This window comes from Serinus canaria, chromosome Z, assembly GCF_022539315.1.
Source record: "Serinus canaria isolate serCan28SL12 chromosome Z, serCan2020, whole genome shotgun sequence".
Classification (NCBI taxonomy): domain Eukaryota; kingdom Metazoa; phylum Chordata; class Aves; order Passeriformes; family Fringillidae; genus Serinus; species Serinus canaria.
In genome coordinates this window covers 20,230,112-20,374,290 of record NC_066343.1, presented here as the reverse complement: position 1 = coordinate 20,374,290, position 144,179 = coordinate 20,230,112, and the positions used below count along the sequence as shown (strand labels likewise).

General features: G+C 39.0%; 1 protein-coding gene across 1 annotated transcript; it reads right to left on the bottom strand.

The window, feature by feature from the left end:
- Positions 1-39,742: 39,742 nt before the first annotated feature.
- On the bottom strand, positions 39,743-124,611 carry ZNF608 (zinc finger protein 608). Its single transcript, XM_050987266.1, has 10 exons — positions 124,343-124,611; positions 120,212-121,258; positions 87,407-87,662; positions 50,974-51,061; positions 48,055-50,506; positions 45,860-46,277; positions 45,144-45,316; positions 44,092-44,245; positions 42,764-42,845; positions 39,743-41,790 (listed from the first exon to the last, which is right to left on the bottom strand). Exons 2-10 carry the CDS (start codon positions 121,094-121,096, stop codon positions 41,784-41,786), a joined length of 4,515 nt encoding a protein of 1,504 aa, XP_050843223.1. The 5' UTR covers positions 121,097-121,258; positions 124,343-124,611; the 3' UTR covers positions 39,743-41,783.
- Between the last annotated feature and the right edge of the window lie 19,568 nt (positions 124,612-144,179).

The window sequence follows — 144,179 nt, the reverse complement described above, 5'->3', positions numbered from 1 at the left end:
ACCTTTTGTCTTTCATTTGCACCCTCCTTCAGCATCCATTATTCAGCACACTGTGCTCTAAATAGGCATTTTACAGTTAGAACAAGCTGAAGTTTAAACAAACATAAAATAACTTTTCCAGCTGTAGATGGCATTTTTAAATATTAATCTGTGTTTATGAAAATACATGTGGTGAAAGAAATCTCATTAATATCAAGATAATCTCCATCAATGTAGTTTTGAGACACTGTTTTCTGAGCTATATGTTTTTATAACAGCATGCACACTTCCTGTAGCTCTTGCCTGCATTTTCCTGCTGTATATGCATAGTCCAGCTGCGAAGAAATATGAGTGCCTCTGGCTGAAGGCAAAGTCAAATACTAGGCCTTGGTGTATCTTTGAATTTATAATAAACAATCTCACACAGAGAGCAACAGTCAAATGCATGCAGATAGCTTTGAATATCTGATTCATTTAAATACTCTTAACTTTCATATTTGTATCAACCTTGAACTTCAGGTTCAGCTCCTAAAAAACAGTCCTGTATAACTTTCTTAAGCAATATACCTTAAATGCCTTTCTACTGAGTCCATAAATATTTAACAGCTATGTCTTTCATTAGATTTTTCTAATAGCTCTTTCAGAATTTTCAGATTTGAGTGTAAGTAACAGAACGCAACCAGCTAGTTATGGTATGTTATAATCTGAGTAATGTGAGGTCAGGTTTATTTTGAAAGCCCACAATCTAGACTTTACTTTCATGATTTATTACATCACAGCTGCAAAAATTTGGCATTAAGTAGGGCTAGGACTGCTTTACACAGTGCACTGTGAACACAAGTACCTGGAATAAATGAAAGGACAAACATCTTCCCTGGGCAGTGCTAAATACCAGAGAAGATTTAGAGAGCAGAAGCACTGACCTATTTAGGACTGTCTGCTGGGGGACTGGGCAGGCTTTCCATTCCTGTATCTTTAGATGGAAAGAAAGAGTTTGATGGTGCCATATTGAAGAATTTAATATTTGTGAAAGGTTTGTAATTTTTATCTAACCCTTATTAAGCACTCTAAGCAAAGGGAAATGGTATCAATCAATCAAGACTTTATTTTTGGGGATCAAGTTCCAGACAACCTGGGTAACTGAAATCATCAGTAAGGGTCAAGTAATGCCTATTGATAAATTTGGCACAAGTGTGGGACCACCACTTCTGTTTGTAGATAACCACAGAACCTCATGTTTTTAAAGAAGATTTAATTGATTACTCAAGGGAACCCACACAGGTAAGGAGGAGCATGTATTATTGTAATTAAATATTTATGCAAATGAAAAATCTTGGGTATTTTTCCAAAGACTTAATGAACATGCTAAAAAATTTTACTCTGGCCTAAAGGTACAAGTGAGTCAAATTTTTTCCTTCACTATGAGTTTCATTTTAAAGGAATTTCAACTTGTACGATAAAACTGGTTAAGTGGATAAGATTTCCTTTTAAATTTCTTGCAGTTTATACCTACATTCAGTTTTCAAAGCTAAAATTTACAAAGTATAGTCATATTTTCTGAATCCTAAACATTCTGACAGAAATTCATATTGAGAAGTATTAAAAACCACATTGACTCATTAAAAATGAATGAACTATTTTTCACTGTGTTTCTAGAACAAATAAATATGTGCTTACATACCCCTTATTCTCTGAAAATATTCATTCTCAGCAGCATTTACAGATCAAGGAAATAGATCAAGGAAATAGTCAAATGATGAAAGAAATTAAATCACATTTGGTCATCTTTTCTCTCTGTGACACTATCTGCAAAGGCTTCAACAGATTAAAACTTGTTATTCTGCTAAAAGACCTCTTAATTCAACATCAAGAGCAGGGCAATGTGCATCTCAATAAAAGGGGACTTTTGAGATGCATGTTCAGAAATTTTTGAAATATTTCAGTTTTGTCATGTGCTGATTTTGGCTGGAATAGAGTTAACTTTCCTCAGAGTGGCTGGCATTGGGCTGTATTTTGGATTTGTGCTGAACACAGGGTTGATAATACAGAGATGTTTTTGTTATTGCTCAGCAGGACTTGCACAGATCCAAGGCCTTTTCTGCTGTTTGTACGTCCATGCTGGTGAGGAATTGGGAGGAGACACAGCTGGGACAGGTGACCCCAACTGACCAAAGGGATTTCCAGACCGTGTGACATCATGTTCAGTACATGAATCTGGGGGGAAGAAATGGCATTTGTCTTCCCAAGTAAGTGTCACACATGATGGGGCCCTGTTCTCTTGGAGATGGCTGAATACCTGCCTGCCCATGGGAAGCAGTGAATTCATTCTTTATTTTAATTTGTTTGTATACATGGTTTTTGTTTTCCCTATTAAACTCTCTTTATCTCAATCCATGAATTTTCCAGCTTCCACTCCTCTCCCCAACCCTGCTGGTGGAGGGGTGAGTGAGCAGCTGCCTGGGGCTTAGATGATGACTGAGGTTAGACAATAATGACTTCTTTTGGTGGGGTTGGTTTGGGATTTTTTGCATGCATGGCTTTGGTTTTCTGAGATCAATCGAGTACGTGATGTAACCTTACCATGCTGGAGTTGTGCAGTCTGTTATTTGCTGACTTTTTCTTTTTTCTTTTTTCTTTTTTTTTTTTTTTCTGTGCTGAGCATGATTTTCTTTATGGCAAAGAAATAATTATAGAGTTGTCATTGTATCCCAATACCTTTCAGAAACCGGTAGTTTCTAAGAGGTTGACAGAGTAAATCTGGGCTTTTCAAAACAGCAATAGCAGCTGAACAAAAATTATTATAAAGTTCATTCATGTGACAGCTATTAAAAAAGAAATGGTCTGAGTTCCAGAACTCCCCCCTGTGAATGTTTAGCAACTGCTAAGGAATTATAGTGATGCTTCTTAAAAGCTTTTCCATGATATTACATTTGAAACCAAGATATTATAGTGTCAAAATGTGAGGAAAAGACTGCTCTTCAGATGTTAAAGCTCTGCGTCCCAAGTCACCACATATTTGTCATCTCAGGGTCTCCAAGTATTCCCCAGAGCAAAGCCCAAGTGGCACCATGAGCTGGGAGCCCAGAGGCCATCTGGCTGCCCTGAGGAGGGCTCAGCAGGGTCTCTGGATGTCTCTGCTCATCACCTAGAACCTTCTGCATGTTCTTCTGCTGGGCCACATGATGAGGAGTGAGCCCAGCCTGAAGGTGCCGAGCTTCTGGAACGGGTCTCATATGCCTGCATGGAAGGGAAGGGATGGAGGGAAGTCAGATGCATTCCTGTTGGATCAGGCTGCTCAGGGCCAGGACCAATTGGTTTTAGCTCAGCTCCCTCCAGATCTCACAGCATGCTGAATGCTGCAGCACACTGACCACCCTGGTGGTCCCACAGCTGTCACACACTGAGGAACCAAAACCAGACAACAAGACCACACACATTCCAGCTGTGGTAGCACAAGTGGAACCCCACAAGTGAAATACTTACCCAGCAGCCCCAATCCCACTTTCTCCTTCCACACTGATTCAACTGCTTACAAGTCTGGGGACGAGTTCCACTGCCTACACACAGGTGCTGTTAAGAGATGTCCATTCCCAGACTTTGGTGTGTCTGAGATATCCATTAGCTTGGTGCATAGAAGTCACAGTTTGGGAATCCTGTGGCTTTCTGGAGTGGCAGCTAGAAAACCATGTCCCTGACATCCTTGTGCAAGAAGCTGAGTCACTCCATCGGTTCTCAGTTGTAGAAAGACACTCTAGGAGATACTTAAATCCTGAATATCAGGAGATACCTTGCCAACTTTCTCTGTCTTTTTCAAGGCAAAGGTGATGACCTCAAAAAAGTCATCCTGTGGCACATACCTGGCCACCCACTCGATTAAACATGTGCCTTTATCTGTGATTTTCATCAGTGCCTCCACCCTAAACAGTCCTCACCTGCACAGACTTCAGCTCTAGTCCATTCTATATTTGTCCTCCCTGCCACAAACACCAAAATGTCATGATTTAGAGTCCTGGTTTACAGTTATGCCAAATAGCTGTACTTAGCATAGGGTATTTGGGGGGGGTGTATGTTGAGTGTTTCTTCATATATTTCTGAGGCATAAAACTGCCAGGAGGAAACTGAGAAGGGAAATTTGCAGGTAGAGTAATAAAGGAGGAAAAAACATGCTGTAATTCCGCCAGTTCCATTGAATTTAAAAGCAGAGTAGAAATCTAGGATAATAAAGCTCCTAGAACTTGTGAGAAAACTGGCAGCTGGACAGAGGACAGAAGTACTCCCAAAGCCTGTGCAGAAGAAGGGAAGAGTGGCTGTACCCAGCCACAGCACGAGCTGCTCCAGAGTAGACCTGCTCCCCTTGCTATGGGGTCAGCAGGAGGGTAGAGAGGCAGCACTGACTGAGTGAGCCCAGCCATTGGGCAGGATAAAGCCCAATGGCATTGTGCAGGATGGCACTGTGCAGGATAAAGCATGCTGCTCTGTAGAAAAATGGGTTTCATTAGCTCTCCTATTCAGCAAAAACTATTTTTTATGAACAGCGGTAGCAAATCACCAGTAAGCTCATGGAACTAACTATAATGTAATACTTGATTATTCTATTTGTGTAAACACCTTCACCTCTAGCCCTTCCTTTTCCTGCCAGTTTAGACTGATATTTTTAAGGGCAGAACTTGTCAGGCTGCAGGATCTTCACAATTATTAAGAACGTTTTCCTCAACAACTGTTCTTATTAATCGTGGAAGTTCCACATCATGACTCAAAATATATATATTGCTCAGTACAGCTGACTGATTTGGAGCCCAAAATAACCCAGATGATTGGGTGAACTGTCAAAACTGGCTCAGCACCACAGATGTGTCGAACAGCAAACTGAATCAACAATGTGAAGAGAAACCAATAATGTATTAGCACAGGGGCTGACAGCAGGTGTTGAACCTCACAATTAGCTACCCACAAATAAAATATATGTAATGCTTGGAACTACAGTAAGCTAAAACAATTTAGAGATCAATCTAGTGGTTTAGTTTTGGGGTTTTGGGGCAGAGAGGACATAGCTCACACCAAGCTCTGGAAAAAACTGGAGACTGTAGTTCTTTGTTTGGTTATGCAGACCTGTACCAAATGCCAAAGCTCATTTTCCAAGTAATCTCTAGGCTGTTTTCATCTGGTCCTTCTAAAACTCAAGCATTATCTCCTCCTGAGTCCAGTGAGACTTAGGGAGAAGGACATTTCTCCATTTCCTTGTTCCCTGACTTGGCTTCGGAAAAATCTTCCCACGGCGCACACAATGGAGATATCACACCATGCTTGTTTGGCTTTCTGACAACACTGAAACAGACACTCCTGTTTTCCTGATCAATGGTACTTGCCTCCAAGCAAGCTGTATTGCACTGTGAGCCGGTCTCTGCCATAAAAATGCACACATGATGTATATAGATGCACACACACATTCATTTATATTCCCAGCACAGCAGAAGGAACAATTCTGCACCATGTATATTTTTGTCCTGTTAAGGTGCACTGTTGCTTTGCAAGCAAAACTGTAGATCTTTCTTTTGCCAGTGACATTGCACAAAGTGCTTATAATTCAGTGTTAGCTTATCAGCCATCCAATCTCCCACTCCAGGGAATGTGTCAACCATCAAAAGGAGTGGAGGAGGTGAGCTGAATCTTAATGGCTTCTATTTCATCAGACTCACTTTCTTAAGGGCATTTAATCAATGAGGACAAGTAGTAGGCAGATTTTTAAATAAATGTGTCACTTTAGATTAATCCGCAGTACAGTTGAATGTATTTGTTTATGTGATTCCCTGAATATGTTCCTCTGCTGCTCAGCTGAATTGATAATCTGTAAATCAAAACATGTTACAAGTAGTTTTAAACTAGCCCTTGAGCAATGACTTCATTTGACCTACTGGTATCTAAACCATTCAGAAGTTTCAGATCCAAGGGTGTTTAATGTCAGTTTTGTGTTCAGCACAGTTTCAAGTAAGCTTTTGGTTCAGTGAATCCAAACTGGGTTTTAGTCATTTAGGCTTATAGGGATTTGCAGTCTTCGGGGAAAAAAAAGATCACAACCATTTGCAATGAGCAAATTGCCTCGTCATTACTTATCAGTCTCATATAGCAGTTAATGTAACTGTACAATAGGATAAAAAAAATAACTTTTTAAAGCATATTTACTTTTTTAAAAAGCAGTGAAAACAGAAAACCAGATAAAATTGATCAGATAGGTATGTAGATTAATTGATTTGTGCTCATGTAGGTGATAAGCAGCTACCCATGAGTTCTGATTTATGATGTTAACTCTCTGCTAATTAAAGCACTGAAACTGTTTATCCTTCTCACTCGCATATGAGACAAAGATTAGCAAAAAATTCATGGAGGAAAAAAGGATCATGCCTTCGCGTACATTAATAATGTTTAGTCTATTGTAAAACTGATTTAAATTACAATTATATCAATTTATATCAGTGTTCAGAGAGAGGTGGACTGGAACACTAGTGGGAAAAAAAGCTAGCCCATCTGTACTTCAGACTTTCACTGATGCAAAACATTGGCAAGACTGCTTTGATTTACACTGGTATGAACATGATTATAATCAAGCCTAACAGCTAGACTGTGTGCTATTTGTGCTACTCAGCTGTGATAACATATAAGGCCTGAACATGTAGTCAAAATCCCCTTGGAGACCCACAGTGCAAACTTCACCCACACAGCGACCACAGGGCTGTACTGTAACAGTGTAGAAATTATTCTGTGCTTTAACAGAAAACTTCTGCCTACAGCCATTTATGGAGGCCTTTTGCAGAAATACTCTGTAGATGGAGGTGTCTGACATTGCAAAGGACATCTGTGATTATGGGAGGCTGCTTGTGTTATGTAATATAAATCATTTGAGCATGGGCATCCAACCAGAATATGACTTTTCAGTTCATGTGAGGAGTAATTAGATCTGTGAGAACACGCCATGTGCAGAGTAGTGAAATGAAATAAAATAAAATGCATCAATGGATCTCACAGATGAAACAGGAAATAGGGCTGAGGAGGTGTTACAGGTGCTCTCAGAAACGTTCTTATGATTTTAAGGGTGATTTTTACATGACCTTAACTTTCACAAATTCTCTGTTCCAAAACTGTGCAACACTAGCTTGTAAGCATATTTTATAATGAGTACTTTCATATCTGTATTTATCTACTGATTTGAATCCCAATTTCTCTTTACTCCATTCAAGTTAAATTAAACTAATTCCTGTGCATTCTACTGGCAATGTACATTTAGCTTCCTGAGGCTGCAATCTATTTTACTTTCCTACCTTGCAGAGGGTTTGAAGACCCCAGGTAAAAAACACTGCATCACTTAGGGAAGGATCTTTAATATGGATCTGAATGCCATGTAAATCAAGCCATACTGTAAGCTATGCTTCAACCTCTTTAAACACATCTCCATGTTAGCTTTAACATCATTATGTCCCATTGTGATGAAAATGGACTTTCTGTATCCTGTGATAATGAAAATAGCCACTTTATGCAGTTTCTGTCTGCAATTATCCAGGCTTTTCTCAGACTCTAGAGGAATCTAAGCTAATTGCTTTGGGACTTTTGCTACATTTCCATAAATTCTTTGTTAATTTTTCATGAGAAAATGTTATTGCAGTTGGCCTTAAAGTTCCCATTGTATTCAATAATGTAAAGAAGTCATTATGAAAACATAACCAATTCACTAGTGCCTCCATCAAAGCTACACTCTTTTATCTACATGTATTCTCAGGTGAGACTGAATGACTCGTCCAAACCCTTCAATGGTGCTTTTTTTTTTTTTTTTATATTTTGATACACACTTTTCTTCATTTGAGTTTACTCAAAGCAAATTTAAAAGTGGTTCTATGTGGTGCATTATCTTGTCATTATGGGACATGAATTGAGTTTGTTTTATCTCAAGGCAAACTTCTCAATGCAGAAAGCAGCAGATTTGCATTCATTCTGGTGGCATCATGCCAGTTTACACTCCCTACAGCACCAGCCTGAATGAGGTTTGTGCTACAACAAAAACAGCAGGGAAGGACCCTGAGATGCCAGTTTAGAAGTCCCTGAATCATATGAAACCTGCTTGGCCCCCGCTGAACCCTGAAAAACACTAATAGTAATGAAAGCACCTATGCATTTTAAGAGCTTATGCAATGTTGCTGATTTTCTCTTTTAGCTCTTTCTGTTGTGATCCTAAAATACTGCTGGTTTTGTAATCAGATACATCACATTGCCAGCTCTGAAGCAGCTAAGGCAATCTGCAGTGCAAGACACATTTTCACGATGATTTTCTCTAGAATGCTGCAACAGAAGTATACATAAACTACTGAGAAACAAAAGAAAAGTACCAGTGTGAAAAAAAAAATCACACTGAAAAATTATGATAGGCCATTATTTTTGTAATTAAAGAACCCTGCTTAGAGAAATGGTTTATAGAAAACACAGGGTTTGTTGATATCAGTAGAAGCCATTATAGATTAAAACTGACCTATCTTTCTCCAAGGTCCTCTAAGGTCTGATTACTGAAAAAGGCAAGGGATTGTAAGCAAACAACAGAAATCTCTAAGGTTTGACTCAGAAACATGCTCAGAAATCCCATCGCTTATCCTAAGCTTTTTTTTATCCTAAACCTCTTTCGTGTGGTAATGAAGCAGATGATCACTGCGTGATTGGATCCCTTATTATCTTTTAGGTAAGTGGTCTAAAAGGAAAGAAAACCAATACTACTTGTGATATTTATCTTAATACTAAATGAAAAATTTTTGAAAATGTTAGTGCACTTTTTTTGCTTTTTCACCAAAATGATAAAGCTGGCTTAAATCTTGTCCACAGATTAAGTTTTTCACTTTTGTTACTGATTTTCCAATGCTGGAGACTACCAATTCAAGGCCTGAGCCCTTCCCATACTTCCCAGGAGGTGTGGTGCTTTATTCTCCAAGGAAGTGACAGCTGTGCCCAGGAATATTGACAGCATATGGCACCACTCAGGATGCCTGGACTGGATGGCATGTTGCTGCACTGGAGGGAGATTTACTCTGCTGCAGCTCTGGTGGTGCTCCCGAGCAGGCACATTCCCAGACTCTCCCCACTGGCAGTTTTACTGCCACTGCTTTTCAAGGATTTGCTGCCAGTGATGCTAATAATGAGACAAGTTAAAGAAGCAATACAGTAGCTACTAGAATGAGATTTTGTCTTATAAAGAGTCTCAACTACTGGGGTTTTCCTTACTGTAGTAATATCAAAAATAATGAGTGGTATTAGCATGCTAAGCCTACCATGTATATGATTTCAAAACACTTCACTTCTTCATCACTTCTACTTTATCCACAGCACTGGATATATAATTTTTTTCCCCAAGTGTACATCCACCCTCTCCACATTGGTTTTCTTGCATACAAAATTGGGTTTGCTTTGAAAGACAGAAATGATTGAAAGGCTTGTCATCATCCAAAAGTCTTCAGCTGTAAGAAGATTATTGGTCTTAACATCTCGTCTGCCTTTCTTTTCACCATCTTCCCCAGTATCTGCTCCATGCAGCTAATTTGCCCCCATGCATTCAGAGTGGATGAGGGAGGAAAAATGGATCCACTGGCAAGGGTAGTCTCCCATTCCATAAGGGATATGCAATCATGTTTTTCCCAGAAGTTGCTGAGTGGACCAGGATATTATTTGGGGTGGATAAAAAAGATGCTAACTGAGAAGGGTGGAGCAAAGTTTACAGAAGAGAGGTGGGGAATGAAGTGCTGGAAACAAAGAGATACACATAAGAAACGCCATAAAAACACCTGCTTGAATGAATATGTGTGCACATCTGCCTACTCACAGAATTGAGTAGACAGATGTGCACACGCAGATAGAAAGAAGGCAAGATGAGTAGAAAGGTGCAAATGCAGGAAGCACTTCCAAGATTTTTGCTCAAGAGTACAGCTGTGGCCAATATTTGTTGTACAAATGGCTGCAGCAGCGCAGGAAAACAGACTTTGAACTTCTGGGGTATGTTTGGCTGTGCTTCCCTAAGCAAGTCACCCTGCTTTGTTTGCACACAGTAATTGCAGCAGGCTTTACAGACTGTACAGACTGGCAACAAAAATTTCACTTGAGGAAATTCAGTCCAGCAGACCAGGTTTATTGTATCCTGTATTCGAAAGTTCATAACAGGCTAGGTGATTCCTTCTTTTGTAGTTGGTATGTGTTGTAGGGGTTTTTTACAGGTCAGTTTCTTTCTGGCTTTGTTATTTTGTTGCTCTGATATTGCCTGGACCAAGACTGCAAACAAAGTGATTACACGAGCCAGAGAATGTGACTTGGACCTTTTCCCTTTTCTTCTCTTCAGTATCTGTTAAATTAGAGAAAGACAGGTGCCTGAAATCTTTGTGGTGGGGAAAAAAAACATAAACAAGAGCAAACACATACAATAAATAGCCTTGTTTTTCTCAAAATCCTTGGTTTCAATCAATCAGGCAATAAAGATTATTTAGGGAATATAAGCACATAAATTTTTCCCTGAATTGTTGGCTAGCTGTAAGACTGATTAGCAAAAGCAACACCAAAAAAAATTTAAAAAGAGCCCTTTCATTCTTACAACAATAATTCTTTTTCTATTAGCTGAATGTATGGAAATAATCCCTTGGATACACATTTTTTATATAGTACCTATTTTTATGTAGGTGTGGAACTATCACATTCCAGCTAGCTACACTGTGAAGACAATTGTTCATTGAAAGCTGTTGGGAAGATAAAGTTCACATGCTTTCAAAAAAAGTCTCAAAACAAAACAAAAAATGCCCTGAAACCTTTTGACTGTTAAAGTCCATTATCCATTATGTTGTTCTGTACTTCAGTGAAGGATTTAGTAGAAATGCTGTTACATTAACAATGAGAAACACATTGCTTTACATGAAGCTTCATTTGCCAATTCCCTGTGGCTGGTGCATTTCTTTCCCAAACTGAAAGAAATGAAGTGTCGTGTGTATCAGCTTGTTCTTCATTGCTCACATTCCTCTTTATGTTGATGAGAATTTTTCAGTACAAGCACTCAAGAATGGTACTTTACTTTAAGATGCTGCCTTACCTTAAGCAGACAGTATTGTCATTGTTTAGCAGCTATGGTAGACTGTGGATGCAGTCCTGTTGATTTTATTAAAAAGAGGCTGTCAAGATCTATAATTCACACATCATTAACTGCTTCATTAAGACTACAGCAGCTTTGTGAGCCCTAAACTTGTAACAGTTGCATGACAATACAGGTAAATGTTCACTGGTTGAGACATGCATTTATCTCCAGTGACTTGTTCACTGTATAATTAAAAGCCAGTACTGTTTTTTAGGACGCACTTTTTTCAAACTACAAGCATAAATGCATAAAACATGTTCACTTAGAATTGATTTAAGTTAAAAGCATTACTTTGCAATGAGGTGTGCAATCTCACATCGTCAATCAAAAAAAGGCAATAACATACCAAAATGTACAGTCATTGAAGTATTCTCATATGGTTTGGATTTTCTTTACTAGACTATGAAGTAGCCTACGTGCTGAAGCATTGTGAAGCAGAAATGTTACAGACATGAGCAATGTGAATCATATTTATTTAAGAATTCAACATTAATGGAGCATTAATTGTGTAGAAAAAAATTTCATTTTCCTATTATTTTTACTGAGTCCTGTCTTGGTTTGAGACAAGTTAGGAGGATATTTCCACTCTTACATTTCCCTCTTCTCTTTCAATAGATGTCCCCTTCCCTCTCTTCCTGATTATTTGTTAAAGCTACCAGCTCAGATGTAAACACAACATGGATTTTGAACTGGACTTTGCAGCCTGTTAGACTTGAGTAGATTTGGAATCAAGCAAAAAGATTCATACTTCATTAATTATGTGGCAGCCTTCTGGGCGGGATGCACAAGCAGTCCTGACAGCACCACTGAGCTTTTCCTCTCTCTTCTCCATGACCTTTTTGCCCTCTTCCACCCATGGTCACCACTATTTGTACACCCCTGGGGAGAAGAAGTGGGAGCTGCTCCAACACCTCCTGCTGCTGGCTTTGGTTCAGCCCTCTCTGATGCCTTGTCGCCCAGAAGAGCTCTTCGACTTCAGGACACCGCTCATGTTCTGCAAACACGTTTGCTGGTGGGAAAGATTTCCTTCTGCTGCTAGCCACCACAGATTTCCAGCCTTCCTCACCTTGGGAGCTCCAAGCACCGTGCATGGGGTCCCTGGGAAGATCCTGCCCACCTACCCCAATGGGTGCAACCTCCTCCCACAACTCTTTCACCTGGAGCACCTCAATCCCTTGGGACACCCCAAGAGCTCAGCCCCACAGCTCACCCAGGAGCTGCCCTGGCTCAGGCCCACAGGGTTTTGGGGCAGTCCCTGGGCTGGGGCTGCAGGACAGGTGCTGCAGCTCCTCATCACCATAGATGCTCCGAGCCAGGGTGTCCCAATGGGTCTGCAGAGCCTTCCTGGGATGCAGTGTACTGCACTGCTGCACCCAGCAGCAGCCTGCACCCCCAAACCAGTGCTCTGGCTACCTACAAGTGCTCCCTGACAATCAGAACACTGAAATCTGCTCTCCTTGCAAGAAAATAAGCAAAAGTTTTTCTGATGGCAGCCCTCTGTGCATCTCAGTGTGATCTAGCTTTAGGGTAATGGTGAAGAGAGGAGCAAGGCCAAAGCTGCTGTAAGACTCACATTTTTGTCATTTTTTATCATGGATTTTTGGAGGCTGCTAAATAAAATAAATGCCATGGCATTGTATTCACTGCTATCAGTCTCTGAGCAATATGCATAGGCATAGTTGACTGAGGTTACCTCAGTAGTTCATTTGAAATTTTCTAACTTAATTCCTTGAAGCTTAACTAACAATATACATACCATTTGTTGCCATAAATTAAATTCTTGCCAGCAAACACATTGGACATTCCTTGAAGCCAGTACATGAACATCTATATTGACATTCTTGCAGGGAAATATTCAAATTTTTAGTTTCAAATTTTTGTTTGTTTGTTTGTTTGTTTGTTTCTCCACTGCGTTGACTTAGAAGATGTGCAGACAGATTTCTACTCAGTTACAGCGTATTTTTTTCAAAGTTAAATCCCAGATCTCATGGGGAATGTATTATTCTTTCTGTAAGGCATCAATGTTTCTAATAATGTTCTAATCAAGAAAAAAATAATCTTACCAGTAGCACAAAGCTGACAGCTATTTTTGCCAGAGGATAGTGGCTGTATAAGGGTCACCACTCACAACAGGCTTAGAATTTATAAGGATGTCTGGGCCAGAAAACTTTGGCTAAGTTATTCTTCTCATGTTTTGGTGTACTAGTGATTACTGAGAAATAAGATCCGCTATAATTTCTAAGCCTTTGTTTTTAGTGCTGTTCAAAAGTGTCAAATGCAAAAGAACAAAGCTCCATGTCTTTTTCCTGTCATTTTCCTATTCATCACTAGTGAATGCTTGTGCTCTCAACAGCAAAAGCACTGGTTGGGAAATAATGGCAGACCAGAAGGGTAGTCACTGTGCAAACAATTAGAGGACAATAGTTTTCACTGTGACCTTGCACTGACCTTTACCATGAAGTATAAACTTCTTTGCCAGAATAAAACATGAATTCCTTCCTGTCTTTCCAGGACAGATGGCCTAAGACATGGTACTAAATTTAGGCCAATCTCAAGCCAAACTACACAGAACAGCACACATTCTTTCCTCTAAATTATGGAATCACTCAAAACAAGGAAACCAAATCCAAACCTACAACTTGGGTATAGGCCCATCTCTCGCCCAACAGATGGTGTGGGCCAAAACTGAAGGATGCAGGAGCCCAGGCATTGTGTCAGTATGGATGGGTAAGCCTAGTGCCCATCATGCTCCCCAGGTCTCCTTAATTTAGCAGTACAGAAACAGCAGGAGGATTTTTCTGATACTTATGGAACTTTTTGGGGAGTAAATCTCCTCCTTCTCTGTTGATTTTACTTAGAAAACTTGCAGGGTACAAGGAAGGTCAGTACATCAGCATCTGAGTTAGCCAAATTGCATTTTACACATTTTTCCAGCTCAACTAGCATTTTCCTTTCACAGCCTTATGCTTTTCCTACAACATGTACTCAGTTATCAAGTTGAAAAAAAGAGATAAGAAAAAGCCAATCAGTTCAGATACTCTAAGCTAACCTGATTGTGTGAAGAGCTGTTTGTGTCCAGAGCAGGATGACAAAAGGATTGTATCTGTGGTAAATCAAGGAGCACTAAATATTACAGAAAGTTAGCAAACCTTAATTAATTGCTCCCACAAGGTACCACTGGGCAATTCAACAGTAAAATATTTTTCCTAAGAGATCATCCTACTTCAGGAGAGCTGAAAGTCCCAACAATCTGCAATTATGGACTGCTAACAAAAAACCATGGAAGTCAGCATGTGTTAATCTTTGTGACAAATTATTGTAATTTAAAAAACAAACAAACAAACAAACAAACTGGAAAATAACAGAAATATTTTTCTAATAGGTGCATAGCAAGATAAAGGGAAACTGTCCTGTCCATCCCATTCAATTCCAGAAACCTGCACACATAACAAAAAGATTCAGTGGAAGCAGGAAGTTCATGTCCAACATTCTTGCCAACGATTTCCTGGTAAGAGAGAATCATCGTCATCATCTTCTTCATCATCATCATCATCATCATCATCATCATCATCATCATCATCATTTAGTGTACTAAAGCAACTTTGGTGTTTGCACATGCTTAAGTAATGCAAAAGTAAAAAGCCTTCATAGGAATATGTAGATATCACTATAACATTTTTAATATAGATATGGAAATATTAATTAATTAATTAATTAGTTTTTTGTTTTTTTTTTTTTTTAGACAGCAGACATATATGCTGGCTGGATCACAGCATGAAATAACCTTCAGAACTTACACCTTACACCTTAACAATGCTTCAAGAATCAGCTATATATGATGGCCTATATGACCAGTATTTTGGCTTCCAAGAATTTTTATAAGACCCTCTAAGACAGTCCTTAACTCTGCTTTTCTAAAGAGTAAAGTAAACCTCCCTTGCTGGAACCTTATGCCTTAACTTCTTAGTCTTCCTACAAAAGCCATGAAGTAAAGTTGCTTTCTTATTTTGAACGTTTTTTCCTTTGTTTTAGGATTTCTGCCTCCGATCAGATTTTCTCAAAATTTAAATCCTCTGTTTCTAGCAATTCCCATTCTCCTTCAGATTCTCTTTACTCAGACCACAGCTTGAAGTGCAAATGGCCAAAGGATGGGCAGGGCACAGAGCTGACTTCTGCCCACTGCTCAGTGGAGAGGGATTGTTAGTTAATGTGTTCCATGCTGTTTCATATCCCAGCATGACATGTTGATGTGTTCACAAGAGCATGACATTGTTGACATTGTTCACTTTGATCCATGATCAACCCCTACAGAGTCACTACCTAACCACTACTCATACAAGGTCATTTTCCTCACCTATGCATCATGTTTCACATATCTTTTGTGCTGTACTTTTTCAGCTTGTGAAAATTATTCAGCAGTCCAGTCCTATCCCATTCCATTTTAGGAGGAAACACATCTTTTTTAAGAGTATATACCCTACTTCAATATGGAAGTTATTGATTAATATGTTGAAGAGTGGTCTCAGAGCAGGTGAATGGGAGTCTCTTCTCAGTCCACGCACTAGTTTGACGAAGAAGTGTTGATAGTTATTTTCCAAATATAGACTACCAGTCACATTTGTTCCTACTTCACAACAGCTTAACAACATCACAATTCTCCCACTTGGTTTTGGGAGTGTTGTGTAATACACAGCCAGACTATGCAACTGACATACCTTGTCTCTTAACTACAGTCAAAATAGCTAAATTTCATGTTATTCTCCCAACACCCCATCAGAGAAGAAAATGTGGTTATTTTTAAATTATTTGTTCTTTTTTTTGTTGACAGTTACACTACTTCTTGTGATGCCTAACGATTTTTAGCTTTGCACATATTTTTCAAATATTCGTACCTTTGAAGATTTTTAATACAGAGTTTTATGGTTTCTAACGCTTTTCCTGCCCTTTCTCACAATAACCTAACCCTTATCACATTCTTGAAATTATGTTTAGCCTTATTCTTAAGAGGAGAATTTCTGACAAGGACATCTTGTTTTCCAAGAGAACTTCAGAGACATAACAATAAATGGGACTAAGAAGCCCCTGGAAAACTCCAAGGGGCTGGCCCAAGGGTGGGTTATTGGGGCCACCGATTTCCTATTGGATGTACCTCCTAGATTTACTAACTAATTAACCTGACAAAAATTGTAGAAATACTTTATTATGTGTGTGCAGAGCCACATTTTTGCCCCTGAAAGTTTTCATTAAAGAGTTGGGTTTTTTATATTACCACTATTATTCTAATATTAATCACTATATTATCACATTTATATTATCATTATTTATTATATTACTTATAAATTTTTTCTATTTATTATTATTTTAACACCATTTGGAAAGTTTTTATTTCTGGTAACACTTGTTCCATATAATTACATAGAGTGTGTTTTACTATTTGTTGTTGCATTATTCTGTGAATTTAAATATGAACTTACCTCGTAGCCTCAGCTAACAAGCTGCACTAACCTGAATCCCATTTTCTTCACCAGGCAAAGGTGGTGAAATTATTTCTGCACCATGGCACCAAAAAGAAAACCAACTGGTATAGTTTCCTGTTTTGCTTTGGCAAAGAATCCCTTTTTTCTCACTTGCACAGGCACAAAATAAAAATTCAGAGACTTTTTAAGCACCTTGTGGCAAGTCAAAGGTTTAAAGCCAAAATTTCCACCATAAGCAGTTTACTCACCTCTGCTCTCACAGCATGCTTGGAACATAACTTTGGAACCATCATAACTATCAAGCCCAAGGCTTGGAAAGAAAACAAAAATCAGGAAGTGGTGATAAAAGAAACAGATAAAAAAGCCTATCAGCAACTAAATAAAAATCTCCTGGCATAAACACTTTCTTCCTTAAGTTCCCTGGCCTTCTCACATTTCTTCCGATGTCAGGCTGAAAATTCTCACAGATCCTCAGCAAAAAAGTTAAAACACCTGATAAGTTTCAAGGTGGAACTAGACTGGGGCTTCAATTTCATGACTGCTTTAAAAACTTCAATTGCTTACAGGGTCGTTTTAGCTGTATGGAAATTTGAATCCCAAAGAAATTTTGTTTTCATATTTATCACACATTTTACATTCTTCAGGCATTATGTGTTTATCATGTGCTTAATATTTATGTTAGGTACACATCTTTAATCTTGGTAAAACACTGCTTGAATCTAGATATAGGACAGCCTGGAAAAAAGGACAAAATATTTGCATGAATTGCCCTGCCACACATGCTTTATAAAATGTCTGTCTAACATCACTGTGCTAGTAGGAGTCTGAAAAACTCATCAACACATCTCCAGTAATTTCTCGAACAAAGAACTTTCTTATTCTAACAGTATATTCACCATTAATAGCTAAAAAAAAACATGCTGTAATCACACAAACATATAAAGGTGGAGTTCCCTGGAGTGCTTCTGAAGGCTGGAATCAATGGCAATTGCTATATATGCTATTTATGCATCTCCACTGTCAGGTCCCATGCACAGCTGGGGTTTTTTGGGATCTGGCCCAGGGGTATGACATATTTCTGGGGACCTACTGTGTACACCAAATTTGTGTACATGGCCAGGGTGTATGTGATACACAGAACATGCACACCAATCAAAGCACTTCTCATGTGGCACTGTGAAAACACAAACCCCAACACACGCATGAGCCTGATCAGTGCCATGGCAGATGGCCTTTATCCATCAAGTACTTGTCACTGTTTTTCAGCTTAAAATTAATCAAACCAAGCAAAAGTTCATTTACAGATAAGCATGCTTTAAAGACATTAAGTGACAGCGGCTTTGGAAGTGCTTTTTCTATCATGGAAGTAATGCATTAGAAAAATGATTAGAAAAAAATGTATTAGAAAATGATCATCTCACACTGATTAAGGATGCAAAATTTTTCTCCACCGAAATGTGTTTTATGTCTGGGAGGCTGCAATGTGTCTTGCGAATGGCTTCAGTATTTCACAGACAAATTATATATTTCTCACTTCCATGTGTCCTGTCACTAAGAGAATGGAGATGCTAGAAACTTCACCTCAAAAAAATGTGCAGCGAATTTCTGTCCAAAATAGTTGTTTCATTGCACTCCAACCTTTCTTCAAGGGCTTTAGTCCATTTTGAGATGTTTCTCTTGTATTCCCATAGCAGGCTATGACACAGTTAGACAGACACAAGGAAACTTCAGCCCTGTGAACACTTGCTCAAGAGGGACATGTAATCCCTGGCAATAGTGCTTAATCACATTCCTCAGTCAGGTGTCAAACAGAGCAAAAGCACAAACATACAAGCAAGTTTTGTTTAGAGGACCTCAAAAAACCAGCCAAGTGGCAAATTTGGACATCTGTGCTAGACTGTGGCTGTCCTGTTTTTTCAGTCTAATCTGTCAAGATAACCATTTCCCCATTCTCTTAAACAAACACAGACTTCCTTGTTTAAACACTGCAACAGTTCTAACAGAGCACAGGTTTTAATCATTCTCTGCTAAGTACACTAGCAAGAGGCTCAGAAAAGAAGCAAAACATCTTAAATGTAAGCTGCTGATTTTGCTGTGTGCAAAAGAGCAGGGTATGTGACCCCCAGATTTCAGATGAACTGTAAACAGTGGGCTTGTAAGAAAAAAAAAGTGACTCAAAAGGAGGCAGGACTTTTTTGGCCCCTTAATTAAAAGAGGCCAAAATAAATTCAATTCTACTCTGAAAAAATAATTTGAGTAATTAATCTGGGGGGAGGGTCACTTTTCCTGTAGGGTAACCTTTTGTACATACTCCCTTTATTGCTCAGATTACATTAATGTAGGAAAAAAAAAAAAGCAAAAAACCAAAAAAGCTATTCCATCAACATTATAATGAAAAATGTGATAAATGCAGCACATTATTCTATAGGTGGCCACTGATTTTAATATCAAAATCTCAGAAGATATTCCTCTTACAGAAAGACTGCTAGATATAAACAATCAAATAAATTCAACTAAAATCCATCATCTATTTTTTCCCAAATATTGACTCGTTTTTTATTCTCTTCAGTCTTTACCCTGCCTTTTCTCTTTTATTTGTTATGATTCTTTTAATTTGCATCTGTGTAATTTATCCTAGGTTTTTATTATTCTTCATGTTGTTCTCTTTCCTCTCTTCAGTAACTATTTTTCTCTCTGAAAAGAGTATTTCTTTTCCATTTATTCTTCAATGCTTTTATGCTTATCACCCTTTACTGACTCACACACTTCCTTTTCTTTTCCTGTGATCTTTCTTTTGTCCAATTCTTTTCACTGCATTCCACTTTTCTTGTTTTTTTCTCCTTACCACGTTAATTTTTCTTTATCCTTTATCCCCAAAGTCTCTTTTTTCTTGCCATTGAATCCCTTCCTTTATCTCTTTCTCATCAGGGGATTTTCCTACTAAGATCCTAATCTTACATCTTTTCCTACCCAACATATGTTGTCTCCCAGCCTCTCACTCCTGATGGGGTCCTTTTTCCTGTAGTGCTTCAGAGGATACATTTACATTGACAGAAATGCTATTCTCCCATCTTACCCTTTCACCCCTTGCTTTACTTACACTACAGTACAGGCTGAGTCTTACCACATGCCTGGCAGTCAGTCTACCCAGGGTCTGGATCTTGGGATCTTGGCATTTCCCTAAAAATGACCCCGAATATTTCCTACTCGTGAGCCACCTGTGTGTGATGCGGCTGCATCTGCTTTTCTGGGAGCCTCCTTCTCGCCTGGGAACAGGGTCTTGAACAAGTCAGGGAAGAAGGCCTCCATCACAAAGTTTCCTTGGTAGTTCATATAATCTACTAAGAGCTCCTCTTTCATTGCACTTTTGTCAAAAGTGTTTCTGCTTAGTAATCATTGTTAAAGAAAAGAACAAGGAAGGAATTTTTAAAACTCTATAATAAAGGAACCACACCACAAACAAGAATACCTGTGTTTGTCTCACAGAGTTTATCCTTCCCACAGTGACTCTGCAGGGTCAATACCTAATTCAGGCAGCTGTACTGCTTTCTTCTTTGTTCCTCTCATGTTTTCCAAGATCATCTTATCAGTGAAGTAGGGACAAAAGGCAGGTAGGTCTGGAGAAGATACACATCTCCTGCTAGACTTTTGCTCACCTGTCATGTTACTCACCACTTTGTTACCCTGGTCAAAATGTTCATACCTAATTCTCAGAGACAGACTGAGACAACTGGTTTCCATTAGGCAGTCTAACTGCTCTTGGCAAAAAGACAGCAAACAAAACCATCTTCTTCCACTTCTTACATTCAGGTTAAAAATAATTAGGCATCTGGTTTTAGAGCATAAGCTGGATAAAACAATCCAGAAGGAAAGTGTCATGGACAGTGAATCTGAAACACAGCCTGAAATGAGATACAGACAAAACATAATGTTTTCTTGCACAGTGATGTATAGACATTACTCTATGAGTGATGTACAGGCACTGGAAATACCATGTCCCATGCCTGAAAAATATTTCTCCTACACAAAAGGTGATCTCCTCAGACTAATACTTCAGATTGAATAAAATAGTAACACTTAAATGTTCCAGTGACACAGCTGCTCTTTTTGCTCTCCTTGCTGAATAGTGCCAGCTTCCAAGATACCTTTCAGAAAATAGTAGCAGCTGAGGATCATAGGCAGTTCAGATATGGAAAAAAGTGGAAAGTGTGAATCAAAGTCCCAGCAGGCACACATTCTCAAAACCCACTGGAAGCAAAAGACTCAAAATTCACCTAGAAAGTATCCCCATAGAAAGTATTAGTCATAGTCCTGAGGCAAAAGTGAAAAACCAGCCCTGAACTGACTAATTGAGGGTGGGGGAAACAACAAAACAAAAGAAACAAAACCTGGCTAGGACCTGTGACCTCTGATTGTCTCCAGCAGTGAGTTCCCCTCTCACCAAACTCATCAAACCCAAACTGCAGTTTGCTACAGTGGTTCTGGAAGTGCCAAATGCAGAACAGCTGGTTGTCCACACTCCCCATGTGAAAGCATTGATTCAAAGCTTTGCAAAGATTTCCAGCTGTACTTACACAGAAACCCTTCTGTTGTTGAAGAGTGTGAGCATACTTAGAAAATCATTGACCTTAGAATTTACTTAAAACATATTTTAGACATTTCTAAAATTGTGCTGTAATCCTCTGTGCTCACAAAGGCATATCCATCTTTGGACCTTTTTTAGACTCTACTGTCTTGATATTGTTGAAAATTTCATGCTTTGCAATTATAAGTCCTGTTTTAGACTATTTCTTTTGTCTACTGTGTTGAGGTCATCCATCAAAACTACCCATCATTGCCCTGTAGAGTCTCCCACTTAGTGTTGGAAAGTTCTGCTGAAGGCTTTTATGTTTATGCAATATCATGATGCCTTCCATTAGTTCTGATAAGACGAATAAATTCATGGAAGGATCACAAACTAGAGACACAAGATTCAAATATCCTTCCACGTATTCTTTGCAATCCTGCCCTACGAGGGGGTCAACTAAACAATTTCGTAATCCATCAAACACTTGGACATTCTGCAGTTATTAGTCACCTGGGAAATGTTCAGCTTTGGGGAAAGGGCATAGTTCCAACATGAATGCAAATAATAGTGAAGGCTGAGGTTATGAAGTTGAAGGATTTTCTCACAAAAGGAATATTGTCCTGAAGATTTAAATGTCAGAAGTATATGTGGGAAAATACCATCTCAGTGGAAAAAAATTAGCTTTTCATAGAACTAGATGCAAAAAAAGCATGAAGTAAGGAATTCTAAGGAAGACAGTAAAGTCCTGCAAGAGTCCAGAATTGGAATATAAAAATCAGAAGCATCAGAATGGAACAAGTGATTAAAAAGGAGAAATCTGAGAATGAAGAAATAGTCTCCTGTCAGAAATGCTATATGAGTCTGACTACACATATTTCAAACTGGTATGACAGCAAGCATAAAATTTGTCCTGATCTGTCCCAGGACCACCTTGCCTTGCTGCTGAAGCACAACACTAACTCAAGCTGAGATTGGTTGCCCACCAGGAACCAAAGAGCCCCTCCAGACAGATCTCAGCTTGTGCTTTTGCTTTGGATTACTGCATCCCAGGAGCAGGAATTCACGTTTCCCTTTGTTGAACCTTGCACATCTCTTTGTAACCCATTCTCCCTGTACAGAGGCTATTCCTTCCTGAGTATGCACAACTCTTCCTGTCCAGTCACACACGAACCTGGAGCAGCAGATGCACTCAGTGCTACCATCAGGGCCAGTTATTAGGATGCTGAGCACTGCTGGCCCCAGCATGCCCCCTGAGGAGCTCAGTTTATGAATGACAGACAATTTGAGCCACTGACTATCACCAGCCAGTCAGGCAGTTTTCCATACTCCTCCTGGCTCGTAACATAGTGTGCTTCCAGCCAGGACACAATGGCACTGCATCAAGCATCCTGCTAAAAGCAAGGTAAGTGATATCCTCAGCTCTCTGCTCACCACTGAGCAAGTTGTTACACCAGACGTCAGGAGAGGTCAGGCACCATTTAGCATGGGTTAATCTGTATAGGCTTTCCCAGTCACTGTTTTGCCCTCCATGTACCTGGATAAAATAGCTTGCAAGAGGACCTGTCCCATCATTTTCTCAAGGACAGTAGCAAAGCCTGTGACATCCTCTATCTGCACTTGCTTTGATCTAATTGTGATTTCCTGTAAGTGTTTTCAGTTTAACACCACATGTAGTGGAAGGACACAAAAGAAGAGCCTCCAAAGTTTGTGTGTAGCACTTGACAGGTCTTGCAAATTGGCACAGCAAAATCAGTTGCTCCTGTAACACCTAGGAAACCCTTTGGACATTCATTTGGGTCTTACAGTGTTCTATAGGTGAGCTCAAGAAACAACTGAGAGCTGTAGAGAGAATAGCAAAATCCTGTCTGAACTGTGAAGAATGTCTCAGCCCATGTGTCAGGACATGGACCAGTGATTGTGCCTCTCCCCTTTTCCCAGGAACTCCATACACTGTGCTGCTCACTGTGAGGCCCTGCATGGCTGTGAAGTCAGCACCTTCTCTAGCCTGCCCTCCATGAAAATATACTCACATCTTTTGGGGGGTTTGGCTGCCTGGGAGGCTTTATTTATGCAGGCAGGGGGTACTGGCTTACATCTTAGAGTGTCTCTGTTCAGAACCTGAATCTCCTGTTGGAGCACCTTAAAGACCAAGGGAGAAAGCTTTTTTGATAAATTTAATAGAACAGATACCTGGGTGCATTTTCTACAGGACAAGACAAAAGAGGTCTTACAAAATAGTAAAGCCGTATTTTGAATACTTGCTCAAAGTAGATTTGGTAGAATAATATAATAATAAAGGAATTAAGCTGTGGCTAATATATTTATACTGTGGAATATTCCTGCCTTACTTTTAGGCGAGGTAATTTCACCTTTTGCACAGAAGAATTAGCTCATAAAGTCACAGCAAGGCTACATTCTTTTCCAGAGGAATGTAAATATTAGCTATTCAATGGTGAGACAGATTCAAGGCCTATGTTGGCACAATCGATACAGTTTATGAATACTTAGTTTATTAGTGTCATGTATAATTAATTAGACTTCTTTAAAAAGCAATTTGCCAAGCTGTCCAACAATACAACGAAAAAAAAATCTTTGCTAAGAGGCATAATTTTAAAAAATATTAGTTACTAGATTAAAAATAGGAGAAATACTTCTGAACCAGGAGTTCAATTGCAACATTGTCTTCACAAAAATTCCCAACTATGTAAGGTGGAAAGACAAACAAAAAATGTTATCTTAAAAAATAAAGTTTTTAAAAATGTAACATGCTACAATAGATATTTCCTATCTAATAGAGGTGGTAAATGAATGCATTACTTAGTTCAGAATGATTTAAATATTGCTTTATAATTAATGCGCCTCTGTGCTAACGTGGCATTATAGAGAAGAACTAATTCAAAGGCAATTAGTAGTATTAGATGAAAGTTTTGCTTTGGGGACTTTTATTATTTAGAAGCTATTTTTTACCATCAGTTGAAACTCGATAGCTTCCAGTTAAGCTTAGGCAGAGACGCATGTACTCGAGCTGGTGAGTCCTTGCAGCTCAGGCAGAACAGCTCCCTGAATTCAAGCTGTTCCACGGCTGTGCGAACATTTTTAACCCTGCCATCCCATCGGCGCTGTAGCTAAGATATAAAGGAAGAATGCAGCATCCTGGCATTGTCTTGCACTTCAGTACTATGGAGAGGCAAAGGTTAAGAAGGAGGAAAATTAGGCAGACAGCCCTGTGTGGCCCAGAGAAAGGCTATTCTGTGGGGACCAACTCCCCTGTCATAGATGGGAGAAAGCTCTATGAATGAGATCACTTTGACTTCCTTTGCTCACATGCTAATGTGGGCTTTCTTCCTTGGAGCGGCCCCAGGTCAGCCTTGCGCGGGTCCGGCTCGCTCCCGCAGCCCCGGCACCGCGCTCCGCCTGGGCTGGGCGTCCTGGGAGCCCACAGCCGTGCTCCCGGCGAGATCCCTGAAGGCAGGCCCTCAGCACCCAGGGAAAGCGGGCTGGATTTCAGAGCACCTGTCCAGAGTTTATGAACATCACATTTGTGCGTGCCGGCCCTCTTCCGCAGCATTGACTTTGGACAAGGGGGCAGCGCCCCGACTTTTGGGGGTGCCAGGGATCACGTACTAGTCGCCGTGACCATTTGCCAGACAGACAGTCTTTCTTCTGCTGTTTCTTTGGTGACTTTTTTTTTTAATCCTTGGATTACTTTCCCATCAAACTCTTTTATAGTTTGCTCACTGAATTGTGTTCACTCCAGAGAAGTGAATCCAGTTCCTTCTGTTCCCACAGTAATCATCAATTCAAGCTGAAGTGAAAGGGTCAAATTTAAAGGCAAGAAAACAGTGGTGTAAATTTCTCATTAGCAAATCAATGCAAATCTGTGAAATTCAGTGTCACTGAACCACAGTCAACCCTGCTTTAAGTGTAAACAAATTCCATTAATTTCTATGGGAATAGAATATTTTTTACACTCCATTTTATCCGCTGTGCCAAGTTGCCTCTATACCTTTGACACTGTTATGAATTTGAATTTACTGGGGAGGTCAGCATCTCTGGCATAGTGAATATAAATCTGTACGATTCACCTGCTGAGAGTGGAGTGGAGCTGAAGTAGAAAAAAGAAAGAGTCAGTACAAGAAAATAAGCTTAGCCACCATAACATTTTCATCATCCCTTTAAACCTCACTGGTGGTGGCAGCTTCTACCTTCTCAAAATGTGCTCTGCATTACCCTATCCAGACACTCAAGGAAATGATGAGCACATGCCTGGGAGACAGGACATAAAGCACCCAAAACTAGGCTGCTGTGCATACCAAGAAAATGCCATTTCTGCTGTCCCAAAGCATGCCCTCTGCCCCTCTGGACTGAGAGATGCTTCTGGGAGAAGAAAAGCAGCAGGACTTGTCTGGAGTTTTGGAGCCCTTGTGCTGAAAGGCTGTACGTTATCTTACATGTATTAATGTCCTCTAGAAAAATTAGAAATACTGATGAATGAGGAGAACCCAGCACAGCCCCCGAAACCTAAAAAGTGTGTTCCAACCAAATGAAGACTCACCTCACAGCTGTCCACAAGCATGTGCTGTCTGATCCCTTTCCCAGAGGATCACTGTGCCTGGCGTGCCAGGGAGGGTGCAGGCAGTGCCACAATCATGGCAGTGATGAGGGTGGTGGCATCCACTGCTCCTGCAACATGAAGGGAAACCTGCCACAGATATCAGCCAGGGCTGGGATCCGCTCTGGGCTAGCAGCAGCTCACAACTTCTACATCCACATTCTTTCTCTGTTTAATTCAAAAATAACTGATTTATTTTAAATCTTCCACACTTAGTGAACTTTATTGCACTTATGTCTTAGAAAACATAACACAAGTATTCAAATGTCTGAAAATCAGTTTAAATTTTACATATTTATGTGCATGTATACATATGAAATATCTAAACACATAAAGTCTTAAAAGTAGACATATATTATTATATACATACATAAAATATTAGAAATAAGAAAAACAGAGAAAGAAATACACTTGACTGTGAAATTTGGTTGAATTACAAACTTTTAAAAGAGCCTTTTGTCAGTTAAAGTTCATATCAGAGCCCATTTTCCCCTCTTTTTCAAAAGATCTTACCAATACTCTGTTATATTACAAAACCACTTGTAAGAGACTTCAGTTCTTGGGTTGGATGGATGCATCATTCAGACTGGGTCACATTCAGCAGTAATGTTGTCAAGGTCAGCCTTGGTTGCTCTTTTTTTATTAATTGTTTTTCACATTGTCCAGATTTGACTGATATTGTTTTGCATTTTTAGCACTTTTATCTCTGAAAACTGAGATGAAGAACCATTATACCAGATTCATCTTATCATCTCTGAAATAAGTATGAACAAAGGAAAATGTGAAGCGTAAGCAGTTTGGAAACAATGCCATATTCAACACTGGAAATATTTAGTCGATCAGATTCTAAGTGGTCCCTTTAGGCAGAAGTGTTCTGCACACACACACACACACACACACACATATACACACATCATCATCTAATACTAATATTCTCTTAAAGGAGCATTGTGCGCCCAGGAGCCTCAATAAACTTCTATCAAGGCTAAAATGAATTTAAGAAGGAGCCAAAACAGGATGATAGCACCTAAAGGTGTCAAGGTCACCAAATTGGATGCCAAACATGGGAACACTCACCCACATTTCCTGCCATGGCTATCAATATATATTTAGGCAGACTTTCTTGTCAGGAGCGAGCATCTAGCTGCTGTTGTGTATCTGACTTCCAAACAAACCTGGAACTGGAGTTTGGTTTATAATCTGCAGCATTGTTCCTCTTTTGACACTCACTACACGCACTTTTCTGTAAATGGTTAAGATTTACAATAAATTTCAGAACTGCAGTTGTGAGGACACACAGCTGGAATAAAATTATTGTCTCTGAATATTTTAAATTTCAGATCTGGATTCCAATCTAAGCAGACAGTCAAGGTTGGATTTACTGCGGTCAGTGCCTTATGAGTTACCAATTGTATTTCCTATAAAAATAGCAGGAGTTTTCTGAAAGCAGCTGTTCTGTTTTTTCTATCCTCCATATTGATTTCAGCTGATTTGCCTTTACCTACCCCATACTACACTCAGACTCTAGGAAATGTGCTTCTGTGTGCTCTGTGGAGCATCTGAGAGATTAATCTGTATCACCAGCAGTCTGAAAAGACTCACCTTGCCACTTTACTCCACGGTGGAGTTATAGATGTGAAATAATGTAATGGCAGACAACCGAATGGGATAGTACCTAACACTCCCAGCACTGTGGTGAAGACTCTCTCTGCCTCCCTGCTTTACAACTCCATCCCTTCTGCTGGGAACCACAGGAATATCAGAGCAACACACACAGCTGCTGGATATTGTAAGACCCCAAGTATGCAAAGTAACTGCAAACTAGCAGTTAAAACCTCCTCTGGTCTTTGCAGATCTGCTCTGATGGAAATCACTTTAGTCTAAGCTGGAGCATTCTGCATTGCTTTAATTTCTACTAGCTTTTGATGACCCCCTCTGGGGTGATTATTCTATTAGGATTTAACTTAGTAGTGCACATGCTCTCTGCCCTCTTATGTACTGTACATATTCCTATGTTCAGCCAATGCTTCAGGAATTAATTAGTTGCTGACTTCTAGTGAAATTCTTTAGGTCTAACTGCCTGATTTTGAGGAAACTAATTAAAAAACTTGTTAAGGATTTATTCCAACTCTATGTGGGTAACATTTACATCCTGGTCCTGTCCCATTCATTATTAAGAACAAGATCTGAAACATGTTGTTGCTTCTGGTGCTGTCAAACCAGTGCATCAGGTCATAGTGGCTAAAAAAGATCTGAGTGTGTTCAGCCCTGAGAAAGGAAGGAGGAAGGGGGATTTGACTGCTAGCTACAGCTACAGGGTAGAAGGATGAGGAGAAATTGGAGCCAGACTCTTCCCAAAGCTGGACAAGAGAAGGCAAAAAAAAGAAAAAATATGCAAGATGGAACATAGGGAATTTCAACTAGGTAATTTTCACCATGAAATACTGGAACAGAAGCCTAGAGAGGAGTGGGATTCCGGTCCTTTAATATCAATTTCTTGAGCTCTGACCAGCCTCTTCTAATAAAGACTTTTTAAGTTAGATGCTGGATTGCACAGCTTCACAGGTGTCTTCCAGGAGAAATTATTCGGTGATTCTAAGAGCAAAATAAGGAGGTAGATTTAATAAAATATGGCTGAGAGTACACGTTTCTCATTTTCCTAAGTTGTTTCCTAAAAAGAATACTAAGGACTGTGTGTCATTTACTGTATTCCAAGTGTCTAAAATCCCAAGACAATTCACAGCATTAGATTAAAATGTCAAAGTGTCTCTAGCTCTAAGGGACTACTTCTCTTTCACGCTGGAAACATTTTAAGCTTGGTTCCTGCATACCATTTCTGGCAAGGGAAGTCCTGCCTCACAGACCTGTTGACAGTCAGGGGACCGTATATGAAAAAGGGTGATTAAAGCAGACTGCTCCTATTTGGCTTTCTACAAAGCTTTTGACAGGCACCTTCACTGCACCTTTTAAGAATGTATAAAAACACACAGAGAAAAGACTACCCAGCTAAAATTAGGAAGTAAAAGACAGGAATAAATGGGATGTTCTACAGCAGAAAAATATTAATCCCATCTACAGAGGATATATTATAAATAGAAAAGTTTCAAAAAAGAGTGGCGAGGATGTTTAATAAGTTCCATATAGGAAAAAGAGAAAAGAAGTTAGGCTGGAGTCCTTAGTGTGGAGCAGAGATGCTTTAAGGTGGAATATGTTGGAGACTATAAAATCATTATAAGTATAGAGGAATGACTAGGAGAGAAATTATTTTGCTGTTGCTTCCAGTACAAGAATCCTTGGTCATCAAAAAAAGGTAAGAAGGGCTGTATCCAGGACACAGAGAGAGTCTTTGTGTGATTGGCAATGCATGTGGGAAAATACTTGGCAAAGGAGGAACATCGTGGATACAAAAAGCTCATACTGAATTCAAGAGGAGTTTGAAAAAGCCCTTTGGTGGCAAAGAAGGAAAAAAATGTTTGTTAATTATTGCATAGAGAAATTATACTAGAAAGCCCCTGACTGAAAATTGTCAGAAGATAGAGAAGGATTAGCATTGAAACATTCCCTGCTCTTGCCCTCCTCCAGACATTTCATCATGGCCACTTCTGATGACTAGGCGAACTAGAAAGTGGTTGAGTTTATGTTCTTTGACCTTCCTTTGGCCAGGCAGGAGATCCATCAGATATCCCCAGGCCATGCCTGAGTGCAGCTGACTAACCCATGTTTCCTGACAAGCTCTGGACTCCTGGGGTGGCCGAGGGACATGTCACCTCCCGAACAGTGTGGGCATGTCCAGGGACTGCTGCAGGAGCCTCAGCCATGAGGATAAACATCAGCACAACTGAGATGGTGAGACCAGGAACATGAAACCACTGGTGGCCTCAACTATGTGTTCTGAACCTTCCAATGGCAGAAGAAGGTGGATTTCCAAAAGAATTCAAGCTCTTTGCAGGAATCTCAAAATCTCAAATCTCTTGCTTTTCAAGATAGTTACCAGATGCCTACCTCCCCTTGACTGCAGAGTGACAGCACTTCTGAAAATACATGAGACACCTATCTACATCTTTAGGTGCTTAAATCTCTCCAGTGTGCTGACCCTGTGCCCTCCAGAACTCAAAAATAACTTTGCCTAATTGGGCTCCTACTTGACCCTGTGTGGTTTGAGGCCTTCTCCATCTGCATAGGCTGACAGGGCAAATGAAAATATATTAATCTGAAGTGAAAAGCACTTATTGCAGATGGAGCAGGATCCCTTGAGGTACATACTTGATCCCAAAGTTACGGACAGGCACAGCAATTTTAATATTAATGCTATATTTTAAATAATAGAGAAGGTGCAACATTATCAATTTATGGCTTAACAAAATACAAATGACACTGTTTTACAGCAGGTTAAAGGGTTGCAGTCCATAACTTTTCATGATTCTCTATTAGAAGAGTACTTTTAGTGGTAAATACTATGAGACAGGAAATTTCCATATGTGAGCCTTTTTTTCCTCAACAAAACAAAGAGAAAGAAAAGAAGAATGAAATTGTTGGGGACAGGCCTCTCCTGCAAGTGTGTTTGTGCAGTACTAAACCGAGCAGGTTGGAAGCTCTGGTGGGCAGGATAAAATAATTTAAACTCCAAACCAAAGAATTTAGAAAGACAAAAGACTGAGCAGGAAGCATGTCAGAGAACAGTATTACCCTGTGTGTGCATGCGTGCCAAAGCTGTACCTGATCACCAGATGATCTCACATGTATGCATACTTTTCTAAGCATCTCACTATTATTTTTTCTTGGAGAGCACTTTTGTTATCAGACACTGGAGTTTCCATGTTTGGCACACTAAGGACTCATTTCCATGCCTTTGCTATTTTTTTTTTTTCCTTTCTTGTTTTCCATTTCAGTATAAGGCACTGTAAGCACAATTTTTTTGGCTGGTGAATAGGCTGAGAGATCTTCTTGTCCAACCCAAGGACACATTCCCTCTCATTTTCAAAGCAGATGATTAGCTATACTAGGCTTTGCCAAGACAGTGGGTGTTGCATAGCTATATCCTTGTGCAGGTCTTTGAAATTATTCTCTCTTGATAACTAATTGCAGCAGCTGACCTTCGCAGTTTCACATCCAGCCACAGTTTCCCAGCAACAGTGCAATGCACCACCTACTAAGGCAGTTATCCGCTGACCATTATTTGCAAAACTGCACAAAAACCATTTACTTAGTACACTGCTTTAAATTCAAAAGCAGGCGAATGGGCAGTGTTGTGATCCTGGATCTGATCCCTCTCATCTGAACTCAGTGGTGGCCCAGAGCTTTGGGATATTGCTACCACCAGCTATCCTCGTTACCTTTTTGAAACACAAAAGTCATGCCTGTGTGAGCAGCAGCCAGGCAGGTGGTGTGGCTGTGCCCAGCCTGCCCACAGGAGGGGCAGTGCCAGCTCTGTGCTGTGCTGCCGGACAGGACGTGTTCCCAGCACAGCAGGCACGTTCAGCCACGAGGCAAGCAGAGCACATGTGTGACTGGAAAACTCCCCTGTTCTTCCCCAGCCTTGGCAGAGGTGGGCTGCAGTGCACTTGAAAGGCTTCTCTGGAGCACAGTAATTATTAGTGGAGTGTTTACTGGGTCACTTCAAATGGAAACAGAATGTCTTCAGAAACACTACACAGGGCATTTGATTAGCAGTGGAGATGAACCTGTACCAGGAACTCAGATTCAGAGAATTCATGTTCAGCCTTTGTGGCTGTAACTGCTCAAGTCAGGATGCCCTCTTCCCCCTGCTATTTATTTAGCTGAAACACATAATGTTCTTGTTAGTTCAGCTAGGGCTGGATATTTCTTTTTTCTCAGTTCCAAGAGAAGCATTGTTCTACAAAAGAACAGCTTGAGTCTAAAAGTAAATAGGTTAGAAAAATAACCCATGCCAATGGGCAACAGGAGCACTCCGGGTGGTTAAGTAAGAAAATAAGAGTTTGATTTTAGGTGCCCAAGTTTGAAAGTATTAGTTCCTCCCTCAGTCCTCTCACACCCTAATTCGATTCATATTACCCTTTCTGTACAGCAGAATGGTAAGTCCTAAAACTGGATGCTTGTTGTAAACAAATTGGGAAAAAAAGAAAAAAAGAAATCACAGCTGCACCTTCAATGGTAGTTGTCTGAGCTCAGCACAGTGGTGGAGGTATATTCTTTGCATGTATATTCTTTGCATGGTCTTTCCTAACACTGAATGTACAAGTGCATGAAAGCGAAAAATGATCCCCCAGCCAGCCTCATTTGAACATTAGATTATTCACTTTCCCAACTAATCAATAATTGTTATAATTAAAATTGATAGTTGCAAATAACATGACAGAGTGCTGCTGCCAGAATACTGATTGTGTATTTGGCTTGAAAAGATAGGCAGTAGCGTGGAACACTTATTTTCCAATTTGCTTTTAGCTGTGTGCAAATTGCTTTAGCTGTATCCAGCTGATTTAGACCTTGCCTGGGGGCACACTAGATTAATTGGGAGCCACACATTCATTGCTTACAGAATGGACTCTGTAATTGGTGAAATTTGTTAGTGCCAGTTATAAAATAACTATATAGCTCTGCTTTTTAGTCGTCTTTTCATTACTCTTTCAGGAAAAGGAAAAAACAATTAGAATCTTTCAGACGTCCAAAATTGCTTTTAAGTCTTTATGTGAAACCACCAGTGTGACTACAGTCAATATTTTATGCAAGCCAACATTAGTGTGAATATAGTATTGATTTTTTTTCAAAACTGAAAAGCTCTTCAGCATACATAAGAGGGATTTCTTTGTCCTTGTTGTGACTGAACTTTAGATAATGAAACCATTATGTGCTTAATACCCAGAGCTTTCAAAAATAACTTTGTTCTTATTTTGTACCTTAACTAGCTTATTATTAACCTAGAAGAATTCATTGTTGTTTGCTGGCACCCAAAAGTATTTAAAAGAGACTACAGGCTTTCTTAAATCCAGGCTTTTTTGCCTATGTGTATATTATAATGACACAAAAAGCCTATAACTAAATACATAAATATAATGGACTATTTCCAAGTTTTATATTCTCATGATTATTGATGGATTTAAGACTCAATGCCATGACCTGGGCTTTTTTCAGTTTCCTTTCTTCATAACTTTACCCTAAGATGAAATAAATTCTGAACAAGTTACTTTTGTTTACAACAGCTGCTAGGCTGGAGATGTTCTGCACCTTGCTCACGGCGCAGAGCTCGGTGCAAGGCAGAGGGTGGAGTTATTTCACAGAAAGGCTCCATGCCTGGCCCTGAACACCTCCCATCTTTGTGAGGGGAAATGATGCTCTCAAACGCATTGCCACCTTTTAGCATTGTAAGTGCTCGGGAGACACAGACAACAGGGCCCCTTGAAAAGCTCTCATTTACAGTTCCTGTGACCACACCAAGGCTACAACATTTCCCTAGCACAAAACATTTGAGCTCGTTGACCAGTTGCAAATAAACCACATACTCTGAAGACAGTCTCTACCTTGATAAGTGTTGCTAAAAAGGCAAAGCAGAGATGGCCTGATGTGGCCTCATGTACCACGATTTATTAAATATCTGAGGGTCTGAAGAGAAAAGCGATCCACTGAAAAATGGTCTTTATCAGCCTCACTGGTCACAGAACTATTTGTTGTTGTCTCCTTTCCTTAGTGATTAGCTAGCAATTTGCTTTTGATGGTGTCAGAAGATATGGGTAATTCAGCTGTTGATTGGAGTAGAGCATCCGACCTTGATGTTATCACTAGGGACTAATGGATAGTAAATTTAAGCAGCAGCCCAGGGACAAAGCATAATGTAAAAGGGGTGCTGGGTTGTGAAAGGGAGATGGTGGTCTGGTCTGCACCCTAACTGCTCTCAGCCGCCCTGATAAAGCCTCCTGAAAACTGTTCTGTGTTTGCCTTGCAGATTCAAAATCGAGAAGGTTTTCAATTCACATCCTGCTAAACATTGTATACTAGTCAAATGAGTCTTAGCTTGAGTCAGAGGGGTAATAATATTATTCATATATTTTGCCTTCATTAAATCAATGACTTGTTTTGAAATTTGTTTTCACTGTCAGCTACCAAATCCTATCAAATCCTGAATGATTTTGGAATTAATTTTGTCCTTTTGAAAAAATAGGGTTGGAAGGCCCCAGAACGTCAAAGCCGAATTCCTGCAAGCCTTATTTCCTCTTTCAGTTGAACAATCTTCAAAAAAACAAACAAACAAACAAACCAACCAACCAACCAAACCAAACCCCAGCAAGGAACAAAACCACAAGACTGTAAAACATTACTAAATATATAGGATACTTAATTTGAAAGTATAGTACCAATTTTGAGCTTAGGAACAAATGAAATACTGCATCCTGAAGATTCAGCTGAGCTCATCTAAGCTGCACACTGAAGTGCTAATATTTAAAAAGGGAGCAGCCAAAATGAAAGCAAGTACAACAACATTTCCCATGACGGAAATATCCTTCTTACAGTGAAAAATACTCAAAGTGGCTTCTTAAAAACACACCAGCCTATTACTGAGGAGACATGGGCCCTTTACGCTGGTGACTAGTAATCTAATACCGCCATTTAACAGGGCCCAAAAGAATGTAAGAATTGATAATGGTAACAATGAAAGAGAATCGTACCAAAGGTTTCAATTTACTGCCATGAGAGGAAGTGTAACTGGAGACACGCACTTCTGGCTTGCAGCATACAGTCCCTTTTCTACTCGGCAATAAAGTTCTCTTTCTCTGTCATTTACTCCTGCCTTCAAATGGCAGACAGAGAAGGTGTATTCTCGCTGTAGAGCAGCCCAAAGCAGGAGAAATCATGGCCTTTTGGGCAGGTGAGTGGCACATCAGTAATGAGACAGGTGTAGCGCTCTTTAAAGACAACTTTTTGTCAAGGCCATGCTTGAACTTTAAGACTGACCCAGGCTTTATCCCATCTTACCCTCTGTAAGTTGCGCAGATATATTAGGGTAACTCGCCTCTCTGCAGACTGTAAGCACCCTGTACCTTGATGCTGCAGGCCTGTGCCATGAGGAAAGCAGAGCACACAGAGAGGGCGGCTCATCAGCTCATAAGCCGGTGGCATGTAGCAAGCAGTCATCAGCTTCAGAACAGTCAGATCTGCCCCGAGGGCATTTGCTCCATGATAACTCCACAGTGAAGGTCTACCTGTCCAGTGCCAGGGCTTTCTTTACTAGGACTCATTGCAGTTTGTGTCTGGACACTCACCTGCTCCTGCTCAGTGACTTATGTGACACCACTGCTCCTTGTGCTGCTTGGGTGACCTTGCTGGACCCACAACTCTCCAAAGCCCTGTATTTCACTACAGAGCACAGCACTATAGTCTTTGGAGCAGACTCAGAAGATTTTTACCAGGTTATGTCAATGCCTCCTGTCCTCCCTACTTATCAACAATTAAATCTGATTTAATTGATTCCCTCCCCTTTCTGGGTGCACATTGAATAATTTGCCAGGCCAATACACTGATGCACATATCCTGCTCTCCTTAATACAACTGGATTTTAGTGTATGTTGACTAACCCTTGTAGAAGTAGGACAGGTTTTAAAAGCTTGCGATCTAGTGTGAAGTGCAGAAATAAAACTCCAAAGCTGAGCAGTCATTGCTATTGGAGAGCTATTTTATTGCCAGTGGGCTACAAAAGAAACCCCTAATCAAACTGGTATCACACCATGCATATGGCATATATATGTGACCCTGTAATAAAGGGGAGAGTGAGTAGATGAGTATCTGAGAGAGTACATGAGCATGTACTCAAGGAAGAAGGAAGGAGCTATACCACATAGCAATTACTTGCTCTGCCTCAAGGGACCAAATCCTTATCTGAGTTGCAGAAGAGTCTGCCTGAGCCTAATGAGAGGTGTTCTAACATAAAGAACTGAACTCTGTCTTGCTATTTCTAACATTTTCTTTCTCTAGCAGTTTCTTCTACACTTTCTTTGGGGAAATAAATCCAAACATGGGGACAGACTCCTGACAGATCAAAGGGAAAGTGGTCAATTGGTTTCAGGAAAGCTACAAGTCATTTACAGTCTGAGGATTTGGTGATTTCTGTGTTCAAGGAAATCAGCTTCTTTTCAATCAGGAAGATAGTGAATTAAGGCTGCAGATACTTGTGGCAAAGCTTGGTATTAAATTGTTATGTTCCAGTGCACGGCATGGAACATGTTGTCATTGACATTTTAATGACCTTTTCCGTCTGGAGCTCTACTTGAAAATCAGCGGCTTGATGAGGCTCATCATTGCAAATACTTAAGCTGACTTAGTGACAGAGTGGGGAAAGGTATGAACAAAAGGAAATTATAAAAAGCAAGCCTTGCTTTGGCTTTTATAAGCAAAGGAAGAGCAGAAATTTCCGCTGCTTCTGCAGTCCATGTAGCCCTTGATGTGGTTCCTCCCACTCTCTCCTGGGTAACTGAGCCCCATAGGAAGAAGGCAGTCAGTTTGCTGAAGCAGGCAGCAGAGCTGACCACTGCTGAATAGGGAGCTCATTAATGAGAAACATGTTCTGTATACAGAAGGTGCCCAGCTCGAGTACATGTATTAAGAGCCAGCTCCTTTTACAGCTAATTGTCCCTTTCAGTCACTCTCACTGGAAGGAGAGAGGAAAAAACTGCTCCTGTAATCTCAAGTTATTTCTAGTGTCACTTGGACTCTCAAATACAAGTTTATACTGTTGAGGAAAGAAGGACTAAGAAATAAGGTAAAAAAAGGACTTATTTTTCATGGTTGCTGTTAACTATGCTGGGGGCTCTTCAGTCTGGGGCTTTTTATTCCACACCTCATTTCCACTGTTTGATTTGAAACATATAAAGACAAAATTCCTCTTTAACCTTATATTTGTCTATTTTAAAAAATATTATCAGGGGTCTTACGCAAGCCCTTTTCCTACATAACATTCTGTAAGAAACAGCCTAAACACAAATCCCTTAAGAGCAGAAACTGTGCATTCTTAGTCATTCTAAAGATGCAGCCAGGGCTGGGGGCTCCTGGAGGCTGACAGGTCCCTCGCCACTGACCCCAGCAAAGGGGAAAGTCTACTAGGGTACAGCTCTAGCCCAAGGCATCAGTATCCCTGAGCCAGAGATGAACAGCCTGGACTGAAATGGGAGTCCTGGGCCACTGAGAAGGGGTGGGGAGAGGAAGCTCCACGGGAGAGCAAGGCTTGGTAATACCCTCCGGGCCTTGGAAACGATTAAAAGAACCAAAGTCATTTACTTGTCAAGATGGATGCTTTAAAATTAGTCTCCTGTATTAAGGGTTTAAAGATGCTTTCAGAGAGCCTTTGCCTACTGATCTAATTCTACTTTTTATCAGGCCTTGCTGCACTGTTTCATGAGGAAATCCTGTAGCATTACTGCCCAAAGCAGTAAGCATTATCCTATCGTCAGAGAACTCAAATGATAGATATTCATAGCCCTAGAACATTTTTCTGTTGTGTTAAAGTGAAGATTAACTTTTCTTCATGACAAATATTTCTACTCTGCAAGTAAAAATTACCTTTGCTAAACCTTTAACTTTGCTAATTTATCAGTCCTGATGAGAAATTTCAGAGTTACAACTGAAGTTGAAAGCCCTATTTGATGTATGTTGCACAGAAATTACAAACAGCCAGTGCAAGAATTTTAATGGTGTCTCCCCCACCACTGGAACATGCACAACTTCAGCGGATGTCTCCTCTCCTTAATAAAATCCTCTTGTGTTTCTTGGTAACAGTAAGATTTGACCCCTTCCAAAAGAAAAGAAAAAAGAAAGAATGACAAAAAAGAGGGGAAAAGAGTGGGGAAAAAAAAAAAAAGCCAACCGTGGCTGAAGCTATGAGAACTTAGGAAATACTGACCTAGAAAAAAGAAAACTTCCTGAGGGAGAACTGTAGTCCACAGTAATGCTATAGGGTGTTTAGTGTGTAGAGCTACATAAAGTGCTAAAAGTGAAACCAGAGCTCTCTTTCTAAAGCAGAACAAAGCTGGCATATTAAGTAATGATGATATGTCTCCAGTTCCCTCTGATGCAGGGAGATAAAGGCTCAGACTTCCTATGTGGGCTTTGTATCATTCACAACTTCAAGTCATTGGATGGTTTCAAATACCTTTGAAAGCTGTAACGCTTTTTGTCTGTTTCCTTAGGCTCCCTGTTAGCCAGTGGTCTGTCCTAGCTACTCGTGGCATCTTGTGCTATCATCTGTGAGGGGTTGTTGCTATTACTAAGAGCTAGCTATAAATATCAACTACATTGTATGAATTTGAAGTGAAATATGTTCTCTGTCCCAAACGTTGTAGGATAAAGAGAGGCAGGATACATTAACACAGTCTAAGATAAAGGTGCAGGTCAACAGACAAACTGTGATAAAAGGAAAGAGAGAGAACTAATCAAGGGTCAAGCTCACAAATGTATGCAGAAAGCTTTTAGAAATGCAAATAGAGTTTTGATGGTATCAGATGGATGTAAGAGGGCTCGTTTTGCTGGCAAGTGGCACAGAGTGGGGAGAGGAGAAAAGAGGAGAGACTAGACTAGAGTGAGATTTTGAGACAGAAATATGAGGACAATACTTCTGTCAGTTGTGACAGTGACAAGAGTCTGATGCCAGGATGAAATATGAGTTAGACTCCCTGCCTGACTCTCACTGGTTCTCTGAGAAGAGCCAGGGCACTATAGTGTCCTTTGCTTATGCTAATATCAACAATCCCTAAATGTGTTTTAGGATGGATTCAGGGATTCTAAATTCATGTCCTTTGGGGTTTCTTGTTGTGACAGCAGAGTGATAAGTGTAACTCAAGAGTAAATGGTTAAGTCCAACCAGCGCACCTACCAAAGCAAGGAGGGGATGTGTGGCACAGAATTAGCTTTGTGACTTCTCAGGCGTTCCCCAAGGCTGCCAGGGAATTATAAAATTACAAAACTGAAGTGATGTTTCTCTTAGCCCCCATTTTCACCAGCTCTAGGCTAGCCCTGGTAGCCAGCCAGCTCAGTTGGTTAGAGCCTGAGCTGTTTCAGGTCATAGATTTACATGATAGCTCAAAAAGCACCCCACCCTCCTTTGCTGTTCACGTCCATTTTTCTCCCCCTGAAAGCATCACAGGCAGTAGCTCCCTGGCTGGGTTTTTGAGTCTGTGTGATGGGCTTGCACTGACAGACTTTTCATTTCTCTAGCTGCATTTACATGGACTGACTTAGAAACTCAAATGAGTGTACTGCATAAGCCCTGCTTCACCTTTGCAAGACATCCAGCAACATGTGGATGAAAGACTGAAACAAGGTCACTGTTTGCTGGAAGAGCAGGGTGGTAGAGGTCAGCTAGAGGTAGCAAAAAGTATAATCCCATCCTGTGGAGAACAGAGTGCAAATGTATCTGTGTCATGATGCTTCTGCTGCCCCTTTTCAGTGACCAGCCTCTGCAGCTCTTAGTTCCCAGTGTATAAATTGTCATCCTTGTATTACTGCTTCAGTCTGCTCTTTCTCTGGAAGCTCACACAGTGGTGAATGACCCTGGCAGCTGTGCATCAGTGCTCACACATGTGGGTGAGCACCCTCTGGGGAGTGCTGAACCAAAGAGTGACATTCACTGTGGCACAGCCTTTAGGGGGTCAGTACGGCGAGTGTTAAACCAAAAAGAAGGCTATGAAGCTAGATGGAAGACATAATAATCTTAAGTAGAGGAAAACAATAATTGGCAAGAGATGTTAGCCACTCTTACAGACTTCAAGAATACAGTAAAACTATAACCTTAATTGTGATTTTAACTGTTGCTTATCCTGTATGAATCAGAGTAATTCATTCCAGTTACTTATGACACTCAAACCATACTAAAAATCACCAACAGTGTTAATTTATAAGATCTGTTTTGCTGTGGTAGCATAAATGGTTTAGGTGGAAAAAAACAAAAGTCAATGGTATGTTTCAACACAAAAGTCATCTGAGCCTTTACTATAGAAGTAATAAGGCATTTATTATTTCAAGAGCCCTGCATTCACAATATCCCCTTTTTCAAAGAAAACACCCCTTCCTTCCCATTTTTTTATGAGGCTAACTTGTAGTATGTCACCACTGTGAGACTTCTGAATGTGTTCAGAACAAGACAATAATAGTAAGCCACAGATGAATGATGTGTAGTAAAAATCAATAAACCTTATAACTATTCACTAAGGGAACTGATTTTATGCCTATAAAAATAAAACAATTATAGCAATATTAATGGCAGATTCATCATAGTAATATAAAAGTCCAAGTGTGCTTGTCTGTTGGGAATCTTTAATTCGTCCTTCTGTATTAACTATTCACAAGGTAGAAGAAACGGAACCAACTTCAAGAACAACCTTTAACTTGCAGTAATTCACCCTGTCAAAAAAAAAAAAAAAACCAACAAACAAAAAACAAGAATGACCAGTAAAACTTTAAAAACCAGTTTTGACAATCAATGTAACCGGAATGTGCAGAAAAGGAAAAAAGTTAAAGCCTCAAAAACCTGACCAGTAAATTTGATTTTTTTTCACATCACGATTAGCGAGGATTTCATGTTACTGTATACTGTGTTAACTGCATTGAAACAAAACAGGTGGTATAGCCACACAAAATATTTATCTTGTGCTAATGCAGTTTAGACACAGCAAACAATTTTTTTTTTAATTGACAGATCCTCTGCTTTTAGGCATTTATTCATTTTTTGGGGGGAAGGGCAATACAGATATAAAAGGAAAAAAATTTGCCTATAATTTATAACATACAGAGGTGCTCTAAAACAGGTATTAGAGACTTCAGTTCCACTAATACCATCCAAAGTGTTACCATGGGCCTTTTTTGAGCCTGTCAGGGTCAACAGAAAGAGGTCCATCTGCCATCTGGCTTGCACCCTGTATTGCCCACTGGGAGAGGACAATGGCACAGGCCCAGGAGGAGCACAACTAGGAGCTGTGCCATTGCTGCACCCTCTGCTATCTACAGCTATGACACATCTTTCAAAGTGGCTCAAGAACACCAAGAAATATAAAAAAAAATCCAAGTTTTTTCATTATTCTGATTGCCAAATTATTTAAGGCAAGTAAAGAAATGAAAGCATTTGACATAGATTTTACATAAAATAAACTAGGTTACAGCATAAAACAAGTAAACAGGAAATAGCATTTAAGTCTCTCCTCTAAATCTGGGTAATTGTAAACATTAAAAAAAGACTGCAGGACTATTCAAGTAATAGAACAATCACAGATGTCTTCTCATATGCAGGCTATTAGGTTATCTGCTATTCAAGATTATCAAAAAAGACATTTCATTATTCACAGATGCTCATTATCTCCATTTAAAATCTATACATTATATACAACACAGTTTTTGTGGTACTAGAATCCCCATGCCTTCCAAAGGTATATTTTTCACAATACACAATTACAATGAAACAGTGAATACAGTAACATTTTACACTGATGCATCTTAATAGGAACCACCAAATAGACATCTACATTGTACCAAAGTGTCATCACAGTTAGCCTCTCTGAGAGCTTGTGGGAAATACCAGAAGGGTATGCAAGGTTCAGGCACACTGATACATAACATTATTTATTTACAATTGGAAAGGAAAAAAGAGAGAAGAAAAAGGAAAGGAAGAAGAAGAAGAAGAGAAAAGAAACAAACAGCCTTTTGTGGTTAACGCCTCCTAAACATGACAAATACATATCTCCATTTAGTGTGTGGTTCGCAACTTAGCAGCAGACCCTGTGTGCGAGCCTTGGTACTGATACAAAAAAAGTAAAGAATATATATATATTTTTATATATATATGTATATATATATATACGCATATATATATATATATAAAAACAGAAGTCTAATTACAGCAACATTTGTTACTCTGTGATAAAATCTGCAATTTACAAAAATGAAATGACTGGTTTTTGCCTGCCATTAAGGCATTTCAAATTAACACCATGGAACTGATGTCTGTAATAAAGCGCTTCCTCATGTGATCCAGTCACATGACAATGTTCATCCCCAAATTCATCATTCTCTGAAAAGAAAAAGAAAAAGGTTTTAGTAAGCTGCATCCTTTCCTCGCACTTTTTTTCCTGCACCTTGAATGCATCATGAAATTAAATCTGTACAAGTATTCTCAAACTCAAGAAGAAAAGACAGCAAGCCCTGTCCTCATCCCTCCACTGCGAGAAACAACATCCGGAGAAGTAACCTGTGTCAGGATTTTTCTTCTGTGCTCTGATACACTATCATGCCTCAGCTCTTCCAGGGCTACAAACCTTTCTTACTTAAATATTCTAGCCTGTTTCAGCATTAACTTTCTGGCAGACACCCGTAACACAGAACTTCACAGTTGTATTTGATACATTAAACTCTGAGTCTTAACATGGCAGCAGTGAATGAAACCTTAATGTTAAAAGACGCTTTGGAATTTTCACTTGATATGCAACCATCATAATACAGTAGTTTTCCTCTTGACAACCTAGGAAATATCTGAGAGGCTTTTAGGCATATAAATATGTGACATGGGTGTGCAACTTAAATATGAAACCATCTCTAATGGGCTCCCAAACAAAGCTCTCTAAAAGCAAAAGCAGCAAGCCAGGTGGACTTGCAGAATAGATAAAATCCTAAGTGCTTCTGGTCATACATAGAGCCAATTGAACATTAATTTTAAACTCATTTTATTAAAAATTTGGATATTATAAATTATGTTTCATGATCTCTTGTTTTATCTTAATACCAGTCCTTAAAATACACTCTATAGAAAATTTCAGAAGGCAAACTACTTGCTCTTTCTTAATCACCCGATGTTACAATTAAAGAACACAACTAAGGACAAAATGTCATTCTAAGGAGTACAAAACTGCAATTAATCCAAAGTACCAAGTTTTTCCTCAAGTTTAAAAACTGTGTCATACAAGGAAATGCACACCAGCAGGCTAAAAAAAATCTGTGATTTGCTTTCTCCTCTCTATGTTGCAACATATAATTTATTGGCTATTTACCTTCTTTGTGCAGGAAACATACCAGATGCAGATGCCTGTGCAGCCACCTGCTGAGTGGCAACAAGGGCAGCAGAGGTCAATCCTACAAGAAAGAAGAAACAAAGGAATGTTGATGTACCTCTAGTTTTAATGGATTTTTGTGGTCAGAGTAATGGTAGGAAGGATCTCTGAGGCAAACAACCAGAAAATGCAGGGGGGTTATCACTACATAAATAACAAATATTGCAGGCAACATTGTTAAGACAGTCTACCCCATGTGATCAAGATACCCTTCTGTAATAAACAGAATTGTCTTTGATAGATATTCTACAAGAAATTACAGCATTTCTACTTTCTGCATTCCTTTCCAAACACTGCACTGCATGATGCTAAGTGGGTTGTGTGAGAGTTTATGAATAGGAAGCTCAGTAGAAATAATAAGTATCAGGAAACAACAAGAATCAAAAGTCACAGTGAATTATAGAAACGACATGTCAGCTGCTCAGGATACAATACTTTCATAATAACTTACCATTTTTACAGTTTTGCTACTGAACAAGCATAATGCATCCCAAAAGGCATATGGAATCACTGAAGCACACTGAGAAATGTCAAGACTTTTAGACAGGAAAAATAAGTCCTGAGGCACCAAGTCCATGTAAAGAAGAAATGTCATTTAGCCACCAATTGTAGTAGCACGTACTTTGCTGCATGGGAGGAAACCTCCTTTTAATTCAGCTAGAGTCCATGGTTAGAGAAAAAAACATTCAAAGACTGGTATAAAACCTAGGGAGAATAAATTGTATCTCACTGTGCTGCTTTTTCCCTGACTGCAACTTTGTGCACGGCATTTGCCAAAATACAAAGAGTCCTCTTTCAAACAGTCAAATTATAACAAGCACAAACCCTTGTGACTGCAATGCCTTGTACATAAAATATGTTCAGTATAAAAAGCTTTGTCTTTGCTACACTTCCTCCATTGCTTACACAACCCTAATTATACAAAAAGGAGGTTGTTTGGTTTGGATATTTTACTGCCTTTCAGCCAGTTAATGTCAGTTTGCAGGAGGAATCAAAACATTCATGTGGATGACAGCCTAACTGGTACATCTTTAATAATGCTCTGACACCCAGTTTTTGAAACAAAACTTTGTATTTCTCAGACATGAAGCTATTAATTTATTGGTAGTACATGCAGTGAATTTTCAAGTCTTCTCCCTAAACTAAAGCACTTCTGTTCTTACAGAGCAATCTCTATTCAAAATGCTTCAAATAGGCACAATTTCCAGTGTCAAGGCAACAATTCCATGAGGCAAGCTAATTCCGCCCACTGACAATTTTCTGCTCACCTTGAAATGGGTCATACTGTCCAGGTATAAGAGGATAGCCCATTCCAACGTGTGTATGGTGGTGGGTATGGAGATGCCTCTGACTGAAAGGAGAATGGCGGTCTCGCTCCCTTTCTGCTTCTCGCTCACGCTCAGCTGGTGATTTTTCCACAGGCTAGTAACAGAAAGTGAAAGAAAACTGATGAGAGAACTTTAAAAGGGATGAAATCACAACAAAACCTTGTGCCACTACCTGTCAAAAACTTTTTGAATACTAATGATTGAAGCTCACTTTTTCTGTAGCAGTGTCTACCAGAATATTTGTACTTGATTCTAATCTCAAACTAATCATTCTGGATAATGGAAGATTTCCCAAGGCAAAAGATTTTGAGGCAATTTACTGCACCTTGAAGACACCAGGGTGACTTTTAGTTTTGGGCTCCCTGAAGTTTGCCTGGCTTGCCAATTCTTGAACAACCTAGATGAGCTGCTGAAAATGCTCAACCTTCTAAAGCTCTCTGGGGATCAAGTCTGACTGAATAGCAGGAAAACTATTTTTAGAAAGCAGAATGAGAGCCAGTGATTTGCTCACAATTAAAACCAAAAACAATTTATCTGAAAGTGAAATAACAGTAATTGTTCCAACTTTGTAAATCTCCTTTGTAAATCTTCAGAAATGGGGGCTGGTAATCAGCTACTTGGAAAATGTGGATTCTTGGCAAGGAGGGGATATTATCAAATCCCACAGCCCAGCTTCTCATTTCATTATGTTTCCAAACAGGAGGTTCCTGTTTAACTGCAAAAATCTGTGCACCAGGAGGTATCTCTGAATTTGTATTTCTATATTAGTCTATTCAAGACAGGAAACCTCAGCACAGAACTGTGTTAGATGTGTTACTTCCAGTTTATGCCACAGGAGCATTCTGACTATAAACTGCTTTTATTTTAAGCACTACCATAAAGAAGAATCATGCACTCATAACTTGATGCCAGATTGTGTGATTGTGTGTTATGTTACTCCTCTACCCCTTCCTGTATGTGACACTCTCCAGTAAGAACAGATGAAGCCTTACAACAGGTGACTTGCTGCGATATTGGTTGGCATGCTGCTGGAGCAAATCCAGTGCTTTGGACTCAGTGGTTGATTTTGCATTGATGCTCGGGCTGGTATTGACCTTCTCTGACTCTTCTCTCCCTGACATCTTCCCATAAACTGGATAATGAAATCCTGGAGAGAGATAGGCCCCTGTGGGTAAACAATAAATACCACATCAAGCTACTGTTTTAACATTTTGATTCTATCAAGGTAGGAGGAGACAATGTCAGAACTGACAATTACGTCAAAACTAGATCACATGACTACCAAATGGTATGACTGCTCTTCAATTTCATCACCTAATTTACCCTGATGAATGGAGATTATAAAGAGGGTTGAGTTGATAACCATTTCAGACATTTATGGGTTCTCATTAAGTAAAAGGAATAGTAACTATAATGGTTCTGACAGTAAGTGCTTTGAATATTTTTATAGGCAATAAACTATCTGTCAGTCTAACAGAAACAGCAGACTGTCAAGTGTTGAAAAACTTGAGAGTTCATAAAAGGAACATCTTGTATTGAACCAGTTTCATCTACAGAATGTTCCCCAGTGGAAGAACAAGCAACACAATGTCATCCATGAAGTTTCTAATTTAGCCTAGCTACTAAGAGAAATATTAAAATGCAGGCTTTACTGAACCTGAGGATGCAAATCCTAACTAGCACACAAGGCAGGTTTCAGAATACATACCAGGATAGCTGTGCATTAGGACAGGAGAGACTGCGCGATAGGCTGGATGGTTGGGATCGTACATCTGCGGATATGGGTAAGCGTGCAAGTACTGGATGTATGACTGATGCTGACTCATTGGTGAGGAAACTGCTACTCTAGCACCTCGAGAGTCCTTCCAATTTACAGGAGTCTTTTGATCATCGTTTTTTATCTTGCTCTCATCCACTGATTGAGAATCAGAACGCTTGACCTCTTTGGGCTCCTCTTTAATGCTTGCTAATGAGACAGGAAGGTTAGGCAGGGAACTTTCCTTGTTAGGTGTTTTTCTAGGGCTGTCTTCTTTTAACTTTTTCTCACGATCAAGTTCTTCTGATTTTTGCTGATCAAGGTATTTGGGCTGATAGACATAATGATGCCACGTTCGTGAATCTGGATCCTAATAAAGAGGAAAAAAAATGTTCTGAACTTAGACATAGAACTAAGTTTGTTATTGATATTTCCCACATTTCAGTTAATGTATTTTTAATAGCTGTTTTAATACCATATCCCCATTACATAGAGGAGAGGTTTGCTTGCCATAGAGTGCCTCGAGCTCAAAGTCAAACCAATATTCCCATGAAGGAGCAAGAGTCTATTATCAAAATTTAATTCAATTGCTTCATCTTATATCCTTCTTCATACCTTTAACTAGTTTAATCATGAAATACATGTGCAATGTAATGAAGTTCTGAGACCATGTTATTCATAAAACATTTTAATTAAAGACCACAGAGAGACTTTTCCCACTAGAGAGCAAAAAGTATCTGTGAACCACAAAATTAGAGCTGGTTAATGATATGCCAGAGTACTTAGAATACCTGGAACAGTGCACATGAAAAGCTGATGTAGTTGGCAAGATTTTAAGGCTGCCTCTGGTATTGCAAACATCCAGGAATCAGTGGAAGTCAAATAATAAAGCAGACTTTTTCAGCTGACAATCCTATTTTACGTTTGTAAATTTACAGGTGGGCAAGTATTTATTGGATCAGGATCATGTGGTTTAAAGAAAATTTACTGGGCACTGTAAATACTTTTTTAAATAATGTATTACACAGACCACTTTCTAAACATGTTACAGAACTAGAGAAGGGAATTCTTCACAACACCACACCAAATTGGAACAGAGAAGTAATAGGAAGACTTCTTTTTCTGAGACAGGATATGCAAGAGCTAATTGTCAACATTTTTTCCAACTGACAGAAAATTATGGCACACGCCACAGAAATATAAGCGCACAACTAAACGCTTGGACAGTCTGGTTCAAATACTCACTTGAATCAGCAGCAATCTTCTCCTACTTAGGCCTGTACCATCCCACTTCCTTTAGAGCTCTCTACTCCCACTCCCCTAATCCCACTGTACCTTGAAAGACAGCCTGTAAGGGTGAAGTCTGGGATGTACCATACACCAGAACATGAAAGTATCAAGCATTGAGACTCTAGTTCAGAGCACGGAGACAGTTGCATTGCCTCAAATGAAGGCAATGTGACATCTACGAGGGTCAGCATGAAGCCACTGGATAAAATTCTGGTCCCACTGAAGTCAATGGCAAAACTATCACTGACTTCAATGGAGTGAGGATTTTATCCATTGTGTAGGTCTGTAGGGGCTTGAGGTTGGTTGGGGAGAGAAGGGGAACTTAACTGCTTCAGAAAGGTCACCTTGGGTTAAGATAAAGAGCTGTGCTTTAAGCCAACTCTTCAAAGAACCTGCTCACCCATCTTTAGTAAATGCCAACTGTTATTTAACAAAAAAAGAAACACTTCAAACCATGTTTCAAATCTACTTTAAGTCCTCTCACAATGAAAGCTGCTTATTTTGCTTGAAATTTCTCATTTCTGAACTAAGCAAACTACTTACAATTTACTTCTAAAAGAGAAATCTAATTCTGTTTTATTCATGCATATAATTTAAAATAGTCTGTTCAGGTCATAAGCCTGTGCTCTGTCCCCACCTTACTAGACTTTTTTATTTTGTTTTTCTTTTTGATCTTTTCAAACAGCTCAACTGGAAGGTTTATTGGTCTATATGCAGACTACAATACAATCCAGCATGAAAAAATGATGGTGGAGCTTGCTTGGCTGCAGAGGTAGAAGAACATAGCAGAATAGAAAGAAAATCTCATAACTTAAAAGGTAACCAAGACACTCTTGTTCCATTTCATGTGATTTTACCTGTTTAAATCTTGTGGTTGGATCTACTCCTGTTTGCTTCATTGAGTCCATAACAGATTTCATCTCCACAGCCTCCTTTATGAGCTGGTGGTTTTCCATTTGTTTGGCTTTGAAAGTGTCAGACTGAAGCTGCTGCTGGTGATTGGAAAGGATCTGTGATTTGCTTGTCTCCTCACCTTTGTTAGGAACTGAGGACCCTATTTTAGTGTTATTTTTGCTGGACTCTGGAGTTGAAGGGGCCTTTGAAATAGTGGCAGATGGAATATTCTTCTGCTTGTTGTCGTCCTTCCCAATCTCTTTCAAGGGGGGGTCATTCTTCCTTTCACAGTCCCGCCCACTTTGTGCCATTTTCTGTTCTGCTAGTCTCTGGTCCTCATAGTATTTTTCATACTGCTGCCTGTAAGCAGGGTTGGAGGCCATTAAGGACTTTTGGTCCATATAGAGCCCATAGGCATACTGTCCATAATAAAGTGACTGAGCAAGTGCAGGGTGTCTTTGAGTTATTACTGACTGATGTTGTGGCTGCAAATTAGAGGAAGTGCTTTCGTTTTTCTTAGCATCTGACGATTCTGCCTTCTCTTTCTTTTCAGCTTCTTCCTCAGCCTCTTTTTTAATCTTCAGCCCCTGCGGGGTACCGCTGTTCCCAGCTGCTGGGGCACTGACCTGTCCAGAGTGCAAGTAACTTGGGGAATAATAAGGATCGTAGCCATGGTAATAGGGAGAATGAGACTCTTTTGCTTGAGCTGATTGTGCTGTGGTTGAAGAATGTCCTTTTACAACACCATCTTTATTAGAAATAATATCTGATGGAGAGCTGGCCTTTGACCTCATGCCCTCTGACCTGCTGTCAGAGCCACCATCATCAGCTGCATCAGAAATATCTGAGTAAGCAGGGCTGTTGGTTTTAGCGGCCGTGCTGTCTGCGCCATTCTGTGTCAACACATGCAGTGGGGCCATGGCAGATTGTCCATTCACCAAAGTGCTGCATTCCATCCTGGAGGCACTCCCTATGGAAGGGCTGGGCGCATTGTCTGTGAATGTGTAAACTTTATCAGCTTCAGCCTTAATACTTGCCATCCTGCTCTCTTGAGATTCTGACAGTCCATTAGCTAGCACTTCATTCTTGTTGAGATGGTCCTTTAAAAAATGTCCAGATAAGTCCTTTCCAGACCCTTTTGAATCCTCCAGCTTCCCCAGCTTAGAATCCATCTTGGGGCTGCCCGTCTCTTTGCTTTCTTTGTCCTTCAGCTTTCTCTTCTCCTTTTTCTTTTTGTCTTTGAGTGATGTGAGAGCAGGGTTTACAGTGCTTGGCTCTCCCATAATTGTGGGCTTTGGTTGAATGGGTTTCAGTGGAGGGCTCTTTGGTGTAGCCTGAACAATAGTAGTTGTTAGAGAGGGCAGTCCTGGTATTGTCCCTGTAGTGGTGGTTGTAAAGGCTGTAGTAGGTATAGCTATTAACTGGGGAGGAGTTGGTGCTGGTGCTGGGGCAATGGGCCTGGCTGTTTTCAGCTTGGAAAGGTTTTTATCCACTTTGCAATTGTTTGATTTCTTGCCTTTATCACCTAAACTCTTCTTGTCAATTAACCCTTCAGCCTCCAATTTCGGCATTTCGGTTTGCAAATTGCCATCTGCTACTGAGCAATTATCCAGTGTGGCTGCCATGTTAGAAATTACTGGAAGGCTGTTCAATTCACTGTTCAGACCCTTCTTTTTGCCAGAATTCTTGCCAGTTTTGGAACTGATAACTGAACCAGGGCCATTGCTGCTCAGTTCCCTCTTTCCCTTGGGTGTCCCTGGGGTAGCAATGGAGGAAGGAGATGTTGGTGCTTTTAGTGGATCAAAGCCTGGCAAATTTGTGCTTTGCTCACTGCATTCAAGTGCCACATTACTCAGTGCTTCCTCACAGTCTGAAATTTTGTCTTCACTGTCAGGCTCAAACTCCAGTTTGTTTTCTGGGTCTAAGTGTGCATGAGCCTGATGGTAACGTAATCCATTAATGTGCTTGTACTTCTTGTTGCAGTTGGGGTGAGGACAGTCGATCAGCACAGGGGAAGAGCAGCCTTGGTCCAAAAAAGTAGTCTCAGGTTTCCCCTGTGGGGTGGTGGGAGTGCTTCTAGAGTTAGTACGAATGCGTTTTCCAGACTTATTGTCCTCTGAACTGGAGTTCAAATCCAGCTCCATAGGAGGCTTAGTTTTCCTCTTGTTTGTGGACGAGGGGCTAGCTTTGACTTCATCCATGGCGCAGTTTGGGGGTGTTCTGCGCCCACTTGAGTTAAGGCTGCCCCTCCTCCCCTTCCCATTGGCACCGCCTCGATTTTTATTCTGAAGTCCTCTGGACTCTGCAAAACTCGCATCATTCCCAGGAACAGCTGCAGCTGCAGCGGACCTTGCCCTCTTCCCCCTGCCGCGTCCTCCGCGCATTTCCAGGTCACTTGTTGGCGATTCACAAAACCTGCACAAACAATGGATTTCATCAGCAGGAGCCATGAACTGAAAAAATAAAAATCACCACCATGTAAGAGAACCTTCACACATGTTAAAGGAAAGATGTCCTTCTGACAAATGAGAATGTTGCAGTGTCAAAGGTAAAGTCATTAAAAAAGGACAAAAATGGAAAGGACGTATCCACCTGGTTAGAAGAGTGGAGCAAAAAATTTTTCTAACTTAAAGAAATGCATTTTGAAATTAACTGCTCTCTGACTGAACCCTATGTATTTCTCCTTCCCTCTCAAAATACAAAAGTAAAATAAAGAAGAGCATCCACCCCAGGTTTCACTCTGGAAGAGAGAACTACTCATTTCATTCTTGCATGTTTTCAATTATAACCAGTTGTGCTTTATTAATCTCTGTAGAGTCTCTTGCCTGAGACTGGGGATTAAAATACAGCAGAGAAAAAACAGACTCAGAATGTTTGCCTACCTAGGAGGGGCCCAGTCATGCTTTGTGCAGTCCAACAGTGTTCCCACGTAAGTCTTGTTCCTCCATGTAACGTTTACCACCAGGACACCTGTCAGTGAGCAAAAAATAAAGTATTATCCTACATTAGAACAATAACTGTGAGGACAGGCTTTTTGGTTTGCTCTTTTTTTTTTCCTTCTTTTATTTTTTTCTTTTTCCTGTCCTCCCCTCAAAAAGTAAGACGTTTACTCTTATTTGCTTTCAAACACTCTTGTCTACATTCTTCCTCTTTTCTGGTTTCAGTGACCTCAAGTTAAAGCCCACAGGAAAGACAGCAAACGACAAAGAACAAGAATGTGTGCATGCATGTGTGTGTGTGTAAGACAGCTTGCCTGTGTGACAGTGTGTGTGTAATCAAGATAGAGCTGACAGAAGGAAATGGGTTTTGCCATGTCCTGCTGTAAAACAGCAACACTCACCTCTTAATTTTGCTATTATTGCACATAATTGCTTTCACTTGGCAGCCAGCCAGCATAAACTAAGCACCAGTTACAGTGTTTAAATCAGAAGGTGACTGAGAAGAATAATCTGCTTTGCTTTGAACAATATGATAATGATGCTTCTATTTACTTGAAATTACTCATATCCAAATGCACAAACATATACACGTATGCACTGCAAGTTTTGTTCAGCAGATATAGCTCGAAAAAATGTTTTATTTGCCTTGCTTTTGCTTCTGTAGAAAGTGAGGGACTAGATATGAAACTTCAACCCTACTGCAGTGAAGGCAGGAGTAATTGCAATATATATTTACATAGGAAGAGGAATCCTTCAAAAAACCTACTGTAATTTAATTGCTTTTCCACTTATGACTTTTATTAAATGCAAATTTGCCTGCCTAAAGCAGAATTCTAATTTCATTTTATTTGAATTATCCCTGTAAAATTTGTGAATGATAAGGTTATTGTAAGTAACAAGAAAATAAATGTGGGGCATGTCATTCAAATGTTTTCAGGTTGCCCTCAAATGCTTCTTCACATAATTTATCATCATGTTTATGGAATAGCCAGCATAATGACCCCTTTAATTCATTAACCATCACAGATAAACAGAAGGTAGTATTATTGAACCAGACATCTCTTCTCATTAGAACACACACTGAAATAAGAAATACATTTTATCTAACAAAGAAAGGCACAATACAAAATGTTCCAAATTTATGAGAAGACACCAACTTGCAACTGACAGCCTTGTTTTTCCTCTACACTTCCCTTATTCTATCTGCAGTGTCTCTGTAATAGAAATGGTTGTGGCATTGTGCCAGAATGTTTCTAGCCCATCTTTTTGCTTTGTCTTACCAGTGCAATTTCTAATTTTGCACTAAAACCATCCCTCTCTGCTACACTGAGGTGAAATTAACACACAAGCAGCAGTTTATTTCCTCAGGGGTCTTTCAGCAGCAGGGAGGTATTGTTAGCAGAGGTACTAGGGAAGAAGGGATTTCCTTGAAAATTCTCTGTAACAGATTTGAAATTCATCCCCCATATGGTTTTTCACGGCAATTAGGCAACTGAAATTTTGCACACTGGGATGAACTGGTCTGAAGCAAGAAAGACAAACTGCACTCCCAGCCAGTGTCAGTCAGGTCCTAGAGGGACCATGGTGAAGATGTTTAAGGAGAGACTTAGTGTGGCACTTAGTCCCATGGTCTACTTGACAGGGTGGTCATAGGTTGGACTTGATGATCTCAGATGTCCTTCCCAGTCTAACTGATTCTGTGATTCTGTGATCAGGGTTAAAATGCCATGCTGTATTTTTATGACCTATGCAAACTAGGCAGCCTGCAAAGACATCAGGGCTGCTTTACGTTGCCCCTTGCTTAGGCATGGAGGCAGCTAGGAGGTGCTGGGGTCCAGGAGGAGCAGGAGGAGGAAGGGAAGAACAATCCAGTATGTCCAAGAGGAAATATCTCTTGGTAGAAATGGGGTTTCTTACAATGAGCAGGTCTATGGTCCCACTTGCCATTCACAGCCTAGAGAAAAGAGATTGTAAAGGTGTTTCTCTGGCAGCCTTTATGCCTTTCTTCCACTATAACAGCTTGTCATCTGTGACTCTGTAAGGCTCCAAGTGAAAATCATGAGTATTTTCCACTGGTAAATTGTATTATGGCATGCAGCCCGTCTATCTGCAAGCAGCACAGTTGATCCCTCCAGCCCATGTACCAGCATTTGTCCAGTCTCCTAAAAGTACCAAGCAAAGAGAGCTCTCTGACATCCCGTGGAGTATTACTGAAGGATTATCTTTGTCATTTATTCTTCCCCAGCTAGTTCACTTTTATCCTTTTTTTAAAAAGTCATTGTTACTTTGTGGGGATTTTTTGTGTTTCAATTTATTTTTTTTTTTAGGGGGTCTGGTTTGTTTGTTTTGTTTTGGGTTTTTTTGGGGATGTGTTAATAAAGCACTTATGTCTCCATCTTCCTTGATATTTGTAATCTTGCCTATCTCTACATGCACTTTATTCATTTATTTACATATCAGATCTAGGGATAGTTTGTTACCTATTGACAGAAAAGAGGGCAAGATAGAAGGTATAGAATAGTAAAAATAATAAAAACCCCTGAAATCAATACATATTTCAATAATTCTACAAAGACACTTAAATGACGTTCCCATGTAAGAAAGTCAGTATTTCAAAAGCAAACACAAAAAATTCCTCCCTTAAATCTACTACATTTAGCATCTCGTTAAATGTGTTAGGCTTAACAAAGGTCCCATGCAAGTAAGAGAGATATTAGTCTCCATGCTGTGTTAACTGTGGCAAGGAATACATTTCCATTCCCTAATGGACAGCACATTGCTCATCCACACGTAAGATTCCACAGAACTGGCAGGGAAGATAACTCGTTTATTCTTCTATTATCACAGAAATGGGTGAGGAGAATATAAGTAACATGGAGGTAGGACTGACCTAAGGAAATGTGCAACTGGGAGAGGCTTAGTCGGCCAAAGCAGAACATGAAAATGGAGATGACTGAGTTGGTAATCCACACAATGTACTCGATGCAGTGCTGAAGAGAAAGGATTATTCTTCTAAATCAGGGTGTACTGTTTGTCCTGGCACAGCGTTCAAGCTCAAACCAAGAACCTCTGCTGAGCCTGCTGTGTCCCAGAGGCAATCCTAGAGCAGTGCCCAGCTCACTCCCAGTATCACCTCTGAGTACACTGGCCATGCACTCAGGGATGAACTAGCCCTTCTCTGGGTCATTCCAGCACCTCTCTGTGCACCTGTGTGCCCATGTACCCCTTTCATCTTGTGAAGGAACACACCACACACAGGACAAAACCTCTTGGGGGCTATGCCAAATCGTAAATTCCTGTAATGAGACTTTCTATTACATCAGACTACATATAATGTAGCAATAACCTATTTAACATTGCCTGAACAAGAGAGAAAATACAAAGACAGTCAGAGGAAACCCACAGGTTCCATACTATCTGAAACAAGAGATGCATTTTCACCTTATAAAAAGCCCAAGAGGCTAAACTTTTTAAAATACCCATTACTGAAGAATGGGAAAAAAAAATCAGGTGTTTGTAATGAAATGTACTGAGCATATTTGGACTCTCTAAGACTCTAATTCAGGAGAAAACTTAGCCAAATATCTAATTCTGTTCTTGTGAGGTTGGATCAAAAAACAGTGAATATATACTACACACAAATGGTTCTTTGAGCAACTAGGGGTGCCTTCTTAAAGAGTTTGGCCAATTACCAGAGCACAGTTCACAAGAATTGGATGTAACAGAGAAAAACTTATCTCCCCAAAATACAGATATAAATTTAATGGTTTAATTTGGTTGATCATTCCATTTGTAAACTATATAACTATTCACAGTTACAGTATATCTGAAATTAGCAATACTTTCTGCAGTTTTCAGTGTCATTTGTCCTACATTAAAGCAAAAAAAAAAAAAAGAAAATTAAAACTTCTGAAGTTACCACCCATGCTACTCTTTATCATTAAAGAGTAAACACAGTAAGTACAGAATGTTTTATGTGTGGGAATTACAAAATGGTGTTATAACCTAAGAAAATGGGGTAATGTTTCCCAGAAGTTTTAGAGTTCACCTACTGTAGTTTTTCTGCCAAAATCCATTATTAGGCAAGGCAGGGTCATAGGCAAAAGCATTAATGTATGACAACGGCACACGCAGGATATCATCTGGTGTCCACCACTGTCAACAGAAGCTCTTCCTTTAACATCATATGTTGTCAGCCTTTTAGACACAAGACATGATTCTGTATTTTGCTGTTTTCCTTCACAGTATGTGTACCATTATGAGCTCTTTTTCTTTACTCATCATAACCACAATATTAAAGGCAAAAATTTGCAGGCAGGAAAAACTAACACATGGCTATAGGAGGACAAAGCCATTTTAGATAAGCACTTCTGATACGTAATGTATGAAATGACTGTGGCAATTTGTACTTGAATTTTCTTATGGAATGAAAGGTCACATGTCACAAAAGTAGTATGTTAGAGAGTACTTGCAGCAAAAACCTCTGTTTTTATGATTTCTGTGGATATGATGCATCTCTTCTTCCCCTGTACCTTCTTCCTCCTTTTCAGTGACTGCATAACAAAGGCCAGAACGAAAATTTGCTATTTACTATTAACTATATCTCATAGAATGAGATATGTCATCACAAGTTGGAAATGAAGTAAATAACCCTGTTGCTAAGAAATGCAGATGTGCTATTTTGACATAAAACCATAAGAATCAAAGGCATTTTTAGTACCAAGTAAGGGTATTGTTCATATGGATTACTCTGGCACTGCATGTTTAGCAGACACCCACACTCTTGCAGACATTCCTTCATTCAAAGACAAAAAAACCCTGAAGTATCTAGTCTAAAAAAAATACTAATTTATTTGTTTTCTTGACTCTGTTTTCTGCAATGATCATAAGGCAAGAATGTTTATGTTTGTATCCAAAACTTCGAAAAGGAGATCATGTGGTGAGGAATCAAATTATCACATCACTACCTTAGATGCAGGCACCAGCTTTTAAAAATACTGGCTTTAGGAAAAAACATGTTCAAATTCCAATACAAGTAGGTGCTACTTAATTAATCAGATTGGAAAGCCTGACTTAATTTTTACAGGATAGGCTGCTTTTGTGTTTAGATCACAGCAAATGGTACAAAATCCTGGTTTAGTGCAAAGTGGTCATTTCACCAGGGAACTCAGCAGACCAGTTATCTGAGAGGGTGAGGGTAAGCCTTCATTTTTGCAAAAGGAGCTGCTCTCTCTTCTCTTAGTAGAGAATATGGCCAAAAGGATCTGTAAAATTCTGGAGAAACCAGATCTGCACAAAGTCTTTCTGAACATTTCTGTAACTGATTTGTTGAAGAATATTTATATGATTGTTCAAAACTAGGAATGATTTGTCCACTTTTCAGTCATCAGAAGTCATGTATGTTTAAAAAGTCACGTATATTTTAAAAGTCACATAAGTCACTTACCCTTAAACATAAGTGGAATCTTCTATGGTCAAAATTCCAAAACTAACAGTTCTGCCTACTACCTTTACTATCCTGAGTATCATTGTAAAACAATTTTTCCTGATTCCAGAGGAGGATCTCTAAAGTGGACTACACTTTCCAGAATTATTTTAGTCAGATTATTTCTTTAAAAGGTTAATATGATAAATTCTTGTAGCAAAAATCTTTGTGACATAGTAGTTCTTCAATGTTGAGATGCAATCCTTGGGACAGAAAAGCATCACATCATTACTTGATTACTGTTACAAGTATTACTTGTAACACTACAGCATAATCAATTCCTTGTATCTTCATGATTAGTGAATACACAAATATGTTTGCAAGTCAAATTTGATTTGCCTCTGTCCCTGCCATGCCAAGTACAAATAAAACAGTCATGCCTGGGATAGCCAAACCGTGGCATATCTGTCATCAGTGAGTACACCACCCCCACCGATTAAACACATTTTATTCCACATCTGGCACTGCAATTTTTTTAGTCACACAAATATCTATTTGACATCACTCTCTAACAATAACTAAATATATGAGATGCAAAAAGCTGCAAGATGAAAATCTATATTCTTAGGATTATCTCAAGATTTTTTGTTGCCACTGGCTTAGTAAAAGCAGTACAAGTCATTTTCCTCACAACCACCATGTCCTCCACATCATCATCAATCCCACATCCACATATGGACCTGCAATTCAACTGGGCATGAAAACCACAGAATAATTTTTATATTATACTTGCAATGCAAATGATGTATTCCTACCTGATTGCTTCCATCCAGAAAGTAATCTAAAATGATCAGTAAACACTCTATGTATGAAGCCACATCTTATACACTGAATGCTGGTCTGGGAGATGTACAGTTTATTTACTACCTTAATTATACTCTCTGTTTGGCATGGCACAAGAACTTAACTACATCTACAGCAGGTGCACATGTAACTGGCATCAACATCAGCCAGCCTGAGAATGCAATTATTGTCAGGTGGCCTGGAAATGCAAGACTGGTGGGTTTGCTTTTTTTGTTTTGGTTTGCTGGTGGGATTTTTGAGGGTTTTTTTTGTTTTGTTTTTTTTTTTTTGTTTGTTTGTTTGTTTGTTTTTTGGGTTTTTTTTGTTTCGTTTTGGGTTTTTTTTTTTTGTTGTTTTGTTTTGTTTTGTTTTGTTTTTTGTTTCCAGGAGCCATGTTGCAGCACAGAATGTTTGAAAAGTCACTTTAACCACATCCTGTAATCAGACCATCTGGAACACAGATCTGCAATTAGTCATCCTGGGCACTGGACTTTATCTGAACAAATACTGTACAGCAATGAAGATGAGAAGATTGGATAGCATCAAGGAAAAGAAGCATAATAAAATACTGCTGGTGTAGTCATAAACCACTGAGGCTCTTAGCTGTGGTGTTAATTCTGTATTCTGTACTTTATGAAAGCATAGCAAGTTTAAAGGTTAGAGGGCTGAGAGGCTAAACCCTGCTATTTTAGTTAATGTTGCCCTGCTGGTGGCTAAGGCTGGGCTACAAATTACAGTGGCTTCTGCAGCAGTCTAACAGAGTAAAATCACATCTGTGTAATTTCCAGTAAGTTCTGAGTAATGACAACCTACATTTCATGGATAGTTTATTTGAATGTCATACCCTTTCTTTTCTTTTCATTATGAAGTCATTAGTAAAATAAAGGTAATATTGATAGTAGGAATTACACCTTAGTTTAAAAATAGTTGTTTTATCGAACCTATTCCCTGGACCTGCATTACATACTCCCATTTGCATTCAAAAGAGAAGCAGCAATTATACAGTGAGAAATAGCTCTTGAAAACATGGAGCTGGGCCATCAAGCAGACAACTTTTTAATCCCACCTAATAATTACTGTAATAGATTTTCTTAATCTAGAAGTTTATCCCAGTGCTTACAAAAGAATAAACACTGCAATAGCTGAAGAAATCCTGTTTCCCCATGAGCCCATATGCTTAATACACAAAAGAACACAAGCTACTTCCACCACTGTCATGTCTCCAGCATCCTTTGTTCTAAAGCCTCATGGGCTGTATTGATTTGGGAAAATCATTGAACTTCTTGGAAAACTAGACTCTAGCTTATTCATCACCATCTATTTCTTTCTCATGAAGACAGCTGGTCAATATTCAGTTGAACGGTCAGCTAAAAGAAGCTCTGGTTTCATTTCTTTTTCCTGCCTCCCTAGCAACATTACCCTTTTCCAGCTTTAGTATAAAAACACCCCAGCATGTGAGGAAGACATGTAGCTGAGGTTAGCTGAAATGACAGTTTCTGTGGACAAAGCTATGACTGAATTGCTGGGGGCAGGTTGGTTCTGGAAGACAGGACAGCATCTAATCTAAGAGCTCATGTCCCTTATTAGTTATAATGATAACTGCTACATTTTTTTTTCAGTGCATATATTTCTTCTACAGCTGGTCTGCCTAACAAATATCCAGTGACCAAGACCTAAATACAAATTGAAAGCCAAAAGAAATATGAATGGTCCTAATCAAATATAAGGCTAAATTTCACACTCATTAAAAGTCCAATAAAAGTCTCAATGAAAACTGGGTAATACCCCAGAAATTACATCAAATTGGGTCCCAAATGGCTTGTTGATTTATCGACAACTAAATACTTCTACTAAAATATGAGCTACTTAGAGTGGTGATTTTGAAAACTATGAAGCCACAGCAACCCACATAATTTTCTCCTGCCAGATTTTTATCAAAGCGATTAGAATTTGGCAGGATTAGGAAAACTTTTGGATAAACTGCTGTTACACCTCTTGAATGTCAGACCACATGATTGCAGTGTTTACAAGAAAATGTGCACTTAATGTTATTATGAGCTAACCATAGGCTTCTGACCTCTGGAGTACAACTAAAGAGCTAGTTTTTGTGCAGCCCTTACCTTTTCTTTGGCCAGAGTAACTGAACAATTTCACTGTTTCACTGCAGCTTGAGAATAAAACTGCAGTCTTACTTTATTTCAGCTGCTACTAAAAATGCAATTTGAAAATAATTTAACATCTGTGTGTTCTGAAGAAAACTGTATCTGTTTCAAAAATAAAGTATTCAGTTTCTAGCAGATTTTTTTTCTTTTTTACTTCAGTAATCATAACTGTGATTCACATAGCCTGACACCAAAAAGTGTCACAGTCTCAATTTTAGAAGAAGGAAATGTTGTTCTGTAATCCCCTGAGCTTCCCACTCACTTCTCAAGGAGTGTTATTTCAGCTCCTAAATTGCTGGCCTGTTGAACACATGGACACTCTTCTGACTTCTTGTGGAGCAAAAGAAAAAGAAGCCCCACAATCCACTGCCTTTGCTCATACTCCAGGACCATATGTCACTTGAGATAAGCAACAGAATACAGGGCTTTTCAACTAATCTGTCACACTTGCTTCCTGCACTTTATATTAATTACAGGAACTCTTCAGCTACTTACTTCTCTCCCAAACTCTTTCTCCCTTAAGAGCAAAGGAAAACAAGTCTGGAGCATGGGGGGAAAGAGCTATTGTTTCAATACAAGAAGTAGGGCCAAAAAAAAAGGGAAAACCAAAACAATTTTTTCTCACCCAGACAAGCATTCAGGAGTTCTTTTTAAAAATTATCTGCCTCATTTCCATTCTTCTTCTTAGACATCAGACCACAGAAATACTGTTTTCATCAGCAGACTGTTGAGAAACAGCTGCAGAAATGGGGAAGCTGGTATAAATTTATGTGTGTATGCATGTGTGTATCTATTAAAAAAATTCTGACAAAAGCCCCAAAACTTCTTAAGGAGCTCAGACCTTTTTTTTTCTTCCTAAGGCAAGTATTAGGGCATCTCAATAGAAGTTTGTCTCCCAGCTCTGAACTCTGTTACTGTAGGAAATTGATGAGTTAATTCCAAGCAAGTAACAGATGCCAAAATGCACCTATAAACCTTCAGGTGTCTTATACGATTTGTTTCCCAGTGCTGTCCATCATGATAAAGAGCTGCCAGGTGCAAACACTGGGACAATTATTTTTCAAACTGTGGAGTAGGTAACGAAACATAAAGAAATGGAAGACAGAAGAGAGACATGTTATGGAAAAGAAACAGCATGAATAAAGTAACAATTCCAATCCCAAACCATGAAAATTCTTCCAAATCTGTAGACTGCAGATACCAGAATTGCAGTCGAGCCAGACAGACAATTCTGCTCAACCTCAAAGAGCTGCTGCTGATCCATGTACCTCACTGGGACTGAGAAGCAGAGCCCCTTATAAATTATGATGCTTTATTTAAAGTCAAAGCATTTATTTGCTTTTGTGCCAGCTTTGGATCCTTTTCATCTCTAGCTTCCAGGCCCAAGAGAGAATACACTCCTGTAGCTCTGCTGGCAGCCAGCTGTGGGCCTCAGTAAATCATAAAGCCTCCTAACAAGCCATTCTTTACAAAGGCCAACTGCAGTTAGCAGACATGATAACTTCTCTATTATTCCACTCACTAGAATTTGAAACAGCAATTTAAAGCAGTGGCTGAAAACATTGAAATCTACTGAACTGCATTTTACATCTTTCTCTCTCACTCTCTTTCTCTTTGTATTAAGCTTCACTGATTTCATGAAGGCTTCATTGTCTTCAGCCTGGGAAAAGGGTAAGTAAACACCTACAACAGACACATCCAAGACAAAGGGGAGGGAAATAAAAACATCTGGGATTTCATCTGTAGAACTCCCTTAGGTTTTCTTGCATCAGCTAATGGGAGACAAATAACTATTCTTTCATTTAGTTTGTGGGACTCACAGGGACACATCCTTTATATTCTGGGATATAAACTCTGTTAAGATCTTAATACAGTAATACGGCACCAAGAAACCTCATGGCATATTACATAAAGATGAAAGTGGTGTATAGTCAAGCATTAGGTGTACACAAGAGTTCTATGAAAACTGCAAGTGTGAATGATGAATTCTCTTTCTTCTAACTCTTTCCCACTGATGCACCAAAAAGGAATCAGTTTGGTGTGTCCAGGACCAGCACTCCCATTTTTCCTCTGTATAAAAAAGAGCAAATAAAGAACTTTACAAATCTGGGGCTCTTCTTCCTCCATAATTGCTATGGTTTAGGATTTGGTGTAACCTAGTTTTAAGGTCTTTTGTTACTATAGCTAACAGATTATAAACCAAATTATGCTTGAAACTTCACCTTCTAAATTTGAAAACCACAAAACTACATAATTTTTTGCACTTCTTATACCACAAACTGGTTATTTTCTTTGAAAAATAGTAGGCAGTGTTATCCTTCCCATTACGAAATTCTTGCAATTTTGTGTTAGAAAAGATGCTCCCAGCAGTCAGAAGTGTTTCAGTTACACACTTAAGATACCAGTTCAGTTTTGTAAACAAGCCTAATGAACTGTGACTAATAGTGTTCTCCTTGAGCAGAAGTAAAGTAAAAGGGCTTTTGTTAGCATCTACTGAAGTGAAGTAGTAATTTTGCTGGGACTGAACAAAAGTGAACTACTTGTCAGCTAACCTATTTCAGTGGTGTCAAAATTCTGCAGAGAAGTTCCCCATGATTTTCTTTCCTATGCTTTAAATTATCTTCCAAGTGGGCAAACTAGTAAAGCATCTAGTTAACCAGTTGGCTTACTCCAGGTGCTTGACAATACTGATGCAATGCAAAGGCAAGCTAACAGCAAAATGAGTACCCACTAGAGATGAGTATACCTTCTGTGAGACTTTCCTTCTCTCGTCAGCAAGTGGTTCAACAATTTTCCTGTAAGTATCCTTTGTGCATGCTGTCCCAGTTTCTCCACTTATTAATAGCAGCCTGGATAGTTTACTCAGGCATGCTGTGATGTATGTCTCTACTACAGCTTCTCTTGGCTTTTTCATGCACTGGAGCTGATCAACCTTTGACCCTCATAGGTTTGAAAACAAAACCATGTAGACTGAAGACAGCCCAGTGTTGCATAAAATGTAGGCAAAAACTTAGGATGCTAGGAAACCTAATATAATCAGCTAAAAATCTCTATGTTTCTTTTGGCATAGTAACATCCCATAAAGGATTATCATAGGCATGCTCTCCCTAATCAAAAGTAAAACCAGCACAATAACAGAAACACATATTTGTGTACTGGGAGACTTTTTTTTTTCCATGTCACTAAGGGGCTGGGGGAAGGACTGGACTTTCAGACATAACTTAATTATTTCTTTGGTCAGACAAACAATTTCAAGATAAAGCTTGCTTTACTCCAAAATCTATACACAAATTTCTGTATAAATTATTGACTGTACTTTGGCCTCATCTGAAATGCTGGCCCCTGAGGCTGATAAGCTCTGACCCCAGGTGACACATCCAGCCCTCTCACAAGGGGCAGGAACATTATTGCTTTGCACTGAGGACTGCAGCCCAAGAGCCAATCAATCAAACTCCCTGACAGCTTTTACAGCCTCCTCACATTAGGCCTAAGTCAAACTCCAGGGCTCCTATTGTTCATATTATTCTTTTCTTCATCTGCTCTGATGAAGTTAGAGCAAGTCCAAGGCTTCAATGAGAAAGAAGGGCTATTATGAGCAGCTCAGATTTTATTGACTCTGAGCTGTACAACAATGGCCCCAAAGCCTTTTTCTTGAAAGCAACACATTACTAATTGCTAATAATCATAGGTAACAAAGACCAGTCCTTAGACTCAGACTTATGTGAAAGAAAGGTGTAACACTGAAAGGGACAGAATTGTCATCTTTACTCAATAAGAAAGATTTTGGAAGGTAATTCTATGCACACCAAGAAGAATAACCTTTCAGTCACACAGAACTGTCATACATATGTTGTCATGTACCATAATATACCCTGTGTATTAGAAAAGCAGTGAGCATAACAGATTTGATTAATAATACCCCTAGTGGAGTTGTGCTATGCTAACTGTGCACAAGTAACTGTGCACAAGTCACCCTACACTATTTCATATATATGAAGTACTTCATATCTATATATGAAGATACTATATAGTATTCTTTACTATATAGTATGCTTTCATATATATGAAGGTACTATATAGTATTCTTTAGTCACCCTATAGTATTTCAAGATCAATATCACATTGTGCTCAAAATGGAAAAACACTTTCAGAACTAATCATGATGTCATTATTTTTCCTAGTGTTGTTTTGAGGTCTGTAGTTAATTTAGTTGAGACTTCTACATGTGTGATGTGGAAGAACACTGACTTGTCTTTGGAAACATTTGCCCTTCATTATTACACTTAACTTTAAACAACTCGGTATGATTTCAGCTGCATGCATAAAACTTAATATCACCAACAGGTGCTGTCGTCACAAACACAAAATCCTTTTTCCCGTAAGAATTTCAACAATTGTGTAACATGATTAGATTTTGCAGTTGGCAAAATCTTCCTTCTATTTTTTTGGGCTGTTTGTGGGGTTTTTTTCATTGCAGGTTTTTTTTTGTTTTGTTTTGTTTTGTTTTGTTTTTTTTGGGGTGGGGGAGGGGTGGTATGGTGGTGGGACTTTTTAAATTAACTTAGCTGCAGCCTTAGATGGTTCTGCAATCGTAACTTCAGCTTTTAGGAAAGGATCATCTCATATTAAATTACAGACAAGAAACTGGTAGCCATAAGTGAAGAATTATTTAGTTTCTTAAATCTGAACACCAGTACTAAGGCAGTGAGACATATTTTCAATTAAACTGTTTCATCCACATCTTTCTAGTGCTCCGACTTCACAAGTGCACTGAACTGGTATAAGACCCAGAGAGCTTTCTGGGAAGGTGCTGGCTGAAAGAACAGCAGTTTCCTTCTGCTAAATCCTCTGACACAGCAGCTTGCCTTTTCAGCTGTCATTCAGACCAATGTGGCTTTTCATACAAAACCAGAGGAGATCAAGTGCAGACTAAAAGCTTGTTTCAAATGAAGGATTCCACTCCCTCCCTGGCTTTCAGCTGAAAGCATATTTACACCCCGAAGAATCAGAACTCATAATTCACAGTTCATCAAATAGCTTGTTTTCAGATTGTGGTGAAAATTAAGTTTCACAGTTATTTTGGTGGACATCTGAATAAACAGAGCAGTAAGCACTAGTGGTGCTGGAATAGCACAATAAAAAGTAAAAATATAGCCAGCCTTTCAATTTATTTATGTAGACACTGAGGATCAAATAGTCACAGTATTAGTAACTCAAGTTTTTATCTGTATAAATGTTCTTTTATTTCATAGCTTTTAAATAATACTGACATTAAATTTCTTGTTCCTACAGGGACATAAAACATGACTGAAAAAAACAGCCAGGCTGTGTGAAAAGGTAAGCACTGCAGCACCTGGGACTGTACAGGACTTGTAGTGTGCAAGGATTCCCATTTACAGTGCTGTCAATTAGCTCTCACTCCCAGGCACTGTGTTAGGCTTGAGCGATTTTTTTTAAGGGAAATAAATGTAATGCTATTCTTGTCAACTTACAAAGCCAACAAGCAATGCTGCTATATTTAAGCTAAATGCTGTTTTTCATGGGCACTCTGAATGATATCTAATTTGGAAAAAAGACAGTGATTTTGCTAAGCTTTCCAAAATCAACACCCATTTTAGCTGAACAAAACAAAAGGCTGCTGAAGCACATTTATCTCCCTGATGATGTATATTCACTAAATACAGCCCATAAGCCACCTACTCAGAGCAGCTTTAGACAGCTAGCCTCACCTACAGACCCTTACCATTTAATGAACAGTCATAGCCAACAAATCTTTTACCAATAGCCTGATGGCTGTTCTTCATTCATACTCTGCGCCCAAAAGAGAAATTTGTCACAGCTTAAATAAATTTTACAGATGTAATAGGTAAACCAATAAAGAAAACAGGGCTTTTATAAAACAAAAATCGACAGAGCAGAAAGCTGTTCCTCAAGACTGTGCGCAGGCGCACGAGACTTCTGCTGAAGTGAAATAGACAATGAAGGTTAGGAAGCATGAAATGACAGCCTTCTTTGCTTTTCAGGGAATGTAAATTTTATTCACAGAACGTAAATCTCAAAGTCATGGTTTTCAGTCTGCATGCATGAACACACAAGATTGATTTCAAGGAGATTTGGAAGTATTTAACTCATTGCTCATAGATGCAAATCCCATCTTGTACAATCATTATTATAAAAATAAGAGAAAAAAGATGGGTGACGTTTCAAGGGCTCTGCCTATACATTTTCATTTTTCAGATAGTCACAGGTCATTAAGCTTCCATTTCAAATATGGACATATCTGTATTGAAGCACCCAAACAAAGCTGTGTAAGTTCTGCATGTATTAGGGCAGCTTAAAACCGTTAATGAATAGTACAGCTTAAATGAAAGACAATCCTGAATATGTTTGCCACAACATAAGATGCCCATGACTGAACAGTTCTGCCTAAATGAGCAGGAAAACATAGTTCAAATGCTTCAATATACATGGCAACAGACCTAATGCAGTGCTGAAAAATTTTTGGAAATGCAGATAATTATTTTTTTTACCTTGGCACATCTGTTGCTGCTCAGAGTGGTTTTCTTTTTAAGCAGTAAAGTATCATGAAAGAGGTACTGAATATCATAAACAACAAAACTGTTGTCGCTAAATTAAAAATCTCAAACCACAGATTCTTAAACTTGGTGTGTAAAGTTAATACATTATACTGTTAAAAAATTCTCTGAAGTGCAGCCTTTTCTAACAGAAAACAGATCTATTCTCAAACACAGATGAGCTTCCCCTGTGTCAAAAAATACAAACTGATTCTGTTTAAAACACAGAGGAAACTGGTTAGTTTCTGTCTCAATAAAATTTATAAAGCAATAAAAACTTTGTAGTACAAGCTGTGTGGTTTGTTTCACTTCCTTGTAACAGGAATTAATGAGGAAAATCCTTCCCTTCATTCTGTTATGCAGATTTGTGCTGGAGAGCACAGCATATACTGACCAAAAGCCCCAAGGGCCTAATTCTGATTTCCACACTTCACCTGCTACTTCTTCATGAATTTTGGCAAAAAATGTTTTCATTTCCTATCTTTGTAATGACAGTTCTTGTAAACTCGATCACCACTACACTGTGAGTGCTTAGTAATGCAGTTTAACTGATGAGGGGAGGAGGGGAAGGAAAGAAATATTATGTCTGAACTAGGGTCATACTAGTTTTATCCTTCACTCTCTATTTATGATACAGAAAATAACAACAAATTTGAATTTTTGCAACACCTGCCTAGTAGCAAGATGGAGGGGGAAATGAACTGAATGTCTGAAAATAAATGCCTGTAACAGCAGGAGCAGAAAAGACTGATAAAGACTTCATGTACAGCACTTAGTCAGATTAAGTACAACTCCTCACTCCATGCTTTATTGTCATTTATGTTCTTTCTGGCCACATGAAGAAAGCTGCTTCTGACAGGCCACAAAAGCAAGGCTTCTGGGAGTGTTTTGCTCTTTCTCTTCAAATCCTCTGATGCATTAGTTTTCTGATCTCTCTCCTAATATAAAAATACAGCTCACTCCTTACATGACCGTCCTTGTCAGAACAACTTCCATTCAGACAGCAGCTAATCCACTACAGCTAATGGTTTCTGTCAGGATGGAAGCAAGGGAAATTATGCCATCATTTACTACATGGAATAATCTGCATATCTCAAATGGACCTCCTCTCTCATGCAATGCCAGTGAGATGCGTCAAATTCTTCTAAAATCTACCTCCCTCAGTCCTAACTTGTGAATATCATTTCAGAAGTACACTTAGCCAATGCACTTTTACTTATACCCCTGGGGGTTCATTGGGGTAGATATTTACCCCCCCTCCTACTGGCTGGGAGGCAACTGCATGGTAAGACTGCTCTTCTCCTCTGGGCTCTCCATACTATCTATATAGTTAGGATCTTGCAACTCACCTACTTGCCTTATGAAGAGAAATCTTGTACTTCAAAAGACAAGGTTTCTTGAAGAGATTGGTAATCACCCACCATAAAAAGTTTAACAAGGGAAAGTGCTGGATTCTGCATCTGGGACAGGACAACTTGGATGTACAGATAAACTGGGGAATGAGAGGCTGGACAGAAGAAATGAGCGCAGGAAGGGCCCCGCATCTGGGAGTCCTGGTCAATGACAAGATGAACCTGAGCCCACAGTGCCCTGGCAGCCAGGAGGGCCCCCGTGCCCTGGGGGGCATCAGGCACAGCATCACAGCCGGGCAAGGGAGGGGATTGTCCCGCTCTGCTCTGCTCTGGGCAGCCTCACCTCCAGTGCTGGGGGCAGTTCTGGGTGCCACAACACAGAAAAGACACTGAGCTGTTAGAGAGTGTCCAAAGGAGGCCACGAGGAAGGTGAAGAACCTTGGGGTGAAGCCGTGTGAGGAGTGGCTGAGATCACTTGGTCTGTTCAGGCTGGAGGAGACTGAGGGGAGACCCCACTGCAGGTATAACTCCTTGGGAGGGGAAGAGGAGGGGCAGGCACTGATCTCTTCTCTGTGGTGACCAGTGACAGAACATGATGGAGTAGCCTGAAGGTGTTTTGGGGAGGATTAAGTTCAGTATTAGAAAAAAAGTTAATTCACCCAGAGGGTGGCTGGGCACTGGAACAGGGTCCCCAGGGAGGAGGTCACAGCACCAACCCTGAAAGAGTTCAAGAAATATTTGGACAATGCTCTCTGGCATGCGGTGTGAGTCTTGAGGTGTCCTGCATAAGGCAAGGAATTGGACTGGATGATCCCTGTGGGTCCCATCCAACTTGGCATATTCTATAATTTTATGAAGATGACCATCTGAAACCACAAAAGTAATCAGCAAAAACCGGTACTGTACTTGCTTTTTGTTCTCATGCTTCTTGTGCAATATTCACCAGCAAATTAAGGGCACTTAAAAGAAAGTGTATAGTAGAATCTCTCAGACTCAGGGCATTTCATCAGGTAAAAAACCCCAGCATTGACAAAGGAATGGTGGAAATGGGGGAAAATGTCAGTCCTCCATATGTCTCCACCCATGAGATCCCTGTTGATGAACCGCTTCTCTGAGCAGTAGACAACCAAATGCAGTAACAACAGATGCCACAACAAGAAGTTTGTAACACTTCAGGAAGGTGTGAAAGGAATGACAGTTGGCTGCCTTTTTCAAATCTCTGGCAGAAGCCTCTCTCCTCATCCAGAAGGCAGCCAAGGCTGTGGCACCTTTTCCTCACAGTTGCACTGTGTTCAGAGGTTCTCTCTATGATCTTTGAGTATTTTATTCAAATAATTGCTTAGAGATTGCATTTCTTCTCACAGACTTTCCCCTGTGATCTAGAGAGTGAAGAGTACTAGAGAACAATGTAAGGCCACACATTTGTTTGAACTCTTTAGGGACATAAGAATATAGATGTCTTTGCCCTCTTTTGGGAGCTGAACAAAATTAGGACTGGTGTACACTGGTAAAGGGATGTTTTCTCCTGGAAGACCTTTCCAGTTCCCATTGAAAATTTTCCATAAATGTCATTTTGTGAAAGAAAATTACTATCATCTGTGAAAACTCTAAGGAAGGAAGAAACTTGCCTTTGAAACAAGGGACACCAGAGATTTGAAGACTGCAGATTTAACAACAGGAACTGATATATTCTTTTCAACAAAGATCTAAAACTACATAAAATGTCTACCAGACTACTTAAAAAAAAAAAAAGCCAAATGAACATTCAAAAAGGTAGGATTTTAGGATTTTAACATGTTCATGGAATACATTTGTAGAGGGTTTGTCTTTTTCTCTTCATCAGTCGTGTTAGAGACAGCCCAAATTCTGTTAGCATCTTTTGAGAAGCCTTATTTCAGTTTGCATAGGCCCATGCGCAATCAGAAACATTTGCTTTTTAGTAGGAAACCTTTTGGGGATAGATAAAAAGACTGCTTGGTGAACAGATTCAGATTCTAAGGAAGAAGGCTGGAGGACACACAAGAGTTATACCATAAGATCTCTTTCCAGTTGAGGATTGGTAAGTTGGTAGAAAGCTGTTACCTTTACCCTTCATTTGGATGTTTTTAAAATAGCAGAATTCCATCGAAAAACCTCCAGGGCAAAGATTCTCTGTTGCCCAACAGATACATTCTAACTTTCCTGTAAGATTTGCAAGGTTAGATTACTTTGAGCTTCTGTCCTCTGAAAAGGCCCTTTTTTCCTTTGATAAAACTGCCAAGTGACTAAGAACTATTTCTAGGAACACCAGAATCTGCATGTGTTCCATTAGAAATGCAAACTTAACCAAAGAGTTCATAAGGACTATATATGTACATTATTTACAGTTATAGGATCCTGAAGATATAAGCATGCTCATGAAACCATCTGTATTTCATAAATATCAATTTAACAACTACTCCTTTCAAAAAGTTTTGTGCACTTTTTTCTTTTTTTTTTTTTTTTAATTATTTTTAATCACCTATAGACTAGTCCAAAGACTTGGCTTCAGACAAAAAAAGACAAAAGAAATATCTGGTAAACTTGAAAAACTGGCAACTGGAAGTAAAACATCCTTAAACCAAAGATTTAAGCTAATTTCAGTCTTTGTGCTTGAAAGCAAAGTCATTTAATAAAGAATCTTTCAAATTTATCTGGATTTCAGAGATTCACAACGATCATAAGGATCATTAAGACATAAGAGATGAAATTGTGTCTAGATTTTAAACAGCTTTAAACTTACTTTTCTGACTCTACATTTCACCTGTCCTACCTAGAGAATATAGCAAGCACAAGCAAAAGTTATGTGCTTATTTGTTAAAGATTTTTTTTCTTAAAAGTATTCACAATGGGAGATTAATGAATTATCTGCCTACACGATTAGAGAAGTATGAGGCTTTTTTTTGATGCCTGGAGATACATCCTCTTTCTTTTGGAGAGACTGGACAGAGAGAAAAGTTGAACATTTGTAAACTAGTTGCTCACTGCTAAGGATATTCACGGTTAGATAATGAAATGGCTAATGACTGCTCTTTGAAACTATATGGCTGACCAACTGAGAAATTAATGAGATACTTAGACTTCCTAAAACTTCAGAAGTATAAGGGAAGACTGTGGAAAAAAACCCTAATGAAGGATGAATCAAAGAGAACATTAGTGGTTACCTTAGGTTGCAATGCAAGATCTGGCTGAGGGTGTGTATTCTATTACCATTTGTAAGGTATCTTCTGTTAATTGGGCAGTTTTCTTAATCTCTTCCACAACCAATCCTCCCTCCAAGAAATATCTTCTGGGAACACTGAGTGTCACTGCATGACTGATAAAATTACATCATCCCATTGTGAGATACTCCACCCAGGGGGAGGAGGCAAGCATTCCTACCTGGATATAATCTGAGATTTCGAACACCAGGGGAACCTTTTCCCACTGGATTCACAGACCTTCAGAGGAAAACTACACCCTTCTACAGGATCACTGCTCCAACAGAACCACACGTGTCACTGCAGGAGGACTGCAGCCACCATCCAATTGGACTGCTATCAACACCCTGACACACAGGGTGTCAGGTCATATTCTCACTCTATCAGTGTTGCTTTGAATTTCTCCATTTTTATTTTTTCCTAATAAAGAACTGTTATTCCTACTCCCATATCTTTGCCTGAAAGTCCCTTAATTTAAAAATTACAATAATTTTAATAATGTTTCCAAACATTTTCCATTTCAAGAGAGGGTCTTGCCCTCCTTAGCAGACACTTGTCTTTTCAAATGAAGACAGTGGTAAAGCTCACTATTACTCATTTTCTGTGACAGGGAAATCAGCTACAAGGTAAACAACAAGGAAAACTAGGAAGATATTAAATACTATTACCATTGAATGGTAGGAAGAATGAGAAAAGTGGGAAAGCTAAGAGTTAAACTCTGTCTCTTGAAGGCTGTCTGCTACCTATCTAATGGATAGCATAGATAAAATAGACTTAGCCATGTCTTTGAGACCTTGAAGAGCCATTTTTTAAGCTCTCTCCAAGCAACACTCAGCATACAACAAACACCACTCAAAGAAACAAACAAAAATGCTAATGAAGAATGGAATGTTTTACTGCTGGAAAACATTCCATTGAAAATAGTTTGATAAATTGAAGAAGAGGAGTATATCCTCGTTACTCTCCCAGCTGAAACCAATGGAAGATTAGTGTTATGTACATGTCTCCCTCAGACTTGATGGCATTCTTGTTTCGCCATATGCTATACTATGTTTACAACACTGCCTGCCCTCACTCTTCCTTAAGACAGCTTTGAAAGATTATGTGGCAAAACACAAAGGTTACTGGAAAAGCATCCTTCAAAATGATGAGGTATTTACTAGCTAGGTAGTGGTATGAAAAATTAAAGCTGAAGCCAAGCACAGAGGTAACTTCCCAGCAAAGAATACCTGCACTTTCTCCTTAATCTTCCTTTAGCTGTATGGATTCAACAGTTGGTCTTCATTAGGCTGTCCATAAGAGAGTTGTTCTCTGTTTCATAATTGGTTCCCACGAGCCCTTGATTAATAGCTGTCTACCGTAATTCATATATAGTCTTTGTTTAGGCAGAACAATTTCCTTTTTATGGCCTTTTAAAAATATTTCACTAATGCTATTCAACTGATTTTTAATCTAAGGGGGGAAAAAAGGAGAGAGGTGGCACACCATGTCCTAATTTCCTAGGAAATCTTTATGTGAGAAGCAAAAAAAAAAACAAAACAAAACAATACAATAAAGAAAAACCCCAAAAGAAAAACTAGACCCAAAAGTGTCCTGCTCTCAGAATTGGACTACAGAGCAAAGAGGACTTCAGGAGTTGTCCAGTCTACCCCGCTCCTACTTCTGAGGCAGTATCAGCAGCTATCCTGAAAAATGTTCATATAGGTTTTTCTTTAATGGAAGACTCCACAAACTGCTATACAGCCTACTCCACAGTCTCATTATCCTTGCTGTATCTCACCTGAATCTCTCTTGTCAATACTTAAGATCATTGTTTCCTGTCCTTTCTACCGTGGTCACAAAGAACAGACCAATCTCTGATAAACGAGATCTCATCCAGCTTCATATCTTCTTCAAACCAACTAAAAAAACTCCAAAAATAACAAAACCCCCCAAAACAACAAAAAAACCAAAACGTGAAAAAAACCTAAAAAAAATCCTATGCCAATATATTTATACACTGTGATATATTTTATTACCTATGCTGTGAGGTTGTATTCTAGCCTCTAGCCTTTTCCAGTCAAGATTTGAGTTTGAATAGAGCTGAGGGCAAAATCAAACTTATTAAATCATGTGATTAGGAACACAATGATGTTTACTAGTCTATTTCCACCTAACCATAAATGCACTGTGGCTGACCCAGCCATTCTATCATAAACACTTTATACTACAAAAGCAGTTAAGTATTACATATTTTCCAAAAAGTATTTCAAGGAATGTGTGTGGAGGGTAGGGGTGTTTTTAAGGACCAAGTAGGAAAGACTGTTTTGCATTGCTTATAATAGAAACCTCTTGTGAGGTCTTCTAAAACAACAATTCAGCAAAAAGCGAATGTGAAGCCACTGAGTCAGCCCCTATAAGCCTTTTTTTTTTTTTTTTTTTAAAGGCAGCATTCAATGAATCCATTTTAAATGTTTCTCATTCCCCTTCCCCTGTTATTCTTATATAAAAACTCTGCCTCCCAACCCTTTCTCTTTGGAAATTTGGTAACCATAGTTTCTGTGTCCTGCTGAGACTTGCTATGTAGAGCTGTATTATACCTGCTATTTAGCTGCTGATAGCAGTGTTTCTGTTGCAATTTATGAGAAATGTCAGTTGAAGGCAGAAAGTATTGTACACACTATATTTTCCCAGCTGGATATCTCCGTGAGCAGAAAGCAAAAACATGAATACACATGAACCATACATAGGGGGAGGGTAGGAAGGAGACTGCAGGGGAAAAAAGGCTGCAGGTTAGATGTGATGTTGGGTGGTCTAAAGAAAATGAGCTTGTCAATGGGAAGGTATATCCAATATTATTAGACAACACCAGAAGTTTTTAACACAGTCCTTGGTGCTATAGCACTAATACAAAGACCCCACTGTTGACTCTGCAGATGCCTTTTTCCTTTGCACATGGAAGTTGTACTGTGGCATTTTGAAAACTGTCACATTCAACTATCTGCTTCTCTGACTCAGGTCTGCAGGTTCTTGTGTAATGTTTAGCACAAGGACATTTTAATCCTGAATACAGTTTAGCCACTTTAATAGTCTTTATACCTCAGGGTGTTTTGGGGTCTCCCCAGAGAAAAGTGAAAACCAAGTCACCAAGCACAGGAAATACAGTTGTCTCATCATGTTCTTCAGCAGTACTTTACTTACGACAACAACAGTGATTTCATATAGCAATATGTTCCCTTGGGAAAGTGTCTTTCCTAGATAACAATGATAGCAATTTTCATGCTGCTTCATCGCACTGACAGCCGAAGGTGGTAAGACTTCACAAGAGAGGAACTGAAGTCCAGTTCAGCGAAGAGTAGCGATTAAAGCAAAATGTTAGCTCTGTCTCCCGAAGACATGATGTAAAAATAATTTTTCCTTCACCAGAAAGTATTGAAGATTACAGTAGAATGTACACACCAGAGCTTGCTAGTCTTCAACCACTGCCTCTCTGAAGACCAGCACTTCACGGCATTTTCTTGAGAGCGTACTGTATTAAACCAAAGGTTTGCAGGCAAATAGATTTTAAAAATCTCATAATTTATGTATAATTCACAGCAAAAAGCAGCAGTAAAGAAGGGACAAATTATTAGAGCAGCAAAATCATTCATTACTGAGTACATGCTGCTCAAATAGTCTATGTGACTTCCTAAACTCTTGTCACTAGCAACTAGCTTCCAAATTTGCAAATAATCATTGTCATTGCCCAGATCACCTCCTCCATTAGAAGCACAGAACTGAAAATAATGAAAATCCCAAGTCTACTGAAGTTAAACTACTCACTGAGGATAGCTCTAATTACCATTTAAATAACAACATGAAACTCTTCCAAGGAAAGGCCTTTTGATGTCAAAGATCCAAATGCTGAGTGAGCAGTAAAAAACCCAGTTCTCAAAATTTCCAGGGAAAAAGTGACAAAAAAAAAAAAAAAAAGGACTATGACCCAGGCTGTCATTCATGTCCTTAAATTTCTAGCATTTTTTACTGTTAAATGTAGCCCTCTTGGAGTGTTATTAGTGGCTACATCATCTTCAATACCACAGTTAATAAAAAGTTTAGTTACTTTTGCTTGCAGGTAGTTCTGGTGAGAAGGTGCCAAGGGTAGCATGAAGTGGTGAGGCACAGACCAAAGGTGAATTATGGGTTGTATTTTTCTTTTCTCCCTTGCAACTTTAAATTTATGATATCCAAGTTTTGATCACCTTACACTTGGTTATTGCTACAGATTTTGAAAATATGAATGTCTTGTTAATTTCACATACAAAATAGTGCAAGGTCAGATGGTATTAAAAATCTCATTTGGGCAGAATTACAAGCCCTGTGCCTTTTGAATGGCAAAGAAAAACAATAAAATTGTACTGAACTGCAGTTCAAATTTCTGTCATTTTTTAATTCTTTCTCTGGAGAGCTGTGAATGAACAGTGCTTTGAAAAGTGCTTTAGCCCTTGACAGTCTATGGAGTCTGCTGATGTCACATTTCCTAATTGACACAACACAGGGTCTGCATGGCACACTGCTACAACATTTGTTTTACAAGGGCATGTTTCACAGGAAGTCAGTGATTAATTTCCCAAAGTCCTACAGGCATACATTTCTAAAAAGGGAAAAATAAAACTGCTACATATCCATACAAATCAAAATTTACAGAATTGTGGCAGCCAGCCAGCAAAACCACTCCAGGTCTGCTTCCCCATCTGTTTGGCCTGTTAGCTGAAAGAAAATAAAATCGAATTGCTCCTTCTGTAACTAATTCTCAGAACTCCTAAAAAAAAACCCGACTTCCATGACACAATTTTAATAACTCAGAACGCCTTACAACAACCAGTAAACCTTGCAAGCACTGTGTAATGCTGACACAATAGTTCAGGAAGGGGTACTGAGACAAAGAGAGTTCAGTCCTCCCCGGTGTTGAAAAGGTGCCGTGCCAAGCCACTACTGCTGGTCACAAAAGGGACCTCTTGACCCTTCCAGTAAACTGTGCCCAATGTGGCCAAATCTTGGTGGAGGGAATGCTACACCCTCCTGTCCATCAGCGCCTGCCCTCTGTTTGAGCCTCTGGACCTTGAAACAGGGAAGGTAGAAATAAATGTGTGTCAAATGGTAGAAGAAATGGAGGGTAGAAATAAATGTGTGTCAGCTCCTTGGTCACCTGCAATCACAGCATTAATTTAAATGAAACTAGCGCTGGCTTATGCAGGTCTGTGAACTTGCTGGTACTGGGAGCATGCACAGTCCCCGCTGCTGCCTCTGCTAAACTTACACAGATCAACTGGCTGAGCAGCTGAGGTCAACAACGCCTTCAGCTATCTGTCTGCTGGAGCCCTGACAAGTGATTTTCATTTTATGGCAATGTACCATGTCAAAATCATTACTTTTTCCTTTTAATCTTTAATTTATAAATTAAAAACCCGTCGTAAAAACTTGCACAGCTTTTTTCTGTCTACCACTGGAATGGTACACAGTAATTAATATACTACAGGTTTCTACTTCACAGATTAAAAAATAATTTGACTAGGAGCACTTTCAACAGCTGCCCATAAATCAACCCACTCTCAAGAGTTCAACTCAAGAGTTATTGTGTCTATTGTGCATCTTAAGGTTCAAAGACAGATTATTCATGCATTCATTCATAGCCAGGAATGTATCCCAGCAATAAAATTTACTCTTCAAAGCTGACCCAAGCTTAACCACTGGATTGACTAAATAATTTAAATTGCTCAATTATGTGCTACATACCTTTACTGAAGACTGTAGTTTTAGTGAATTGAGCTAGTTTTAAACCAGTGGTATATTAATGGCACATATTCCAAAAGTGTAAGCAGCTGCTGCCCACCAACAATGCCAAACTGAATAATAGGAATGCAAACAAATCTCCTGGTGCACAGTTAGCTTTTTTCACAGTACTTAAAAATTGTAGTGTTACAAAATTACTTCTGTGAAAGAAAGAGGCAGAAAATAGATTAAAGCAAAGCTGTTATTTACAGAGAGCCTCTAATAGCTGAGTAATGTTGCCAGTGCAAGAACATTAGCTCTGTCACCTCCTTTTCATAACCCACAATTTATTTTCTATTCTGCTTAAAAGGGTTTCTGCCACTAGATGCAATGATGAAAAGAACAGCCAGTGTTCTTCTCTCATACCACAAAGTCAAGAGGGCTGGAATAACTTCTCCTCACCTGTTAGGGAAAGCTATCTGGTGCAGCTAATTCAGTCAACATTCCTCTCCTAGCCACATTAAGCCAATGCATCTAGGCTGAAGATTAGGGGGAAAGGAGACAATTACATTGTGTGTCACTGCCAAAGATGCAAAGACTCTAAATCTCCTTGAAGCTCAAAACAAATTAGCAGCTTTGCCCGCATCAAGCTGTCTGTCCAAATGGAGGTTTCTTTTCACAACAGCATTACTAACTGTGCTTCTCAAAGGTAACGCTTTGGGAATACAAAAACATTTTCTTTAAGTTATTTTCTGTCACTTGCTTGTCTAGACCAACAGTATCATTTGTAATACAATCACCACCTACTGCCGTGAAGCAAAACCAACTACAGATTTACTCCTGCCCCTCAAGAGTCTCTCTTCCCCTTCATTTATACTAATTCCATGTGGTACTTCTGTGGACAGAATCAAAGTAAAAAGAAATGGCATCAGCCTATCCATTTCATATTTCATATGAAAATGCATCATTACTAAATCTGGACCTCTGTGCTGCCTTTAATCTTTATCTGAGGGAGAAACAGACTGTCAGTTCTTCCAGAAGAACTTTCAGTGAGCACCATCAAATAAAATACTAAAATGTTATACAACTTCACCTCCACTGTCAGCTGGAAGTTGTTTGCAGGGGAGGTGCAGTTATTCAAAATCCATCTCAAGTTAGCTGGCACCTACAGCTTCCCTGCTCAGCAAGTGGCAGTACCTTGGCACAACAGTGCAGTAGCTGAGGCCCACAGAAGTTTAGGTACTGGAATTTTTATTCCAGTAGGAATAACGAGCAAGGAACAGTCTGTCCAGCTTTTGGGATACCTACATACATTTCCTCCCTACCCCCCTTCCCCCGGCCAAAAAAAAAAATCACAACAAAAAAACCCACCAAAAAACAAAACAAAACCAAAAACAACAACCAAAATAAAAATCAAACCACCACCACCACCAGAAATAAATAAATAAATAAATAAATAAATAAATAAATAAATAAATAAATAAATAATATATATATATATATATGTATGTATGTATGTATGTAACTCCAGCAACACTTCCACCACTAACACTGCCGTGGCCTTTTGCCTTTTCTCCCACCCTTGAAGTATGTTTGGACATTTTCCCAGACAAATCTGCTTTTAACCGACCTTGACTATACAATTTAATGAAAAATAAACTTCTACGTAATTATGTTTCAGAACCCAGATCTTTCACTCTCAGTTTAAGTAATCTGCACTCTGAAAGAAATGAGGCCCGGGGGGTTGCAAAAAATTTATGAGGTTGAAAAATCTCTGATATTAGATACTGTCAATGGACAAAATTATTTTTCCATTGAAGAGTCACATGTGCTTAAAAATGTTGAATTTTAAATTTTTATAAGAATATCAAGGAAATTTTTTCTTTCACACAATAACAGAAAAATGAAAGACTTTTTCAAATGTGCAACTATGTGGGGATGCCATTCTCTCCAGCATTCAGCAAAAAATAATCTGATCTTCATTAAAGGAATGAACATTAGTAGCATCTATTGGCATTCTGTCTGGTTATATCAATTCTAAAGGTGTCTGGCTGGAGATTCTGGAAGCCAGGAGCTGGTTTTTCAGTTGTTTTTTTTTTTTTTCCTTAACATTTTTTAATTGCTCAGTCTTGTAACCAGTGATTCTTCCTAGTCTGAAGTTATATGAATTCTATCAGTGATTCTTCTGGATTAAACTGGCCTGGATGCAGACAAACTTGAACTGCCTTCACTGTCAAAGGGAAGAGTGACGTTTCAACAAAATCCCTTAATATTAATTTATTGCAAAACTTTCTCCACAGAACCTCCAGTCTTAACTTTTAGGACTTTTAGAAAATTGTAGAGAAGAACCTAGAAAGTAAGCTTCTTTTTAAAATCTGTAACACTCTATAGGTCATACTCTGCTTAAAGCTGACATCAGTTTCTCTCTTCCCTAAGGAAACCAGCTCTTGTAGTGAAACCTGAGACTCTTCTTACTGTTTCTAAATCCCAGCTAGAGCGGGTCACATAGCCTCAGGGCTTCAAAGATCCACAAAAGCCAGCTCAAAATGAATGCTAGGTTAAGAAGTACAGGTTCAGTCACTGCAGGGGAAAGTAAACAGGCAGTAAAACATAATTACTTGCTTCAACCGACTTAAATGAAGAAGTTTTAAGTGATGGGAAAAAAAAAACAACCCACCTCTAGATTAATAGAAAATTGATTTGGAACTACCCCCGCTTGAAACTGATTTTCCACAACACTTATCCTCAGTGTTAGGGACTGGTGACAGAATTGCTATCTCCTGACAACTAATGTCAGTCCCATTTTATCAATGGAGATTGTTATACTGTTAGCTAAATTACTACAGAAATAGCAAATAGGCTGATCTTCCTCTAACACTCAAACAGAAACAACAACAAAACTCAAACAAAACAAAATCACTTAAAATCACGAAGTACTGACCCAAGTGAAGGCCTAGTAAACATCCCAAATAAACTCAACTGACATCTTAAAACTGAGGGAAAAGAAAAAAGCAGAGGAAAAGAAGGTGCTTAAGGCTTTTCTTAAATATTCTTCTTTATTCTGATTAAATCTTTAACAAGGATGGTAAAAAAAAAAAAATCTGTCCTTAAAAATTAATTCTACAGTCTTTTATTTCCATAGCTATATCCCCTTTAGGTTCTATTAAGATTTAAATTTACAGCTAGTATACAGTGCTAATTTTGATGGATGTGTAAGTGTTTTGCTTTAGTTGATACTCCTTAAAAAAAACACCAAAAAAACCATTAACCCTGAAAACCCAAATTAAGGAAAATGCTTTAATTCTGGTCTTTTGTTTTTCATCCCAGACGTTTCTCGGGGATCTTATTACCCTAAATTTCATAGCACTTGGGGATATAATATTGATGATCTTCAATTGTACTTTCCATTGCAACACCAGCTTTTGTAAAGGCAGACCTACTTTTTCAGACTAAATCAAGAAAGCTATTTTCCTTGAGCTTTTCATTTTTATATATACTCTTTTTTCTTCTCCCTCACCCTCTACATTTTCAGCCTCTGTGTTTCCTGTCTCCCTCTTCTAGAACAAAAATAAAAGCAGTAATATTTTATTAACCCTGAAGTTCAAAGGGCTCTTCACTGTTCAAAATTTTTGAGTTTTTCCTTCTGCTTTTTGGATTGCTACTTACCACCAAAAATTCCATATTAGTAGCTAGTTAGTACTACATCAGTAGCAACTAAAAAGAATTACAAATATTGTCAGGATACCAACACGTAAGTGTCTAATTTTTCTTTTAAAAATGAAAAACTGCTTGTTAAGCCAGCCACTGACCTGATACTGGAAAATTAGTCCCGATGCCAAAACCAGCTTTTAATGACGTAGCCTCAAACAATGGAGAAAAAGGATTATTTCTTAAATTGATATGAATCTGTATTAGTATAAACATCCACTCTTGTCAACAGAGAGAACCTCTCATTCACCACTGCACAAGATTGGCCCCGATTAGGAGTGTAGCAAAACTTGAATACAACAGCTTGTCTAACTATTTAAGCTACACACAAAATTAATACTGACTGAGAGAACATCTTTAAATAAGTGGGTTAATCCCTAAAGATGTCATTACAGTTGTGCTTTCATTCTCTACTCCAATGGTATTTATTTAGTAAGGAAACATTTGGATGCACACACACTTCATTAGCAGTCATCTCTCCCCCTCCTATCTAGAAATCCAAACATCACATGTTCCAAGTATTTCATACTGGAACAGTCTCACTTCTAAGCAATCTGCTGCTACTGAGATTTTGCTTTTGAGCAATAAATGCTCAAAACTGTTGCTTTTCTTGAAGCAGCTCCTTCAGTGTTCACAACCTCACTGCTTGAGTAGGCTCAGTTTCACATTCAAATAGCTCCAAGCAAATGTTTCCAATCTCAATTATCCTCCTTCCTTTTTCTAGGCACCCTCCCTGCCCCCATATGCTTGTTTGCAAAAGGGATAATTTTCTATGTATGCACAAGCAGCGCAGGGAGTCTTCCTCTGTAGGAGTCTGGCAATATGCAGAGTTTTATGTAAGCACTGTCTGGAATTTGTTTTTTCATTCTCTGCTCTGGGTTATATGAAGAGAATTACACCCAGATTCTCACTCAGTTGGAACATGGGGCGTTTGCCAGGTCCCTTTAGATAAGCTGCCTGTTAGTACCCAGGGTAAATAAGACACTTCTGATGTTTTTGGTCAGTTATTGGGACTGCATTGTGGCTACACTTTACATAGCATTAAATCAGTATATTAAGAGTGGACCAACAAGAGAAGCACTAGTAGACAGCACGAAATCACACATTCCTCCATGCAGCAGAGGAGTACAGCCTCTCTAAACAAATCTGTAGGACTAGCACTGGCTAGACTCCGTTGGGTGTTTATGTTCAAGGAGGAATGCTAACATTGAAATACCAAATTTAACATTTAACAGCACAAATTTCCTAAGTGCTTTTCTTCCAGTGTTGGTCTGCAGTCTTCAAAAATCCAAAGCAATGGTATTGGGAAGAAATGGAAAGGGTGATGAGCTAGTTTAACTTCTCTGCTGTACTTAGAAAGCCTGGAAATTAAAGGTTCTGCTTTCACCTAATTTTTTTTTTCTTTTTACAGCTCTTCACTAATCTGTAATGCTTTACATCACCTAATCAAACAGCTTCAATCTTAAATTTATGTTTATTTGAATGACTAGTAGAAATTTTTGGGAAAAGGAGCTCTTTGAAACAGAATCAAAATTAAAACTCAAGAAAGTAAAAAATATCTTCCGTCTCCCTTCCTCTGCCAGCAGGGACCATCCATAACCTATTTTGAATTTCTGCTTCACTGATGTTTATACTGACGTGATTTATGTACTGTTTGCTGAGAACAAAGAGCCTGCAAAGGTTTGGTTATTTTGACCCAGCTGATTCAGGGCAACTCACTGAAGCCACATCACAACCATGTGCACCTGGTTCATAAAGTCAGTCCCAATTGGTTTAAAACCAATTGAGGGGATTCTGTGGGTATTCTAAAATTACTATTTGCTTTGTTTATTTTAGATGAAAATGGCATAAAGCAGGCTACAAGTAGTAGGCACTCCTTGGCTCAAACACTGGCCAGCACTCCATATTTCAAGGAAATACACAAAAAAGAGTGTAGAAGCCAGTTGGAGGGCAATGCCAGAATTTATGTCCCTAAACAAATGCATGTTCTAATCAGGTCAGACAAACAGCTGAGATAATCAAAATGGCCCCTTCAGACACGACCAATCTTGGTTTAACTACAGCTAAACACTTCCTGTACTCTGAATCCTACAACTCTCAGAACTTGTTTCAGACAGTCTGTGTACATCCCAGATTACTTCTGTAAAGTAGGTAGAGCTCCTACAAACCACAAACATTTTTATGAAAGACTGGCTTTCCATTGTAAGATGCAGAGCATATCTCTTCTGGTACAAGTTTCTATGTAACACATAATGCGTGTCAGACTCCAAGTGCCTGAGATAATACAATGAGACAGCTGGACGTCTATAAAAAAATCACATATTGAAGGCTTCCTTAAATCCACCTATTCACTGAGTCTGGCATCACATACAGTAGAAAGAGCAAAAATTAAACATAGTATGTAAAAATATAAATACATGTAAAGGCTTGTTCTTGACAGATGGCATTTTGATAGTGGCTGATGTTCATACTGGGTCAGCAGACGACCCATGCAGCAGGAGAAAACAACTGAATTTTAGGTGTTCTGTTAATGTGGCTAGCCAAAAACACTACTTATCTCCACAGACCACTTCTCTGTAAAATGGTCATAACAAAACCTGATTTTTGAGCAGTAGTTATCCTTATGCTTCTGTCATATAAATAGACAATTCTGAATTAAATATGGTGGTTAACAATATCTAACCCCTGTACCCAGCAAGTCAATGGTCTACATCACACAGAAATGTAAATGCACCCAGTATAAAAGCAAACCTGTTCTTTACAACTGTATCACTTGGTTAAATTAAGCATATTGTCTCTCTCAATAAACCCTCTTGAGTTCAAGACAAAAGTGTGATTTAGCATGTTTCTCTAAATTTCAGTGATTTGTTGTAATGTTCTTTGATAAAAATCTCTACTTTCTACATTTGTTTCTTTACATATTTGACATGGCTTTCACCATTACAAGTTTCACTGTTTGATCATGCCTCTGTATTTGTGAAAGTGAGTTGTTAAACCACAAAAATTGTTAACAGCAACAAGAGACAGCCACATTACTCATTCTTCTAATTCTATTTCTGTAGACACATACACACCCTTACTTACACGCACATGTACAAACACGTATCTAAACAAAGACATTCAAAACAGACTGTTGTTTTATAGTATCTTTGCAAAACTAAGACCACATAGTAAGGCAGAGAGGAATCCACAACAGCTCTGTGCAACAGATAACATTTTCAAAACAAACCATGCATATTAGTTGCACAAGTGGCAGGCTGGAAAACTGTATACACAACAAATACCAGCATGCTTCTTTATCATCTAAGACTTCTTTCTACTAAATTTCTCTAAAAATTCTGCAAAATAGTGTCAGAACTGATACTATGACAAATTTGGAATACCCTAGGAATAATCCCATCAGGCTTCTGAGATCCAGCAGATTCTTGTTTCTTCCAATTGAAAACGAGTCTCAGGTAATAAAGACCAACAAGCTAACACTGATTAAAAAACACGACTCATTTCCCCATTATTTGTTACTGTACAACAGCAGGTTGCACCTGTTCTGCACAAAGAGGAAGCATGTCACCTCATGTAGACAGCTTGTTCTGCACACAAAGGCAGCAAGGGCTGTCTCCTACGCAGTTTTCAGAACTACGGGTTCCCACCTAAAAGCAGACTCTACTACTAGATGCAGAACGAAAACCAGGATGTGACCCAGGGCAACTGCGTATGAGAAGCTGAAAAAATCCGGGAGCTCTAAGCAATTTAGAAAGTTGGTTGGTGGTTTCCTTTTTTTTCTGGGTCATTTTTATTTCCTCCAGGCAGTAAGAAGCAATTATTGCTCACATAGAAATGTTCCCAAAAGATAATCACACAATTTAGCAAGTACCTGATTCAAGATAAACTTTTTTCTCAGTATAGCAATAGAGACTTTTAGCAGCTGTTTCCAAGAACATCAGAATAACCAACCAAACCAAAACACACGCTCCAGTTAACACTACCAAGCTGCTCTCTGTGAAGGATTTTACTGCAGATAGCTTCTGGTGTCAAATATCCACATCAGCTGCCAGTTTCAGGTTGACTTGCCCACATAATAATTTCTCTTTCCTCTCCCACCGGATAGCCCCAGACAGTCCCTTCAGTGTTCAGTTTCACAGCCATTACCACCACTTGGGACATACTACCGAGTTATATCCAAACAAGGCTGTTATGCAGATGACAATGCCTATGGCATACATACTAGCAATTAAACACTACACAGCTTAGTGGAGCAACTTGAGAAATGCCCATGTGAAAACTATGTGATAACTCAGTCAATTTAAGAGTAACCACCTATGGTTAGTTTCCACCCCCTGTAATTAAATATCACAGGCTTCAGATGCCAGCTGCCCTCTACAACTCTAAAGATTAAAACACCCTTGGAAAAAAGGTCTGTCTGATTTATTAAATCAAGTCAACTAAATAAAGTGGTGTGGAAGCAATGAAAAGAGCTATAACAATGTCCTTTTTGATCTTTCAGAATTTTGTCTGAAATCCAGTGTTGCTTTCTTCCCTTGCCCCCGTTGAAGTGATTATCTTAAAAATATGACTCATAAGCCTGAACATCAACCTTTTTCTGACCTCAAAGAACAAATGCAACAGAATGTGACAATTCGCTCAACATACATAAAAGAAAACTGGTTATTTCAGATAGCTTCATAACAGGAATTCTCAGTATATACCGTCTCTTTTATGAAGTATGTTTTACGTTTATGCTAATAATGAGTTCTGCATAAACTATTTGATTTTATCTTTCTCCACTCAGGCTACTATTCTCATTGTAATAACTGCGATTCACCGCATCCTTTCTGTATTTGCATTCCCACAACTAGTTGCTGCAGCACACAAAGGCTGCTCAGCAGTACATTTGGTTCCTATGAGTATGCAGCCAGCCTACTAGCCTATTCTTACCACACCACAGCTCATTTTATAGAGTGGTTAACTATTTCAAAATAATTGAAATATCTCAAAACACAAACCAGGATTAGAAATGTTCATACCTTCCTTAGCTTCTTCAAATTGTTTTATGTTAAGAAGCTATGGGATATATGGACAGCCAGAGAAATGTCAGTTTGCATAGGTGTTTTTATTCACTTTTGTAAAGCAGTAAAGGGACTGAAAACGAAAAAAACATATGAAAATCACAAAAAAAATTGTATGTCATCATTAAAGTCCAGATGATTTTAGATGTGCCACGCTACAAAGCCAAGCTAAAGTAAGGTGGATTTACACCAGTTCAGGAAACATTGTGTTCTGCCCTAAAGTCAAAATCAGAACTTGAGAAAATTAGTATCCAATAATATTGTTTTTCTATTAAAGGTAAAAAGAAGACCCATCTATATGCTCTTTCCTAGAATCTGTCAGAAATGGCCCCATGCAAGCTTTTATATAGCTGCTTTCATGAACAGGTCATAAAGTTTGAAAACACATAAATATATATGTATATGTGTGCCCCAAACATCCAAACTTAATTAAAATGCAAAAATAATCATTAGGAACTCATTTTTCTTAATACAGTGTTGATTGTGAACTCTGGGATAAAACAGTTAAATTTGTATTATTTTCTTCAGTCAGCAGGGTCTGAAACACTCAGAGCATGGTACAAACCATACAATTTGATATCATATCAACTATCTTCAGTCTTAATCTACACTCGTTATATTTCTAGAGGATTTTAGAATCCCATTTTATCTATGTTTGAACACTCATAGCTGTAGTGTTCACAAAGAGTGTTTGTAAAGCTATGAAAACAGGCACACTCAAAACAGTTTCACTCAAACATGCCATCTCTGAATTGAGTTGTTTCAGAAAATTGTTTTAGACTAAACTAGGAAAAGGCTAAGGGAGTTCGTTTCCATTAACTAACAAGAGTTTTTAAACCATTAGAGTGCTGAGATACTGGTAAATGGAATGTCACCCAGACCAGAATGCACTTTTTAAAAAACTTCATTTCTGGTGCCAAACCTTTCGCAAGGAAGGCCTCTTAAATTCATTGGGGGTCAGAAGTTTAGTTTATTCAGCAAGAATAACACTATTAACAGCTACTGCTCTTTCATGTCAACACAGTTAACACCCACACATTCCTCTGGTTAATACAAGCCAGTCAAGAAAGATTGGAGTTGCTAAGGGCAGTCATCTCTGCAGGGATATTTTAAACCAGAATTTATACTGTGCTTCAAAAACAATCTAAAAGGATCAATCTACCTTATGAATCTGCTGTAGACATACACAGAGAGAAAGATGGATGGATGAAAGCATATAAAAGCAAGTAAATCTGACTCTCTCTATTGATTTTTGAGAGGACAGCGTAGAACACTTTGGTGAGGTCTTATATATCACTGCAAAGGATGAAATGCCATTGTGCATATGGTCTGAAGCATGTCAGGATTTATCATGAAGTGCTGCATCGCTGTATTCTGTCATTATATCATTTTGTAAATAATCTTGTTTTCACTGTTGAGGGAGGTAGATCACTAAAAATTAAATAATCCTCAAAAGAAAGATTTTCACACAGCTATAAATGAAAACATCTGCTATTATTAAATGAAAACTTGCAGAAGTTTAGTGTACACATGCAGTATTTTTAGCAGGAGAAAGCTGGTATTTTATAATGAGCTTTTGAAATCCAAAATGGAAAAATCTGCATATCACAGCATAATCCTCTTCCTACTTACTTTGCTCTAAATCATAGCAAATCAATGTTTAGTGTTCCCCAAAGCTCTCCAGCACTCCTACTAGGACAAATGTCTTCAAAGGATATTAAAGAAATCAATCTGGTTTTGATAGCACTTCTTCACCACATGGAAAGCTTTTCTTCAGGGCTGAAAGCTTTCCTCTTAAAGCATATTTCAGATAACCAAAAAGCAAAAATAATCACATCAAATTGAATTTTTGCAGGATCTCTGGGGCCTCTATTGTTATGTAATCGTGATATTTCTTATCAGCTGAAATATTCAGCCAAGTTTTCATCTAAACTATTCATATATCCACTCCCACCACATAAACACTCCCTCATGATGTGCATTTAAATATGACATTTGTGCTATTCTATTAGCAATTTCTTCATATGTTTTTCTTGATATAGCAAGAAGAAACAATTCTATTATTAGCTGGGGTTACATGGTAGGTCATTTGGAAAACACAACTGCTTTAAATAATAAAAAGACCTGCCATTTGTTTTTAAAATAAAAGCTTACTAGCTGAATTGTAAAGCTGTGACTGTCACAGCACATAATGGTGTCCCAACAGATTAGCAAGCCTTTAGCTAGCACCCAGGCAGATACAGCACATACCCCCTTGCCGACACATCTCAGAGACAAACCTAATGGAAAAAACAATTTACCTTCTTCAGTTTCATGCCACACAATTCCTTCCAAGTTCACGCTGGTCCCAGGCTCACAGGGTCCAAGGCATTCGGGTTCTGTTACTACTCCAACCTCGCAAGTATTTACACCCACTGAACGTGTCCGTACCAAAAGCTGCTCGACTGGTGCTGCAATATTGGATGAAGATGGGGAAAAGTAGGAAGGCAGAATCTGAGGTGTGATACTGCTGGAAATCGGAGGTGGAGGTGCAGGCACTGTAAACAGGGGATCAACCTGAAAATAACAGACAAACTTACTATAATGGTGCTGTGAGAATTAAAAAAATAGAAATAAAATAGAATAATATTAAATAAATGCATACATATTTTTTAAAAAAAGTAATAGAAAGTCCAGTTTGCCAAGACTGCATTTCTTTATGTAGGGATTTGGTGAATCACAGGTAATTTCAGTCTTATGAGTTCAAATCTTTTGGCATTAGCCCAAATGCCACACATGAAAAATTAAGTACAGAAATATCTATCATACATGCTAAACAAGGCAACTTGCTACATTTCTACTAGACTATTCCCTGTCTTCATAGACTCTTAGTATGAAATAATAATGAATTTTTAAACAGTTTACTTTTTTCTTGGCACTGACAGAGACTGATTTGTGGATAGAAATTGATTTTGTGAACTGGGAACTTCATTTCTATTTACAGAAAAAAAATTATGAAGACAGGTACAAAGACACAAATGCTATTCTTTCATGTGTAACATAGAGAAATTAGTAGTTGGAACAGTTCTACTATCCATATGGCAGCAAATAAAATAATAAACTTAAAATAAATTAGGATGACCCACCTAATACCTTACAGATAACATTTAGATCTTTCTACTTGGAATAACAGAGAGGACTTTTTAAAGAATCAAGCCAAACCACCTAATATCTCAGGGTTTCCAAAATGCATATTTAGAAGAATGGATCTTGCCAGACAATCATTCTGAACACAACACAATTCACAGAGACAATATTAACAAATGAACTGAAGAAGTTATCTCTCCCATATGAGAGGAGCAGATTCTCTGTATGAAGGTTTGGCTGAGGGTTTTCAATATTTCACTCTGTCTTTAAGGTCCCTTGTTCCATAAAAGACAGCTAAACAAAGATATGAGCATGCCCAGTCAACTAGCTAAACCACCTGGAACTCCTTTTCATTTAGCCCATTGGATCACAGACACCATGCAAAGAAATCAGTCTTCAACCTAATGATATTTTAAAATAGCTGTTTTTTATCTGCATTGAAATAGAGGACCAAATGTCTTCATGACTATGTTGGTTTTAATTTTAGATCTCATAGGAAGACTCACAGAAAAGACGTAATGACTCACTGTACATCATCTAGGTTTTGATCAAATGTATATTAACACAGATCAAAGTTAATTTTACCGCTTGTAAAGCTAAAAGGGTATACAAAGAAAAGGACAGATGAAAAGGTATGACACATGTATCATAGATCAGCCCACCTCATCAGATGGATGCTTTTCGTGGTGAGAACATAAAATGACAAATTAGGAAGAACTTTTAAAAATTGTAACAATTGTTACCATTGGCCTTTGTAACAATTCTGGGTTTTTTACCATTATTCAAAGACACAAACTAAGCGCCAAGGCTTTTAATCATGTGTGAAAGCCTTATGCATGCTAAATAATTCTCAATAACTTTGTACAAATGTTTTGCATGATCTTTGTATGACCAGCTAGATTCTGATCTCAATCACATTAGAATTAAGCGGGAGAGGGGAAGGACCTATAACCACAGTTTTCTCCAAAGTATTCCTCATTTAGAGGGGATTCTTTTTATTGAGAATGAAATCTTCAGGTTAGAGGTAAGTAAAAATTCAAACAAATAAAGCCAATAAACCAAACAAAAAACAGAACAAACAAACAAAACAACAAAACAAACAAACTTTAAAGAGCTAAACAAACAACCACAAAAACCCACAACACCAGAAACAAAGCAAAATGTAAATACTGAAAGCATCCCTAAGGAGTAAAAACCTACTAATGCCATCAAAATTCTACTTAAAGCAGAGTTCCTGCAGCATAGAACAATACACTCAACAATGATGTCTTTATTCTTCTCATTATACCAAGAGAGTAGCAAAGTTAAAGCACAGGCAGAAAGCTTTGCAGAGCAGACTTGAATGCACAGAGGAAAGTCAAATATCAACTGACTCCAGCAGCAGCTGTTACTTGCAGTACCTAATAGCACACATCACAGAAAACCAGAACTGTGGATGCTGTGTGTGGGGAGACACTGATCCTTCATTCTGCAGCTCCTGCTGCCTGATGCCAAGTGGAGGCACATGTTTGGATGGCATGGAGCCCTGCTCTCTGGCACTGGCTGAGTAATGGTGCTCTGTCAGTGAATCCGGGTCAGTGTGTACCCCCGCATCATTTAGGAGCTCTTAACATAGCTTACTTCAAACCAGAAGAGAACTGGGCTCAGTAACTGGCAGGTACATGGAGCCTAGCATTTAGGAAAAGCTAAACCGCATCCCATTATAAACCCAGAAAATGCTGATGAATAGCCTGTTTGATAATTTACATGGTGTTCTGTAAAGCTGTGCAAAACCTCCTACCACACACGCAACATCATTCTTCCATAAAATAGAGTTATCACAAAACCAGAGGAAGAAAATTCCTAAGTGTTTTCTGCGGTCATACTAAACTAGCCAATGTTTTCAATGAATGTGGGCTAAATCGACAGATGTGTTTTCTGTTTTGGACTATTATAAACAGTGAGGGGGAGCTAACGAAAGCATGGATCTGACAGTGTATCCTATTAAGTTCTTTGTTACAAATATTTGTGCTTAGTTCTGGTTTATTTAGACCTGCTAATAAATGTTCATGTTTTCCACTAGAAACATTCACTCAAGACAAGACCAAATAGGAGTGAATGCCTTAAATGAGACTGTTTCTCTGTGAATTAAAACACTAAACGCCTCTGGCTGAGAAATAAGTGGACACTTACTGTCTCTGAGATACATGTTCATTGCACAAGTATGACCTTAGCCACAACAAAAAAACCAATAAGCTTAAACATTGCTCCAGATTTCCATGTTTTAAAATTATCCCATCTTGTTTGATAATCATAACAGCATTGCAAAGTGGTGGTTCTTAGAGATCATTGTGGTGACACAATTGTTTTCATGAATTCTCCAAAGGGCACTGATGTAAGCTATTAGAGGCAAAGAGAGGCAGGAAGGCCGCCATCTCCAGTGGAAAAAAAGGCACATAAGACTAACATCTGGTGGTGGCAGTCTGTCAAACTGAGGAAAGTTAATGTCAAGAACAGATGCTCTGCAGTTTCTCACTGTTATTTTTTCGTTATTATTCCCAGGTGTTGGCGCATACTGAGCAGTAGCCTTGCTGATTATCACACAAGAGATTCCAATATGAGATTGAAAATCTGAATCTGAAGAAGGCTATTTACATAGATGCTCTCTTTAGACACACAATCTAAGGAGTACAAAAAGACAGAAATATTCAAGCAATATTTTCTTCACCTAATTCCAAGAGCTTTTGAGAGCTGATTGGTGACAAAGGCTACAAAGCTGCAGTGTTATTCATGGCAGCTTTCCACTGCCAAGTATTTGATCGTATCAGGGAGCTATGATGCTTAGTAGCAGAAAATTCACAGAAAATGAAGACTGCTGGCCAAGCAACGTAGTCACTGCTCCTTGGAGCAATCCTTTATCCGAACATTTACAAAAAAAAAAAGAAAAAAGAAGAAGAAAAGGAAAAGAAAAGAAAGAAAAGTCTGTTTTCTGTTTTGGTTTTGGTGGCCGCATAACATACATCACTAGGAGGAAGCACACATGGAAGACAAAGGAAATATTGTATTGACAAGAAATAGGCAAGACTTTCTAAAAAGCAAGGTTGCCATTCAGTTATTCAGGCACTTTACATCCTGGAATCAAGTTCTGTGTATCAAAACTCACCTTCTTGATTTAATGAAGATGTGTCTTTGAAGATATATCTCAACGATAACATAGTCCACCCATCTAAGACTAAAGTGGGTTATACAATACTCAGTATCATCCACCAGCTGATTTTGACATGTACATGCCAAAAAAGCCATTTAATCCATCCACCAACACAGGCAGGAGAAAAGCAGAGGAGCAGGTTTCAGGCTAAGTACAAGCTCTTCCCAGAAAACACCACTTCTTAAATGGTGAAAAAAAGAAAAATCTATTCAAAGTATTCCCAGTGGGAATGTTTGCCCTAATAGAAAGAATATGAAAGGAAGATCTGAATCCTATTATAGGATCTAACTAAAAAACCAAGCTTGGCCCTTTGCAAACCTAAATCCTCCTTCTAGAAGAAAGCAACATAAAGACAGATAAGACTAAGAAACTTCCAGCCTTGAAAATTACACCACCAATTTCTTTAGAGTTATGAATTAATACATCACAGAATCACTATGTCTGGAAAGGAAAACAGGAAATAAAGGAATTCAACCTTATCTGGAAGTTTTGAATCCTACAAATTTCTTTAGATTTTAAGGTGAAAAAGAGACAAGCTTGTTTATACATAAGGTATACTTACCTCTTTCTTAATTTTCTAAGGCAACAGTTATTCCAGAAAACCTCATTGTAACCTCATGCACAGCATCACGAATTGGAGGAAATTTTAATGAAATTAACCTAACTGCTTTGGAAGAGAACAAATATGGGAGAATGTGACATGAGAAAAATGTCTGTGTGCTCAAAAGTATGTCTGCACTTCCAGATAACTCTCCTCATGCTATAGACCTTGCCCCAGAGAATTTACATGTTCAAAACCGAAAGCTATTCCTTCATATTCTACCATGTAAAAGGAATTACCACTGTGAAGAATCTCCATTTTGTCTGAAAGATCTCATTTACATCTCAGTTCAGTATTTCTTGCCTGTAAATCATATCAGAGGCCAACTCAGAAGCATTGTGACATCATGCTTAACACAACTGATATTTTATTTTCTTCAAATTTTCTGCATCAAATTGTTTGGGGGGAAAAAAAGGTCAGTGCCATAAAGTACAGCACAGAAAAAAAAGAAATACTGTAAGACATGGATGTAGAAAGAAATTTCTGACATAGGAAAGACATATCTACTACAAACCTTACATTAAAAGCTCAGGAAGTTCAGAGGGTACTAAGAAAATTACTTGTTTTGGTGAACTTAGTTGAGAATCACAAGAGCTTAAATATAAAAGAATGACAAAGGTGATTCAAACTGCCTAAATTTCATCCAAATATCACAGTTTGAAACCTTTGTTTGAGAGTAATATTTTTTCTTTAAAAACATTTGTGCTTTACAAATATTGCAGTGCAAGCAAGAAACCTGATGCAAAATTGTGAACTGAGTAACACAAGTAGCATCTACTTGCAGTTTCCAAGTATTTCCCACTCTTAAAATTAACTTCTCCATTTCAATCACCTGAGTAGTTGGAGAGTGCAAAAAGACATTAGTAGAATTGTCACTCTTTTTCCTAGTAAAGCCACAAATTACTCACATCTGGAATTTCAATATTCTGAATAGTTGCTATTAAGCAAACAACAAACAACAACAACAACAACAACAAAAATTTTAAAAAAATTTAAAAAACCAAAAAACCAAACCAAACAAAACAAAAAAAACCAAACCAAAAAAGCTACTTAAAATTTACTCTCTTATGAAGCTTTCAATACGGGGAACAAGGCAGAAAAGTCCCCCTTGTACCAAAGATTTTCTCTATCACTCGCATCAGCCGCATTAACCAGCACAAACTCTGCAAACTCATCTTTAGACAGCTGCATGTTCTTTTTATGGTGACCTCCAGACCTCCTCAGACTTTATGTGACTATGTGACATGGATTTGCAGGACCTCCATAGACATGATAGTGCTAGTATTTTATTTTTAGAATAGTATTAATGAAGACTATGATGAAAAGTCAAAGTTCTGAGCAGGGTCTGGTCTAATGCAGCACAATAGCACTGAGCAACACACAGGGAAATTTCCTTGTCCTCTCTTGGATCTCCTATTCTAGCTCAGATGAGTGGGATTTCCCAAGCCATTCACCCATTTTACTATGAGAGAGATTAGCATTTGACAGCTGCCAGTGATAGCCTTTTGCCAAGGCTGAGTCTGTGAAAAATCGCATGTCAACTCTAATGCTTGGCAGAGTTTTGGGAGGATGCCCAGATCACCACCTGCAAATTTCTTGTAGAGACATTTCTCCTCATTCAGCCTATGTAAATCACATTGCTGAGATAATTGTCTCTAGAACACCTTACAGCATTGAATCTTGATTTCTCCTGGTCAGCCTGTACTTCCAAACTTTTCAGTCAGCCACTAAGCTTTGCATACACTAAGCTTTAATACAAAAAGAACAAGTACTAAAATTCACTCAAGATATCTGTCCTGTGTAGAGAGGTACACTATACGGCAATCAAGAAAGGAATTATTTGGAATAGTGAAGGAAGAAATTGCTCTGTATTGTCTGGGGCTAGACAGAAACTGTGTGATGATGTCCAGTATCTGTCAGTGTCATACAACTGAATATGGTAAAAAACAAGGCATGTCCACTTGATGGTGAAGGTTAGACACTGCTTTATGAAGTTATACGAGTTTTTAGAAGCTTTTCATTTTAACAATAGCAATCACTTATTTTTAGTCTGAAGTTTCTGCTTACTCAATCTTTCAGGGCTCTGAGCCTGAAAATAGATAGGGTATTTGCTTAATAGGTCTCTCTATATAGCATTATAAATAAATATTACCCTCAGTTTTCCTATGTTTATTTCTAATATATGAAAGACTTCAATTTGAGAAAGGAAGCATGGTTGCTTTATGGCAAATCAAGACTAGAAGATCCCGAGGAAAATTTTCTCATTCTCAGTTGTATATAAGAAGATAATGTTTAACTTGATGGCATCATCATCTAACTGCTCCACTGCAAATTTTCATTCTTAATGTCCAAACAAATAATGACCTATGATTCCAAAGCAGAAGTTCTCCACTGATGATTTCAGTTACCTAATGATGTAACCAGAGTCTGGGTGAAAGAGCTGCCATTGCAGCCATTACAGAATAGAGAAGACATTTAAGAAAACATTATGAGTTTTTCCAGGGATCCAGTACAATATATAATAAAGTGGCAACAAAGTACAAATAAGCCATTTTGGAAGAGAAATGGCTTATTTGTACTTTTTTGACTTTCTTCACGTCAATAGCCACCGTTGCCCTTAACTCATTTGCTGACCACTCACTTTGCAAATGTGAAGTTGCACACATTATGAGGCAATTCCTTCCTGAATTCAATAATTTTTTTAAAGAAAAATTGTCTAAATCATTTCTCTTCCAAAAGGTTATGAAGGACCTTCTGTAATCCTCCATGAAATAACTGAAGTTCCTTGGTGACCTATGTTTACCAAAAGCTTTAATGGGCCTGCCAACATTATTATGGAATGGCATTTATAGAATGTTACAAAAATTGACCATTTGACTTAATGGCCCCATATTTATTGGTGTCTACAGACCCTAAAATTTTTAATTTAAAAAGCCCTTAGGCTTTTTAGACAAGGCATGTGAGTCTCTGACAAATATATTCCTCTATTATTGCCTCAGAGGTCTTCTTCTTATACTTTTTGATATGGTGTAGGAGCCATATCATTAAGGGTTTTTTCTGTATTCCTTAGACCTTAAATATTCATGGTATGAGCTATAAACACAAGTGTAGGATATTGTGTCTTAATTTTATTTAAAGAAGAAGACAATATTATTACTTTCAAAATTTACTTACCTCCTTGCCTCAACTCTGAGACCATTCAGTTTGGGCAAAGAGAAATACAGATTTAGTGTTCTCTTAGTTCATTTTCATGAGAGCATCTACACTATCAGCGCCCAAGTTATCGGATTAGAGGTTACCTAAAAGACAAATCTTGTCCTCTCAGTGGCTCAGAATTCAGGTCATCTTGAGATCTCTGTTTGCATGTCTCTATCTCAACAACATTTTTACCTGTTGATTTTGCCTTAGTACCTCAAGATCCTCATTAGCTTGCTTTCTAGGAGGGCAAAAACAGACAGAAGTTTGTATTTTAAGACTTTTAGTAAGGATTTTTCATTCTTGTCCTGCTGAAAAAGAAGAGAGGCAAGCAAAGGACCCAATTTCATCCAGAAAATCCCAGACGCCATTGTTGAAATCCCTTGCGTTCGCCTATGTCTTTTCTTATACTCTCATAGACGCTTTGTATAGTGTACCAGCATGATCAACACATACTACAAACAAAGCTCCCTTTCTGTTCAAATAAAGCAAAAGGAATTGACAGTGCAAGTATTCCGCTTTTCATGTGTTATTTTCTCCAGTTATTTGCACCTTCTAGGATGATGTGTCCTAACTGTGCATATCCTTTCTATTCTACCCACTGCATGACAAGCTTAAAACAAAGACAAACAGAAAGAAACATTTTTGAATGCTTGGTAGAAATTCAAATATCTTTCTCATAAAAATAAGCCTAATCTAAGCTGTCATGAAATCATGAAATGGCTCTGGCAGTTGTATCAAACTATATAGACATGTACAGACCCTTTGAAGAAATGAAGCTGCACTTTATCAAGTGTGATTTATAAGCAACACTGATTTAGCTGGGAGATAACACTGCTGTCTAATCATTAGTAGTCAGACAACAGCCATGTGAACATATCAATTATGGGCCACTGCCAAAAGCCCTTGAGATCCCAGAGATTAACAGCCAATCCGCTGTTTTACAAGCTCACATCAAAAAGAATATTAATAAGAGGAGGGGCGATGTGAAAGCTTGTCAGAGTAATTCACGTACTAAAACAAGGCATTTTTCCCCTTGCTCTGCCTTGAACTGGTCCATGAAAAAAGCTGGCATTAGCTACAAAGCATGAAGCTGCCAATTTCTCAGAAAATGTTTTTCATTAACGTATGTGAAGTTGTGAAAGGCTGGAAAAACTCTATTTGGTGGACAAAGGCGACCAGTTCTGTGTGTTGCTTTCCTGAATGTATCAATCCTGCAACAGGATTGAATTCAGATATTCGGAAATTAACATCCGTACACAGAAGAGTTTGATGATTTTTCTCATCCTCAAAACCAGATCTATTTACCTTTATATATATATATATTTTCCAGACTTTAAGACATGCATTATTCTGTATTACTAATGATTTTGAAAAACTGAAGTAGAAATAAAATACTACCAACTCATTTTCAGGTTTATATGCACCTTCAAATGTGTGTGGGGGAAAAAATCCACAATTATGCCCTTCTTATTGACTTCTATGGAGTGTGGTTGACTAGAGGTTTACTCTTCTTGCATATAAATGAATGGAAACAAGCCAAGAATGTTACTCCAAAGGGAACCGTTATTCCTCTGTACAAAAGTAAACTTACCTATAAAGATGGACCTCAAACAACTTGCTGCTGACATTTTAAATGTAGCAGTTTTAGCTGGATGGTTTAGTCCCTTCACTGCCCTCCCTCTCTGGACTCTACTCAAGGGTCTAAATATAGAAAGGTTTCACAGCATGGCTGCAAACAACCTGAATCTGATCCTGCCAATACTGTGTACTTAAGGGAAGAGAGAATTTATTTGTGGGGATTTTCCACAGCTACCTTTATAAAAGCTATCTCAGTTACTGCCAGTAATTAACCTCTGAGCAAAGAGGGAGCAAGAAGCAGGAACCTTTTAGGCTCTTCACTGTCCCAGAGCCAGTAGCTTTAGGCACAGCTCCAGAATATATTTTCTGTTCTGACATGAACCAGTTTTAAAAGTTACCAGTTTGCTGTGGTCTTCCAGACAATCATTCCCTTCACGTTTCTTACAAGGAGAAGCCCACATCTCATATCCTACTTCAGGATGGCTTACTCTTAGTCAAATTGACACAGCTAAGAGGGTCTTAACTACTCAAAGAAGAACATAAAGGCACCAAGTATGTCAAGCAACAGATTGATATTGTGGAACTCCTCCTTTGGTAAACAGATGAACTAAGGAGGTATCAGTCCCAGACTGTTTGTTCAGGCAGCCACGGCAATACTGGCTTCCACAGTTTTACTGCTCCAGAGGCATCTGTAACTACAATTTTAACTAAAGGTACAGTCTTGCATCTTATAGAATCTGACCTAAATCCTACCACTCATCTCATACTTTTGGTGGTATTCATCTTGAAGTGTCAGTTCATTGCACAAGGTCCATGAGAAAGCGTGGCAGTGACAGCTCAGCCTGAAATCAGTTTCTGCAGAGGTGGAACCACAGCTCCCATGAGAGCCTTACACCAAAGGGCACAGAACACTCTCCCACAATCATTCTGTGAGCACATGCAGATGGCAACTGTGCCAGAGAAATATAACATCCTAAACTCACTTGATTAAGTATCAGTGAGCTTAATCACATAGCTTAATCCATTCTGTGAGTCCCCCTGTTCACTCCAGTTTATACTTATTTTCCCATAGCAAAAGCAATGTCTCAAACACAGCAGGCCCTTTAAGGGCCTGATAGATCACCTATAGCTTAATGGCTGACACAATTTAATCTGTATTTCTATATGAAATACATTTTATCTTGTCCTAGATGTGGTTTTGGAGTAGATTGGTTTTAAAAAATTATCTCTGAAATACGCCCAGAAAAGAACACCATAGTATGAGTTTCACCCTAAAACCTCCCAAGATTTTAATTTCAGTGTGTTCCCTCTTTCTGTCATTATAAGATGATATCTTGCAATTCCATTGCTTAAAATCTAACCTGAGGAAACACTCATCAGGCAGACCTCTTCCAAAGCAATAACTTTGTAAGTACAGCATTAAAACAGGAAAGTGTTTTAACCATTGCATGACTGCTAATGACAAAAAAAAAACCTGCTTCAAAGAAGTTAAATTTATTTTCAGGTCATGTTTTTGTTAAGCTGGCTGAGACAGGAAATTTGTTTTCTAGGCATTTTTCAACATTGTCTTAAAATTTGAATGATGAACTAATATAAACCCCTACCAAATGTTGAAGTTAATGCACCAAGTGACATGAGTTTAGTTTCACAGGAGTGGCCTGCCCATACCCAGCAAATTAAAATAGCAATGTTTATCTATTTTTAGACTCTTCCAAAAGGGGCCAAGACTATCTAAATTTCCAGCTAAAATACATCATTTTCAGAAAGAACTTCATGAGCAGTCTTTGTATAAAAACATGGGAATTTTCAGATTAGATCTCTTAAATCCTCACTGAAAATGTTAAGACCATCAACAACTAACATGGCATGTGGATCAACGGGATTCTACCCGAAAAGCAGACTTTAGGTGACCACAATGACTCTTATATTGGCTCAAACTATGCTGCCTGAGTCACTAATAATAAATGCAGGACAAAGAGTAAGTGAAAAGAAGCCCTTTTATAAAGTGGAGGGCAGTACTTAAATCAATTAAGTTATTTTTGTGGCAGTCCTGTACAAAGTGCTCGGCAGGTTCTACACAGCACCACTCTCAAGGAAGTGTCAAAACAGTATAGACAGGAGTGCTGTAAAACAGGGAATGCATTAGAATGGAATAATTGGATGACAGCCCTAATACAGAGCTCCTGATGATGCACAGAAGCACAATCTTTATTCCAAGCAACACTGGTTACTTTTCAAATTTACTATTAGAAAGGTATTCAGCACTAACTGTTTCAAGCTCTAAACATTTATTTACTTTAAGATAGTGTTAATGAGTTGGCTAATCACACAATTTTATAGTTCTATAATGTACTGTGCTGTAAAAATTAAATCAGTGTTTATTACACCTCTGCTGCCTTTCCTTTCCTTCTCATTGGACTGACTCCTGGTTGGATTGAATGGATTAAAGCAGGAATATAAAAAGTGAGCAGGTTGGCAACACTTCTCAGTATGTGTGTAAACAGCATTTTAGTTCAAATCCTACCTGTGAGTAAAGTAATTCAAATACTACTTTCAGATACTGAAATTTAGGACATGTTTATTCTTCAGTTTTGAGGGAGCTCCTTTGTTTTCTATTTGCCTCTGGAATTTCCCTCCTCTTGGATATAAAATCCAACCTGCTCAGTTTTCCTTTCCCTATCTCAAATACAAAAGGCAACCTATAACTGAGTTTGTATTTTTGCAAAATTACACGTTTTTGTGAATTCTTTGATGCCAACAGTGTTTCTGTGACAGACCTTGATGCTGAACTGTTAAAACCAGCATTGAGAACAAAGCTTCCTTTATCACTGGAGGATCAATATGACTAATGGCCAACCAGAAAAGACTAGATCAAAGATACCTGAAGATACATTGCTTGTTTGAGGAGCGAGAAAGAAGGCACACACATACAGACATTGGAAAAATCATAAACCCAAGATACAGAGGTAGATTTAGTGGACCTTTGAGTACAAACAAAGAACTTCATACACGTTATGATATTTCAACCTAACTTTTCTATAGAGGAAAAAATAGCAAAAAGAATTGAAAAATTCTCTGATTTCAATAGGCTTGATATAGAAAATACTCCTCTCTTACATATCAAAGAAATACATATTTAAGCTACCCTAGACTGGATTAATTTGAGTATTTCCTGAAGACTGACCACTTGCTTTCAGTATTTTATAATTAGAAGAGAATGATCATTCGTTTTATTAAAATTAGTGTCACATCATTTGAATTCTGATATTTGTTTACTGCTCCATAGAGCAAATAAACAAAGTATCTGTTGTTCTGCCCCCAAACAACTGAAAATTAATTTGTCTTCCCAAATCACTGTAAAGAGTCTGATGATAATACAGGAATGGATACAATCATGTATTGCACTATGGCATGGCACAGTTAATTTTCATGACGTAATGTCAGAACTTGCCTTGTGGTCTTAAAACCTAGGAATTCTGAGATCACGGACACATTTGGTTTAGTCTGTATGTAGGCACTAAAAGCCACTTTTGAAGGAAATATTCAGTATCAAAATATGTTGACCATTTTCAATAACTCTATGATCTCACCATCTGAATTCCACTGACTATAAAATGAAGATAGCTTTTTCCCCCCTTCTTCCTTTCCTCAGTGTATTGCAAAGCTTATGGCCAGACAGCGTACTTTATTTAATTAGAACTTAAACCCCAGAACCGATGCCAGATTTTCAAGATAGCTCACAAATCAAAACAAGGCGCCAGATGTTCGAAAGGACAAAGCACATTGGGTACATGAGCTTTCCCTCAGATCCTCATAATGACAAAAGGAGGTGCTAGCCTGTTAAAAAAAAATCTTGCCAAAGTTGTAGGTGTTAACCACATTAAAAACCTGCCCTTCATAAATGAAGTCATAATGCTTCCAAATGCAATTTGGTGCTTGGAAGACGAGTGAAATCACCATGCATCGAAATATTTGGACCAAATTCCACTTTTCATTCAAAAAAAAAAAAAAAAAAAAAAAAAAAAAAAAAAAAAAAAAAGCATATCGTGCCTAATTTCCCTCAGTTTGAGGACAATTTTAGGAGCAAGGAAGAGTCTATTTCTTGACTTCTTTTTTTCCTTAGTATCACACAGAAAATTTTCGGATGTTTTTTGTTTGGCTTGGTCCTTTGCACGTGTTTGTTCTAAACAAAATAAAGACAACTAAAACTGGAATAGGATAGGATGCCACTGGATAACTGATAAATTATGCTGTGTTTCCTTTTGCCTCACACAAGCCTTCAGCTTAGTCCAATACATCACACAAGCACAAGAGAGAAGGATGTATTGGATTTTTCTGCTACACTCACATTTGCATGAAAAGGAGCAGTCAAACGAAAATTAAGCACTTAAACAGCTTTAAAAAAGCACTGGTTCAGAATACTGTACTTCAATAAAACATTCATTGTTATTCAATGCTTGGCAAATGACATTGCCATCACATACTAGTAGAAGAACCGTGAAGAATAAATGCTGTCTGAAAAAGAGGCTTGTACTTATGCAGCGCTAATGACCATCTAAAAGAGCGATTCTGCATGGTTACATCCTCTTTGAGATTCACAGCTGCAGCTTCACAAGAGCAGTCATACATCATAATCTGCAGCCATTTTAGGCTACCCCTGTGCTTTGGAGAGCAATCTGGGAACTAAGGAACTGCTAATCTGTAAAGTTACAATCAAAACCAACTTTATTCAGCAGCGATGCGTGAATGTGATGACCCACCTTCCCCTTAAGGGTGGGTCATCACGCTGAGGAGGAGGTGGTGTATAAATTTTAATACTGATAACACCCTTGACTGTAACAGCAGTGACACACTTTTAGTTTCACTAGAGAGAAAACATACCCATTATTAGATTTTTATTTCTAATTCAATGTAACAGTGGCACCGAGTAGCACACAAGCCGTTCTTTCAAAAGGTCAGATAACCGCATGTTAAGATTATAACACTCACATTTTAATTAATGTGAAGGATTTGCTTATTGAACAACATGCTGATCCTATAAACATCATTAATTAACTGAGATGCAGTGACTTTTCAAAAAGTTAACAGCTTGGGAAAAAACAGTATGTCACCGTACTTTGAAACTAAAAATCAAAGGCTATATTATTAACCCCCAGATTAATCACAGATTTTGCAGGCAAATCAGAGACAGCTTCCCTTTCTCTACGCTCAAGATTCGCAGCCACACCCATCCCACGAAAATCTTTCCTGCAATTATGCACACTACTTTAAGCTTAGTTTTATGGAAGTAATAGAGGCTCTCAGCACAATACATGGCGTATAAAACAACTCTCCGGATCTTTAATTAGGCTGGACAAAGAAGAACCATCTGGAAGCTACTGTCATTACTAGGCTTGCTTGCCTCACACATTAAATACCTTTGTCTCTACAACTACTTAAAGGGTACTTCTCAGATCAGGTCAGTCAAGCTACCCCTCCACTGCCCTGTAAAGGGCATCTGTCATCATCTTCGTAATTCCCACATATCTGTATGTACAAATTTGGATGAGGAAGCTCTGGAAGAAATAAGGCTGGCGGCAGTGTGAGTAGTTAAGAGTTCAAACAGAGGTTAACTGTAACCAGGAAAGAAAGATAATGTTTCGATTTCAGCCCTCAGTACTTACACAGTCATTATACATCCCTTGTGTTTCTTAGGCTTCTCTTGATGGAAGTAGCTTGAAATCCAAGTAACTACTCACATAAGCATCTATATGGAAATGCTGCCATACTGAAAAACACCCCCTGACTCTTCAGCAATTAGTGCCATAGCCTTTTCTGCACTGTGAAAACACATCTAACAGGAAGGAGCTTACAAATGTTTGTTGATTTATAATCATTACTGAGAAGCTACATTTTATCGTTAAACACAGCACCATCAATAGTATCTGGCCTAGGCCACAGAGAGAAATAAGGCAAGAGACATTTTTGTGCTACAAGATGGGCAACACAGTCAGTGGAGAGACTGTTTTCCCTTGCCAAAGGCTCACACTCACTTGCTTCCTATTCCTTTACAAAGAGGTAATTTTTTAATTTCCTCATCACTGAATACCTTATGGAAAGGTACCCAACATGTATTAAATGCAGAGGAAAAGAATGTCACACCTGGAGCCTACAGTTCCTTGTGCTAGTAACTGTATGCTTACCTATTTCCATAGGCTATCATAAATAAATTCATTGGGTACGCAAGACAATCGACAGACCAATGAAGGAACAACAGACTGTTAAACAAAGATGAGGCAGTTCCTATCTCGAGCCAGCTACAGCAAATGTTTTCCAGAGTCTGGTGGTATGAAAACAGTGGCCAGAAAACAAAAACAGAACAAAACCAAAACAACAAAAACCAAAGCAACAACAAAAAAACAACAAACAAACAAACCCAAAACGCCTCATGACCAGATGTTCAATCTCCCCCCACCCCTCGCAAAAAAAAAAAAAAAAAAAAAAAAAAAGCTTCCCCTGAAGAACTTAAGTGTGAATTTTTATCTAAGTTCTTCATTTATATCAAGTGACTCAGTTTCAGCTCCAACCATTATGCCCAAAAAATCTGTCCGTCTTTCTCGCCATTACATTCTTCCCAGTTAAATCCAGAGCACCTAGCCATCAGACAGCCAGATAAGAATTTCAAATGTTGCTAAAGAGATATGCTATAGAAATGGAGAGTTCCAAAGAAGGACATCAAACAGAGATGGAGATTTCAGCAATTAGGTTTCTACAAGGTTTGTCCCTGCAGGTTAATGAAAGCTTTTAAAAAAGGAAAGCCCTGACAAAGTGCTCCAGATACACAGCTTACCCTTGAGACTTCTGTACATTTCTGCAGTTTCACAACCCATTTTCCTATTAATTTGGAAATACTTTTCTCTTCTCAGGAAGCAAGCTGATAAGTTCACAGAAACAACAGGGGAGACAGACATAGTACAACATGGAACCAGAAACTTGACTTCATATACAACCTGTCAAACGAACAGGGGAGTCTTGAGGAAACTTTTCTCCTTACAGTCCACCCCTTCTTCTAACACTGAATGTAGAATAAGATGGGAAAAATATTAAAAGGCACTACAATGTGCAAGGAACAAAAGTATCTCACAAATTCAAGAAATTTTCCAAATAATCATTCATCTTGTGGGAAAGAGAAAGAATTATACATAATGTAGTGATGCCTTTCATGAAGAAAGCATGCAATGTAATGCTTATTTTTTAGTAAATTTCTCTGTTTATCCAGGAGATTCCAAACCTCCATCTAAATGGCCAAATAAACTCAATAGATTTAGGTTGCAGTCACATATCCTTTAACAGCTGAGGTAAAACAAAACTAGTAGTGAGGGTCAAAGCTAGGTACTCATCACCAGCTCCACCACACCTATTCTGGAGATCACTGCCTTTCCCTTCACACTGTCTGTGTACCGTCCCCTTTCACCCCAGTCTATGTGGACACTAGATTAGAAAAAGCACACTATTGTGGATCACCTGAACCTTTTCTTGAAGCAGGGTAGGGAATGTCCCACCTTGTAGAAATACTCCTCAGTGAACGTATTGGTAGTATTCTGGGAAGATGCTGTTAGAACCCCACCTGGGATTACAGCTCAAGTTTCATTTTCAGAAATCTAACAAAACTGTTCCACTGATACCTGCCGGCTCTGATCATCAGCTTCCAGTTTTGTCCTGGCACTGCTACATTTCTACCCATGCCACAGATACAGCTTCACTGCTTATCCAGATGCAAAGACTAAGATACAGCCAAGGCCAGTGTAGACACTCTTACATGAGCACTGTGCAAAACCTTTTGTGGGAGAACTGAGCAAAACCATGACTTTTTGTGTCTAGAAGTGATGAAAACAAGATTTACCATAACCCACTTCCACGGACTGAAGAATTTCTGTAATGTATGAGGAGTTTGTCTTGGATATATTGTTCCTCTAAGTGCAGCCTAACCTAGACCAAGCCAAAGGAAATATGTTTTTCCATTCTAAAGACATGTAATGATGCTTTGCTCTCACTCCAAACCAACAAATGCAGTAATTCAACTCTGAAGTGGGCTGCAAGCTTGATTTAAATAAAGCCACAATTTAAAAGGATTAATTTGACCTCTGAGTGATATTTCCTCTCTGCTCATAGCCTGGTCTGTTAGCAAAAGCTTTACAAATTTAGTAATGACTAAAAGAAATTAGCCTAATTACTTAACAAACCTGTTATACTGACTTGAAGCTTCCACATCAACTGACCTTCTCTAAGTCAAAACACTGAAAATACTGAAAACACAGGAATGAACAACAAAAGTGTCATACTCCTCATCTGTGGAGCTGATCTTTATTCACAAAAGCAAACACAGTGACTTATTATGCAACAATGGCAAGTCAAACAGGACAGAGAAAACTCTGCTCTGACCTCTACACTTAAAACTTGGCAAAGGCTTGTTCCCTACAAAATTTTGAAATCTGATAGTGCAAATTACACCACTCACTGCCTATTCAATTTTGAAAGTAATATTGTATTAGCATGGCTCTTGCAGAAAGAATTAAAAGTTGATAAACATAATTATAAGAAAGATGAGCTCTCATGACATCATAAATATTATCCAGAGCTATTGTTATCCTAATCAGCTAAAGTGTCAACAACTCCTTTTTACCAGCCCCTGGGCTTCCACTACAAGAACAACAATAACAGAAAAATTAAAACAAATTTCTATCCATTTTTTCCAAATCCTAAGATTAAACTATTTATTTATCTAATTGTTGATTTAGAATGCAAATTTCCTTTTGAATTTACTGAGACTCACTTTCGGGGCAACACTGTCTAATCGTTTGTTTTTACCCTGCCAAGAATACAAACAAGTTTATTAAGTCTATCAAGCACTTGGTAAGGTACTATTGATAAAGAAAAATATGGTCCTACTTCACTACATTGATCAAAAATTAAAAACTTACCATGGAATGAATTTGTCTACTGGTAGTTAAGCCTTGTATACATATACATACACACACACACAAAAAAAGAGTAATTTTGTTTTGAAAATTTATAACATTGCTATCTCAATGTTATAATTTTTAACTTGCAGTCTGAAGACCAACAGTCTATCTATTAGAAGCAATAATAACAAGGAAATCATGTATGTGTAAGTAGATGCAAAAATTACTATCATTTTGCCTCAAATTTTCCTACAGAAAATTTCTTATTACAAACTGGTTTTGTAGTTCTGCCAGTCACATAATACAGGTTTTAAAGTACAGTTTGAACAAAATCACAGTACCATGCACATAAAGTAAAGTTCTTCAATAGTCACTAAGAACACTGCTTTCAGTCACTTCAAATATGTCAATGCTCCTTTTACCAAACAGATATCAGATAACAGCCTGGTTTAATGTTCCCACAGACACAGTAATTTCAGAGCCTAGGGGGTATCCAAAGGGGCGTAAACATACACAAATATGTTTATAATTAATATACTGCATATAAAAGAGACATTTCTTACATAACCTCCAGAGCAGCATTCTTCTTGCAGAGATGTCAATGCCCATGTTGCTGCTCATTTTAAAGCAATCAGCTTCTATGCCTAAAAATGGGATGGGCGAAGTGGCCTGTTAGTAGGGAATTCAGCTAGGAGCACTTTTCCTTGCACTATCTCTCATTCTTTTGATCAGGAAATGCAACAGAAACTAAATCTGAAACAAGAAACGCTATTAAGTATACTTTCCTGGAGGTTGCTACTTAGTAGACTCTAGTTTGAGGGAGATATATTCTAAATAGCACAACTACTGGCAACAAACTCTGAATTTGTTTTTACATATGCAGAGCGCAACATTTTATACCACATCAGTGAACTTCAATCAAGCAATATGTAAAGAAACAAGGCTTAGAATTGCCAAGCACTTAAAAGGTCACACATGAAGATCATTAAGTTTTTCCTTGTCCTCTTACAAAAATTACACAGTATAATTACACACTAAAAACTCTCCTGTTCTTATACTGGATTCCAAATAAGAACTGAAAAGATTTTTTTTTTTCCATGCATATTTTGATTTTTTTTTCTTTACACAAACTTGGCACTAGCAAAGAAAAAAATAAAGAAAGGAAAAATGTCCAAAGGAAAAAAAAATGCCCATTTTATTCTAAGTTTTTTATAAATTATAAGTTAAGTCAAACTAAAAATGTATTTTATTACTAGAGATGACCAGACACAATTTACCAAACTCAGCTATATCTACTCTTTTTCCCAGTTATATCTACTTTTTTTCCCAAATTACTACAGCAACTGAAGACAAAAAATGGAATAGTTGTTTTACATGGGCCAAACATATTCTTCAGATGGTTTGTAATCTGATCAAATCAAAGCCTATTTCCACACAAATAATCGTGACTTGTTTTCTCAGAAGGCTTTGCCGACAAAGATACCAACAGCAGGGATATTCTGTAAAATAAAATGTTTTATTTTCCATGACCTATGGACCAGTTTCCTTATTTTAACTCTGTAAATTCATTTTCACACCAGTGATGAAGAGAAGAAGTCATAAAAAATTCAACTCAGAAGGTAAGAATTTTGAAAGGCTATAAATTACTGAAAAAATGAGTTTTAACTGAAGAAGCTTAAACAACATTTACTGCAGAGGTTACTCCATTTCTGCTATAATGCTTTCTTGGCTCTGATCTTTAAACCAATGATTCATGAAAATGATATCTTCAAATTTACAGGCCACCAGTAAGTGGGTCTTTAAAAAAATGTTGTACAATAGTAAAGCAGGAACCACAACCACTTTGTAACCATTTGAACTGTCAACTAATTAATTATGATACTGAAACAAAGGCCTATTTAAAAAACTTTCTCTTAAAAAGGAGAGAGGAGAAAAAGCAAGACAGAAAAAAAGGGGGATAGGCAGCTCTTGTGAGCAAACCAAATGGCATATTGAGGAGAGAGGTTCAAGAAAATGTATTATGTTTGCTCAAATTAACAGAAGCATTTCTCCCCCACGCCATTCAAAAGGAAAACAAAATAGGGCAGCTCTCTTGCCACAGACTGGTGCCCCTTAGCTGGAAGCAGCTCCAGTTGTTAGGTTCCTGTCAGCACGGAAGTGCACCAACACTTCCCTTCTCCCACTCTTTTGTTCCTACTTAATATGTGTGGTTTGTTCAGCAGTCTTTGCTGTTAAACAATTCATTTTTTTCCTTGCCTCCTCTGCTTCAGGAGAAGGCAAAAATAGCAAGACTTAGGCACAAAATATAAAGCTCATTTCCTGTACCTTAGTGACTGATTCTTTCACCTCCTTGTCCATAGGATTTAGCTACCAAATAGGTCTTAATCTGTAAACAAATGATTTGCTCTACAATTAAGCCATTCACTTCTTTTTTTTTTTTTCTTTCCTCTCTCTCTTTGGCTGCTTGGCTGCTGTCCAATGTGGAGGCTCATAGGTTCTTCTATTATTTAGTGCTGGTTAAAAGGCAATAAGCTCATTCAGAGTTTATAAAATTATAAGCATTAATAAAAGCATTTAATGCTTTTATTTATAAAAGCATTTGATGCTTCTCTGAAGCATTGTGATTTTGCCTGAAGAATTAATAATGTGTGGTTGCATGTTTATATGTGTGTACACATATGTGTAGGTGATGTGTGAGGGTGTTTTTTTATGGACTGGCCAGATAATTGCCTTGGCATGTCCTTAAAAAGTCAGTTATTGTAAGCTACAAATACATGTATACATGTATTTTACTCGAACTTCAATTGACTGTGTACTTTTTATCAACAACTGACAATCACAGGAACTGTGATTCACCATGACTACAAAGCTGAACTTCAACTTTGATGTCGTATGAGAAAAAAAAAATGCCATTGTGGCATTTCACAATGTTTGAAAATATAGTTTCTTTATAGAATGATGTTGTGAATCACAGGCGTCTACTAGAGTAAGTGAAACCTCTAGAGAAGTAAGTAACTTGTTTGTTTTTTCATCTTTGCAGTTAAAAGTCACTGATGACTCAAGAGAAAATAACATTGAGATAAGTTTCCTTTACCTCTATTTTTAAGTTCTTGTTCTTTCTGGAAAATACATTCTCAGGGATTAAAACAGAATACAACATTTATACGTTTTCATGGAGTTGTTGCTGAATACAACACAGGATTAGCAGGCTACCCCCTAAACGTGTGACAGTAAAGACAATTAAATATTATTTAAAAACATATCTATGTTTTTAATACTTAATATGTTAAATAAATAAAGTATTGTAAGTGGATAGATAAATTTACAGGTGTAAATCTCATTTAGAAATGGCAGGTACTTAGCCATTTCAATTCCAGCAATATACTTCCAATGAAACTCTTCAAGCCTATTTAAAGTCTATTACAGCTGCTGACATCAATCTGCCAGGCTTTAGAGTGCTAATCTCCACTAAAGATTTTCACCTACAAGTTTAGCCACTGGTATATTTGAATTAAATACTCAGTGTTTCTCTGTATAGGCAACTACAGACATCAGGTATTAGAGGTCGATGGGCAATAGGGCAGAATTGACACAGAGCATCTAATGCTAATATTGCCTGAATAAGGAATGAAGTTCCAACTCTCCTTAGATTCGAGTCTTCTCCTCAGGGCTTTAGTCCTGATTTCCACACTTTCCACTCAAAATCTCACTTCTTCCTCACTGAATATAACATATTCCTACTGTAGCTACTCATAGGAGAATGAACACTACAGGAAAACCCTCTTAATTTAGGTATCGGTATACATTTACAAGAGCAGATTCATACAAAAGGTCACAGAAAAAGATTATAATGAGCTGTACCTATTCTATTAACACTCACCAGAGATCAAATGAGTCCCCGTCCCGTCTCCCCCAACTAAATGACAACTTCTGAAGTTGCAGATAAGAGCTGGCAGCCAGACAGGTGCCAGGTATGCATGTTCATCCTGAAAAACTACTTAAAAGTTCCAAAAGAAAAAGTGCTAACCCTGCAGAAAAAACCCTGCCTCTTATCCTGAACTGACACAGCACATCCATATTTAAATGTTAATTATGTGCACTGTTAACTTCTTTAATTTATCCCAATACAATGTACCCTCAACAATTACTAACCAGTTGAAAAGGGTTTGTGAAAATTAAGCAGTAAGAGGCATGTGAAACCTTTAAGAAATATTTCATTTTGAGAAAAAATATAAATCTTGGATGTAGTTTGAATGTAGTTGGCAACTTTTCCACCTAGAGTAAATGTGAAAGCTCAAAAATAAATATTCAAGAGCATTAATTTGTTTCTAGATGTGTGCCTGCAAGTAAAACAGCAGCCATAATGTGGAAATTTGAGTCACATTTTGCAACTAATTGGAAGCAGATTAGAATTCTGCCTCAGGGGAACATTGTCAAACTAGAAGCTGGAGCAAATGAAGAAAGAGGTGAAAGCATCGTGAAGAGCTGACAGATTTACAGTGCTCAAGGCAATAAACGGGTACTAGATGAAAATGAATGTGCTTCACTGTACTGCATGCAGTTTTCAGTCATATCTCAGCAATAAGAGCATACAGCCATGAAACAATTATTTTCAGAGAGATGGTGAAGGAAAGTGCAAGAATGAACAAAACACTACTCAGGTGGTGTGCAAAAAAACCCTATAAATTATGCAGTGGCTCAAGTTGTTACAAGAATAATATAACTGGTCATAGTAGGTCCTGTTCTGCAACATGGACTCATCTCAAGTAAGGGATCACAGAGACATAGAACAAGGAACTACTTACTTGACTTGAAAAATGACAGCAAACCCTTGCTCAGTGTGAGTAAGAGTCAAAGCATTAAGCTTTTAGGGAAAAAAAAAAACACCTCAGATTTTACATTTTTAAAGTTAAGGAAAACACAGAACCCTGTAGACAAATAATCAGAGGCGGAAGGGGAAAAGCCTTTTTAGCGGGTGATTAGAAAAGGTTGGAGGAGATCATAAAATGAAAATAAAGTGCAGAGGCTAATGTACCAATGCTGTAATGGAAACAGCTGCTAGCTTTCTCCTTCAGTGCTTGGCATCCATTGCAGCATCACAGGAAAGACTGTTAAAAGATCTGGACATGAAATGTAAATAAAAGTATTAGCCAAAACTCAGTTGCTGTATTTATAAAACAGTAGCAGCTCTTTTTTCTTGTGTATGAACATACATATATGTATATACACACACACACACCTCCAGCACATATGTGAATACCTATATTGATATATATGTATGCATGCATGTGTTTGCAAAACCCTCTCCTTAAACAGCAACTAGTAACACTATTACATAATATTGCACCTTACTACTGGCTGAAGTGGACAAGAACATCAATTTATGTTTTCAGTAAAACTGGGTGTGGAACAACCACTTCCATTGTTCTCAAAATGCAGCAATATTTTTCCTTCAAATTCCAGAACTCCAGTGCAATACAACATATAGACATTAAACCCAGAGGAAAAATTAACTATCAAAACTTTATGTCGAATATGTTCATTATGTCCATAAATACTCCTGGAATATTAGATCCTTGGTGTCAGGGTAAACTAACTAAACAAATGCCTCAACATTTATTAAATCAGATTCAAACTCCTACCAAAACAAAGTTCAATGAAGTAACAAGGTCCATTTCTAATTGTATTTGCTTCTAACTATTACCTTTTGTTGAAGAGATACAGATCTAGTTTCATTTCCCTCCTTCAAAAAGACAGAATTGGCAAGAACATGAAACCCTGAAACATGCAAATACTGCCATTACTTCACTGCTACAAGCCTATAATAAAGCACAGATTTGATAGTACTATCCGTGTAGTGTGGCAAACCACACTCAAATAAACAGTTCTCCACGAAGAATGAAAACCCAAAGACCAAACCTTTCCAATTCAAACATTATTGTTGCTTTTAACATAAGCCATCCACAGAAATCAGCCAAGGAGGTGATAGGAAATCCAAAAATAATTTGGTTTGGCCCTGCACACTATGAGAAAGTAGATTACAGTTTGATTTTCAGTCTTCTTACTGGTTGAGGGAAGTGGTGAAAATTATGAAGACTATGCTTACGTAATAAGCAACAATGGTATCCACAGATCTATTTCTACCAGAGTTCAGCTCAGCATCACTGAAATTCATCAACAAAGGTGGCACTTGAATAGCATGAACTTGTGTTGCAGGGGGGTGGGTTTAACAAAACCCCTGAATTAATTCAATGGATAATGCAAATGACTAAATGTGTGCAGAATCAAACTGTCTAGTGAACACAGTTAAAGAGGCCAGATGTGCTTCAAAATTTCCTGGGAAACACAGCCTAAACTTGGTGCTTTCTTTTAACAGAATGAAGAAAGCAAGCTCTCAGAGTTTACCAAAGTGTGACCAATTGAAGCTTAGTCTTCTGTTGCTAATTGAAGCATGGAAAAAAAAAAGGCTAGTTTCTGAGGGCAAACTACAAACATAAACTTTTTATATTCCAGTGCAACATGATAAAAAACAGAATCAAGCTGACTGGTAGAAATTTGACTGGCAACCAAAGACCAACCTATTATTTCAAACTGTTATGGGAAAGCAATAAAATTGCTACCAGGTCTCCTCATGTTACTCTTCAATAAAAAGAAGCCATCAGGGAAATAAGAGGAAAAGAAAACACATCAAAACCTCTAAAGTTTCTTTAAGTTAAAGTACACTTCTGCGGTGTTATGCCATCTGCTTCTTGGTTAACATGACAAGACAACTCAACAACTAGAATGCTAGTGTTTTGAAAACACCAAGTAACCACAATCAATACATTTTAGTTTGCTCTTTTGACTGCAAAAACTGCATTCACATGCCACTATTGGCATATGCTTCAAACATCCTCATGAGGTTATTTCTCTTCCAGTGTTATTTGGTAAAGTTTCTCTGGAGGCAAAAACCTCAAGCTGTGTTTGTGCACAAAAGTGAGATTTAGGCTAGGAAGAATCAGAAGCTGCGAGAAGATAAAGGAACCAAAAGTTTGGTATTTTTTTCTGAAGATCTGCTGACGAAGATTTATCATAAAGGATATACAACTGAATGTAGCACAATTTCACTACAAAATTAGTGAAACAAAGAGCATCACATTTAATTCCTAATAGGTATTACAGGCAGAAGCTAGAGAAGTTGATCCTTTCACCTTGAGATTTAGCAGTATTTGTCAACTTACCATAAAAGCAAACATATTATAAATCTCTGTCACTAAATGCAACCTTCTTACTTGCAGTGTTAGCTTAAGATTTCAGAAAATTTAATCAACACCATAGTAGCCCTAGAGCTGGAAAACCTATCTATACAGACATGATTCCTACTTCATTGCATGCAACTTGCCCTGAACACTCAATTGAACTGTTCAATCAAGTAGTGTTACACATATATAAGCATATATGTATTATGGAAGCATACATGTACACCAGGCGGTTGTCAGAGCAAGCTACCTATTCCACTCCTTGATGTTTCTCTCAGCTTTTTGAAAAAAGAAAAAAAAAATTACAAAGAACCTGCTTGTCAGTCAAGTCGCTCTGAATAGTTTTACAACCTTTCATTCAAATGTAAAGGCTTTGTTCCAATTGCCAAGACCATTTTGTAAGAGTGAAAAGAGAAAGTGCAACAGAGGGTGCTTACTGAAATCTTACCACATAACCAAAAGTCATTCTCTGACCTTTCTCTTTGTCCAAATGGCTACTCATTGCCTTCAGTAAATTGTGGTATTAAAGCAAGAATGTAATAATAATTTTTTTTAAATAATGATTAAAAAATCTCATTTAGGAAGACCCCTCAAATCCTGCTATAACAACTGGTAATTATATTTATTAAAATTATCACATTTCAAACATATTTTTAAGCAAGTTAAAAAATGATAGATTGTGTTACTGTTCACTCTGATGAAAGGCTGCAGTGAAAAAAGCCGCACTGGAAAGAAATAGTGCTACAAAAAGAGAAAAAGAAAGAAAGAGGTTTATGAAACAGAATATATATATATATATATATATATATATATATATATATATATATATATATATATATATATATATGAACTGTTCTGTTTTTTTTTAAAATATATTTACTTTTTGCAATTATGACATCATCAGAAATTTTCATGAAAGACGGCTTTGCCGTCTTTCACCCAACAGGAAATCAGGAAATGTTATGTAAAGACCACACTTTTTAAAAAAAAATATATATATATTCTGTGATTTTTAAGAAATAAAAAGAACTTCTTGATGCTTAAGTGCAATAAAACAAATGCTAGTTTTTAGAGAAAAACATGGCCAGCCCTTCAGTAGAAGTCAATCCACAGATCCACATTTGTGAGCCTATATGAGGAGTCAGAGCAAGATCTCTTTCTGTTGTAAAAAATGAAGCACACTTAAGAAGTCAGACAATCTCCAGCCATTAAGAGAACATAGCAATATATCGCCATGTGAATTTGGACATTATATAAAGTACAATGTTAAGAATACTGTAAAAATAATAACTTGGTTGTTGGATCATTTGTACAAAGTATCTTAGTTCAGACCATGGTAGACTGGTTACATTCAGCAATTCCAGCTGTATAGCATGCAACAAATCTGGAACATGCCACTCAAAAAGTGAATTCTGTATTTGAGGAATACAGACCATGTGGCAGTAACACAAAAAGGCCTGAACTGCTGCAGAAGAAATCCAACCTTTTCCAAGGATGGGTGGCAGAAATCCAAAATATAAGTATATCCTTACCCAGAATGGAAGTAAAGGTGAAGGATAGTTGAAATTTTAGGACTTCTGAAACGATACTCTTGATGATGCTTGCAAAACATGCTCAATATCACATGTATCATTAAGAGTCTAAGATGTGAAGTTTTTAAAAATTCTTTTAGAAATGCAAATAGCATGGATAACACAGGGCACATAAAGGGGAACCTGGATTCAGCGTGCAAAGGATGTGTCCATTTAACAGAAAGCAGACCCCAGGCCCTCCCACTGATGTCAGTACTATGGAGATAACCCATTTCTTACGGTGGAGAAAAAAAAGGCACTAGTTTGAGCATGCAAAAAACCCTTCAGATTTCATATTTTTGATTTACGTTGTCGTCGATAAAATAGCTTTTCAATTATGAAGGAATGCATTCTGTGTTAATGATCACAACCAGGGGTCCAAGCTTTACTCTTTTGTCAGAACTACAGCAGATCCTCCCCGCAGCTTCACCATTAACATGTCTGTTTCCTGTCAGACCACTCAGAGATAATGTCATTTATCTCAGGGCGGCACAAGACCAGTCATTAGCTTCAGTAAAAGACCTCAAACAAAAGCCGGATGGCGTTTTATCCAGGGCTCATAGGCTGCAGCCAAGAATCTCATTGCCTAACAGTTTAGAACAAGTTATCTTTAAAAGAGTGATTTTCTCCCTATCAAGAATTCTAGAACACTTCTCTGAAGAGCAGTGAAAATTTTAGTGAAAATGGAAAATTTTAGTCGATGGTTTTATCAAATGTAATTAGGTGCCTGATAAGAGCTTGCTAAAGTTATTCTTTAGAGAGGCTGGGTTGTGGTTGTTGTTGGGAGAGTTGTGGATTTTTTTCCCCTTTTTTTTACTTTGTAAGGAAAGACAGAGTAAATCAGGTTCTACCTCAATAGCAAGACCTTTGAAGAACTGACCCTTAATGTGCTTGCCTGCAGGAGGTGATTCACTATTATAAATTCTTCAATGACTGAGCTTCTGGAAATCTCTTTAAATGAAAGTGGAACAGGTTAACTGTATGTACGAACATGTGTTTTCACAGTCTCTCCTGTATTATTGCATTTCAGAAAGCTTCTATAAAGTGCCAGGTGAACTTTTTAAAATAATGATAATAATAATTAAAAAAAGAAAAAGAATCGGAAAAATACTAGCAAATCTCAGCTTTTCAATTCCTAGGCTTATGCTGAAAACTACAAACAGATGGTACTTTCCATGTTACTTGAGTCTGGTTATTGAACACCTCTATGGTTACGAGAGATTTTGCTTAGCACTTTTAACATACATTTCATTTATTGGACTATAAAATGCTACTTTGGAAAAACAAGTCTTTATATAGCTATAATTAAAACAGTCTTGCAGGAAAGTCCTTTAACATGGAGAACACGGTTAACCTCATGACATCTGGACAATCAATCCTTTCCTCTTTACTGGGTATTTATGAATTTATTAAAATTGTAAAATTACTAATGCCCAAAGTGAAATATTTTTCCTGTAGCTCCAAATATGGTTATCAGCTTCCCTACTTTGTTTGATAGATGCTCTAGACCAGCCTCCATTGTGCTAGCACTAACTCTTGCTTTGCACAGGAATTCAATAGACGATCTGGTCATACATATTGGCAGAGGTCAGCAGGTTCACACGGAAAGCTTTCGTCGGCCAAAGGGCAACACCCCTTCACCCAGCTCAAAAAGCACCGTCACACTACTAGACAGCACTACAGAACTTTAAGAACCTTGAGCTGTGCTTATTGTTAGACATCCATACTTATCAATGTTTTTAACAGCTAAATCCCTTATGTAGCTTTCAAAACAGTTTGCTGTCAAGCAACAATAGACTTTGTTCTTTAATTACAGCAAGTGACCTCCCTGCCCTTTTATTTCACAGTGAATAAACTACACACAAGGCCAGCAAGAAAAGTACATGAAGAGCATATCTCCATAACATCATTAATCAAAGGATGTACTTAAATGATTTACATCAATAGGTAAAATTTTCCCAGAAATTTCTAATGGCATACAAAACACTATCAAATCCTAATGCTAAAACACAACAAGGAAACTAAAGATAAAATAAATAATATTAGCCAACGCGCTAATTTGCTAAAGACAACTTTCAAATGTGAAATGCAGTCTTAATGAGAAGCACTAAGCTAAAAAAAAAAGAAAAATTCCATCCTGCAGTATCACTAGACTGATACATTTAGAACTGTAACTAAACCCTTCTGATTACAGCTTTGTATCTTCTGCATTAATTTCATGTAAACATACTGTTTTTCACATACCAAATGAAGTTTTCCTATATCTCAGAGTAAATTATGACTGAATGAATTTCTAAATCTCATCACAATGCATACAAAGCAAATTTTGTAGCTATTCTGAATACTTTTCAGTGGAAGAGCTGTTAAAAAAACCAAAAAAACTTAGCTGGAACAGATGAAGAGTTCATGCTGACAAACAGTCAGTAACTGTGCTAAAAGCAGTATGGATAAGAAATGGAAAATGAAGACAGGTTTTAACACCAAAAATCTCAGGAGTGGTTAGCCTACCTGTCAAAGCTACTTATTCAGACATGTCACTGTTGGCTTAGCCACAAAATGGTTTGCACAAATATAGCTCAAACATCTTAGAATTACAGCACACTTTGACTTTATCCACATATTAGGGGAGTGGCGACTTTTACAACATACTTACGGTTTCTGCATAAAAGAGCCAGCAGAACACAGTCATTGATTTAATTAGGCTTCATAAGATCCAATTTATCATGTTTTACATGACTTTCTGCAGCAAGGAAACATAATAAATAGACTAAAAATAGAATTGAAGCATGCTGTGAAAGCTAAACAGTGACTACAACTCCTGGGAATCTGCTCCAAGCTTTTTACAAATAGTAAACAAATGCAGTATTATATTCCACACCACATATAAAAACATGTAGATTTTTAATCAGCAGTCATGAACTCATCCTATTCTAAAAGGAAACTTCCAAATTCACGAGGCATGTCTCGCACAACAGTAAGATAACTGAACATTGATTTCAACATACAGGCTGAAAATTATGTATTTCTCTACAGATACAAGTTACTTTGTGCGCAAGTATGGCATATATGTTCTGGCATATAAACAGTCAAAGCAATAACACTTCAACGATCTAAAATCTTTAAAGAATTCTTTCTAATGACGATTAATCATTTGGAAAAAAAAAAAGCAGAACAACATAAAACACTCGAATGTTACTAATGTTGCCACTGGCTGGACTTAAAATATCAACCACTATCAGCAACAAGCTACATTATTACTATTGTTATTATTATAAAAGAGAACATTCTTGGCTAGGAAAAACGCTAACGGACTTAAGATAGCAAGCAAGCACACCATTGTGCCAGACAATGGCCAAGGCTGCACGACTGGCGTGTAGAGCCTGTATTAAAGTCGGTGTGTGCCAACAGCAGCGGCTGGTGCTGGAAATGCAAGCTCCAGACCTCCTCCTGGAGCGACATCTACAACACACAGAGTGTGCCACTGACGCTGAACTCCTCCATACGTGTTTGCTCTGAATTTGCATGCCGTCCCATTTACATTGCCCATAAGATTACTCGCACGTATATAGATTCTTCATACAATTTCCTGTGTGACTAGAGAGCTGAAAGAACACAAAAACGGGAGAAACCACACCACCCTCTAATCTCCGTTGCCATGGCAGCAACCTTTGAGATACTGAAATGTTCAGATTGCCAGCTAAACAAAATTGTTGAATGTGAACATTTGGCTGAGAGATTAAAAGGCTAAGGGGGTTGCAAAAGGGCAGTACCTCCCACATTCCAGGCAGCCACTGAATCCAATCAAATGGCTCTGACTCTTTAACCACAGCTATTGTGAAGACCGGATTAGGGCAATTTATCTAGATAGTTAAAACAGATTAGAGAACTGCAATTTGAAGACTATTGGCAACAGAAGTAAATGCCTACTGTACTAAGATAATAAAGAGACCATAAAATTTTTGGACACCTTTCTGCAGTGAACAGCACTTTTCATAAATCAAAATGCAAACATATACACATGAATTACATAGCAATCTGGTTTTCTCATCTGCATTTAGACAAGGTCATAAGGATCATTCAAATTCATCCATAGATATGCTATCTTAAAAGCAATAATAAGCATACAATACAGAGTTCAATTTGTTCCTTGCCTTGAACAGAATCCTTTGGAATTATTTTCCAGCACTAACAATAATCTGCTATCACAAACACCCAAATTTAATCCTCTAGTCGACTCAGTATTACAAAAACTTCATTACTGAAATAAAAAAAGATGGTGGCCAGTCATAAGAAGACATATCTTCCTGCTCCCTGAGCCCTTCAGCCCTCCCAGGCACTTACAGACCATTCAGTTAACACTGTCCCAAAAGTCTCCCCATTTCAATGTTCACTTGCTCAAGTTGTAAAAGCAAGTAATTTAGGACAAACCCCTGACAATAGAGTCACAATATTAACACCCTGAGATTTTTCATTTGGAGGGTGTTAGTTTGCTTTATTTTTCAGGCAGAGCAGGTTCTCTTTGTTTAACAACCTGTAGAATTTACCATACTTGTAATCCTGGGCCAATATTCACCCTCTGGAACCCCAGAAGATGGCTTCTGCCCTAGGGACTGAACTCCCACCAACACCAGAACATCCTTGAACCAGCAGTTGACAAAGAAAACGTCTCATTCCACCTTTCCCAAATAACAGAGTAGCGGCCATCTATTCATACAGAAAGCATCCAAAATAGAGAGGAATAAAACCACACACTCCCATCTGATTTCTTTCACACCATTGCAACTGCTCAACAAACAAGTACTTCAAATCCAAGGGCCAGCATGGCACAGAGAGGAAAACTCCTCCAGACAGGAGACAAACTGCTCCACTCTGTTGCAAAAGCTGTTTTGCATACACAATTCTTAGCACAAGGTGCATTTCCCTCCTCCCAGCATCCTCCTTCCAGGAAGACAAGAGGCACTGCCTGTCTGCTGGCTCCTTCCTCCCAGTCGCTACACCAGCTGCTGGGGCCTCTGGGCAACAGTGCCACAGAAGCCCCCAGCACAATAAGCATCCTGCATCTCCACGAAGTGAAATGGCGGAGCCCTGGCCTCTGCCGACAGCTCCTGTTTCCTCCCCAAGCACAATCTCAGCTCTAGGCAGAGGGTCAGATAAAGGGAGAGGGGTTCCTTTAGGCTTTGGGAGAAGAATGGCCATGAATGCCTGCTGACGTTGTGGAAGAGTCAGCACATACAAGACCTGCTGCGCCTGGAGCCTGAGCTATGCAGCCCCAGCCTGCAAACACATGCCATCCCACTGGTCCTGCTGCTCTCTACTAAAACTGGGGACAGCTCAGTCAGGGTCATCTCTGCATATCTCCTTCTGGGCAAGTGCAATTAAAACAAACAGACAAAACAGAAACTTTCCCCAGGTCTGAAGGCAGGAGAGGAAATCACAAGGAAGAGCAGCACACTGGAAACACGGTATCTTCCATGTAGGGGAGAAGTCTCTGGGTTGGTTTTGTTGGTTTGCTTTTTTTTTTAGGGAAGGAGGAAGGATATATGCATGTCACAAATACACAGCAGAGAGGACAGAGGAGCCAGACGTACAGTCATGGGACACTCATGGGACACTTATTATAGACATGGGAAAACACAGAAGAGGTGGAGAGGAGCTTTGTCCTACCTTTTCTGTTTTCAATTTCTTGATTCGCCTGTGGCTCTCCTCCTCCTCATCTTCCTTCTTTACCAAAACAGAGTTCCCCATTAACCCTGAATCCGGGCTGCTTTTGCTCACCTCCCCCACAGTAGAGGAGATGCAGTGGAAGGGGCTGCTGCTTCCACCACTGCCTCCCTTGGCCCCGAAGCCATAGAGGTGCCCAGAGGGAATTTGGCTATTGCCACCCCCACTGCCATTGGGGTGGCCCTGCTGCAGGTCATGCTGCTTGTCCTTCCTGGATTTTCCTGCATCCTTATCCCGCTTGGAGCCTCTGCTGCCTGGGGCTTTACCTGGTTTTTCCTCTTTGTTTTTCCCACAAGAGGCAACGGTGGTGGTGTTGCTGGTGTTGTTATTATTGCCGTTTGGGTTACTGCTCACACTTTGACCCAGTGCTGAATTCATGCCAGTTGCCTCTCCAGGGCGCCCTTGGACTTCCTGCCTTTTGCCAGCACCGCTGATCTCAGGAATCCCATACAAGGCAGCAGAAGGCAGAGATTTATTAGCATCCTTAGAAGTTTTACTCCTTTTCACTTTTGATTTGCTAGTCTCTTTGTGAGAGGAATTCCCCTGGGGAGCAGAGGGCTGAACAGAAGTGAATTTTAGGCCATCAGCTAAGGCTGAGGTAGCATTAACCCCACTGGAAGCCAGACCCCCACAATCCTTGGAGCTGGTGTTGCTGCTGCTGGTGGTATTAGAATTATTCATCTCAAATTTCTGTCTGTCCTTCTCTAAGTCAGCGTCCAAATCGATTATTAAATTCCCAACACCGATTTCCCAATCATCGCCACTGTCATAAGTGTCAACTGCATTTGGATCCACACCTTTTCCTGCAGTGGAAGTGTTCAATGACATCCTGAAGATAAGATCTCTAGAGTAAAAATCCGATGAACTTTTCTTTGGAGATGTGGGGACATTCGTTTATCTCCGTTGGGCTCTCTCTTAAGTTCAACTCTCCTTGTCTTCCTCCCCTAGGTGTGTCTAGGCTCACAACCTGCAGTCCACATCCACGTTGTCCTGTGAGGAGGAAAATAGTCAAGTATTTCTTCTCTGGGTGTTACCACAATATAACGTCACTCAATAAAGAGGGGGCAAGGTAGGGGGGAGCAAAAACATTCAGCATTGCCACGTTCTTAAGTTTGTTAATCCAGAGACAGTGGCTGTTTGTTTTTATAACGAGCACTTTTAATCTACTTGTATACCAACACACACAACCTCTCTTTAAGAGCCATGTCCATAAAAAAGAAGAAAAAAAAAAAAAAGAAGAAAAAAACAAAGGAAGAAAAATATTATCTACATTATTTAAATCCACAAAGTTCAGGAAATACAGTCAGAGAAGTGGTGCCTAGCTGCTGGAGCACATGTTGTAATCTAACCCCTTGGACCACCACCTAGGCACGAAAAGGAGAAAAGGAAGGACACGGATTCACTCTTCAGTGCATTCCATGGATTTTGTGGCTTTAAACCAGACCCTTGAAGTTTTGTGACTCTCCTGTATTATCTTGTATTTCCCCCCCTCCTTCCACTTAATCTCTTGGGGGGGTGGGGGAGGAGAGTGCTAAGGGAAGTGGGAAACCTCATTTTCCCTGCCACAATACACCTTCTGTTAAAAACAACAACGAACAAACTCAAATGTTTACTGGAAAACATTAAAATCCATACGTTAAAATTTTAAAAAATGTGAGAAGAAATAAAAATTCTCATTTCTTAAAAAAATATCCTATAAGATAACAGTTCTAAAAGCAGCTCTAAAGTATTTCTAGGTCACACAATTGTTAGGTCTGTTAAATATAGTATTACTGACTGTACAGGAAACTGATTAAGACATACACTTTAAGTGATCTGCACCAAGGTGGCCTCAGTGACCGCAAATGAGTGTGTGTTTGACAAAGCTTAGTTAAAACGATTTTTAAAGGGATCTCTCCCTTTTACAGTCGACTGCCGAAATATTCATACATATACGCATAATGCTTACCTTTAATCCTTTATCATTTTTAATTAAACCAGCAAATCAAAATGCTGTTTCCACTCGTCTCAGCAACAACTCTGTGCCTCATTTTACTTAAAGAGCAAGTGATCAAGAAGTAGAAAGCAAGTATCATCTCAGCCAGTATAAATCGGTCAATAACATATCTCCCCCTACATTGGCACACGGATCAGAAGTCCTTTTTTTTTGTTTGTTTGTTTGTTTATCTGGGTTTTTTTCGTCCTTGCTTAAAGAAAAAGAAGCAAAAAAAGCAAAAAAATACTGTGCCTCACAACTTTACGAGCTGGGAGGTAATATTTCACATTCAGAAGTGAAGCATCAAGGACCAGATTTTTGTTTGTTTGCTTTTCCTGAATAAGCACCGAGAGGTAATCACCACAGTGATATTAAAAAAAAAAAAAAAAAGGAAAAAAATGAAAAAAAAAAGCAAAAAAAAAAAAAGAGAAAGAAAAAAAAATGTTTCCCCAACTTCACACTCCGTCTTCAGCCCCGGACCTGGGAGCCATCCCGATCAGTAAGTAATGATCCCACGAAACAAACCTACAGGCGCCCGGGTGTTACAAGACAGAATGTGCTAACATCGGGATAAATTAGTGAAAGGGAGGAAGGAAAAAAAGAAGAAAGGACTGAAAATCTGGGCTGGATTCCGCCTGTTAGTTGGGAAGTGGCATTTTTTTCGCCCGTCCTGACAGATCTGATTTCTTGAAGTAACTTGAGGGGAAACGGGCGGGGGAGGCGGGGGGAGGGGGAAGAGGGGGGGCGAGGAAGAGGAGGAGGAGCGGGAGGGGGGAATCACTGATCTGATAAACCGGTTATCAAAACATTTTGTGGGAGTGGAGGAAGGACTGCGTGCTCTCAAACGAACTAAATTTTCCCAGGGGTAAGATTTCGGGGAGGAGGGTGCCAGTCCCCGTCCGTTCGTCTGTCCGTACCTCCCCCACGAGCCTTAGATCAGCGCTTTTTAAAAATAGGAACTGGGGGGGAAATAAAAAAAAAACCAAAAAACAGCAGAGGCACGTATCAGTTTCGAATGGCCGTCTCGGGGGAAAAAAAAATAATAACAACGAAAAACCCGTGAGCTTGGGCTAGTCAGTCATGCGGTAAGTAATTCAGTAATTAGAGTCCGAGGAGATAAAGCAGACGACCTTTTTGTCAGGACAGATCGCTCCCACCTTATTGTCTCAGCAAACCTCGCAGTCTACCGTTATCAGCCCCACCCCCTTCCCTATGCCTCCCTCCCCCCCTCCCCAAGTCAGACGGTCTCGGAGCTTTAGCTTAGTATTTTTAATTAGCCGGCGATGGGAAGCTAAAAGCCGTAATGAATTGCCGGTGGCGGGAGGGCGGGGGGAGGCGCGGCGGGGCTCACCGCCCGCCTCACGTGACGCAGCCGGGCTCCATTGGCCGCCGCCGAGCGGGGCCAGGGCCGTCTCTCACACACCCGGCGGGGCGGGCCGCGCCCTGCCCCGGCCCCGCGCCGCTCCGCCGGCCCGCAGCCTCTGCTGGAGTCCTGGAGTGCCCCCCAGGAACGCCTCGCCGAGCCCCCCGCCACCTCCCCGGGTGGGGGTGGGGGTGGGGGCCGTTTACCTCAGGGCTTTCCCTTCCCTGCGCCTCAGGGCCGGCGGAACCGAGACGGCGATGGAAGCGGGCAGCGGCCGAGGGACGATCCCACCCCCCAGCTCCAGCCTCTCGTTTGTGGTGTCTCGGTGTGACATGCGAGGTGCCTCCCGGTCTGTCGGTGCCCCATCGCTCCTGCTAACGAGCGCAGTGCTCTTGGGGCCCGGAGGGGCGGGGAAGCAATGCAGACTTGGCTGTAATGGTGTCACTTTTATTCTCCCCCCCCCAAGCCTGGGTTAGTTACGACCCAAAAAAGGCACTACGCTTTAACGCCCCCCAAGTGCACCGTCAAGTATGATTTGTGTGGCTACAGCGCTTTTCACCCTCTTCCCTCAAATAACTCACCCTGTTTGTGTTATTTTGGGGTTTTCTTCCTCCTTTAAAAATCCCCAAGAACCCTAGTTATTTCAACTCCCAAAACTCTTTTAACACTCCCGTTTGCAGAGAAAAAAAAAAAATCCCCTCTAAGTGCTATAGACACACCACGCAACCGTACTTACGGTCTGTATTGGATCGAGTTGACCTTTTCCTTCTAACTGCATTGAGTGTGTTTTTGTTGCAGCCGCTTTTTATTTTAGGAAAAAAAAAATCTAATGTCTTCAACAGATTTATTGTGTTTGAGGAAGAGAGCACCAGATATAATGAACCTTCCTTTCTTTCTAGAAACAAAATTAAAACAAGAACGACCAAAAAAAAAAAAATAAAAAAGGAAACCAAAATAAAATAAAAACTGGGCAAAGAAGGCAAACCCGGCATGTGTGTCTGTCCCCTCACAGGCTGACACACAGGCACAGGGGACAGGGGCGCTGCCCCCACAGCAGCGGCCGAGGCGGGGGAGTGGGAGCCTCGCTCCGCGCGGTACCTGAGAGGGACTTTTCTTTGTTCGCGATGCCCTTTCCCTGCCGGCCAATCAGCACCCAGCTTTTATGAAACCGGGCCCTGCCATTGGCCCGCCGCTCCTCCTGCCTGCCGGCGAGGGCGAGAGACACAAACACGCACCCTCTCGCTCACACCCCCGGCACCCGCTCGCACTCGCGCCTTGTAGCCCCGCACTCGCTGCACCCCGGCACCCCCGCCCGCTACCCTCAGAGCCGCGCACACGGCCCGGTACCCTCGCACCACCCCACCCGCACCGCCCTCCACGCATTGTACACTCACACGTTCTGCACTCACGCACACGCACGCAGCCCCTCGCTCTGCAGCCCGCAGCCTACACCGAGCCTCCTTGCTGCATGCAGCCAGATACAAAATCGTGTTTCCCATTTCAATTATCCTACATAACATTTAAAGCTGAGGGAGAGGAAAAGAAATGAGGGGAGGGAAAAAAAAAAGAGAGGGGGAGGAGGGGAAAGAAAAAATAGCAAACCAAGGTGGAGTGTAGCTCTGCCAAGACTCACACGTCGGGAGGAAGACTCCCTCATTTCGTTTTAATTTAATTTCAGGGCAGTTTTCGAAGCCATGATGAATAATTTTTCTGTGCCGGTTTCAAAGAGGCAATTTAGAATCTCAGTCATAATTTTTAAATGCCCCCTCATTCAAAATTATAACAGCTTGAAGCCAGCGAGAGAGGGCTGCTGATACACATGTGCGATTATTTTCGTGCTTAGTGGAGGAGAAAAGCAAACAGCGTTTGGAGGAAGGGGCTGAGGGGAGGTTCAGGGTAGGGCAGCACCCCCACCTCTGCTTGGGGGTCACCGAGCGCTGCTCCGCTCTCCGATCAGCCCTCTTTCTTCTTGCATTCACTTTTTCAGCTCCTCATGTATTTTATTACATGTTCATTTTTGCAATATGGCTTAAGTTAGACAGGTCGGGTTTAATTCTTTCTTTCTTCCTTTTTTTTTTTTTTTTTCCCTTCCTCTTTTTCGGAAGGAAGGGGAGCAGAAAATAACCCTTTTGTTTCCAGACTGCTGATTTACTGCCGCACGCACTGAAGTGTGAATGCCAGCGACCCTATAACTACCACGTGAACATCCTTTCACAGGAATTAGTAACACAAATCTTCCCTATCGGGCTTTGTGTAGCTCGAAAATATCCCCCTTAATCATTCCTTTTGTTTACCTTGGGAGCCATTATGCTACACCACTGCGTTAAATTGCGTTTAACCCTTCGCGGACGGCAGGGGTGGAATGGGGGCGGCGGCGGCCGCCGCCCGCGGACACGGGAGGGTGGGGAGGTGGGGGGCACTAGCCCCGCAGACACTCTGTTCCTTTTAATATCCTTAAGCACGATCTACTATTTTTTTTTCTTTTTTTTCCCTTTTTTCCTCTTTGACTTTTTTCCCCCCTTCCTTTTTCCCTTGATCTCGCTGGGACTGATCTCCCTGTGAAAATCGATACGGGATGTTTTTCTTACCAAACATACGCGTCTCCCAAGTCAAGATTTCCGGCAAGAAGTCAAAGCGTGGCATTTACGACGTCCTGCACACCCATGACAGGGTGACAAAATACCTCTTTGGATTTTGTCCAGCTGAGCAAATCACGCGCGTCAGCGTCCCCGCGTTGCAGGCTTCCCAATGAAAGGGGCAATTAGTGGAGAGGTACCAGAGGAGCAAACCCTCCCCAGACCCGCTTTTGGTGAGGGGGCTTTGCGGAAGGTGAAACAAGACTAATGGGGGTAAAAACCGCCAGTGGCGTGGCACTCGACCTCGCTAGGGCCACCAGGTCACCGTGACCAGGGGTACAGGGAGAAAAGGCTGCCCTCCAGGTACTGTGAGCCCCTCACGCCGCCGGCATTGGGGTCCACCAACACACGCTACCTCGGGAGGCCTTGAGGCTGCCCGGTTTGAGACTGCTCCGTTTTTCATGTGTAAAAATACTTACCCTTCAAGGGCTGATAATTAAGGGGTTATTAGCAGGGATATGTTCATTGTCAAGGAGGTCCCTGATCACATTAAATGTTTAAGCCATTACAAAGGGGGGCGGAAGGAAGCAAAAAAAACCCCTAAAAAAAAAAAAAAAAAAAAACCAAACAAAAACAACCGAAAACAAACACCTCATGACATTTGTGCAGCACAAACAAGAAATGCTGAGGTGTGAGCAGTGAACATAACCCTGCCCTCCCGCCCAGGTGTTGGGACAACGCAGGGATAATCGCAAGGAGGACCTGTGAGCGGCCACTTCCTAGCCGGCGTGGCAGCGGACACGGCTGGAGACGCTGCCACCCTCCCCCCAGGGAGGGGACACTTATGCCCATCATGTGCAATTTGTGGAGGAGTGGGCAGCATACTGTTACAAAGTACTGAAAAATCACAGTTTTCCCGGGGTAGCACTTGAATGATGTCACTCACTGGTTAGCAAAATTTTAAGATCAGCAACACCAAGCTTTTGGTCTACTTAGTCGTGGATCACTATTCCTGTTTCCTTACAGTATGTATTTTTCAGATTTAGGTAATGGCCCTGAATTTTTCAGTATTGACCTCTGTTTAGACACGTTTTACTTTGGGCTGCTTCTCGTCTGCAAAATTACAGTCATTTTCACATTATTATACAGTGAGTAGGAGACGGTTTGTATTTAGCTTTGGGTGGGGGAAGGGGTATTATGGGAAGTGATCTGCTACGGTCAGCACATAATTTCAGCCCAAAGAAAATTACTTCTGAATAGATGGTCTGTTAACTAGCCAAGGAACAGTCACTGGGAGAGATTACAAAAATGCCTCTGCTTTATCTGCCTTACACCATCATTTTAATTTCTGAAAGCAACAGTCAGGGGAAGAGCCAGCCACAGAGGGTTACTAACTACAGAGGCCAGCTGATGGGTAAAAACCCCCTTAAAAACCTCCTTAGATCACAAATTTCGGAGGGGAGAGCTCCTCTCTCCCCATTCCCTCCCGGCGTGAGTCTACAGGGAAGGAGCCCGCCCAGCGTACCGCATGGCTGCCGAAGCAGCGTTTTATTTATCCATTTCTGTGGCAGAAATTAGATCAAGGCTATTCGCCGGCCCGTGGGTGCATCTGCAGCAGCCGATTCCCATGAGTGAATGCAAAAAGTCCACTGAACTCACATTGTCACGTCAGGTTGGGAATGTCGGTATTTCAAAAAGCGGCCAGGGCCTGCTGTGTTATTTAGCGGCTTTTTCGCCTTAATTTCTACCTGTTCTCCAAATTAGATTACAACTTTGTATTCCTGTGCATTTTACAAAACAGACAAAAAGGCCAATAAATTAGTAATGTTTGTCTAAAGTAGGAAATCCGTACTTAATTGGTGCAGCTGCAGACCTCTAATAATACCAAGAGATCACCATTCACCCATCCTGGTCCCTGTCCGATTTTTTTGTTTTGTTGGGATGGTTGTTTGGTTTTTGTCGGTTCCGGTTTTGGTTGTTTTTCTTTAACCCTGCCAGACATATGCATCGCACACGCTACGAAAATCACCGTCGAAGGTCTCTTTGTTCGGCGGAGGGCCCGCGACGCCGCTCTCGCTGCCCCGGGCGGGCGGCAGCCCGCGTGTGCCGTGAGAAGAACCTCCTTCCCGCCCCTCCCGCGGCCGCGGGCCCCGCGCGCTGCCCGCTCCCCGAGCGCTGAGCGGAAGGCGCCCAATCAGCGCTCCAGAAATCGCTTTCGCGGCTCGCCATTGGTCGGCGGCCCGCGGGGCGGGGCGAAGGCCCCGCGCGCGGGCCCCGGGGGAGCTAGCGGGGAAGAGGCGGTGCCGCGCCTGAGGGGAGCGCGTTGGGCCCCCCGCCTGTGGCAGCGCTGGGGTTAAACTTGCCGGGCTAAACTGCAGTAATGCCACCTAGGCCTACCGGCAATTAGTAGCAAAGCCTTAATTGCCTCCCCTCATCCAGTCTCTCTCCGCTTCTCCCTTTGTCCCCGCGTTCCGTGTTGCAGGAGCACGGGTTCGTACCTCCGATCTCGGCATTACAGGCAGCATGTCTGCCAAGATAAACCCATCGTTCTCTTTCTCCTCGGCTTGCACCAAAGAGAGGGCAAAAATCCATTTCTCATCAGGACTTACTTGTCAGACTAATTACATAAACAATGAATGGCGTTTCTCTCTTGTACAACGTTTTGTGCATAAAAGTTTTCTCATACAAGATTTGAAAGCAGTGCACTGGAAATTGTATTGACCCGAAAATTTTGGGTTAGCGCATCCTTAGAACTCTCAGAATATCCCACAGTATTATGGACAACTTTCTATTGATGTGCACAAACTACTGGCTCTGCAGATTAGTTGTGGGTAATTTATTATAGCATTGCTGACTGCCAGTGATCCATAGACCAGAGTGTGGGAACTGATGACACAAACTACAGAGGAGTCATTATACACTTGGCAGATACTTCTGTTAGACACAACTTTTTTTTTTTTTTTTCCCTCCAGAGGCAATGCTGACAATGTTTCCTTCTTCTTTAGAACAGTCCATAGACTCTTTTACATTTATCTGCATATTCACAAGGAGTCTCAGTTTGATACCTAATCTAGAGGTCAGTGTCTCTGATGTTCCAGCATACAAATATAGTTTCTATATGGAAGCAAAGTGCTGCTGCGTTGTTTATTGAAGAGCAACAAAGATGACTTGACAACTGGATGGAATGATTTATGAAACATCCTCTATGTGCGTATGTGTATTTATTTGGGAGTACAGAGAGAGTGCAAAAGGTAAACAGGATAAAAACTATCCTTCTGAGAGCTCAGAGAAAAAAAAAAAAAGAAGGAAACAAAAGAGAACAAAACAGAAAAAAAGTGGGGCAAAATGTAGATGAGGAAAAAAAGGAAAATAAAAAAATAAAAGAGGAAAAGAGAAAAGCAAGTTGAAAATAAATAAATAAAAATCCTACCAGTGTAATGTGCTAATCAGTGTAATAAATACAGAAGGATTAAATGAGAAGGAAGTTCCTAAGTCCCTTAGCATAGAACTTGAAAATTAGGCTGGGAAAAGCACTAAAAATAAATAATATGGGTAGTTACTCCATGCTGGCATCAGAGTGGACTGAATGACCCAGTAAGTCTTTTCTATTTTGGAAATTAACAGCTCTCCAAGGTTCTGCTGTAGAATTTGAATTACAAACCTTTTACCTAGACATGAGTTTAGCCTTCAGTTCATTGTATGGATAGTCAATTATTCAAGTAATTTAAACAGCATATTTATTTATGTAGTGCTTTGTGTAAACGTTCAGATGATGTTAAAAACTTTTTTTTTTCATAATAAAGTGTGTTCTGAGAAACAAGCAATACATGTTGAAATCTGTTACAGTCTTGTCGTAGCCTAAGCTTAATGTTTCACAGTCCATTATAATTTGTAATAAAAATGATAGATGCAGTTTCAGTATTTTAGTAGGACAGCGTGTTCATGTTGTAGTCTTACTAAGGTGAAAAATGTACAAAAGGCCAGTGGTTAGTACAGTACTTTACATTTTCAGAGAGAACAAATGAACATGGGGAAATGAAACTGGGGCTTCGTGAATAGAATTGGATTGCTTTTTTAGAGGAAAGGCTAGGAGTCATAGGCCAGGGAGAGGAAAGATGAGTCTTGAAATGGAATTTGCAGAGGAGTAGCCAGTTAGGCATAAGGAATCTGTAGCAGAAGGGGGTTTGAAAGGGACTTTCCCAACATGCAAGGAGAGCAAGAAGCATGATGTTGAAAAAGCAGAAGGAATAGGCCAGATATAAGATCAGATGGCATATATAAGGAATAAGATAAAGGTGACTAACAGTCAGAATGTGCACTGTCTGGTATGGTGAGGAATGACTCCGAAAGTTTTCAGAGCCAAGGCTGGGTATATCATCCTCATGGGAAGAGTGAGGAAAACATGCTGCTACATTTTTGACAGAAAGGAGCTTGAAGATGAATGACCCTTGAAAACCCACCAGAGAAGAATAAGAGTCTGTTTGCGTGTAGGTTTGAACCCAGTAGTTTTAAAAATTGCAGAGTTGTGGAAGGAGAAACCCTATGCTCTGGGACGAGACAAATACCAAAGATTTTGATAATCAGAATGAGAAGCATTTAAACAAACCAAGTATGTTAGCTGCTAGAGCTGCAAGTGAAGAGAATAACCCTAAGAACATCCCTATGTGTACCAGAGCAAGCAACTGTGATCTCTTGCTTTCCTGACTGTCCTTGTTGCTCTTTTCTTGTTTCCTTTGCTGTATTGGGGCAGGAGATAAACACAAAGAAACCTTTGTACCCTCAACTACACAAGAAGGGACCTGCTCCAAAAGCAGCATGAGGAAACAGGAGTGAGACAGTAGGAGAGAAGGAGAGGGGGTGATGAGACCAAGGGAGGGAGACAGTAAAGGCAACAACGTAAATACAAAAAGGGAAGGTTAGTACAGAAGATGGGGAACTGGGGCAGTCTGGTCTCAGCTGTCTCACTGTCATTATGTGACAGCTTCTGTGATTTGGCCATCTTGCTTTGAAATAGTAACTAAAGCAACAAGTGAATGTAAAAAGATCAGTGATTCCTTTAGCCAAAAGTAACACAGCTATGTTTTTTAGTCAATTATAAAACACAGTCAGGTGAGACGTAACTCATTTCAAGGTTTTCATCCTCCATGGAGCTACCTAAAACATTGCTGAACTGCGCTATTAACATTTGAGGAGAATTTTAGACATTTTCTTCAGCAGTATGATTGCAAACATTTAATTTAAAAAGAAGCCTGGTAAATAAAAGAGAAAATGAAAAAACAAAACAACAACAACAAACAAAAAAACAAGCCAAACAAAACCAAGGAAAAAACCCCAAAACTGAAAAAAAGCCCCAAAGGACAAACTAGCAATGAACCAAATCAAAACTCCAGGGAATGCACCAAGACAGAAGTAAGGAATATCAAGTAATAATAATAATTTAAAAAAAAAAAAAACTTGCAGTGGGAATTTCCCACTAAAGGGAGTAAAACACCTGAGAATCTAGAATATATTATATAACATGCAAAATTATCTGAGTTCTTTGTCTGTTAATATGTGGTATGTGTATAATACTCTGATAGACTTGTTATTCACCTTTTTATACACAACTTTGAGCAGGGGCCATGAAACATAGCTGGTGTTGCACACAACACCAGTGGTACAAGAAGGTAACATAAGCATATCTGCTTGATCATTCTTTGTTTTAATGGAAGCAAGTTGTGATTGTAGCTATACTGAACTCCTCACATCTGTCTATTTTAGAGCAGTGGTGTGAGCTAAACATAGCACTCTTTGTGTCAGACAAGAGGGGAGAGGTGGTCTGTTTAGCTGGTGAGCCTCTGCACAATCTGGACTTTGAAACCTGCAAGTCTTCTCATCACAAACCTTCTGCTTCCTCACTTGTAATTTCGTGTAACAGTGATTACTTACCTTACAGGGTGCCCTGAGGACTGTGTTTGTTAAGCATATTGAGATCAAGTGTAATGAGATTAAGAACATCTGCATTAGATTTAGACCTGTATTGCAAATAGCTGCTATTAAATCAGGCTTTCCAGTGACTGCAACTGCTCTCTTCTTTGGGACCCGATAGAAGAAGTCCCAAGAATCACACAGGGGTTTCAGTTTTATATGCCTTATGTAGAGATCCTCTGTGCTTTCAAACCCTTAAGCTGGGATGGAAGCAGACTTTTTGTCCTGTTCTCTGAACTTCCACTGGGGATGTGGAAAAAAGAAAATCCTGGTGCACTTTTTGTAATTATTGTGACAGAGGTCTTGAGTCCTTAGGAGATGTTAAGGAATTGTTCTGGACTCTGTGGTGTCTTGGAGCCAGAAGTGCTGTTTCAACTATGTTCCCACAGATATACTGTAAAAGAACCTGGAAGAAATCCTGTGAAGATCACTGCTTCTACAGAGCATATTCTAGGTCATATTAATCAAGAATGCCCAGAAGATTTCTTGTATTTAAATGACAAGGATATTTATGAATTTTTCCATGCTCTGGCCCATGGAATATTATTTTGCAGACTAAACAAATACCTCTCCTTCCTTTTGTCCCCAGATTTGAAATTTAGGAATTAATTATATGTTTCTTACTATAAAATTTTAATTTTGCATTTTACACTTCTATAATTTTAAGGGCACGAATGTAATGCTCTCAAATAAAAAAAATAAAAAGCCCAAATCAAAGTTTTATGTTATTTAAACAGATTTGTTCAGTTTTAATTTTAATGGTAATATAAAAAGATATCTGTGAGTATATCAATATTAATCAGGTGCATTAAAGTGCAGTGGTTTTTTATTTGGAGAAATGAGTTTATATGAACAGTTTCTGGCTCTAAATCTTTTTATCTAGCACTTTGTATTTTGCTGGTTAAAAGCATTCCTCTGAGGTCAAATAAAAATTTGTAATCAAGTGCAGGCCAGCTCTCTCATACTGCTGTTCAAAATGGTGGACTAGTTCTGAAATATAATCTGTTAACATATTGTTACTGAAAACATTTAGCATTGAGGTCAAGACTTTTGGGGGAGGGGTAAAAAAAAAAGGAAAATACACTTTCTGCCCCCCCCTCCCCCCCCAGAGAATATTCGCTGTCTAGCCTTCTTATTTGTTCTTTGTAAAAATACGTGGATTATGGTTTCGGGAAAATATTGTTGAGAGGAATGCATTGCAAATGCACAAAATAAGTGGGTAATTGCTTTTATATAATTACTTTCCAAGGAATAAGTACAAGAACTGTCCTGGTGTTGAGCACTGCCTTTATTACATCCTTAGGCTTTAGGATGATGAATGCCAGTGTGACCTTAAGCAAAAAATATGAAGCCCTAAGTCATAGTGCCCAAAATTTGTTCTCATACTTCATAGTGATCAGAAACTTTCATGAATAGTTTGCTAGATTCACAGAGTGTCCCAACAACTCAGAATACAGATAATTATTCCTAAGTTCAGTTATCCAGAAGGTATTTATAGAAAGAGCTTTGAGGAAAATGTGATTGTGTTCCTTTTATTTCTCTCTATTTTAGCCTTATTAAAAGGAGAAATTATGCATCTGAAAAGAAAAACATGAAGAGGAGACCCCATTGCCATTACTTTGGAGAGCTGAGATGTGGAGAATGAAAAAGCCATTGGTCTCAGTTTTACTACCACAATGGCCTTTTATGAGAGGGATTAGATACGCCTAGAGCTGGTGCAGCATTCAGTGCTGCCCTGGACAACAATCTGGAAAGAAAGACGATAAAAATCAGTTTGTCATAAGGTTAAATCACTACAGACTAGCTTGATTGGCTTTTCAGATTGTTTTTCATTTGGGGAAACAAGAAAAAAAAAACAGAAAGAAAGAGAGAAATATGGCTTTAAAGCTGCTTGTGTTGTCTTTTTTTTTTTCTTCTCTCCTTTTTTTTTTCTTTCCTGCAAGATGTAGCATTCAGAAAACATGTTGAGCGAGTTGAGGCATTAAAAAGATCAGTCTTTCGTTGCTGAATGAAAGACTGTTGTGCATGTGACTCACATACTAAACAGAAATCTGCCTTCAAAGCCTATTTTACTGCCTAATTATATATACACAAAATGTAGCTGTCTGTTTCAATCAAATCCTAGGAAAAATAATAAAACTCCTCTTAAGATGCAATTTTCATGGTTTTTCATAACCTTAGAACACACACTGCTAATGCAAAAGGGGGAAGTACAGCTGGAAGGTCCAGATAAGGCACCAGTCATTGTTTTTTGTTTTTTTTTTAATTATTACTTTATAAAGACATTATACCTCCTACTCAGAATGAGGAAAATTAGTGTCCTCTCATTATTTTTTCTCCTTATGGGTTGAGTTTTTTCCCTGAAATCCTGTTATGCATTTCAGGAGCAGCCAGTAGCTATGGAAAAGTTTTTTTAAGCAATCTCTGTTAATAGTAGCAAGCTTTGAAGAGAAATCTAGGAATTCCAAACCTATACAAACCTTTGTATTGCACTGAGCTCTCCATATGAGCAAAACCAAATATAGAATGAAAGAATGCATCATAAAACAAAATAATTGCTGGCAATCAGCTCTCTTAGAAACTCTCAAACCAAACAACATATGTGAACCATTTCTTTTGTGAGAGACAAAAAAATAGTAAAAATAGTTTGTTTTAGCTCTTTCTGTAGTCATATAAGTGTGAGACTCTATGTATATACATATACCTACATATACATACATATATATACATATATATACATATATATATGGGGGTTTTTAACGTCACTATTCAGAAGACTTTTAAAATAATTTTAACTGTAAAGTTTGATAAGCCATTACTAATTTATGCCCTCTTGCAGATACAAATCATTAAAATGAAATAATGTTTTAATGGCTTGGCCAATGTATGTCCAAATGTACCTAAAAGGTTTCTTACTCTGAAGATATCCCTGGTTGTCTCCCTGGGAGACTGCAGCAATAGAGATAAACAATGTACTCCGCAAATAGCTGTGCCAGTGAAGACGTACAGCTCATCATCTGCCTGGGGACAGTACATCATATTCCCTCCACCTGAGCACTCTCCAGATCATTTCAACCAAAATGAGTCAAATTAGCAAAACTATTTTCCCCACTGCTTAAGTAGTCGAACCCATTTCGCCAGAAGTGATTTAGAGGGGACTCTTCCTGGAAGAAATGCTATTTAGCTACTTCTGGGAAGAGACATGGGAGTGCAGTGATAAACAAGTCACAATAGACTAAGAAAATAACTCTATTTCATCTTCAATGGTTGTTTACAGCCCAATAGTCATATCCTGGAGCTGGCTCTATTGTTGTTAAGCAATTCTTGTAGAATATTCTTGCTAATTGCTGAAGGGAATAGGTTAAAACTGGTCACTGAAAATTTAATTCAAACCCACATTTTCTGTCCCAGTCCCTGGCATTACTTGCGTTCACAAAAAGGCTGATCTCTCCAAAACAGGGCAATGTCTGTTAATTACAGAATTAATTAGATGAGGGGCCCGACATGTTCTGCTGTGCAATGTATGTGCATTCAGCCAGAAAAGTTTTCTGGCAAACCTTTCTCCCACCTAATCAATGTCTAGTAATTTGAACTCTGACATAATGCAGCAATAGGGTGAACGGGTAAGATTTAGGATTTCTGGTTGGTGTGGTGGGCTTGCAGGTTTTCTGTTTTTCTGAATGCCTTGGCAAATGGGTATCCTGGTCACGTGGATTGTATCTTCTCTCTCCCAGACTCGTTACAATGGAGGCTTGTTGAACATAATGACTGTACTTTAGATAGACAATAGGTATGCTAAGGGATTAGCTGAAGCTACTTCCCTTATCTACCTGCAGGGAGGGAATTTGGAGAACAAACACAGAAAAAAAGAGTTACAGCTCCAGTGAAGTTACTGCAAAGTATGCAGGGGTGTGATGTGACTTTACAGCGCACTACTGCACTCTTTCACGTAGGGGCATCCTTTGTGCGCGGTGAGGGTGCAGTTCAGACAGACACTTCAGCTGCTCTAACAGCTTGCTGCTGCCAAGAGAGGAGGTTCCTTTCTCTAAGGCCCGGGTTTCCCACCTTTTCTCCAGCCCTTCAAGTTGTGTGGTCTCATCCTCTCCATTGCACAGATGTGGCAGTCATTTGACCCCTAAGTCAGTCGGTGGAGTTTGTTAAGCCAACAAAAACTGTTGACTGTTTTGTGGAGTTAGTTTGCTGCTGGCTCAGTGAACTGAATGAGTGCACTCTGCAGTCAGAGAGGACCAGATGTGTCACCTCTTAAGGGGCTCAGTGGTAGCATACAGTTTAGGTGGAGTGAGGGTGAGGAAACTGAAACCTGAACAGCACAAGACAATCCCTTTTAATTACAGTAAACTGTAAAATTGGGCTATACCATTTAATACAACAGCACCATAAGGACAGATACTTACCATCACCAGATCTGTGGGTTGAATTGCAAAAAAAAAAAAAAAAGCCCTAAAACAACCACATTTTGGACATAACCCACTCCCATTCATCTTCCAAGAGCAGGCTAAGACATACTCATGAAAGCACCTCATTCAGAGGAATAGCTAAAAAGTTTTGGTACCCAGGGATAGAAATCCCGTCCTTTGGCACAGCTGCAGTAAAAAGAAATTATCTACCTCTGTCCTTAGAGCATCAGCATTGTGAGGGATTTAGTGCAGAAGAATGACTGTATTATAAATTCACAACAGTATACTTCGCAGTAACTTTCTCAGTGAAAAGAATATTTCAAAGAAATCAAGGTGGAACTCAGAGAGACACATGGGAAATCCTAAGCAAATGAAGGGAAGAAATAAACCTGCTTTCATAGCAGACTAAGGAGATTTGGCTGTGAGATCAACATATGCAGTAGATGATGAGCTGTGCTGAAGGCAGCAAATGGTTTAGAAGACAAATGATTTGGAAAAGTCAGAGAGAATATTCATGGTGTTGACTACAAAATAATCTTCCAAATTTATAAGGAATCTTAGAAATTCAAAGTAAATCTTGTGTGACTTCTTTCAGGTACATGGCCTTAATGCAAAGTGACCTGATTTCTTGCTATGCTATACCCACTGGTTTTTTCCAGTTCTTTTGGTCAGGCTATTTACCTGTTAATCAGACTTACCCATGAGGAATATTTTGTGTGGTACGTCCCATCCCTTGTCATTCAGTGTGCCTGTCTGGGAAGCATTTACTGCACACACATGAAGCCATAGTTTCATATTTTTTCAACAAAAGATTTCAACAGTTTTATCTTTGCTGTGATTAATTTAACTAGCCTAGGACCATTTAGTGGCATTGTTCAAACATTCATTTTGTCTCTTTAGCTGTAAAGTTGAGCACAGATAATTACCTCTAAGAGGCATCCCTGTTTTTCGGACTGGTGGAGATTTTCTATTCATTTCAAATCAGTAATAGAGTATCAGGAATTCATTCAATCTGTCAATCAATCAATCACTCAATCAATCAATCAACAATCAAACAAAAAAAAAACAACTAACCAAACCACAAAAAAACAACAACAAAAACAACAGCAACAGCAAACAAAACAAGCCAAAAACAACAACAAAAACCCAAACAACCTCCCTCCCAAAAAATAGCTACCAAAAAAAAAAAAAACCCCAACCCAAAATCACGAAACAAAACAAAACAAAACAAAACAAAAAAAAAAAGACTCAGAAAAACATTGTCAAGTTGTTATGGTGCTGAATCTTTAACTGTGTTAGTTATTTCACTCTAGCATAATATTATGGCATCACCTGAAGCCAATGGCACAGGTACTGGTACAAATGGGGGTCCTGATTGATGACAAGGTGAAAATGAACCCACAGTGCCCTGGCAGCCAGGAGGGCCCCTGTGTCCTGGCATGCATCAGGCACAGCATGGCCAGCTGTGTCTGATACAAGGGACAATCCCCAAGTGAGGGGATTGTCCCGCTCTGCTCTGCTCCTGGACAGACTCACCTCCAGTGCTGGGGGCAGTTCTGGGTGCCACAACACAGAAAAGACACTGAGCTGTTAGAGAGTGTCCAAAGGAGGCCACGAGGAAGGTGAAGGACCTTGGGGTGAAGCCGTGTGAGGAGTGGCTGAGGTCACTTGGTCTGTTCAGCCTGGAGGAGACTGAGGGGAGACCCCACACCTATTACAGCTCTTAGGAAGGGAAGAGGAGGGGCAGGCACTGATCTCTTCTCTGTGGTGACAGTGACAGGACCTGAGGGAGTGGCCTGAAGTTGTTTTAGGAGAGATTTAGGCTGGATGTCAGGAATATTCTTCACCCAGAGGGTGGCTGGGCACTGGAACAGTCACTAGGTAAGTGGTCACAGCACCAAGCCTAACAGAGATCAAGAAGCATTTGGAGGATTATCTGAGGTGCATGGTGTGACTCTTGGGGTGTCCTGCATAAGACCAAGAGCTAAATGCAATGATTCTTGTGGCTTCCTTCTAACTCAGCATATTCTGTGAGTCTATGAATTTGATCTTGAATAAAGCCAGTGGTGAACTGATTTCCAGGGAAAACATACGCAGTTTGATAAATAGCAGACATGCAAGATCCTTTCAGTTTACTTTTAACTTGCAATAATAAAATTTTTTGGAGCAAAAGACAAAAAGAGAGAGACGAGCACTTCTCTTTTATGCTGTCTTTTGGATTCTTTTTGTAAGTTAACTTTTATTTTCTACAAAGACTTAAAAATAAACTGAGAAGGTGTGTTTATTTCTTCAAAAATACTCTTTTAGAATATGATGCAGAAGCCAAAATATTACAGAAATGTAGTAGACAAACTGCTAGATTGACAGCTAGTACGGAGAAGAACAAGATCAAATGTCATACATCACCTCTGTGGCAAAACAGTCAAAATCACTGAATCTGTAGAGTATGGGTTTGGAGAGGACACTGTGAAAGAAATCCCAATCCCTGCCATTGTAGAAAACCTTGCAATATGTATTTTAGAGGAGATTCACAGCATATATATTCTACATACTACTGAAACATCAAAGGCCACACAATTCATTCCCAAGTCCTACAGCAAATATGAGACCTATATAAAAATGTGAAAAGACACAGCTATAGTACGTCCAAGGAGGGCAGCAGAATTTTATCCTATGTTGTAAGCCTTTGCAGCAGAGAGGAACCTTACACACAACCACAGGGAAAAGATTAGTTCTGTGGAAGAACATCAAGAATATATGCAATTAGATCTGAAGATTGTTTCCAGACATCAGCTTAGCGTAAAGCTGGGGCAAACAGACATGACACAGATGTCTCATAAATGTCGTTGCTACTAGAAGCATCTCCTGCCTTCAGCTGTGACCATTGCCTCTGATGATCCACAAGAGGAAGTCTGTTCTCTAAGTGCAGGGAAGCATTAAACTTTCTCACTGCTTTTTCTCCTGGCCTTATACAAGAAGCCCACTCTTGCTGAGTGAAGGTTCATAAAGAAGGAGATAAAAAAATGCTATCATGTCTGAACCCTTGCAGAAACTGGTGCTAGGCAACATTTTCCAGAGAGATTTTGTCAAGATAAAATGCCACTTACCTTTCCTGTAGAATACAGCCCTTCTCTTGAGGACCCTGAGGTGGGGATATTGCTCCTGCTGGTCACAGAAGTCAGGCAGGCAGTACAGAACTTTCCAAGTAGAGAAGGATTGCCTTCAGTGCGTGGTCCATCCATCCCCAGCTGGGAGCGTTTTGTGTGTTTGGATGAGTCGGTGGTGTGAGATCATGTTTTATATACTTCTGTGACCCTGTACTGCTGTATAAAGACACAACCATACATAGTTACAGTTATGGCAAGCCCAGATTTTGGATGTTGCTGTATGAAAAAACTTTCTGTTATCTTTGGAAAAAAAAAACATTTGGTATTGAAGGCCATTGCTAAGCCATTGCAAAATCGCAAAATAATGTTAATCTGCTTCCTTTAATTTTATAGTTCAGCAGTTTAGGTCCAATTTATGTTGCTGAATTGCCAAGTTTCCTAATTTTTTTTTTTAAACATGAATCTAGTCTTTTTGAAAATCTGTTCTCAAGACAGAAATAACTGACTGTAAACTTCATGTCACAACAGGGTTTTCTCCTTAGGGTTTTGAGTGGAAGTTATTTATCCTTCAATTATCCTTTTATGATTGGTGACATAAAAAATCAAACAAATGTTAATGGAAGTTTACAAGAATGGACAAATGAATTCTAACTGTCTACCATGTAGAACATAAAGGCATAGTGTAAAATGCATCTTTTACACTTCAAGCAACATCAGTGCAAAATGTGAAGATTTATGGTACTGATGTATGTGCGCATACAAGAAGAAGTGAAAGTATAAAGGACAATTGATATGAAATACTATTTGATTATTAACTTTCTATCTGAAAATACATCATTTTACTACCTGTTTATTAAGAATCTCAGAAGCCAAATTTTAGTCACAAAAGAAAACATTAATGCATTTAAAAATATATGACTGAGAAAAAAAAGGGGGAAATAATTCCTACAATCTAGAAAGGATTCTATTGGTTTTATTTAGAATTTCTTAAAAATGGGCTAAATGAAGGAGACAGCAACAAGACCTTAAATATAGATGAGCTGACAAGAGCACAGGAGGTAAAAATCTCAAATTGTTCTGAAAGCTTGCTGCAATACTGCTAACATATTTTGTTACATTGCTCTCCTAGTCCTTCACCAAATGTCTAATTTCAGATCCGCTGCACATGCTTTCCTTGCAGGGTTTAATGTACGTGATTAATCTTGACTTGGCTTAATACTGCTAGGAATGTGGCAATGACCTCAGCTGAACACTGGCAAAGTGATTAATGTTACATGAACTAGGATATTTTTTACTCAGGATCCTGAATAAACACAGACATGCTGTATTCTGTTACAGACCTTTGCTCAATTGAAAATGTACTGTGGTTTCAAAGAGTAATGTTTCAGATGCAATAAACAACGTTAGAGGAAACATGGCTCTTGTTAAAGAAAATGCTGTTTCAGGCTAAAGTCCCAGTGATCATAAAAGATATATGATGCAATAAACAAAATGAACCACAGGCAAGACAGGTCCATTCGATGACTAACCTCTGATTGAATTTTCCAACACTCTTGACATTCTGTGAGATAAACTATTCAGAAAAGGTCCCTATTAAATATAAGGTTGTAATTTCTTTTTTTCTTAATTTTTATGGTGAGGTCTAAGAACTGTGTGAATGTCTCCTATTGGTTGTTTGTGGTTTTGAATATTTTATGATACGGGAAGACAAGCAAACAGTTGCTATGATTGTCAAATGTCTTAAATCAAGTAGAGAAAATGCAATAAAACACAGTTTCCATGGCAACACATTGTAACCTAGTACCTCTGGATTATGAACCAGCTCACATCTATGATCATTATTTGTTGACAAGCATAAATTGAGCCTAAAAGCATAAATTTCCAAGATAAAACTGAAAGCTTGAGCTCAGTAATAATAATATTTAAATATTTCCAAGGTAGTGGCAGCAAATCAAGACTAGTTATGTTGTCATTTGCATAATGTTAATAAGCTAAATAAAAATGCTTTTATTTTCAAGTCTTTCAGGAAAGATGTAATAAATATATACATCTCCAAACATTCAAATAGTAACTGATGTCTGTTGTGCCCTGCTGAAAAAATACAATAGGACCAATAATACAGAATGACGCACAAGACTTTACAATAAAATACTTTTATTCTGAGTTGCAGTTGTTTGACAAAAACCAGGAGAAAAGAAAAGAACAAATATTTGAACATCTGATTGCTAACATCGTCTCCTCTTCTTTGCAGTGTTTTCCCCATTGCCCATTGGACGTTTTTGTAGGTCACCATGACACACTGAAGCAGAAAAAGGGAAATTAACTTTGCTGGCAGAATTTATGTACATCTTTCATCACCACATACATTTCAAAAGCAGAAAGGTGATCACTTTGTCTGTTTGTCTCAACTCAGTAAGAATTGACCAAAACAAAAGGGTAATTAATCTTGTTTCTGAGTGCTCCTCACTCTTTACTGCTGCTATGCACTATCATCTGAGAGCATGGAGTTGCAGGTCTCCATTCTTAGAGTTCCAACACACAGTGCACAAAGCTTAACCCCAGGAATGTTGGACCTATTGTACAATTTCTGCAAAGCTGTTCAGAAGCCGTGCAGGTCCCTGAAGCTGCCTGGGCAGCTACAATCAGATACACAGCAATAGAGAGTTGCCCACATACAGCAAGTCTGATATTTCCACCTCACTGTGCAGTCACAGAAACCATAGCCCAATTATTTGAGATTATCCTGTTTCCAGAGAGGATCCAGTTTGTTAGTCTGTGGTTTTTCTACAAGCAAGTTCACTGTTTCAGAAACCTTCTGGTGGCTTATGAATAGGCAAGAGTGGATGTTCATCTTCCTTGCTGAATCAAAATCCTTGTGTTTCATTGGCTTCAGCACAACTTTCTTGAAAGCTCTCTGTTTCACTGCCTTTATGTTGTTGATGGAGTTTAGGAAAGATAAACTCCATCAACAACATAAAGGCAATGAGACACAGAGTCTTCAGGATAATATAGATCCTAAACACAGATCTTTGCTTGCATGAACTTGGGATCTTAGTGGTTTGTGTAAAAAAAATTAATTGTTCCACTTTGCACCAAAAACTAGACAGGTCTGACCAGCCCTAAAAACTGTAATGGGCCAATTCAATAAGTACATGCAGCAGCTTTGGGACCAGTGGAAGCATACAGCCACTTACAGCTGTAAAGTCTAGCTATGTGAATCAATAAATCCTTCTTAAATGCAGACTTTTTTTTTTCCCCTTGCTACCTGACAACAACTTTGTAGACATTCCTTCAAGGCTTTGTAACAACCTCTTGCCAGTTGCACAAAGTGACTCACAGAGGTTTTCCTAGCAGAACACACCTACTGGGTTTTCACTGGCATTGTCATGTAAATATCCACTTGAAGACCTTTAAAAATACAAGCTACTTGGGCTTCCTTATGTACGACAATTGCTGTGACATATCTTAATGTGTATAAATAATACAGCAGGGACTCTAACTCTGTCATGCCTTACGGCTTTTGACATTTTCTATGGCTTAGGGAAAAATGCAGAGTTGGCTTTCGTATAAATACGGTGGAGCTGGGATTTTATATTCTAAAGATCACAGACATTTCCAGACAATGTCTGGGTACCTGAAGGGCAACACCTGTCCCTTAGGGGATTGAGGGAAGGTTGAAGTACAAAAGCCAGTTTCACCTGTTTTTGTAAAATTTTGTGTGGACCCGAGGTTCTTATAAATTTACTGATTCACTAAATGATGTATTATGCTTGAAAAGAATCTTCAGTACAAAGGGAACAAAATTATATTTAAAAATCAGAGGCATGTAGTTCTTGTCACTTTATCAGTTGCCTACCATAAATAAACTCCATGAGGGAATGAAGAATTAACAATAAATCATTGTCATACTAGTGTGGGCACAGCCAGAATGCCTTTTTTTTTTTTTAATGAAATTCAGCGGCTCCACTAGAAGCCAGTGGAAAAGTAAAATATGTTCATAGCACACTATACTTGAAGCAGAACTTTTTCCTCCTGATGTCCCTGTGATCTGAACAAATTGTCCATATCTTGGTCAATGACTTCTATTCTAAAATTTTTGACTTTAGAATAGAGATCCTGCTTGGATTGTTCTTCTGCTATGAGTATCCACCTTAGTTAGCACTTCTGCATTAAATAATGTCTGAGTTGAGCCCTCTTGCTCTGTATTCTGTATTGGATCTCAGACCTTTACCTGTCTTGCATATTGCATCTTCTCTGTGGTTCACTAATGATAAGGTGACTGTGAAATCAAAGTCAAAGAGCTAGAATTTTTTTAATATAATCTGAATTCTGAGTGTGATTTCTGAAGCATATTTCTATATGAATGAGTAACCCCATAAGTCTATGCTATATTTCTCAAGACAGTGCTAAATGTTCAGGCCTACAGTGCAAAAATCCCATTCAACTGAGATAGCTATAAATTTTTCTCAATTAAGCTACTAAAAAACGATTTTTTAAGAAAAGTG

What these genes read in the sequence shown, in the direction of transcription:
- ZNF608 (XM_050987266.1), bottom strand. Translation starts at nt 121,096, where the DNA reads ATGTCATTGAACACTTCCACTGCAGGAAAAGGTGTGGATCCAAATGCA. An exon ending in CAACCACAAGATTTAAACAG is followed by an intron (nt 46,278 to 48,054) that starts GTAAAATCACAT and finishes CCTCTTTATTAG; the next exon opens with GATCCAGATTCACGAACGTG. An exon ending in ACAGTATGACCCATTTCAAG is followed by an intron (nt 42,846 to 44,091) that starts GTGAGCAGAAAA and finishes TCTTTCTTGTAG; the next exon opens with GATTGACCTCTGCTGCCCTT.